This window comes from Ipomoea triloba, chromosome 11 (assembly GCF_003576645.1).
Source record: "Ipomoea triloba cultivar NCNSP0323 chromosome 11, ASM357664v1".
NCBI classification, from domain to species: Eukaryota; Viridiplantae; Streptophyta; class Magnoliopsida; order Solanales; family Convolvulaceae; genus Ipomoea; species Ipomoea triloba.
Window position 1 is genome coordinate 6,419,483 of NC_044926.1, and position 144,179 is coordinate 6,563,661.

Here is a 144,179-nt window from a genome sequence, read left to right on the forward strand (position 1 = left end):
ATCACTAATACAATTGTAAATCTATACTATTAATAAAATCAATATCCTCAGTTTTAAATTCCCACCCAAAACAGACCTATAATATTATGGTTTGCGTAATATTGTAAAATATGGTAATACAATTCCTATCGCTAATCGTAATATTGTAAAATATGGTAATACAATTCCTATCGCTAATACAATTGTAAAAACAATATCCTATGTTTTAACTTGCCGCCCAAAACAGACCTATAATATTATGGTTTGCGTAATATCGTAAAATATGGCAATACAATTCCTATCTCTAATACAATTGTAAATCTATACTATTAATAAAATCAATATCCTCAGTTTTAAATTCCCGCCCAAAACATACCTATAATATTATGGTTTGCGTAATATTGTAAAATATGGTAATACAATTTCTATCGCTAATCTATACTATTAATAAAAACAATATCCTAAATTTTAACTTCCCGCCCAAAACAGACCTATAATATTATGGTTTGCGTAATATTGTAAAATATGGAGACCTATAATATTATGGTTTGCGTAATATTGTAAAATATGGTGACCTATAATATTATGGTTTGCGTAATATTGTAAAATATGGTAATATATAATATTATGGTTTGCGTAATATTGTAAAATATGGTAATACAATTCATTATGGTTTGCGTAATATTGTAAAATATGGTAATACAATTCTATCGCTAATACAATTGTAAATTAAAATAGAATTCCTAATAAAATATATTTTTCCCTACGTTCCTATTCGTAATACAATTCTAGACTAGAATTGCTAATGGTAATAATTCAGTATATATATTTCTCTGCAATGCAATCTATACTATTAATAAAAATAATATCCTCAGTTTTAACTTCCCGCCCAAAACAGACCTATAATATTTTGGTATGCGTAATATTGTAAAATATGGTATTACAATTCCTATCGCTAATACAATTGTAAATTAAAATAGAATTCCTAATAAAATATATTTTTCCCTACGTTCCTATTCGTAATACAATTCTAGACTAGAATTAGTAATGGTAATAATTCAGTATATATATTTCTCTGCAATGCAATCTATACTATCTATCTATATCTATTCTATACTATTAATAAAAACAATATCCTCAGTTTTAACTTCCCGCCCAAAACAGACCTATAATATTATGGTTTGCGTAATATTGTAAAATATGGTAATACAATTCTATCGCTAATACAATTGTAAATTAAAATAGAATTCCTAATAAAATATATTTTTCCCTACGTTCCTATTCGTAATACAATTCTAGACTAGAATTACTAATGGTAATAATTCAGTATATAAATTTCTCTGCAATGCAATCTATATATATATATATCTATACTATTAATAAAAACAATATCCTCAGTTTTAACTTTCCGCCCAAAACAGACCTATAATATTTTGGTATGCGTAATATTGTGCCCAAAACAGACCTATAATATTTTGGTATGCGTAATATTGTAAAATATGGTATTACAATTCCTATCGGTATGCGTAATATTGTAAAATATGGTATTACAATTCCTATCACTAATACAATTGTAAATTAAAATAGAATTCCTAATAAAATATATTTTTCCGTACATTCCTATTCGTAATACAATTCTAGACTAGAATTAGTAATGGTAATAATTCAGTATATATATTTCTCTGCAATGCAATCTATACTATCTATCTATATCTATTCTATACTATTAATAAAAACAATATCCTCAGTTTTAACTTCCCGCCCAAAACAGACCTATAATATTTTGGTGTGCGTAATATTGTAACATATGGTAATACAATTCCTATCGCTAATACAATTGTAAATTAAAATAGAATTCCTAATAAAATATATTCTTCTCTACGTTCCTATTCGTAATACAATTTTAGACTAGAATTGCTAATGGTAATAATTCAGTATATATATTTCTCTGCAATGCACTCTATCTATACTATTTATAAAAACAATATCCTCAGTTTTAACTTCTCGCCCAAAACAGACCTATAATATTATGGTTTGCGTAATATTGTAAAATATGGTAATGCAATTCCTATCCCTAATACAATTGTAAATTAAAATAGAATTCCTAATAAAATATATTATTCCCTACATTCATATTCGTAATACAATTCTAGACTAGAATTACTAATGGAAATAATTCAGTATATATATTTCTCTGCAATGCAATCTATACTATTAATAAAAATAATATCCTCAGTTTTAACTTCCCGCCCAAAACAGACCTATAATATTTTGGTGTGTGTAATATTGTAAAATATGGTAATACAATACCTATCGCTAATACAATTGTAAATTAAAATAGAATTCCTAATAAAATATATTTTTCCCTACGTTCCTATTCGTAATACAATTCTAGACTAGAATTACTAATGGTAATAATTCAGTATATATATTTCGCTGCAATGCAATCTATCTATACTATTAATAAAAATAATATCCTCAGTTTTAACTTCCCGCCCAAAACAGACCGATTTTGCGTAATATTGTAAAAAATATGAAAATTTGGAATAATTCAACCCGCAAGGCCAACCAATTTTCTGAACGACTTCGTGCATGCAGGTGTCGGCGCACGAGTCAAGCCTTTTTAAGTTTATTTTGGGATTTTATTTGCACCCCCCTTCGCGCAAGAGGAAGCCTCTATGCTATACAATTCAATAAGCCTTAGAAAAACTGTTGTATATGTAGTGGTGCAAACCACTTCTCAAACCAATGTGGGACAAAAGTTAATTGAAAGGTTTTTCTCTATATTTTTCTAACTCAAATGGGTCAACTTTGAGAACCAATTTCTCATTCACCCATTATCAGTTTTGAGCGTACAATATATCAATCTTTTCGTCTAACTACGAAGAACACGAATCCACTTTGACCCGACCCAAATCGAAAGTGGACGCCACATATATTTGTACCACAATATTGCCAGTAAAATGCCATTTTATGCTAATTTTTTTCCAACAGTTATTTGTCCAGAGAATATCAACGTGTTGAAGGAGGAAGATGATATATACTGAAGGGCAATATCATCTTCACTATATATCATCTTCTTCCTCCAACACAACGCTCTACGGTCAACTAACAATTACTCAACTGATTATCCCATTACTCCCATGTAAATTTTTCTCTAATATAGTTATACTTACTGAATATCAAAATATAAGTGTACCTCAAGATCTTGCAATAACTAACCGACAAGTAATTAAATTAATGAATATGATGCAATAATGTAAATTATCTACCTATTGCATTTATACACTTATTTTAGAACACTGAATTTTTGTGATATTTGTTGCATGCAAGGAAGCCTCATACTATAATTGCATTTATACACTTATTCATACTCATATTCGATGTTATAATTTATATAATTGTATATCGATTCAAATATTTCTTAAAATATTATAACAAATTCATTCCATGCAACGCACGGGTGAAAATACTAGTTGATATAATAGGGATAAAATACACTTTTGGCTCCCCCTCTAATTTTTTTAAAACAATCTATTATGTTTATATTAAGTGAACTCAAAATATATATTAAAGTTTAAATTAATTAAATAGAAAGAAATAAACCAAATAATTAAAGTCACCATTTTCTTTTTATCTTATTTCTTTTATCAAGATTTTAATAAGGGAGGGCATCAAATATCCATTTTGTTTTTAAAAAAAATCTCCAAATTTGAGATATATGCTTTAGTTTTATTAGTTATGTTGATTAATTAATTAATGATTTATTGTGTGTTTTAATTATTTATTTACACTTTGAAGATGTACATTTGAATTGCTTGTTTAAATAATTAGTTTTGAAATTGACAAAAATTAATATCGATTGTTTAATTCGTGATATTGATTTTTGTCTTTATCTCTCAAATTTTGAAATATTGTTAATCAGTAAAATGAATATCAATTAATTATGAAAAAATTTGGTGTCAAAATAATTGACAAAACATTTTATTTGATAAAAATTGACAATTTCTACTATACTAATAAGAGACAAAGAAAGTTAGGTTTGGATAGAAAAAATTATTGTCAAATTATTAAATCAAATGAATGGTTCATGTAAATGTACAATTGATACATGTTAAAGGTTATAAATGCACAATTGATACATGTTAGAATATTGGCTAAATTATTTGTCACACATTAGGCTAAGTTTAAGTTTGAATTATTATTTTTTAAACTGCCTGGACTTGTTTCTGGAACTATGTCAGAACCTGGTACAGTATGAAGGCTAAATCTTTCTTTAGTTTGAGCTATTATTTTGGAAATGATTCAAATATGTGATGATGAGAAATTGATGGACAGTTGGCATCTGAAAAGTAGCAGTAAAATGGTTATTTGGTTTGATGAGAACCGTGTTTGTATTAATTCAGAACTTCAATACAAGTGTTCAGAAGATCAGGTATATATACAAGAGAGTCATAATCAGACTAGGAAAGAGAATTGTAATCTAACTCAAATGTGTAGAGTCCTAATACGCCCCCTCAAGCACAGGGAATGGTAGTAACATGTAGCTTGTCTCTTATAAAGAAAAAGCGTGGTCCAGGAAGAGCCTTGGTGAATATGTCAGCAAGTTGATATTTCGTAGAGATGAAATTTACCTGGATTTCACCTGAGGCAACTTTGTCTCTAACAAAGTGATAATCAATTTCAACATGTTTTGTGCGGGCATGAAATATTGGATTAGAACACATGTAGGTTGCACCTAGATTATCACACCACAACTTTGGAACAGAGATACCTGGCACATTAAGTTCACGAAGTAGAGAGACAATCCACACCACTTCAGCACAAACATCTGCTAGAGCCTTGTACTCTGCTTCTGTAGAGGATCTGACCACAGAACAAAACCCCAACAAAGAACAACGACAAAACAATGCGAAGTGCCGGAAAAAAATCTGTAAAAAAAAAATTAACAACCTACCTCGACCAGCCACCGCCTGCCCAGACCTCTCCAGACAAAATCGAGACCCACCGCCCTCTGCCATCGCTGCGCCGGTGAACCGCCGATAAACCTATCGTAGACCGCCGAAGAGACCGAAGTATTCAGCCAATGAATTTAAACAAGAAGGAACTGAATAGTCAATATTTGCCTTGTTTAGGGAATCCGAAAAATCTGCTGACTGCAATTAAAACCCTAAGCAAAGACAAAACTACCCTCCAACCCTTGATCCACACACGAAAATTCCCTAAATAAATAAAACAACTAATTAAAATAATACCTAAATCTACCCATTAATTTTATCGGATCAATGGCTAATATGAATCCTAAGAATCCTCTATAATCTACTAGTACTCACCTGAATACAATTATATATATATATATATATATATATATATATAACGAATCTCCCTAAAATGTACACGTATTTTGTTTTCATTACACTCACGTACGTGTACACGGCTGCTGCTAAGAAAAAAAAAAGGGCAAGCATAGCCTTCACCACCGATCACTCATTCTAGACTCTACCATTTCTGATTATCACTTCTCTCTGACTGCACCTCTGACCTCTCTTCCTCACTTTCTCTATGTCGCTATTTCAGTCTTTGAATTCATCACACCCAAATAATGCTAAGACACTTACTTAGGGAGAAGGGAAGCTTGGAGTTTGCCATCTCAGGAATGTAAGGAATTCCTAAAAATCTTATACAGCGATTAATCTCGTAAACCCTAGAGTAGTTGATCAATCTATTTGGGTGAATTTTAAGTTCAATAGCAAAGTTGGTATGAATTCCTTTTAGGAATTTAGAGAAAACCGAAAACACTCGTAGATCTATGGTTTTTTTTTTTTTTGTCAAGATTCTGATGCATGTGTTGTTGCAGCGATCTTGAGAACACAACAGAAATTGGGGAAAGAATTTGGGGATTTAGGGATTGAGAAATTGGAAGAAGGGAGAAGAGAGAAATTGAACTTTAGTCTTAGCATTAGCATAGCGTAAAACTGAATCCTACTACTCAGCTAAATACAAGATGAATGTAAAATTTAACAACATTCCTTCTTTTCCGGAGTTGCAGCTGATTCCCTCCCAGGGACTTAAACGGCGTCGTCTGAAGGCTTCCTTCAACTGTCAATCCAACGACGTCGTTCGCGAAGGACTTCTAACGGCTCTTTAACCGCAATCGTCAAACGTCACCGTTTCGTCTTTGTCAATTCTTATTCGTGTACAGCAGGCCGTTGCATCACCTCCCTCTCCGGCAGATCCTTGTCCCCAAGGATACATAGGGAAACCTCAGCTTCAACAGATTCCAATCTTTCACCCTCATGTTCCACTAATTCCCGGGTTCCCAGCTCCACTTGATCCTCTATGATATTAAAGGTAGGTCCACTACACTTGTGCCCTGGCTGCCAAGGGTTAAAACATTTAAAACACCTCCTCTGCTCTCTCAATTGGTTTTTAAAGTGGTTTATTTCAGGGCTTTTTGTGGTGATATTAGGTATAGGTGGGGTTGGTTTTTGGTTGTGACTGGGGTTTGGATTAGGGAGGCTATTTGGGTTGGCAAATAAAGGTCTAGCAGTTTGTATGGGTTTGGTGTTCCAGGATGAATTTTTTGGATTGACAGTAGTTTTCAACTCTTTTTCATATTGTCTTGCAAACCAGATGGCATCCTCCAAACTCCTAGGCCTATCTGTTCTCACAAAACACCTCAACCCTGGTTTCAATCTAGCAACATAGTTCTCCACAAAATAGTGTTCAGGGAGATAAGGGTGTGATTGCAACAGCAGGCTTTTAAAGTCCTCAAATCCATCAGTGAAATCATCTACCCCCCCCACTCTGCTTGAAAGTAGCAAAATCTTCCATCAATGACACACCACCATCTCCAAACCTCTTACATACAGCCTCTGCAAATCTAGCCCACTGGAAATCCTCTCTCAACCCATGTATATAACCTTCATACCACAGCCCTACCCTTCCTGTGAGATTCACATACAGGAGGTTCATGATTTCATGCCTAGGGACATGGGAAATTATGAAGAACTTCTCACACCTACTGATCCACTATCTCGGTTGTGCGTAATCAAAAACTGGGAATTCAGCCTTATACCTGGGTGTTATCTCGTGGATCTGACCAGCATTCTGCCTCAAGCCATCCACACCTCCCCTCCTGGGAGCCCAATCCGTATTGACTCTGGGTGGCCGATCCAACCCTCTGGGAGTTGCCACCTCTTGATCCTCCTTATCAGCAACAATAGGGTCTGGCATGGGAGCTTTGTCCAGTCTCCCAGTGGGACATTCCTCGGCCCTACTTGGCTCTCTAGGAAACCTCCCGTTCACTGAAGATTGGCCGGGGGAGTTGTTGAAGATTGGAGGTACTGGCCTATTGAGCCTCAGTAACTGAAGGAGCTCCTCTCGCAGGCTGCCAAATTGGCTAGACAGATCTGTAACCTGCGTTGTCAAGGTGGCCACTGACTGTTGAGTAGCCTGCGTCTGGGTGTGAAGCTCACCCACAGCAGCTTCCAGTGTCTGAACTCGTTCATCCATGGTGCAGAGCTCTGATACCAATTGTAGCGATCTTGAGAACACAACAGAAATTGGGGAAAGAATTTGGGGATTTAGGGATTGAGAAATTGGAAGAAGGGAGAAGAGAGAAATTGAACTTTAGTCTTAGCATTAGCATAGCGTAAAACTGAATCCCACTACTCAGCTAAATACAAGATGAATGTAAAATTTAACAACATTCCTTCTTTTCTGGAGTTGCAGCTGATTCCCTCCCAGGGACTTAAACGGCGTCGTCTGAAGGCTTCCTTCAACTGTCAATCCAACGACGTCGTTCGCGAAGGACTTCTAACGGCTCTTTAACCGCAATCGTCAAACGTCACCGTTTCGTCTTTGTCAATTCTTATTCGTGTACAGCAGGCCGTTGCATCACCTCCCTCTCCGGCAGATCCTTGTCCCCAAGGATACATAGGGAAACCTCAGCTTCAACAGATTCCAATCTTTCACCCTCATGTTCCACTAATTCCCGGGTTCCCAGCTCCACTTGATCCTCTATGATATTAAAGGTAGGTCCACTACACTTGTGCCCTGGCTGCCAAGGGTTAAAACATTTAAAACACCTCCTCTGCTCTCTCAATTGGTTTTTAAAGTGGTTTATTTCAGGGCTTTTTGTGGTGATATTAGGTATAGGTGGGGTTGGTTTTTGGTTGTGACTGGGGTTTGGATTAGGGAGGCTATTTGGGTTGGCAAATAAAGGTCTAGCAGTTTGTATGGGTTTGGTGTTCCAGGATGAATTTTTTGGATTGACAGTAGTTTTCAACTCTTTTTCATATTGTCTTGCAAACCAGATGGCATCCTCCAAACTCCTAGGCCTATCTGTTCTCACAAAACACCTCAACCCTGGTTTCAATCTAGCAACATAGTTCTCCACAAAATAGTGTTCAGGGAGATAAGGGTGTGATTGCAACAGCAGGCTTTTAAAGTCCTCAAATCCATCAGTGAAATCATCTACCCCCCCCACTCTGCTTGAAAGTAGCAAAATCTTCCATCAATGACACACCACCATCTCCAAACCTCTTACATACAGCCTCTGCAAATCTAGCCCACTGGAAATCCTCTCTCAACCCATGTATATAACCTTCATACCACAGCCCTACCCTTCCTGTGAGATTCACATACAGGAGGTTCATGATTTCATGCCTAGGGACATGGGAAATTATGAAGAACTTCTCACACCTACTGATCCACTATCTCGGTTGTGCGTAATCAAAAACTGGGAATTCAGCCTTATACCTGGGTGTTATCTCGTGGATCTGACCAGCATTCTGCCTCAAGCCATCCACACCTCCCCTCCTGGGAGCCCAATCCGTATTGACTCTGGGTGGCCGATCCAACCCTCTGGGAGTTGCCACCTCTTGATCCTCCTTATCAGCAACAATAGGGTCTGGCATGGGAGCTTTGTCCAGTCTCCCAGTGGGACATTCCTCGGCCCTACTTGGCTCTCTAGGAAACCTCCCGTTCACTGAAGATTGGCCGGGGGAGTTGTTGAAGATTGGAGGTACTGGCCTATTGAGCCTCAGTAACTGAAGGAGCTCCTCTCGCAGGCTGCCAAATTGGCTAGACAGATCTGTAACCTGCGTTGTCAAGGTGGCCACTGACTGTTGAGTAGCCTGCGTCTGGGTGTGAAGCTCACCCACAGCAGCTTCCAGTGTCTGAACTCGTTCATCCATGGTGCAGAGCTCTGATACCAATTGTAGCGATCTTGAGAACACAACAGAAATTGGGGAAAGAATTTGGGGATTTAGGGATTGAGAAATTGGAAGAAGGGAGAAGAGAGAAATTGAACTTTAGTCTTAGCATTAGCATAGCGTAAAACTGAATCCCACTACTCAGCTAAATACAAGATGAATGTAAAATTTAACAACATTCCTTCTTTTCTGGAGTTGCAGCTGATTCCCTCCCAGGGACTTAAACGGCGTCGTCTGAAGGCTTCCTTCAACTGTCAATCCAACGACGTCGTTCGCGAAGGACTTCTAACGGCTCTTTAACCGCAATCGTCAAACGTCACCGTTTCGTCTTTGTCAATTCTTATTCGTGTACAGCAGGCCGTTGCAGTTGTTTATGTAGAACATTTGATTCGCCTACATTTGTTCTCTTTTGATCTAGTTTTAATATTTGTAGATCTATGTTTTTCTTGTTTTTCTTATTTCTTCTAGGGTTTATTCACAGATATGTGAATCAATTTCTTGAAAGTCTGTATATCATCATTAGATATGTACACAGGTTTAACTCTGGAATACTAATACTGTATAATATATCTATGGAATACTCATAGTCTGTAAATTTCTTTTTGTAAGTGATTGTTTTTCTTATTTTCTAGTCTTATTTTCTAGGTAATAAGATAACTATGGAATACTAATAGTCTGAATGTTTCTCCTATTACTCTACAACATTTATAACTATGGAATACAAATAGTTTGATTATTTATCCTATAATGGCTGTTTTCAGGTGTAGGTACACAAATTGGACCCTATTAATAGTCAATAGGGCTACTTAACATTAAAGATGTTGAGTTTGATCTGTCAGGAGACCTCTACAATAGGTGTCCATTTCATGATACAGGTAAATAGAGATATATTCATGTACCATTAATCTTGCACTCTCATTCCTTAAAGATATATTCATCATTCCCTTTGAATTCAAACTGAGTATGTTTTTTATTTATAGTTTGATATCATTTATTATCAATAGATGGTTGTAAATGCTGCAATGTTTATAAATCATCAGTTCTAGCAAAATTAATTATGATCCAACTATGGTTCATGATGATCATTTAAAATTGCCTTAAAAGTAATTGTCTTAGGCTCTTAGCATGATTTTAAGCAGTTATATTTTTGAAGCTATATTTTTGTATGTATCACCTACAACTTACATTTACATTCATATACCTTTCCTTAGTTTGATTTTATGGGAATTACACTACTTTGAGTGCAATTCTAGTTGAGGGATTTATTGTTATAATAATCCCTTTTAGTTCCATATCTTGGTCAAATAAAGCATGTTTTTCATTAGCAATATTCTGTACACTTATACAGTCATGTATATTCTTCACATTCTCCTATCATCATTGATTGTGCAGCTATTTTTTTCTTGCTGTCTGGAAACCTGTAGTACCATACTTATATGCAAGATAAGAAAATCATACCAACAGAATATAACACAATAAAATAGATTTGTTTAAACAACAATTTAGAGCATGTCATCCATGGCATAATTGTTCAGGACACAACCAACATAAAAAATCATTGTTTAGAAATGTATACAACTCAACAATATAAACTTAAAGTCAACTTCTTCTTGATAATACGTTCATGTACCCTCTTTGAACTGTGTGCTTGAGAATTCATCAAGCAGACTTCTCCTAACCGGTCCACTTCCGCTTTGTGTAAACTCCTTTGCTGAATCTTGTTGAGTAATTGGGCTAATCACTACATCAGAAACAAACACCTATTTAGATTAATAAATAAAGGATTTGTTAGTTTATAAGTAATTGGGCTAATCACTACATCAGAAACAAACACCTATTTAGATTAATAAATAAAGGATTTGTTAGTTTATAATATTCAAATTACTTCCGGTTGTTGCACCACTACAGTTTTATTGTATAATTCCAATGATTTTAGGATTTTTGTTTCTACTATTGACGAAAGGTAATTGATAGGGCACTTAACATTAAAACTTTTAGTTAGAGTTTCCCGTTTGTCCATCATCCACAGGATATAATATTCATCCACAGGATATAATATACATGCATTGTGGGATACACTATGTAAAAGCCTGTGATATAATTTTTGGAACTAACATTATATTTTAGTTTTTGTAGGTTATCATCATACAAAGGTTAAGAAGATTTGAATAAGGTTTAAACTTTAAACCCATACCTTTGTTATATGTATCCTGCTTCCTTTTTCTGCCCTGGTGATTGAAGTAATCTTCCTCATTACTAAAAATTCCTTGAAGATGATAAACCATAAACTTTTGTCTTTAGTCATAATGCAGGGAAATTGCAGTTGATGAAAAAATTTTCAGAAGCCCAAGTGTTCTTCAGTTCCACTGATCCGTCCTCTCTCTCTCTCAGTGCAGATATGAAATGATGTCAGTGCAGTAGGTGGTTTATTTAGCAACTACACCCCCACCTCTTCCCTTGATTTTTGTAAATATAACCAATGCAAATTGTTGAAATGGTTTCCAAATTACAATTGTTTTCCATCACATTGACAGTATGCAGTCAACATGTTCTTCTTGCTTAATTTTAAAAGCTTAATAGGAATAAGAGGGCCATGTAAAATTGTATATACATAGGTAATTCTAAGCCCCAAAGCTGAAATTGTTAATAAACAAAATAAATGTTCAATTAATATGTAGTCTGGTTCTGTTTTTTCCTTCTCTGTGTGTATAATACATCACCTTATCCACATTTTCTCATAATGAATATGAAAAATGTTATTGACAATATGACCTTGATTTTGCAGGTTTAAGTGGATAAGGGCTATTTCACCTTAAGGGATTGTGATAAAGTTGATGCCAGGTATGTGGCATAAAGAATTCATGTTCAATGACACTGTGTAATTGTAATTATGTTTAGAGGCTTAAGATCAAATCTTAACTGACAAAATGCACATACCAAAAAATTAGTTAACAAAACTGTATCCGCACTAACAACATTTTCTACACAATACAAACTAATTTAATATTATACATAACTCCTGAGAAAGGCATGCTTTTGTTGTTTGACACATTTNACACACCCTGCAATCTCTACCTCCACACAATCTCTATATGTATAAGGTGGTTTCTTCGTGTCTGGCCCCAATATGCCTGCCTATTTTCATGATTCGTCTCTTTCATTATTTTTTTTAGACATGATTGTTAGAACCTCCTCTACATTAGTAAAGGATAAAAATTACCATAAAAGATAGTAAAAAGATGTTAGGCTACCCGGAGAGAAATACAGTAACTATTTCTTACGGCTCATATAATTGTTTTTAGTTTGCACTGAATTTTTCCATACCTATGTAGGTCTTTGTAACAAATTACAGTACATCAAGTTACACTTGAGTGGCCATGGTTTTAGCATAATAAGAGGCCATGGGTTTATCAAACTCAGGTATCGACCTTATATAATTATCTAAGATGCATACCGTGATGTAATATATTTTTCTGTTATAAGAACTAATATGTAACTGGTCAACAGATTGCAACCATCAACTAAACCGGAAAAAAAAAATTGCAGTAACAAACATGCACATAAGATTACCTCTTTGTCATGGAATAGGCACTCGCGCGACTTAATAGAAACTGGTAACAACATGATCGGGGATCAAATAGATTCGAACGCACCACAATTTGATTGCACATTTCAGCCGCATTGGTGAAATTACATTCGCAGTGATGAACAACGGCACCATAGTTTCAGACTCTTGAATATAAGAATCGCAACTGGTAATTGTTTAGCCGCTGTTGTATGTAGCTAATGGTATAAAGACATATTTATAGCCTAGCCTGTCAATGGTAATGAATCGGGAACCAAAGATCATAATAACACTCATGGAAGCAAACAAATAGCCGCCGAGTTTAAATATTGATCAGACTTCAATGTAAACTATTTAATAGATAGGAAGTATAAAACATTAAGGAGTCTAATTTCCAAAAAACACTGTTCGTATAACCTATTCTTTTCCAGCATAGCAAAATCCTTTGGCCCAAATTTTTCGTATAACCTATTCTTTTCCGGCATAGCAAAATCCTTTGGCGCAAATTTTATTTCAGTAATACGGCGCCGTTTATCCACAATTCTTGAGCGGAAACTTTTCACCAAAGTATTTTGCTTTATTATAGATTATAGATATAGATTATAGATTATAGATTATAGATGATAGATTATAGATATAGATTATAGATATGATAGGATTCAATTGATTAATTAGTTTTGTTAACATCCTTATAAACAAATCCTTTAATTTTTTCTATCTATACAATATAATACTTATAATCATATAACATTGTAGTCATGTACATATTGTTAGTGCATTTAATTATAATATATATATATATGTATATATGTTTATATTTTTCGTGCATCGCACGGGTGAAATACTAGTATAGGAAAAAGATGATGTTTATGATAAGGGTATGCGAACAGTTGGTATTCGGCAAATTATTGCATGGACCATGGTCCACACAGATCAAAAATAAAAAGTACATTATTTTTGTACTGAAAATACATTATTTGATAGATACTATCAAATAATGTACCTTCAGTACAAAAATAATGTACTAAAAAATAATGTACATTTAGTACAAAAATAATGTACTTTTTTATTTTTGGTATGTGTGGATCATGGTCCATGCAATAATGATTGTTGTTATTCAATGAATTGAAAACAGACGGCTCTTCGTTTTTCATTACATTCATTATTATCGTAGTGTTGTTTGGTTTCCTTAACGTTACAATAGTTCGGTGTAATATGTTGTTCATCGTTCCTCAGTTATAAATGTTGGGGAAATGCAAGTATGGCCCTGTTTGGTAAATAATCAGCCTATCAGCCAATTTTTGCTTATTTAACCACTATTAGTTGTATGGTTAATAAGCTTTTTGTAACTCCAAAATACTAAAATTCAAAAGGCTACTCAAAGCAGCATTTTCAATTAGCTTTTTGAGAAAAGAAATTATACCAAACAGCCATCAGCAAACAGCCAAGTTATCAAACAACTTTCTACAATCAGCCAATATTATCAACAAATAATACCTTCTAACCCAATCAGCCAACAACCATTTACCAAACAGAGCCTATGACTTTTTCTGTGGTTCTAAAAAATGCTAGAGATTTAGTCTTGGTTTATTATTCACCACAAGTTGGTGTGTAGCCAAGATTTGTTAAGAAATATGTGGCCACAATCATTTGGCTTATACTATTTAAATGGGAGCATTTTTTTGTTAGGTATGAAAATTGCGATAGTTCTATACAGCTATAACGCAGGGAAAATAACTACACATATATACATTCGTTGTCATCTGCTATTCATCGTTGCCAACCAAATGGCGCGTTTTTGTTCGTCATTGCCAACGAACTCACTCCGTTTTTGTTCGTCATTGCCAATGAACTCACTCCGATGATGACCTCCTGTTCAATCAAACTAAGTTGTGTTTGAATCTACCAGATGCAGCAGATCGAGTGGTGTTCAATCAAACTAAGGTGTGTTCGAATCTACCAGATGTAGATCGAGTGGTCAGCAACACTATAAAGTCTCGCGAATGTTTATTTCACGAGAAGGAGGTAAGTTTTTGCATAACATGTTATTGATGATTTGTTGTAGTTTGTGTTTTTTGGTTTATTTGCATCATAATAGGTTATAATCATGCATAGCCCTTAAATATTTTAAAAATTATAATTCCATAATAGTGGAGATCACCAAACCTAATTTTTTGACAGTCTGATATAGCTTCAGAGCTGTTGTCTGCTCCAAATTTGCAACATGTTAGTTTCCATGTAGCTCCAACTTGACCTGGGAAACTAACATGTCTGCTCATACAAAGTGAGCACTTAAAATTTGTAACACAGTTCTTAAAATTTGGTTAGTGTTACATCTTTGTAACAACAAAAAATTAACACTTAATGCTCATTGTGATATTTGTAGTTCTCAGTCTGGGATAGTAGAGTATGGTTGCCCATTAAAATACACTGAGGAATATTAAACGACAAATGGAGAGTGAATAATTTGATTTCAATGAACATTAAACTAAAAGAATGTTTTTATGATTTAATAAAACACATGGTAAAAAAAATCTCAGAATTAAACAACAACGATTTATGAAAAATAAGGGTAGATAGTATTAACATCTCATTGTTCTAAACCCTAAGCAACCAAACAAAATTAGGAATGTAGTTGCATTGTTACTATTCCTATCACTTTTATAAGGGTTTATAACTACTCTAACATAATACAAATAATCTATACTATTAATAAAAACAATATCCTAATTTTTAATTTCCCGCCCAAAACAGAACTATAATATTATGATTTGCGTAATATTGTAAAATATGGTAATACAATTCCTATCGCTAATACAATTGTAAATTAAAATAGTAATACAATTCCTATCGCTAATACAATTGTAAATTAAAATAGAATTCCTAATAAAATAGCTAATACAATTGTAAATTAAAATAGAATTCCTAATAAAATACATTCTTCCCTACGCTCCTATTCGTAATACAATTCTAGACTAGAATTGCTAATAATGGTAATAATTCAGTATATATATTTCTCTACAATGCAATCTATACTATTAATAAAAACAATATTCTAAGTTTTAACTTCCCGCCCAAAACAGACCTATAATATTATGGTTTGCGTAATACTGTAAAATATGGTAATACAATTCCTAGCGCTAATTATTGTAAATTAAAATAGAATTCCTAATAAAATATATTCTTCCCTACGCTCCTATTCGTAATACAATTCTAGACTAGAATTGCTAATGGTAATAATTTAGTATATATATTTCTCTGCAATGCAATCTATACTATTAATAAAAACAATATCCTAAGTTTTAACTTCCCGCCCAAAACAGAACTATAATATTATGATTTGCGTAATATTGTAAAATATGGTAATACAATTCCTATCGCTAATACAATTGTAAATTAAAATAGAATTCCTAATAAAATATATATTCTTTCCTACGTTCCTATTCGTAATACAATTCTAGACTAGAATTACTAATGGTAATAATTCAGTATATATATTTCTCTGCAATGCAATCTATACTATTAATAAAAACAATATCATATTGTTAAAAATATGAAAATTTGACATAATTCAACCCGCAAGGCCAACCAATTTTCTGAACGACATTCGTGCATGCAGGTGTCGGCGCACGAGTCAAGCCTTTTTAAGTTTATTTTGGGATTTCATTTGCACACCCCCCCACCGCGCGAGAGAGAGCCTCTATGCTATACAATTCAATAAGTCTTAGAAAAACTCTTATATAAGTAGTGGTGCAAACCACTTTTCAAACCAATGTGGGACAGAAGTTACTTGAAAGGTTTTTCTCTATATTTTTCTATCTCAAATGGGTCAACTTTGAGAACCAATTTCTCATTCACCCATTATCAGTTTTGAGCGTACAATATATCAATCTTTTCGTCTAACTACGAAGAACACGAATCCACTTTGACCCGACCCAAATCGAAAGTGGACCCCACATATATTTGTACCACAATATTGCTAGTAAAATGCCATTTTATGCTAATTTTTTTTCAACAGTTATTTGTCCTGAGAATATCAACGTGTTGAAGGAAGAAGATGATATATAGTGAAGGGCAATATCATCTTCACTATATATCATCTTCTTCCTCCAACACAACGCTCTACGGTCAACCAACAATTACTCAACTGATTATCCCATTACTCCCATGTAAATTTTTCTCTAATATAGTTATACTTATTGAATATCAAAATATAAGTGTACCTCAAGATCTTGCAATAACTAACCGACAAGTAATTAAATTAATAAATATGATGCAATAATGTAAATTATCTACCTATTACATTTATACACTTATTTTAGAACACTGATTTTTTGTGATATTTGTTGCATGCAAGGAAGACTCATACTATAATTGCATTTATACACTTATTCATACTCATATTCGATGTTATAATTTATATAATTGTATATCGATTCAAATATTTCTTAAAATATTATAACAAATTCATTCCGTGCAACGCACGGGTGAAAATGCTAGTTAAATTCAATATTTATTTAAATTTAAACTATTAAAGATGGTTTAAAGTATAATTCAAACACATATTATTTCCAAACAAATCTCTAATATAAAATAGCCATAAGAAGAGCAGTTAATGCAATTTGGCAAAAGTTCCCGCCCACAATTAAACGGCGCCGTTTTAGGGGTAAAACATTAGGTTAATCCTGTGATAGATAGAAGTCTGAAAGGTAACAAACTTAATTATATTTATACTTTTTTTCGTAAAACGTTAGGCTATTAATACTTTTTTATCGAAAGTTGCTTAAACCCTTTCGTATTTCGATTTCAATCCTTTCAATGCCGGCTGCTGTGTATCAATGCAGATATTATTGAAGATATCGATGGGTTATCATTAATAGGATACATTCATATCTGCCATCATTAATAGGATACATTCATATCTGCCATCCATGGAGTTCTATAAATACATTTTGGTAGAGGAATCTGAATTGGTGACCGAACTAGGCTGCAGGGCAGCAGTGATGCCGGAAGCCTCGCCGGACCGGCGAAAACATCAAGGGAAAGCAGCCTTCCGAATTAGATCCTGGCAAGGGAAAACGTCAAGAATCTATTTGTAGCCAGAGTACATGGGAAAGGTATACACTTCTATTTGTAATTTTTGGTGTTTTTAAAGCAAATTTGTGTTGATTCTTTATCTCAGATCCTATTCATTTTGAAGCAAAGCAAAGTAGATCCAAGTAATATCTAGGGCCTCTATTTTTATTTTTTGGGGGCTGCCTTCCAATATGTGAAAAAAACAGTAACTCATTTATGGGATTAAAAAATGAAGGAATACATAGTAACTAATACCTTCTCTACAAAATGCAATTGTTCAATACTTATGTAGATAGGATTATTTATGTAATGTATGCATATTGAATTGTTGTTCATGTGTTCTTGCATTGTTGAGTGTTGTGATATAATTCTAATGTTTAATTTACTTTTATCTTATTTGTGTATACTATTTTATACTTCTTTAATTAAAGCAAGCCTAATGAATTTTTAAATGTAAAATGATAGTTTTCTATATGAAGAAGAGCATGTACCTGTCAGCAAATTGATGGAGCTCCCATTTGCCTGCTAAGAGGTAATGAATATCTAAGAGTATTGGAATAAGTTTAAACATGCATTATTTGAATTAAAGTAATTAAAATATGGTATGCTACAGTATACATATTGAATACATATTTGAATGTTTAAATGTAATAGAATTTGTGATAATTCATGACAGTGTATGCTACAGTATACATATTGAACAGTATTTATTTCATTACAAAGCACCGTAATACATGCATATATACTAACTGTATGATGACAGTGTATGACTGTATGCTATAGTATACATATAGAACAGAATTTGTTTCATGAACTGAGTAAATGCATGACAGTGCACGAATGAGTAAATAATTTGCTACAGTGTTTTTATTTTTTACCCTAAAGTATGTTTTTTGGGATATAATATATGTCTAATTTTTTATTTTTTTTTTGTGTTTTGTTTTGCCAGGAATCAATCTATGTAACAGAGTAGTATGTAGCATTTGATATGTATAAAAAAATTATCCTGTAAAGGGTCATTGTATGTATCAATTTTTTTTTTTTTGAGTTAGTCTGTTGTTCATATAACATGAATATGTTCTATGTTTTTTCTGTATGTTAAGTTCATTGTTCAATGCCACACCATGGACTATAAACTTTGTATTTTAACTTTTAAGGTAATCAGGACTATCTAACAGAGTAGAATGTTAAGTCCAGTATTGTTTTCTTTGAGCATAAATACTCAGCACACTGACATTTAACTGAATTTATAATGTAGTAGTAAATTGGTAAGTCACTTACCTAAGCTGAAGTGCAAACTGAAATAGGTAGCGTGCATTACTAATGGTATTTTGAGCAGTCTGCATAAATAGTTAGAGAGTATACAGTCACATTAATTAGAATATAATGGATAACAGTCACATTAATTAGAATATAATGGATATTGAATTCAACTTAGGTACGATTAATGCAACTCGCTGAAATAATCATAGAATCCCAATGTGATCATATGTAAATTAGTATACCAATAAGTGCATTAAAAAACCCAAACCAAAATCAGATGTAAATTGGAATTTAATCTGTGCGACAATATCTAATGGACTGTAAAAGAACAGTTAACCAATGGACATGTATCAAATTATAATAATTGGCAAGAAGCTTAGACTGTAATGGACTATGGAATGTGTTCAAAGTGTTCTTTTATTATACCAATGGTGTACCATATTTCATTTATTGGACTCATTTTTAATTATTCAAGTCTTTTGTAGTACAACATTACGTCATCACTTCAGTCAAACCTGTGATACTGCTGCTGCAGTTCTGCAGGGCTAGGATCCTTGACAGTAAGTCATTTTAGTTATCTTTTAGTTTCATTTTTCTGTACACAATATAATAAGAGACCATGAGGTAGGTAAAATTAGCAGGCATTGTTACCTGTTTATAGCCAATTTTCTGCTCATAATTGAATTCCATAGACCCTGCTCTTAACCATAGACCCTGCTGTATCACCTTTTTGTATCATCATCTCTGTTTTTTTACCTGCAAAAGTTGATAAGCCAAAAGTTACTGATTCTGATCAGTTTATAGTGTTATGGACAAATTTAGCTAATGAATACGTATATCTATATATGTGCCTATATATATATTTATGTATTTTGTATATATTAATTCTATGAAGAAGTTGTATGGAAAAAAAAATTATATTCAGAACTACAGAACCAATTCAGTTCAATAATTTTACATTGAAATGAAAAATGCAGACCACTCTTATTCCCAATAAAATAGGGAATACTTTTGAGTACAACAGTATTAGTAATTATTATACTACCATTACCAATGCATTTAATCTAATATAAATTGCCAATTCTTTGAAGGGAGTAAGGAAATCTTTCTTCAAATTCACTTTCACCATTCAAATGTAGATTCTAAGCAACAATTTGGAAGAAAATAATGAAGTTAGAGCATTCAACAATTATTGGTTCCAAGAGAAAATATGACCATTCAAATAAAGGTAAACTTACATACAGCTATATTTCATATGTTTTTTAACTGATCTCAAAGACATTGTTTACATTATTTTAATCCATTTTGAGTCGGAAGTGTATGTGTACAAAAGTATGCCTCTTCAGTGTGACTATCATTACAATAAAAAGTAGGGAGATCACTTTTGCTGACAGTATGAAATTTGCTGGCAGTATGAAATTTCCTATTAATTGCATGTAGGGAGATCACTTATGTTCATAGAACTATTGATATTTATTGTCCAGCTTCTCAGGCAATTTATTCTCACAATGAAGTAATTTGATAGATAATTTTATCAACAATTATTGTACTCCGTAATACTTATCTTTTATATTCCCCCTATTTTTTGAAATTCATATATACATTTATGATATATGTATTGGTATTAAACATCTCAGATATAGCATAAAGAACAATTATTAGAACAATTATTGTATATATATGGAGAAAACTTATTTTTATAAGTATAAATTTGCATCATATGTGGCGCAGCTCTGTCTGTCTTCTGCTTCTCTCCGTGCCTGTACTTAGATTTGACCTGGGAAGATATTAGCTAGGGCTTTGGACAAAAAAAAAAGTAACTAATAATCAATACCATAAAATAAAATTCGCAGATTAGGAACGTTTCAGCCTATGATTAATGAATTAGCTTCTTTATTTTCAAAAAAAAATAATAAAAAATTCGCAGATTATGAATAGAAATGGTTTCCTTCCCGTTAGTTAAATTCAAACTCAAATAGAGGTCCGTAGATCTAATATACGGAGAAAGGGAACAGATTACCCTATACTGATGAGAAAGTGCTGTATGATCCTTGCATCGCATCTGAATTCTTCAAATCGCAATGCAGTTGAAATCGCTTTCCGGTCTTTAAATCTTGGATTCTTGACGAACCGTGTGTCTTTTTGCTGCAATTTGTGAAAAACTGAGGTTTTAGGGAAGTGTATTTGGCCTTGGTTTCCATTTGTGACGGGTGAGTTAGGCTTTCGGACATCTGTAGGGCTGAGCAGGACCCGAAAAAACCGACAAAACCGACCGAACCGCCGGCCGAATTGCGACTGCCGAACCGGGCCGAACCCGAACTGGGAAAACCGAACCGATCGTCTGAAACGACGTCGGTTAATCGGCTGCGGGTTGGGGGCTCCAACAACTCATCCGAACCGTCCGATTACCCGATCAAATCTAGGGTTAGATATGCTACGTGTTATACGACATCGTTTGGTGTTGTAGTATATATATCCTTAGATAGGGCGTGAGGCTTCGTAACTCCTCATTTGCGCAGTCGCGACTCATCCTAGGGTTTTCAGACCTCTCTCACTCTCTGATTTCTCTCATTTCTCTCATTCTCTGAGTTCTCTCACTCTCTCAGACCTCAGTCGCGAATCGCGATCCCTCTCTGTTCTAGTGTTGTCGTTCTCGACTTCTCTAAATCTCTAAGAGTCTGAGACTCTGAGTTCTCTGACTCTCGTTCTTCGTTGGTGACTTGGTTGAGTGGTTATGTTCGAGTTCAACTGGTGGAAGCCCGACGCCCTACTGGTGCCTGTCGCCCTGTCGGAGACCGTTCGGCTGTTCATCTGGTGATATCTGTGCTAGAAGCCCTTGTTCTCCGGGGTTTTTGTGAGAAAGGAAGTAGGTATTCAAACCCTAGTTTATTTACTTTGATAGTTTGATCTGTTACTCTGTTAGGCTGTTAGCGATTATGTGATATTCTGGATTTCTTGTGGGAGCACTGACTCTGTGATATTCTATTATTCTGTGAATCTGTGATGTTCTGGTGGGAGCACTGACTCGTCGCATACTTGTTACTTTGTTAGTTGTTAGCGATTTTGTGATATTCTATTATTCTGTGAATCTGTGAACTGATATTCTGGTGGGAGCACTGACTCGTTTCATGTTTCTTTCAAACCCTAGTTGAATTTGGAATTTTAACAATTTAAAAACCCTAGTTTGATAACTTAATCAGTTATCATATACTAGTTGTCAAGTGGAAGCCCCGTTTATAGAAATCCAGATAATGATGGAATATGAATTGGGAAACAATTGCTGTATAAATACTACAGTCTCCCAATCTGAAATTGAAATTTGAAAATTGAAACCCTGAATCTGGATTTCTTTGTCTAGTACTCTATAGTCTAGACTCTAGTCAAGTTTATGGATGTATGCCCTTAAATGTATTCTCAAATCTCAATAAATTTCCTAATAAAATAATTGTGTTCTTGGAAAATGATGACACAAAATGTGTCTAATTCTAGAACTTTATGTGTAATTGTATGGCTGACTGAGACACTGAGTGACTGTCTGTCACTCTGGCTCTGTCCATTATTCTTTGTGATTGAATCCCAATACTCTCTGTACTGATACTTAGCCATATTTTAGATGGATAATATCAGTACTCCTGGTAGTCAACCACCCAATTCTTCAATTGTGGAACCTACAGTGGTGGAAGCCCAAACTGTTGAGGCTAATAATCAACAGAATGAGCAACCTCCTGCTGCAGTTTCTGGGAAGAAGAGGAAAGAGGTTGAGTCCAGATCCAGAGTATGGGATCATTACGAGAGAATAAAAGACAGTAGAAATATTACTATACAAGCAAAGTGTATTTATTGTGCAAAAGTGTACAAGTGTGAGTCCAAGAGACATGGTACATCTTCCTTAATAGCCCATATGCTTGCCTGTTTGAAAAACCCTCACTCCAAGGATACTAGGCAGTCCCTGTTAACCTTTCAAGCAGTTAATACCCCTGAGTCATCTGAACCTACAGTGGGAGAAATTGGGTGCTGGGTATTTAACCAAGACTTAATTATGAGGGTCTTGGTTAAAATGATAATCATAGATGAACTGCCTTTTAGATTTGTTGAGGGTTTAGGTTTCAAGATGTTCATTGTTGTTGCTTGCCCTAGGTTTATAGTTCCATCTAGATGGACTATAAGTAGGGACATCCTAGTGGTCTATGATGAGGAGAGACTGAAGTTGAAGGCCTTTTTAAGGGAATCCAGTCATAGGGTTAGCATTACCATTGATTCTTGGACATCAATCCAAAGGATTAACTACATGGTTGTGACTGCCCATTTCATTGATTCAGAGTGGAAGTTGCATAAAAAAATCATAGCCTTTGTCCCTGTTACCTCTCACAAAGGGGAGTATCTTGCAAAAGCCCTAGAAACATGCCTGCTGGAGTGGGGGCTTAGGAATGTTTTTAGTGTTACTGTGGATAATGCCTCGTCTAATGACACTGCTATGGGGTTTCTTAAGAAAAAAATAGTGTCTTGGGGTACATCAACTGTGAAGGCTAAGTATATTCACATGAGATGCATTGCCCATATCCTAAATTTGGTTGTTCAAGATGGCTTGAAGGAGTGTGATAGTTCTGTGAAAAAAGTTAGGGAGGTTGTTAGATATGTTAGGAATTCACCTGCCAGGCTAAAGAAGTTTAGGGACTTGGCTGATTTGTTGGGGATTGAGCAAAGGTCTTCTTTGTGTCTAGATGTTCCAACCAGATGGAACTCTACATATTTGATGTTACAATCTGCTTTGACTTATCAGAAAGTCTTTGAATCTTGTGAAGACTCTGATAGTTCTTTCAAATCTGACTTGGGTGATTCTGTGCCTAATTTTATGGACTGGGAGTCTGTGAGCAGTTTGGTGGAGTTGTTGAAATGTTTTTATGATATGACAATCAGAATTTCTGGATCTTTATATGTGACAGCTAACACATTTTTCAGTGAGATTTCTGATTTGAATTGTATTTTAACTGGAATGGTGGAAGCTGGTGGGGCAGTGGGCTTAATGGGGAGACTTATGAAAGCAAAATTTGAGAAGTATTGGGGTGATATAGAGAAGATGAATCTTATGATTTTCTTTGCTAACATTCTAGACCCCAGGGATAAATTGGAGTATATGCCTACTCAAATTAATCATATGTATGGTGAGGAGAAAGGTAAACCATACTATGATAAAGTGTTTGCTGGTTTGAATGAGTTATTTGATGATTATTCTGTTCCTGCCACTTCTTCTGCTTCTGGTTCTTCTGTGTCTGCTGCTGTTGGTAGTGCTTCTTCTGTGAGTTCTGTCAGTTCTGTGTCTGTTGGAAGGCCACAGCATTTACTCAAGTCCCAAATTAAAAAACAAAGATTGGAATCTGGGGGTAAGAAAAAAACTGAACTGGATATCTACTTGAGTGAGGCAATAGTTGAGGAGGAAAACTCCTTTGATATTTTGAGATGGTGGAAGATAAATGCTGTGAGGTTTCCCATCCTTTCTAAGCTTGCTAGGGATGTCCTAGCTATTCCAATCTCAACTGTTGCCTCTGAGTCTGCCTTCAGTACATCTGGGAGAGTATTGGATCCTTTTAGGAGTTCATTAACTCCAAAAATGGTGGAAGCTTTGGTGTGTACCCAGGATTGGCTTAGACTGCCCAATACTCCTCTATGTATTGAGGAAAATCTTGAAGAACTGGAGAGGTTTGAAAAAGGTAATTGTTTTACACTTAATTTCTTTTTGTTGTTTTACACTTTTTTATTCATATTTTGCATGTACTAATTTACATTTCTTATTTTGCAGAGTTAGTTGATGGTGGAAGTGGAAGGAATTTTGATCCAACACTGGCTACAATTCCAGTAATGTTATTCTTTATCATTACTTGTGTCTCCATTCTAATTAATTGTCAATTTACTCAATTGCATTCTAAAATCTAATCTCAGTTGGTATTTTTTGAGGCCATGGTAACTATGTGTTATTAGTTGCTGGCTTGAATGGGTTGAATCCTTGATTGCACTGGTCCACTGTAAGTATGGTACTCTGCAACTGTAACTCTGTAAGACAGTAAGAGTGTAAGGCTTGGTAACTTTTAGTAAGTTGCCGCCTTATTTAATACTTTTACTCTATTCCGTTTGTCCCTTTTATCAGTTTATGTGGCAAATGGCAATGATGAAGCTTCCACCTATAATCTGAAAAGAAGGATTAAGTTGGCATGTTGCTCTATATTTATTGAAGCAATTTGCCCTTAATTCAAAATTGATAGGAAACAATGCTTACTGAGCCAAAATTCCAACTTCCAAGAATTATACAACTGTGTTGTAATTGTTCAGTTTTCACTTTACAGTTTTCACTAACTTGTAAGTTGTAACAATTTACAGGAAGAAGAGTAGGACTAACTGTTGCAGTGTTGCTGACTTGCTGACTTGCTAGTTGCTGTATCTGACTATCTGTAATTCTGATTTCTGAATTGTATTCTCTTTTGGTCTGTAAATCTCTTTTGCTAGTTGATGTATTCTCTTTTGGTCTGTAAGTAAGTAGCAAAGTATCAAGTATGATTTAATGATGTATCTATGATTTTTGCGAATCTCTTTTGGTCTGTAATAAGTCATAATTTGTAGTTATAACTTATAACTTATAAGTTATAACTCTAAGTTATAACTTATAATCAGTCATCTTAGTAAAGTTTTAAATTGGTTTTCAGTTTTCACATTGTTTTTTGCATATATACTCAATCCGAAAATAGGTCGGATAACCGACCGAACCGACCAAACCGAAATTATGAAAAACCGATAGGGTTTAGTTCAAAATATAATCGGATAGGATGTGAACTTGACCAATCCGAAATCCGATCGGATTAGCCTCCAGGCCGGCCGAACCGAACCGAACCGTCCGTTGCTCAGCCCTAGACATCTGCGCGAAGAAGACGACGAAGTTGGTATTTATATGGTGGGTTGTATTGGGTCGGGTATGGGCTTCCGGATTTGGACCAATGTGGTAGGGAAAATAACATAGGCCATCATCTTTATATTCAGAACTTGGGCTATTGATATGTTTATATATTACTTTTTTTCAATTTTGTTTTTAATTTTATTAATATTTTTATTTTCCAGATGTAATTATACTGTTATTATCAGTATTTTTATTATTAGTACTAGTGTTTTACCCGTGCGGTGCACGGAAAAATTTTGGTTATTATAAATTAAAATAAAAAATTTTAAAAATATAAATATATTAAAATGTACAATATAATAATATAGTTGAATTTCCATATATTTGGTCAAATATCTATTATCATAGCATACAAAATTAAAATTTTGTATGATTAATATAATCTCTAATCATGTACATATTTATATAAATTTATAGAGAAAAATTTACATAATTAAATTGAATTATTCCTAATCGTATTTCATATATATTATAATTCTAACAATATGAATAATAACTAAGAAAATTATAATTAGAAATTAAAAAAATGTAAATCTTAAATTTTGTATATGTGATTTTAAACTCTAATCAGACGCATTTTTTTATATGATTGTGTAATACAATATATATACAAATAATATTTATTAATATGTATATATGCAAATTCTATAATATAATTTCTGTAGTTATAATTTATATTGATATATTATAATTAAAATAATTAAATTTAAAAATTAAAAAATAGCATTTTAATTTTGTATGATTAATATATTGCATAAGTATATGTATGTATGCATTTTTTTAAAATATAAATATTTATGAATACATATTTTGTTAATTTTATAATTTTATTTTTAATTATATTTTATATTTTGTTAATTATAAAATTAAGAAATTATGCCAATGATCTTGTGGTCTAATGGCATCTGGTTGCACTCTCCATGTGGAAGGGGGTGGGTTCGAGCCTCAGTGGGCGTTTCTGTCTCTTTGTAGCACTTAAAAAAATTAAGAAATTATATTTACAAATTAAAAGAATTTAATTTTTAAATTTATGTGGATTAATGTAATCCCTAACTATATTACATATTACATATTTAGACAAATTTTTAAATATTTTTAAATTTATAATTAAGTGTATGAGTTTAGATATATTTTAAAATAATTTTTTAATAAGTAATCATTATAGTAATTAACGTGTATAATTAAGCCAATAGTCACAATTCTATAAAAAAAAAATTTGTATATATTTTCATATTGTACAAAATACTATAAATATAATATATGTCTACATAAATGGATAAAAAGAGAAATTGATAATTTTATTATTATATAGATATTGATAAATATTATATATAATTTTTTTCTTTGCATGAAAAAACATTCTTATTTTAAAATTTTACATTGATATCTAAGTTTTATTTCAAAATCTACTTTGGTGATATTTTAAACTTTGAGTAGCACTTGTGTGAGGCCGTCTGGTCTCAACCGTAAGACGTGTCAGATCTTTGATTAATGGATCAAATATTTAACTAATGGGTCAGATCTTTGACCTCGTTAATTAAAGGCCCGACCCGTCTCACGGATTGAGACCATGAGACGGTTACACACAAGTTTTTGTCATAAACTTTTGTTTCTTATCATAAATAGTAATAGATGTTTGGAAACCATATAATTTTGTTTCTTATCTACTTTGGTGATATTTTAAAATTTGAGTAACACTTGTCTGAAACCATCTCAATGGTCGGATCTTTGATTAATTGATCAAATAATTGATTAATAGGTCGGATCTTTGACCTCGTTAATTAAAGATCCGACCCATCTCATGATTGAGACCTATGAGATGGTCTCACACAAGATTTTGCCTTAAACTTTTGTTTGTTATCGTAAATAGTAAATAGATGTCTGGAACCATTCAGTGTTGTTTCTAAATATTTTCCAATCCATAAATGTAGCACAATCAAAATCTCTCTAGATCATCATTTAAATAATAGGTCCATAATAGACTTTATGGTTCAATATTTGTAGATCTATGATATGTTTTTAACAAATTTATTGAAAGTTTATTTCTTTTAACTCTATTATATCTTATTCTTCTCCATTTTAAATTGATAGATCCCGAGATGATGCATGATTCTTAAATATGTGAATTTCAATTAATTTAATAACATTATATTTAAATGTGAGACATTTACCCAATAACATTATATTTTTTTCAAACTCCGCAAATGTAAGTTAGTTCAATTAGTTCATTTTTATGTTAGTTTTTCTTCAGTTATGTTATTAACGTAGATTAATTTGTTTTGGGCTTATAATATTTAAATAATAACTATTATTTTAGATTTGTAATTTTTTATTATTTATGATATTTTATAAAATTTGTTTATAACATTTGTACTAAAAAACTTTTAATTAATGCAATAATACTTATATTTGTCATAAGTAGAATGCTAAAATCATAATAATGATATATTTTACCTTTCACATTTTTAAACTTTGAAAACCAACATCATTTATGTAGGAATAAATTTATATATAGTAGTAATAATATCGTAGTTATTTTTAAAATTTAAATGAAGTAAACAAATTGACATGCAACAATTTTTTTTAGTGAACTTTTGACATGCAACAATGATTCAATGTGTATATATATGTATTATAGTTATTATTTTCCCTTTTTAGCAAAATATATATATATATATATATATATATATATATATATATATATATATAAAATATAATATAATATAATATAATAGAATATAATATAATATAATATAATATAATAAGAAGAAAAAAATATACCAAATAGCAATGAGATTGTACTTGATATATTTTATTTTTTACTTTGTTATAAAGCTTCTCAATATGTGCATGGAAATATTAAAAAATTATTTCAGTTAAAGTAATGTGTGTGTGTGTATTCAAATCAAATTATTATTTTCATTTTAACAATTTTTAATTAAAATTCAAAAAATAAAACAAATGAAATTAAAAATATCTATAATACAGAAATAATAAATTGAATAGTTGATTTCAATTTTATGTTATTAGAATAAATTAAATTTGACATATCTATTTTGATTTAGATTTTTTTTGATTTTAATATAATATATATTTTACTTTTTTTTTATGAATTCTATTACAATTAAATTACCATATTATTACTTAATGACTTTAAAAAGGATAGAGATCTATATATATAGAAATATAATGATGGAAAATAGAATTAATTACAAATAACAATGAGATTGCATTTGATTTATTTTTATTTTATTTTGCACCAAAGTTTACTTTGATGCACATGAAAAGTTTGAAAAAAAAATAATCTCATTTGCGTACATAATTTAACTATAGAATTAAAAAAGATATATAAGTAAACTTGAGCCAAATGAAATTATTTTAATTTTATTATTTTTTGAATTGAAATTCAAAACAAATAAAACTTTAAAAACATCTATAATATTAAAATATTAAATTAAATAAAAGATTTCAATTCTATATAAAAGAATTTAATTTTAATTAATTTAATAGACTTAAAATAATAACATGTTAATTTTAATTTTATATAAAATATTAAATTAAATAGAAGATTTCAATTCTAATAGAATTTAATTATGTAAGTCTATGTTAATTTTAATTATATATTGCAATAGTATGGTAAAAAATTAATCTACAATATTTTGAAAATGAACCAATATTATATTAAAATGAATATAATATAGAGGTCTAATATAGTTGTATGTTAATTTAATACATTAAGATAAAAATATCAATATAGTTGTTATTTAAAAGTTTTTAGTTAGAACTTTTTAATGATATATTTTTTATATATTAATTTTATTTGTATATAAAAAAAACTGAACTTAAGTTAAAAAAGAATATATTGAGTATTAGTTTAATGTACTTTAAAAGTAGACCATGATTCATGGTATAATAAATATTTTAGGTAATCACTATTATAAATTAAATTAACATATGTAGCATTTTTGTAATTATTTAATTAGGTAAAAATGATTGTAATTTCAAATTTCAAAACAGAAGTAGTTTTTTAGGTTGAGCGGGAAAATAGCACTTTTGTTTTAATATATATATATATATATATATGGAATCATACTTTTCATATTTTGTTAATTAATGTACATAAATAAGGAATGATAAAGAAGAGCATTATTTACAGGCATACAGTTTGTCGTATTACAAAAATGCTGCATATGTTAATTATTGTACAACGACATACGGTAAAACATAGCATGTTTCTGGCTTGGCTTGAGGCAAACAAAAACTACCCTGAGTCAAAGCAACTAACTTATGCAGAGATGTCAACAAAGTTCGTTTGGAAACAAGCAACACGGGAATTTGTTCCAAGACAATAAGGATTCTCAATTGGTCGAGTTTTTTATGTTTCTCTTGGAAGTGGTGAGATGTACTATTTGAGATGTCTTTTGAATGTAATCCGAGGGCCTACGTGTTATGAAGACTTAAGAACAATCAATGGGGTGTTGTACGACAATTACCGTGATGCATGTTATGCACTAGGGCTATTGGAAGACGACAAAAAATATATTGATGAAATTGTGGAAGCAAGTCAGTGGGCAACTACAGGAGAGTTACGAAATTTATTCACAACATTGTTATCCTCAAATTGTTTAAGCCGTCCGAAAGTGGTTTGGGACAAATATTGGACATATATGTCCAATTATATTCTGTACAAACAACGGAACATATTGAACTTCCAAGGTATGGTATGTATTTATCCATTTGCTTTAATATTTTATTTCATGTCTAATATTATTAGTTCCAAGATGGTGATACTTTTCTAACATATATTGTTTAATATTTTTTTAGATTTAGTCTTCAGTGTTGATGAAATAAAAAATCAAGCATTAGTTGAGATAGAGAAATTGTTGAAAAGATGTGGAAAGAGCCTACATGATTACCAACAAATGTCAATTCCAGATCTTGACTGTTCGGCCAGTTTGATGAATAGGTTGGTTCCAGATCTTGACTGTTCGGCCAGTTTGATGAATAGGTTGGTGTATGATGTTGACTGTTCGGCCAGTTTGATGAATAGGTTGGTGTATGATGAGATGTGTTATGACAAATTGATGAATAGGTTGGTGTATGATGAGATGTGTTATGACAAATCAGAACTTAAAGAAGAGCACAAAAAGTTGGTATCAAATCAATGAGAAGTTTTTTTTGCCTACGATTATGGAGGAACTAGAAAGACATTAGTTTGGAGAACTCTTTCGGCATCTTTGAGATCAAAGGGAGAAATAATTCTTAATGTTGCTTCAAGTGGTATAGCTTCTCTATTATTACCCGGCGGAAGGATTGCGCATTCAAGGTTTGCAATTCCCCTAAACCTAAATGAGTTTCAACATGTAATATCAAACAAGGTAGTCATCTTGCAGAACTCATTATTAAGTGCAAACTTATAATTTGGATGAAGCACCAATGATGCATAAGCATTAAACTTATAATTTGGATGAAGCACCAATGATGCATAAGCATTGCTTTGAAGCATTGGATGAAGCACCAATGATGCATAAGCATTGCTTTGAAGCACTTGATAGAAGTATGCGTGTGCATAAGCATTGCTTTGAAGCACTTGATAGAAGTATGCGTGTTGTATTGCGTTTTTGCAATTCAAAAAGTTTAGAGATGCCTTTTGGAGGGAAAACTATTGTATTTGGCGGAGACTTTCGACAAATTTTGCCAGTTATCCCAAAAAGAAGTAGACATGATATTGTTAATGCAACAATAAATGCATCTTACTTGTGGTCATATTGTAAAGTGTTACGTCTGACAAAAAATATGCGACTTCAAAGCTCATCCTCAAATAGTGATTATGAAAAGCTAAAGCAATTCTCATAATGGATTGCGAACATATAAGATGGAGAAATTTAAGGGCAAACAATTGGATGTGAAAACATTACTATACAAAAGAGAATTTTTTGAAATGTTCTAGAGATCCCATTGCAACTATTGTGGAAAGTACATATCCATCAGACTCCAATATTTTTTATGATCCAACATACTTGATGTGGTTGACTCTATCAATGAATATATGACTTCTTTAAACACATATGAAGGAAATACATATTTCAGCTTTGAAAGTGCTTGCAAATCAGATTCAAATGTTGATCTATTAGCTTATGTGCACAGGCCTGAATTTTTAAATGGGATCAAGTGTTCTGGTGTGCCTAATCATGAACTCAGGCTGAAAGTAGGTACTCCGGTTATGCTTTGAAAATATTGACCACTCAGTTGGTTTGTGTAATGGGACAAGGATGGTTATTACTAAACTTGGAAATCATCTTTTAGAAGCAAATGTATTTTCTGGAAGTAGTGCATATCATAAAATCTTGATTCAAATAATGTCATTAACTCCTTCAGATTTGAGATTACCTTTTAAATTTCAAAGAAGACAATTCCATTCGTCTACCTCTTATGCAATGACAATTAACAATAGTCAAAGGTCAATCACTTAGGCCACTTTTTGAAAAGACCATTATTTAGTCATTGGACAATTATATGTTGCTGCTTCAAGAGTCACCAACCCAAATGGATTGAAGATTTTAATTTGTGATAAGGCGAACACACAAAGTAATTCCACAACAAACATTGTATACAAAGAAGTTTTTTAAAATTTGTAAAATGTTATTATAATATTTCATCATAGTTTCATTCATACAATTCTACAATGATTTTCCATTTTGTAAATTTCTCCCTTAATTCATCATATCATAATTGTTGCCGTGCATCGCACGGGTAAAATACTAGTTTCAAATTTCAAAACAGAAGTAGTTTTTTAGGTTGAGCGGGAAAATAACACTTTTGTTTTAATATATATATATATATATATATATATATATATATATATATNATGCATAAGCATTGCTTTGAAGCACTTGATAGAAGTATGCGTGTTGTATTGCGTTTTTGCAATTCAAAAAGTTTAGAGATGCCTTTTGGAGGGAAAACTATTGTATTTGGCGGAGACTTTCGACAAATTTTGCCAGTTATCCCAAAAAGAAGTAGACATGATATTGTTAATGCAACAATAAATGCATCTTACTTGTGGTCATATTGTAAAGTGTTACGTCTGACAAAAAATATGCGACTTCAAAGCTCATCCTCAAATAGTGATTATGAAAAGCTAAAGCAATTCTCATAATGGATTGCGAACATATAAGATGGAGAAATTTAAGGGCAAACAATTGGATGTGAAAACATTACTATACAAAAGAGAATTTTTTGAAATGTTCTAGAGATCCCATTGCAACTATTGTGGAAAGTACATATCCATCAGACTCCAATATTTTTTATGATCCAACATACTTGATGTGGTTGACTCTATCAATGAATATATGACTTCTTTAAACACATATGAAGGAAATACATATTTCAGCTTTGAAAGTGCTTGCAAATCAGATTCAAATGTTGATCTATTAGCTTATGTGCACAGGCCTGAATTTTTAAATGGGATCAAGTGTTCTGGTGTGCCTAATCATGAACTCAGGCTGAAAGTAGGTACTCCGGTTATGCTTTGAAAATATTGACCACTCAGTTGGTTTGTGTAATGGGACAAGGATGGTTATTACTAAACTTGGAAATCATCTTTTAGAAGCAAATGTATTTTCTGGAAGTAGTGCATATCATAAAATCTTGATTCAAATAATGTCATTAACTCCTTCAGATTTGAGATTACCTTTTAAATTTCAAAGAAGACAATTCCATTCGTCTACCTCTTATGCAATGACAATTAACAATAGTCAAAGGTCAATCACTTAGGCCACTTTTTGAAAAGACCATTATTTAGTCATTGGACAATTATATGTTGCTGCTTCAAGAGTCACCAACCCAAATGGATTGAAGATTTTAATTTGTGATAAGGCGAACACACAAAGTAATTCCACAACAAACATTGTATACAAAGAAGTTTTTTAAAATTTGTAAAATGTTATTATAATATTTCATCATAGTTTCATTCATACAATTCTACAATGATTTTCCATTTTGTAAATTTCTCCCTTAATTCATCATATCATAATTGTTGCCGTGCATCGCACGGGTAAAATACTAGTTTCAAATTTCAAAACAGAAGTAGTTTTTTAGGTTGAGCGGGAAAATAACACTTTTGTTTTAATATATATATATATATATATATATATATATATATATATATGGAATCATACTTTTCATATTTTGTTAATTAATGTACATAAATAAGGAATGATAAAGAAGAGCATTATTTACAGGCATACAGTTTGTCGTATTCCTCATCAATTTCTGAATTCAATTGATATGCAAATTTCAAGGTAATTACGTAATATAATTTAATTTTTTTTAAATGGAAATAAAATATTAAAGGTACTAATATGATTTAATTTTGTTAAGTATTGTAATATTATGTTGACTGATTTCAAATTTTTAAATAAATTAATTAATAAATATATAAATACATATATAACCTACAAACACGCAACCGTATATATTAATATTCTATATACTAATGGAAATAATATTCTATTTACTAATATTCTATATTCTATATTGTTTAAATGGAAATAAAATATGAAAGGTACTAATATTTTATATACTAATATCATGAGAGGAATTTTTTTTTTTTGAATATTATCATGAGAGGAATTTAATTATGTGCATCAACATAATATAGTAATATTTTTTTGAATAATATAATATACATCATATAATAATTTGATTTTTTACGAATATAAATAAAAAATACGCAAGATTAAATTTTTTTGAACCATAATTGAATTGCATGGTATAATAACTATAATTTTGGTTAATAATTATTACTTTCTGTGTGACTATTTTGTTAATATATTTACATAAATAATAAATAATAAGGAGTGGAATGGAATAAAATATTCCATCACTTCCCATTCATATTTTGTTAATTACGTTTCTGATGAATTCAATTGATTACGTAATATAATTTCATTTTATTTAAATGGAAATAAAATATTGAAGGTACTAATATGATTTAATTTTATTAAATATTGTAATATTATGTTGACTGATTTCAAATTTTTTTGACTAAAAAGAGCGGGAAAGCTAGCACTTCTGTTTTAATATATACTAGCTATTGCCCCGTGCGATGTACGGACTAATATTAATATTAATATGAATGAAGATTTTTTGTACAAAAAGGAAGTTAAAAACGTTAAAAAGTTTGGAAAGGACAAAAAATGTTAATATTAATGAATTTATAAATTACAAAATACTAATTAATTAACAAATTACAAATTGTTAAAAACTTCTTTGTAAACTACATTAGTTATACTGCTAAGAGTACTTTTTGAATCATTACAAATTAAAATCTTGAGGCCGTTCGGTTGACTTATTCTTGATGCAGCAACATATAGTTGTCCGTGGACAAATACTGGTTTCCTAAGTATCAAACCAACATTGGACNTATAGTTGTCCGTGGACAAATACTGGTTTCCTAAGTATCAAACCAACATTGGACAAAGTTTGCCCTTGACTCTTGTTGATAGTCATTGCATATGACAACATGAGAGGAAATTGTCTTCTATTGAACTTGAAAGGCAATCTTGTGTCAGATGGCGTTATCGTCATTCTAGCAATCAAAACCCTAGTGCCAGCATTTGGTCCTGCAAGTATACTTCCTTCAACCACATGTTCAGCTAATCTTGTAACAACCAATCTAGTACCATTGCATAGTCCTAGACTGTGATCAATATTCCTCATTAACATTACAGGTGACCCAACCTTTAATGTTAAAGCATGATTTGGCAACCCTGAAGCTCTAATAGTGTTTAAGAATTCAGGTGTATGGACATCTGCGAGTACAGTAGAAGTACCATCAGCTTTGCAAGCGGTGTCAGAACTAAAATATGTCTTCCCTTCACCTATAGTCAAATCCGACATATATTCATTGACTTCATTGACAACTTGTAATGTTGGTGCTAAAATAGCACTGCTATGAAAACAGCTACCATCCATTATACCACCGTTGAACTGAGGGAAAGTACTGTTAACAATAGTTGCAATAGGATCACCATTACATTTCAACAACATTTCAGAAGGGATATCAACCTCAGCGTAACCATCGTTATCTTCTCCAATAGTACCATCACCTATTGAAGAAAGCCAATCTGCAAATTGTTCCATCCGTTGTTGATCCAAACCAGGTTGCATAGTATTTAACCTCAAATTCTTTGTTAGGCGCATAACTTTGCAATGCTTCCAAAGGTATGATGAATTGATAGCTGAAGAAACAATGTCTTGTCTTGATCCCTTTGGCACCACAGGTAAAATTTGCCTAAAGTCGCCTCCGAATACAACTGTTTTACCTCCAAAAGTCCTATGGGCACTGTTTTGATTAACAAATCTTAATATATCTCGCATTGTCCGATCCAAAGCCTCAAAACAGTGCTTGTGCATCATTGGTGCTTCATCCCAAATTATCAACTTGGCTGCAACAATGAGATCTGCCAGTTGGCTACCTTGATGAATATTGCAAGTTGACTCTTCATTGATTGAAATAGGTATTGCAAATCGAGAGTGTGTTGTGCGTCCTCCAGGCAAAAGCAAAGATGCTATACCACTTGATGCAACATTGATAACTATTTGCCCTTTAGCTCTAATATAAGCTGATAATGCCCTCCAAAGAAATGTTTTGCCAGTACCACCATACCCGTAAACAAAGTACAATCCACCCTTGTTAGAATAAACATCAGAAATAACAGCATCATAAATTGACCTTTGTTCATCTGTGAGCTGAGCACGAAGTAACTGACTTTCTTTAGCAAGAAACTCACGATCGTATGATAACTCTTCCAAGATAAGCCTATTGTTCGTGGTAAGAGACAACTCTCCTGAGACTAAAGGCATGTCTGGAAAATCCTTCAAACTCTTGTTGTAAACTAATAACAACTTTTCCAGCTGTATTAGTGCAAACTCCTTCTTTTCTTGGTCGTTTAGAAACAAATCTGAGGGATTGAAATTTGAAATTTCTTAGTTAAAAGAAAGGATAATTTACAATGTAATTAAGATAATAAAAATAATTTGATGTTAAGAAAGTATGGAGAAATGAATACCTTGATCATTTAATACTTTCCGTCGATTGTATTGAGCATCTTCAGCCAAATACGACCAAACCTCGTTCCAGACATATTCAGGCCTTCCCATTGTGTTTGCCAGTAAAAGCGTGACAAACAACTTTCTTAGAGAATGTGCAGTAGACCATTCACTAGCTTCCTTAACTGCATCAATGTACTCAAGATCATCATCTAGCAAGCCACGGGCATAACATGCATCCTTAAAAGTGTTATACTCTTTTCCATTGTAGGTTTTGATGTCTTCAAAACTCTGAGGTCCTCGAACTATATATGTTCAATAGGCAACGAAGATAATAAAGCTCCCCAGAACCAGGTGGTACATAAAAAATACGACCAATTGAAAAACCACGTTGCCTTGGCTGCCATTGACGCACATTTTTTTTCCAAACAAATTTATTGGGCATTTCAATATAACTTAGCAATCTAGCTTCAGAGTACTTCTTGTTAGCTTCAAACCATTCAGTAAACATGCTTTCACCCAAGGTCTGTCGATTCAAAATGGTTTCCACATCTTCATCGTCTTGAAAGTATACTGTTTGGCTATCTGGCAAGTGGAAACTAAGTCGCTCTACGGCGGGAGTTCTGCACTGTATGTCATAGCTAAATAACCGCCAAGTAGCCTCTGACGCTGAAACATAGCTACAATCATAGTACATGTTTATCTCATCAACAACCTCAACTGCATTACCTTCTGATGAGCTCCTGTAGAATTCGGCAGTGACTCAGTCATTTCCTTTGTTGATATACTTGAATAAGTACTTGATTGATCTAGACTGGTTGCACCATTCAACATTCAAATGTGCCCTGTACCTCAATAACAAATATCTGTTATGAGGAACAACATACCTGTTGTCCATTTGAATACCATTCTTTGTTATTGTTCTTCCATCATCACGCCTTCTATATATAGGGTATCCATCTTGATCAAAACTTGATGAATCAACAAATCTCTTGGGGAAGTATTTGGTACATCTTCCATTGACCATACAAGGTGAGTTAAATCTAGCAACACCGCAAGGACCATGCACCATGAACTCTTCTACAGCCTTATAGTAATCTTTATCAATCTGTATATCAGGAATTTCCGCTGAAATGAATTTATTAATGGCATCAAGGGATGATTCCATGCTATTGGATCCAAGGAACAACAGTATATGTGCGTGTGGTAGTCCTCTTTTTTGGAATTCAATTGTGTAGATTACTGTTCCAAAAAAAAAAAATTAATACGTTTACCATGATAATTGAAAATTAACATGATAATTAAACTGCATCAAGGATAGTCATTTACATGCTTTGATGGGACCAAAGAGTTCTCCAGATTTTAATTCTTTTACCAAACTATCAAGCTTCATTTTGAAGACGCGACTAACAATATCGGGTCTATCTTCTGTCCGCAAACCTCTGACTTCAATAAACCGCTGGATTTCAGGCCACTTTGGGTTACATGTAAATGTAATGAATAAGTTCGGATAACCTATCCAACGACATATAGCCATGGCATCTTGGTAGTTTTGTATCATATACCTTGCACCTCCTATAAAGCTTGATGGTAAGATAATTCTCTTCCCTTGGGTTGAAGGGTCTACATCTCCCCTAAATAATGCATCAGACAACCCTTTGTATTGTTCACAACGCAATGCCTTCTGATTGTTTCTTATAAACATAAGTCTACCAGATTCAACCATTGTATAAGCATCGACCAAGAATTGTTGAAACAACCTCTTTGAATGCAATAATGTAGAAAGTTCACTTCTCCTTTCATGTAACCTAAAAGCAAAATACTCACGTGGTGTTAAACGTTGCCTTGATCCAAGTAGTTGACTACGATCTGCTGCAAATTGGATGTCATCCCTATAGCCATCCTCTCCATATGGAAACAAAATAGGATATTGCATAGGTAAGTAAGCAGGATTGAGTTCACTGATTCTTTTAAGTTTCCCTGTTTTTGACTCCACCAGAATATCGCGGAAACCCATGTCTGGATCTAGGTCACCAACTATCAGTGCCGCAACCTCAGATACTGTAGGCAAATTATAGGTCCTAGCATCCTTGCTCCGCTTGCCTAGCAGTCTCATTTTGACCTCAGTTCTTGGGTTATTTTGAATCTCAGACCGAGCCATTCTAAATGACTTAACCAGCACATTGTTGTCATCCAATGCTTTTTTTATGTCATTTACCACGTCTAGGTGTAAAGAAGATGAACCGCTTTCATGCCTACATACAAAGAAAATGGAATTAAATGATCTGATTTGATACAATAACAAAATAAGATGATTAGCAAACAATATGTGCGTACCTTATTGAATCAACCCGATTGTTGATCTCATTCTCGGTGTCGTGAATGTACAATTGGGCAAATTTAGGTTGAGCACCATCCATGGGAAGCAAACTACCGATCAAGTGGAAGTTCTGGCCGTTTATACGGTAGACTGGTGGACCACCACCATTGTTCACTGTCCTGTCTACTTTCCCACCCATTGAAGTGAAACAGAACATATTGTTGTAAGACCTGATATTTTGCAAGAACTGGTTTCTCTTCGGACCATCCGTGAAAAATAGATCATATAATTCTTTCGGTGGTTTTGTGGGAGGTGGTAGTTTTATCTTTCCATGTCCACAACACAATGAATACTTAGTAATACCGTTATGAACTGACTTGTTCAACCATTCCTCGTACCAAAATAGTGCCCCACAATGTAAGCATGAATCACAAGCATCACCAAAGTCGGCATAATCAACTATAATAAAAATAAAAAATTATAAGTTCTAACCCTACAAAAATAATATATATATATATAATACCAAACACTCTTAATGTAGCTACCATATATTAAAAAAATGGGGTGAAATATTACCAGGTTGAGCATCTGTGACAGTATCTTCCTGTTCGCTACATTCATTGAAGTCGTTGTGGAGGTTACGGCAATCAGAAGGAGACGGATTGTTTGCATTCATTAATCGACTACTTGGTCTTTTGCTTAAGTTAGTGATACATTCAGTATAACCTGAACATAGTAACAACATGTTTAGGGAAACAATTTAAGTATGGGAAAAAAAAGTCTATACTAAAACTATATTTGACTAAGAAAAAAAAAAGTGTCAAGATGAATATATTAAAAACCAATACCGGCATGTGTTGTAGAAGGACCAACTTCAGCCTCTATATGTGGTTCGTTATTAGCAACATTTTCTACAAAAATTGAATACAAAAATATTATAAACCATCGGTCAAGTAACCAAGTTTTTGAAACTATGAAATGTATAAGTAACTTTTTAAAAAAACTACATACCATTAGTCAAGACACTATTTGGAGTAGGGAGACTTGGTTCGAGTACACGTCCTACTCTGTGATGCGTGTGAGTACCAGTAAGGGATTCCATTGTTAAATCTGTAGACATAAGCTCCCAATTGTTAAAAAAATAAGTTTACTAACTATTAACAACATATTTATTAGTTTTAGGCAAAATTTGTAATTAATAATGTAATGAAACAATTCAAATAAAAACATTTTGTCAGTACAATTAAAAATAAAATAAAGTTTAGGTTCTAATATAGCTATAAATTAAAAGTTACCATTGATACATATTTTTTAAAAAAAAAATACGTACCATTATTGAAGACAGTATTTGGAGTACGGAGACTTGGTTTCAGCGAACTGACAACGGTTTGATGAGTGTGAGCACGAGTAAGGGATTCCATTCTTAAATCTGTATCCATAAGGTCATAAGAATGAGAAGAAGAACTTTACGAAATATTAACAACATATTTATAAGTTTGACCAAAGAGTTGTCATTAATAATTTAATGTAACAATTATAATAAATATACCTGTAACCTGGTTTGCTGTTGGGGTGCTCGAGATTGCAGATAAGGGTGTGCGATTACTAACGTTATGAACACTAACTTCTTTTGAACATACTAATAATACATTACATAATTGTTATTCGAATTACGATGTAATATTTATGTAAAAAGAAAATGAAGTGAGTACTAACCATTAGTTAATACGCTCCCAGGCGTAGATAAGGATGCTTGAAAAACTCCACAAAAAGGTCTAGAAGTCTTATAAGATGAGAACTGGCTTTGTTGTGTTGGATTGCTATTCTCATGACCCAACGAATTTTCATTTTCTACAAACACAAAAAAGAAAAGAATAATGTTTTTCCATAATGATTGTTTAATGTTAGAGAGTACTAATAACAATAAATTTAAAATGTCTAGAACAATAACTATAATCTATAACAACTATTATCTCTATAATCTAAAATAATAATATCTATAATCTATAATCTATATTCTATAATAATAATAATAATAATGTAATAGTTCTGTAAAAAGAAAATGGAGTGAGTACTAACCATTAGTTAATACGCTCAAAGGCGTAGATAAGGATGCTTGAAAAACTCCACAAAAAGGTCTAGGAGTCTTATAAGATGACAACTGGCTTTGTAGTGTTGGATTGCTATTGTCATGACCCAACGAATTTTCATTTTCTACACACACAAAAAATAAAAGAATAATGTTTTCCCATAATGATTGTATAATGTTAGAGAGTACTAATAACAATAAATTTAAAATGTCTAGAACAATAACTATAATATATAACAACTAAAATCTCTATAATCTAATATAATAATATCTATAATCTATAATCTATATTCTATAATCTAAAATCTATAATAATACTAATAATAATAATAATAATAATAATAATATATAAGGAAAGGCCCTGTTCGTTGTTGGAGATAGGGTTTCGCTGCAGTTTCCCCTTTCTGCGATTTCTATCTTCGAGCTCAGAAATAGGGAAACCCTACTACTCGATTTCTTCTTCTCTTTAGCTATGTTTGTGATCAAAGAGTGTAGTTGGGTTATTCTGCAATTTCTATGAAACTGCAGCAGTTCTAGGATTTACATTTTTGTTAACCTAGAAAGTGGGAATCGGAAGTTTATGTGGACGCCGGTGATGGAATCCGGCGCGGTTGGTTTCCGACGCATGCTAATCGGAGATTGTTGGTATGTTTTTGTTATCTTAAATGTTTATTTGTTAATTTTACGATTAGATTATCGATTACTACATTACGTTTAAGAAATCTGTTCTTTGCTAAACATTCTTAGAAAAAGCTAGTTGTATTAGTAATCTTCTACCTAGATTTGGTCGAATTCGTGAGCAATCTCAAATAGCTTAGTAGTAAAGTTCACAGTAGGAGTCTTTGTTAGTAACTCTAGGGTTTATTTGGGATTGCATGGTGATGAAAACCTACAAATGGTCTGGTTCTAGTCTATCTATGAATTTATAAACTGCAAGAACAGACATACAATAGTTGTGTACCTAAACTGCAAGAACAGACCTACAGAACTTCAAAAATGAATTTCTAAACTGCTATGTATGTATTTAACTGTATTTATCTTCTACATCCTACAATGCTCTATTGATTTATTTACAGTCTCTAGTAATTTGTGCTACTCTGTACAGATATTCCACATAAGCTGCAATACTCTAACACTAAATTGCAGATAAGCTGCAATACAGTTATTGTACTCTAACATTCTTGGTTCATGTAATGAGCACGAAAAAAGATAAGTTTTTTTATTCCTAGTTTTGCATACTGTTCATCAGCTTAGTATTTATTTATTGGTACTAATTAGTAAGCCTTTTTACAGATATTACAGATTAGAGATTGGCAGAGTACAAAAGAATATGCAGAGTACAAAAGAATATGCAGCAAAGATAAGATAACAAACTTTAGTCCTACAGTCTAGCACATACATGTAAATAGCATTAATAGTTGAGTAGTACATAGTTAGTCAATTGAAAGTTGAAATACATACCTTTGTTGTCTGCTTGTTGCTTGCGTTTAGATCCTATGACTGTAGATTTTGTCAACCTCTTCATTTCTGAATTGTGTTTGTTTAGACAGTATGTTGTAATGTGATTGTGATTGTAAATTAGAATGGGGTATTTATAAATTGCAATGAATCTGGGCATCCATTAATCATGTAACTATTAAATGATTTTGCCATGGGAAGACCAATAGTTGAAATCATTATGACTAAATACTTGTGTGCTATTTAATGTCAGTTTTCTTAATAATTGGGACAGTTGTGTGTGCTGCACTTTAAATATAACTTAAAAGTTTGTAATAATGAATCATGATTTCATAAAATAGAATTAAAAAATGATGAGTTTGTATTTCAATGATACATTGGTGTTTTCACAGATACTATAGGTTGTATATATATTTATTTAAAAAAATTGTTTTAAGTTCATTCTTGTAAACTTAATAGATGTTGATAAAGTTATATTTTACATTTGTACAGGTTCAAAAAAATGGAAATTGAGAAGAAGAAGATACACATGTAACAGCAGACAGGCAGCGATGCGAATGACTTAAGGTAAGTTTTTTTGGTTTTTAAACTGTTAATATACTTACTGGAATGTGTACATGTGTTTAGCTGGTTGTTATAACTATTTATCTAGTGAGTTGTTGTACATTACTTAGTTCTGTAATTGCCCTTACTGAATATTAAAGAAAAAGAATGGTTTTTTTTAATAAAAACATGAAATTACTGAATATTAAAGAAAAAGAACTTTTTTTATAAAAACATGAAATAATTAAGTACAGAAGCATGTTACATGTAAAAAACAAAAAAAAAAACCAAAAGATTAATGGGCTTTCTAACCTTGCTTTTTCAACTACATAATTGCTTATTACAAACTGCTTTGTCTGCTTGCATAATCCAAGTTGGTTTTCAACTGCTTTGTCTGCTTCCTTAACATGCTTTGCTTCCAACTGATTTTTCTGCTTGTTGCTGCCATATTAGTAGTTGTAGGTGGTTTATTTCTGCTAAACTTAGACCTGCAAAAGTTTACAAACAGCAATAACAAAATAGGAGCAGAATAACTTAATGCTAGATTAGTAGATGTCAGTTAAAGAACTGACATGAAAAGTTAAAACCAAATCCAACCAATGTCTACCATCACAAAATTACAACAAACTGTCTGGAAATGTCACCACAAAACATATTTAGAACCAATGTCTACCATCACAAGCTACAACCCATCACAGTTCAGATCTCAATGTTCTGTGAGTTTTGGTCAATTGCTAATTCACTATCTTTTTCAACCTTGATAAGCACAGTGTGTGTCTTCTTCTTTGAAACCTGGGTGGATGAGAACACAGTGTGTGTCTTCTTCTTTGAAACCTGGGTGGATGAGAACTCGTCCAAAAGCCTCCTTTTAACTGCTTCACTATCATTGGCACCACCTTTAGACACTTGAGTTAATGCTTCACTATCATTGGCACCACCTTTAGACACTTGAGTTAATGGATTTGGAAGAGGACTTTCAGCCTCTTCATCAGAAAAAAAAAAGCCCTAACACATAATAAATAGCAAGAGTTAGGACCAAAAAAACTATTACAAAAATGTGAACTGTCTGAAGTGAAGGTTTGGAAAACTAATTACCTCATCAGAATCAAAGTCATCATCCAATTGCTCATAGGAATTAGTTGGCTTCTGATTAGTAACCTTCAACATACCAGGACAATACTCGTTCACCACTGCAATGTCTTCTTTGATTTGCATGACTGGAAAAGCAAGGTTGCGCTTCTCTAACCGATCCCTCTCAATATTTATCTTGAATAGCATTCCTCTACCAACCAATGATACAATCTCTTTAGGGATTTTGGTTGGAACCTGAATTTTAAGCAAAATTTAGTGTCTAAGTTGCTGAGTTAGGTTACAGATTACAAAGGAAATAATAAGATGGTTACCTTTGGCTGCATAGCCTTAAGCTCTTCAGCTGTGATGGTTACCTTTGGCTGCATAGCCTTAAGCTCTTCAGCTGTGATGCCCCCCAATAGCTCAAGTGCCTCACGATCCCAAAGTAAGAATGGTGCACTACCTTTGGCATCATAGACTCTAAGTTTTATCTTTGGTGCACTACCTTTGGCATCATAGACTCTAAGTTTTATCTTGTATCTTAACTTAGGTGTATCACAGTGAGTTCCACACTTACCACAGACATACATCCCACCCTTTAGATCAACCTTTTTATTACACCTACCAGAAATGCAAGAGAGATAATACCAGTCTATGAAATTACAATCTAGCTCCAGAATAATACATGGCACCCAATATTCCCCAGTCTGCAGATAAATGCAATTATTGTGTTAAAAAAGTTTTCAATTAAACTTAAAAAAAAATAATATACCAATAGAGACTGTAAAGTGTTGTACCTCACTTCTTTCATACAGTTCAGAAATGGTACTAAATACCATATTAGAACTGCTTTGATCACCCAAAGTGTAAGTTGAATAACTAAGGCTGGAATTTGAGGTGATGCTCTTCAGAGGAGTTGGTTGATTACATAATCTAAAGAAAAGCATGTTGACAATTAATAAAAGATACATTGGTGATTTTGTAGACAGTAAAGCATTACAGTAAAAAAACAAAAATATTGTATCTATTAAGGGGGAAAATTACCTGTCTCTGAAATCAGTACACTCATCACATTCATGGTTAAACAACAGTTGGGTTGCATCATAGGAGCTACAAATTTTGACTTCTCCACCTGCAATTTAACTCAGTTTATATTTTCAGGTACTACAATTATTTGTGAAATGAAATGGCTACAGAAAGAACCAGACAGTAAAGTGAATAAGAGAGAAGGTAATTCAATATACTTACTATTTTCTGGCACTTTAACCCTACACATTTGAATAAGCACAATGACTGGTTCTTTTAAGTCATATTGGCAAAAGGGAATGACCTTTTCCACATGCTGATCCCATACAGTACATTTCAGTTGAATGCCCCTGAAAATGTCAGTCATATAGTATGAGTTGAGTGCAGTAGGTATAGTAAATGTTGTATTCTGTAACTGTAGACTTACTTTAAATCCTCTATTACAAAATCAATGAGTTTAGAAGGCCTCCCATTGATAAGCTTATCCAATGGTGAGAAGATATGCACCACACGACCAATGACATCTGCCAGTAAACAAAGTGTAGTGAATAAGATGCATTAACAGTAGAGTAATCTGTCTATTTAAGTAGAAAAAATGATGAAAAGAGTATAACATACCAATCAGAACCTTTGGATCAATTCCTTCTAGACTCTTGATTGAGTCAAAAGGCTGCAACCGAAACATTTTTCTTGGGAAATCTAAACCTTTGTATTGTTTGACCAGGGTTTTATGATAGTACTGCAACATGAAATCACTACTACAGGTCCTATAGGTATAGATAGGACTGATTACCAGGAAATTTTTTAGGCAATACACATGACCTTCTATGAATGAGTTAGCAGCAGAAACATTGTTCCCAGGAATATTAAGATGCACATAGGAACCCTATAACAGCAAAAAATAGTATTTTACAGTGATTAGAACTTAGTGGTATTTACAGTGATTAGAACTTACTGCTAGTTAAGGAAGTTTAACAAAAAGTAATACACATGGAATAGGTTCTAATACAATGTTTTTCTCCCAGAAATCAGTGTTTTTGTTTGATGTATTCGAATGGTTCCATTCATTGTAGTGGTAGAAGATGTATATATATTTGTAGTAATGTCGATGAACCGGTATTATATCTCCGTCGATAGCTGCGAAAAGGTATTGTGAATCGAGGAGTCCAGCCGCATTCAAGGCGTGTATATAATTATTGCAAAACCAATTAACCGGCCGTAATTAATTAACCTAATCTAAACGACACAGTTTGTAAACCTAAATACTGATCGAAACGACATCGTTTTCACTGGGCGGGAAAACGAAATGTATTTTATTTTCCAGAAATGTGTGGCTTTTATATATATATATATATATATATATAGATTTGTGTTGTTTTATTAAATGTAAATATTATTTATCCTTCTATTTGTCTTTGTAAGACATTTTTTTTGTATGTACGAATTCTTATTATTATAATTATTTGTATATTGTTATTTATGATATATTTACGGTTATAATTATAATTGAAAAAACCTTTGTTTACAGGATATAGTTATTTTTTTATTTGCTTTTATAATCATAAGTAGTTGTATGTCAAATATGTAGAAATCTACTTATCTTTATCAGATCTTTCTTTGTTCGTTTTGAGAGAAGCTTTTGCAATTTGTAACCTCTCTACATGTACTCCTTGGTCTGCTTCATGTGTTTTTCCACACATGTATTCCTTTGTTAGTGTTCAGATGAGGTAGATCTGTAAATGAAGGAGTTAGGGTTTCTATCTAATGAGCTAAAATTGTATATATTTGTTGGTAGAAATTAAATAAAACATACCAGATGCTATAGACTCTGTCTCTATAGCCATGGAAGTCGATATCTCTTAATCGAACCAGTTTTGGGCTTAGACAGTATGCAGTTTTCTATAATGGTTTAACGATGGTGAAGTGAGGGAATTAGAAGCAGCGGGTATGGGGTTACTTTGTTACGGAGCTGATCATGGATTAGAGCGTTTTCTAGATTTCTATGGTTTCATTTCCATTTCGGATGAGAGAGTGATACGCAGAGAATAGGAGGAAGACGACCGGAAAATGAGAGGAGTTGGGTTGAAACAATCATTATTGGGTGGACCATACTATCAAATAATGCACATTCAATATAAAAATAATGTACATTCAGTATAAAAATAATTTACATTATATTCATGGGATGTACATTATTTGTGTACTGAATGTACATTATTTTGTATAATGTACACTCAACACAAAAATAATGTACATTTAGATAAAAAATAACGTACATTTAGTACATTAAAAATGTACATTTTATTATGATCCACACATCAATGTATGGACCATGGTCCACACAATTGTTTGCCGGGTTGAAACGGGTGGGCTGGGTATTTATAGTTGGGCTATAAGGAAAGATGGGCTTTGGTTTTTTTTTTCTTTGCAGCCTTATGCCCCTATATACAATCGTTATACCCTACACCACGGTGCACATAGCAATGTGCACCACGTACGTAAAACGACGTCGTTTCGGTGTTAGTGGATGCGGACGCGAATGACTCAGAGAATTCATTATCTATAATACACATAATCATTATCTATAATACACAGAATGTTTGCCTAGAATACACAGAATATTGACACAAAATACACAGATGTTAGTGGACGCAGACACGATTGACTCCAGGAAATTCATTATATATAATACACATAATCATTATATAGAATACACAGATGCCTATAATACACAGAATGTTGGCCCAGAATACACATAATATTGACACAAAATACACATAACTCATCCTCATAATATTCGAATGCACAAACGCATCACAACTTGTGTTAATAACATAATAAATACACAGAATATTTACACAAAATACACAGAACTCATCCTCCTAAACATTCGAATGCACAAACACATCGCAACATGTGTTACTAACATGAAATCACAACATGTGTTACTAACATTAATACACAGAACAGTTGCCTATAATACACAGAACGGTTGCTTATAATACACATAATGATTGCCTGGATTACACAGAATATTAACATAAATACAGAGACTGGCCGAAACAGGAAACATAATTTCCAAAAAAAACGGACGATTAGTTTACAATGCTCAAAACGACGTCGTTTAAGTATGTGGTGCACATTACTATGTGCACTGTGGTGCACAGTATAATTTGCCCCCTATATATACGGAGTATGTTTATATATACCGAGGATATATTTTAGATTATACGGAGTATATATTTTATCATTTACTATAAGATGTTTTAGTCATTTGTAATTTTATTCTTATGTCAGTAAGTGTCGTTAGTTAATTCATTTATATTAGGACTTTAATGGTCCAAAATTATATTAATATTATTAATAATAAATTTTGCAAAGTTTAATACTAACGTATTTCAATATTAGTAATATTAAGTAATTGGTATGCAATCAAAGCTATTATTATATATATAAAATAAAGAACAATGTTTAAAATATTAGGATAATTATTTATTATTGTTATATTAGAGATTTATATAATTATTGTTATAATATATTTTCTTATACCATTGACTGACTTGGTGTGAGATGTAATATTATTAGATATAACAATTAAATTTATTTGAGACGTGAATAATTATAGTCCCTACACCGCACGGGTATAATACTAGTCTATATCTATACTATATATAAAAACAAAATCCTAACATTAAGCTTCCCGCCCAAAACAGTCCAACAATATTTAGGATGCAATTAATTTATACTTTCTTATTCGTTGTACAATTCTACATTAAAATTCCCACAATTCTACATTACAATTCCTATCATACTACAATTCTATCGTAATAAGATACAACCTTATATAAATTCCTAAGCCTATATTATGAACTTTAAAATAAATTATTTCTAAGTTTTTCCATATTTATTTTTAGTAATAATATAATTACATAAGTCATATTACATATTGAGCTTTTTAAGATAATTGTAGACAAACAAGTCATATATTATTCAATTAATTGAGTAATACTTTTGCACTAATCTTATAATCAAATAAATGTACATGTTCAATATTAATTTTTTTTATAATTGTATCTATATTTTTATTGTCTAAATATACAATAAAAAAATTTATCTGTGCATCGCACTGGTAATTGGACAATTATGATGCACGGGTAATTGGACAATTACTTGATCTAATTTCAAGTAAGGAAAACATCAGAAAACATAATCGATCGAACAAATTTCACCAATTGTGCTATATAATATTTGATGTTATAATTTATATAATTGTATATCGATCCAAATATTCTTAAAATATTATAGCAAATCCATTCCGTGCAATGCACGGGCGAAAATATTAGTGTATAATAATAATAATCTAAATTAAAACAAATGCTATACACACACCCAAATACAGCATAACCCTACCCATCTTCTCTGCAGCCCACACCCATCGCGTTTCCTCCCTGGGCGTCTCCGCTTCTCCGTCGGCGTCTCCGACTCTCTGCCTCGGCGTACTCATTTTCTCTCTCTATCTCGCAGCCTCTCCCCTCCCTCGGCGTCTCCGCTTCTCCCTCGGCGTCTCCGACTCTCTGCCTCGGCGTACTCATCTTCTCTCTCTATCTCGCAGCCTCCCCGGTTACGGTTGTCCACCAAGGCGCCTTCGGCTCTCTGCCCTCAGCGCTTTCAAGTTCGAAGCTCCTCTCTCATCACACCTCTGTGGCAATCCATCGAACAGGTGGTGTGTTTGAACCGATTTATTGTACGTGTTTCTATACTCCAAACTGCTTGTTCGACTTAGAATTAGGGTTAGGATTTTACATTTCAATTTCTGTTCCATTATCTATCGATTCTTCTTCCAGTTTAGCAAATTCCTTTTCCAATGCGAGAAAATAAATTTAAATTTATATGGCGTCTTTCTTCCCTTCTGGTTTTCAATTCCTTGTGTGGGCAGTTTTCATGTTAATCACAGAAAGTATATTAAAAATATTAATTATAAAAATAGGACTTTGATATTTTATTAATTCCCTTTGTATAAATTTCGTAATAATGTTTGCTTAATTGCTACTCATAACACTGCATACTAATTATTCGAATTTCTCAATTTTGTTTGCGTTTGGGTGTCTATATATGACTACGAATATGAATATATATAATATAATATAAATATACATAATTTGTAACTCAAATTTTAAAACATTTAATCTGAATGCAAACAAAATATAAAAATAATGTTGGGTTTATGTTCTCACATTCCAAACTTGAGATGTTTTAAGCTGTTTTGAGCCCACAATTCTTCAAGCAAAGGCATTTTTATCAGTTCTCCCGGTTTTCTTTTGCAGCTTCTTCCCTATTGCTTATTATGTAAGTAGTTAGCACAAAAAGCAAAAGCTAATTGCTTACTGTTTTTTAGCATTATTATTAATCAAATTTATTAAAACGTTTACAATATCCATATATGTGTAGACAACACCACTGCATCTTTCTCTTGCATGCTTATAACAAAATCCTTAGGATCAATAGTTCCATATTTTTGTCTCATATTCCTCTTGCCTGAAACTGGAATTTGTTATTCATTATTGGACTGATTAAAGAATGGAAACATACCAATAGTTTTTCAGACGTGATTGTTAGAGCCTCCTCTACATTTTACCTTTTTCCCCTTCTCCTCTGCCGCCGCCGCGAAAATACACGAATGGTTCTTCTACATCTCTGAGCCATTTTTTCTGATGATGAACTCCAACTGGTAGCTATCTTGTGAATTATGAGGCTTATTTATAGTGTTGTGTAGTATTATAGAAGCTTTATGTATATTTAATGTTAGTCTTGAAAATTGTATAAGCCATTTCAAATTTAAATTTATTTTGTATTGATGTCGTGTAATTATGGTTTTAAGTATACGAATAGGCAACTTGGCTGAGATAGTAAATAAAATCTGATATTCAAATAACCTTTCAAATTTCAAGATATTTAAATCTCAATGTAATTAATGAGAGAGTAAACAAAATCTGATTGCTTTGTTTGTTGTAGTAAATGTGAACACAATCCTCTAAAAATCTATCAAATTGCTTTCACACTTGGGCGGGAAATTTTTTGGCTCTCTTCATTTTGCTTTTATATAGATAGAGATCTCTGTGTTTTGTTCAAAATTTCATACTGGATAGGGTTATGCAAGCTTACTGTTTTAATCTCTGTGTTTTGTTCAAAATTCCATTAGTCTTTGACATGCTTGTAATTTTTTTTTACCAATAGTTGTAATTTGTTTTTTAATGTTTAAATAAAATTTTTGGGACAACGTTTTATGTTTACAGTATGGCAGAACCACCCATGGCAAACATTGAATGGCAAACATTGAAGACTTGTTAGATATTCTAAATTGGAATGGTTTGGCTGGATGGGTCGGAGCTATATTTAATTTAGGACTTACAGTTCGTATAGAACATCACATTGATGAGTGTAGAGCTCAAGGAATAATGAATGGTAATATACTTTGTACTATATTGCGAATTGGGGAGGAATACTTCAACTTGGTCTCCCACTTTTTTCAAAGTAACAATCCCCATTCGCTTAAAGTATATTATCTAAGTCGAAGACAGAATTCTCATTTTCTGGCCATTACCGAGAGAAGTGTTATGTCGTTCAATGATTGGATGAATGAACATCCTATCCTAATAAACGGCAATCTTCTTCATACGGATAACTTTCTATATCCGTTCAGGTATAATTATATATATGTATATATATTAATCACTTTTTAAAGATATATATTTGTATTTAGTTTAATTTTTTTTCTTTTAATATTTTGTAGATCTCTTTTGAAGAGTGTTCTTCATGTTCTGGAAATATATCCTGATTTCTTATTACATGCGAATGCTGTATATATTACGGGGAATCAAAATGGTGAGCGACATTTCAAGATTGCCATTATTGAAGGAAGTAATAGAGTTGCGAGACGTCCACTATCTTGTGCAAATGATTTGGCCAATTTGGTTAGACACTGGCTTGCTGAACATAGACAGGGACAGGGACATCGCGACCTCGATTTTCTATTATACATGCTATCCCATTTAGATATGTGAGTACTTTAAATGCTAATTTTATGTTTGTTTTTTTTTAAAGTCTAATTATTTTTTTCTCATTTTTTTTTCAGAGTTGAAAAATTAAAAATGATCTTAAAATATCCCATTTTCTATGTGGGCAACCAGAAAGAGTTATTATTCCATTTCGCGATCAAAGCAGATTTGCTGTTAGGCCATGATAAAAATAGGATGGTCAGTGCATCTCTCGAATGGGCTTTGCATAAGATGGGAGTTACAGCACCTAATGGACAACGCCTTTATGCCAATAGTATATGCTGGGATCGTTCGAGAGCTATTCCCGAAATAGTAACTTGTTGGCGGAAAGCACATGGGCCTATTAGTTATGAAGTGCAACATCTGATTATGCAAATACGAAATATAGGATCACATATTTTCGACGTAAAAATTTAGCCAATAAAATCTTTTTTAAGTATTTTGTTTATATTAATTGTTTTTTGTTTAATGTATTATTTTTTATATTAATTGTTTTTTTTTTGTTGTTTTTAAACAGCGTATGACTCTTTCTCAAAGAACTGTAACTCACGAAGAGCTCTACGATAACATAGAGCTTATGTGCCCAGGCAGTTGGGCAGCAATGTTTTACGCAGTTATGGAATCGAATTTAATGCGACCATATTTTGTATCAGATGAAGAAAATCTTTAGGTATAAATATCATTTTCAGTAATAAATCTTTAGGTATAAATATCATTTTCAGTAATTTTTGCATTACTTTTATCTATCTTTGGTTAGTATTGGTTTTTTCATTTTGTGTTGCAGCTTCAAGCAAGGATTTGATCGGGGAAGTTGGCATGGAATGAAAACTCTACCATGATATTGTGTCTATTTTTTTTAAAAAAAATCCATGTATCAGTTTAGTTGAGAACTATGTTAAAGCTACATGTTAGACAGCAGAACTTATATTCTAAAGCCATCTTTCCATTTTAACCAGTCTCCTGTTGTATAGATTTATGTTATGTCATTATGCTATCCGTCATAAAATTAAATACTTTCTCTTTGTTGAGATGGCAATCGCTAGTATCTTGCCTTTTTTCTTACTCCTACATATATATGTTTCATTGTCTCCATGGCCTTTGTATTTACGTGTGAAATTTGATCCTCAAACAGGATCCACTTATAAGAGGTGGGTTGAAATGCTGCTGCTGAGTGTGTGTAATGGAACTGGTTGTTGCTGTTATTCACAGGGAGTGGGCCCTATGTTGTTATTGATAACAGATCTAAATCCAATATAGATGCTAAAGGCACTTCAAGTGATGAAGGTAAGCAGGTAACCTATCTATGTGATATAGTTTAATGGAAAATTACATGTTGGCTCTTCCCTAGACCACCTAGCCAATCTCCCACATACTGCTTTTTCATTTCCCTGCACCACTTCTGGTTGGTGTGTTAACACAAAAGGCCAAAGAAACTTTTCCCTTTAAGTAAGTTTGGTAGAGAGCTTAATTTTCGAATAATTCTTATTGTATATTGTATAAATATCACATACGGTTACAATATGATTTGTTTTGCCATTCGTCTTTGTCTGGATGTAAAGCTGATAAACTCATTAACACAATCTGCAGATTCAAATGATAGTGATTCTGATGACCCATCAAGATCCAATGATCCTGATTCTGGCAACAATGATGATTCGTCCACGTAAAGCACAAAATTACTGCTCGCTTAGAATATCAAGTGTTATGGATAAATATGATGTTTTGATGAGAATATTTATTTAAATTTGAACACTAACAGAACTGTCTGGCATTGACTAGTGGTGAGAAAGTGGGTGATGGTGATAATGTTTTAGCTGCACATTAGCTGTCCTTAATATCAAACACACACAGACAAAGTTGAATGCTTATATATTCCATTGCAACAGCATATCAAAAACTTAGTGGGTATTGCAGGAACAGACTGAGAAGATAGGAGACGGTACTCATCCATGTTCCACTTTATTTATTGCCAATCTCGGGCCCAACTGTACTGAAGATGAACTTAGGCAAATTCTTTCACAGTAAGTTTCTTCAAAAGTCGTATACTTAGGGTATTTGGAATCTCATATTTGGTTCTTGGTTACCCATTTTTGCTTATAGTGTAATTAGTAGCACATGTTTGTTTTGTTACCAGGTACCCTGGATTCAACACCCTGAAGGTTCGTGCAAGAGGTGGAATGCCAGTTGCTTTTGCTGATTTTGAGGTACACTACAAGAAATTCCAGCTTGGGACTAATATTCAATCTTTTTGTATTGTGTAAGTACACCCCGGTCTCATTTTTCTGTTTCATATATGCTTCTACTCGTGTGATAAATATTCATTTGCTTACTTTTTATCTATTTATTTCCAGCTCTGTCCCTCCAGCAATTGAAGACCAAGACAGGGTGGAGAGCACAACTAAAAGGGAGAGAAGTGGGGATGAAACCGTGCATAAGGCCAAGTTCCTCCGTTCTTTATGAGTGGTATTCTCCTATTTTGGGTGTTTAATGAACAAAACTGCAATCCATCCTATCTTCTTGGAGACTTCAATAGTAGCTTAGGTATTTTTTAGGGTGTTTAAGTGAACAGAACTGCAACCTATCTTATCATCTTGGAGATTTCAATGGTAGCTTAGGTATTGTTATAAGTAGGAATTGTGTGTATGTTGATTTTGGTTGCATAAAATTACTGAATCTTTTGTTTCAGATGATAAGATGTTTTAGGTATTGACCCTAAAATATACCTTGATATTTCAAAATTTCATTCCTGCCCCTTGTTATTATTATATGTATTTGTGCATTTACTTGTAAGCTAGTGATCTTATCAAAATTGTTGTCTATTAAATCTGAACAAGTTGATTTTTACATGCTGGACTTTGAGTGAGTTCCGAGATTCTTGATGGGTATTCTCATTATCGGCCACTTTGTTGACTTCAATATTTGCTGTATTATGTAGTCCTTGCTCAAAAGGTGTTTACAACTATTCTATTCTTGTGACTTCATTGTCTTTCCTTGCAGGTGTGTTGTTTGATGTGGGCATGGCCATGCTTGGTGCCTTGGACGACCATCTTTTTAATTCAGCTTTAGTTGTGAATGGCCAGAAGTTTACTTTTTTGGGTTTATGTACATATTCATAAGCTTTTTTATTGAACCATGAATTTGTAGTTATATGCCTTGGCACAGAAAATTAACTGCCAACTATTGTTTTGTTTCTACCTTTTACAACACAAGGTAAATTATATGAGGGATGAATCTGTTCTGGAGCTTATGGAATGCTAAAAAGTTAATTTAGCTGTTTATTATGTATAGAGAAATGGTCCATATTTACTCTTAACAGTATATTATATTTTACATATATGTACTAATTGCCCCATCTATATGTGGATGCATTGATCTGATCTATTCCAATGATATTAATTTTCTAGTCTTAGGAAATTTAGATTTTATTGACACTATGAATTTGGCACTGATGATGGAGTCCAGAAGCAACATGAGAAAGCCCCTGTTTTCCCTTTAGTATCTAAGGAGGAGGAAACGGATGAAGAAGAGTTGAGAGAGCTGGTTCTAGTTTTGTTAAATTTGCAGAAGATGGATATGAAAAGAAAGGATCAATTCAAGAGGACATATCTACCTACTATATGGAAAGTCAAATGCATAGTATATGTTTTTCCGATAATAATTTTTTGAAAAATAGTTTTTGCATAATCACGTTTCTTAGCAATAACTTTTCTTCCATTTTTCCCTTCAGGTTTCTCACTTTCTTGTGTGCTCTGCTATTTTCAACTTTCTAGTTATGCAATTTGATTGTGAACTGTAGGTTGGTTGCGAAAGGCATTCAGCTTTCTGCCTTATGCAGAAATATGTGGACTTGCGAGTTCTGGGAATGAAGCTCCAAATAATCTCCGCTTTTGCTCTTGATCATGTGAAAGGCTTTGTTTATATTGAAGCAGGTAAACAGTGTGATGTTAACGAGGCGCTTTTCCTATTCTTCCTGATATTATTTCTCTACAGTTTTTTGATTGATGATTATTAGTGAATGGATGCTTATTGATTTTCATAAGTGTTCTGTGCTGGTTCTATTTTGTAAGTCAAGGAACCATTTGTGTGCAGGCTTGAAAAGGGCTCTGCAGTATATATTTTCATAAGTCACAGTGAAGCTGATTCCAAGAATAGACTTGCAAGCACTGGCTGTGAAATTTGTAATAAACTGTTTTTTCCTCATAAACGCCTGTTTTATTCCTTATTGCTTGCTTAGAGAGATATTGAGTAGCTAATTACATATGCTTTGGGATTTCTAGCATCCTTTGAATGTAACTTTGCTGCTAAGAATCCATTGATCTCTGTAATAGGTAGACGAGTATTGGAGCTCAAAGGTTATTTCAGTAATTGAAAGCCATACAATATGCAATATTAATAGGCTTATAGTGCCAATACATTATAATATTTGTATTTGCAATTTAAACTTCATGGTTGTTGATCTTATCAGATGTGTGTGTTTATTTTTAATACACATTTATAAGGTGGAGGAGTTGTTGCCAAGAAGGCTTCCGTCCCATCACCAAGGCTAATCCCCGCTCTACTGAGCTTCAGTAATATTTCTCACTTAATTTCTTTTTCTTCATTTGGTGGATTAACAGTATAAATGATCTTCTCCCTTGTTAAAATTGTAGTGATTTTCGTCTTCTCATCACATACCGCAAGGATTGTGAGACAAACCAGATGGCTGAAGTTCTTGATGGTAAGATGCTGAAAGAAGGCTATTTATATAAGAAGATATCTATTTTTTTTAATGCAGAGAACACCATTTCTTTGCTCATTTAGATTCTGCCATTTTGAAGCTAACAGTTGTGCCTTGTGCGGATCTATCAACCTTGCCAGGATAGACGAGGGATTGTTAAGCAAATCTACAAAGTTGTCATCTTTTTGTACGATGAGATGGCTGAGGAACATAACCCGTATGTCCGTGTTAAAGCTCCGATGTGTGAAAGAATTTCCCGTAGCCATGGTTTATTGTCTGGGAAGGTTTGTTTGCTTCCAAAATGATCCCTTTCCCAGACATTGACATAAACTTTTCACTCTTTGCTTCATTTCTATTTTATTAGGAAAGTGAGGCCGGGCGGGCCATCTTCAGGTTTTGCTGAAACCCCATTGTCACCTAAGAAACCTTGCAGAGAGAGATGGGTGAGAACAGAAACTGTATGTCTTCATACTTCCTTTCGGTTTGATTGATTAGATTAAGAAGCTGATGTGCATAGGTGCTATAATGATACAGTTTCTCGTAGAGATAAAGATGGACTCTTCTCTGTTGGTCAAGCAGTCAGAATACGTGTTGGTCCTTTGAAGTGATATATCTGCCGTGTCTTGGCTGTACGTCAATTTGATGTCACTGTTAAACTTGATTCACTCACGGCAAAAATTTCTTACACGTGTGATGACTTAAAATTTGATTTACTTTCAATGCTTTGCCTAAGGTGTGTACTCAAGGTTTTTCATATATTTGTAGTTAATTTATTGTTTCCTATTTGCAGTAGTGTTGACCCAGAGGCTGCAAAACCATTTGATCTACTTGGAGCATAGGATGGCTCAAGAGCTGCTCAGCTTAGTGCAAAACGTGTTATAAGAAGGATGATAAATCTTCATGGGCAATGTAGAACTTGTTACATATTATGTAGCATGCATTTTTGACTGTTAGTGTTTATTTCCCATGGACTTGCAGTGGATTCTTATTAGAGCCTAAGGGTTTATTCGTGAGGAATCTAGGAAGACTTTAATGGATTTGAAGTTGATGGAGAACAAAAATATTGTCATGTCACAATTATACTAGTACCAAATAAGGATGTTCTGATAAAAAAGACAAAGTAGACTATTACCTATAAATCTATGACAAAAAAAAGAAAATAATTCTTATTTTTATTATAAAGAGACAAAAAGACCCCTAATTAGTCATTCCCGTTACCCCATTACGTATAAATGAATTAATAAATATAATTTTAATTTACGTAATATCATATCATTTATTACTATCATAATCCCATTCAACATGTTTATATATTCAAGAATTTTTATTTTTAAAATTATCAATAATATTATTTGTTTTAGGTTGCCACTATAACCCTTACGATAATCTTATATAAACATACATAAATATATACATATACATACATACACACACACACACACACACACATATATATATATATATATATATATATATATATATATATATATAACATCAATCTTGCAAGGTGGACCTGACAAATTATTGCATGGATCATGGTCCATACAGCTGTGTGGACCAAAAATAAAAAGTACATTATTTTTGTACTGAAGGTACATTATTTTTGTACTGTAGGTACATTATTTGATAGTATATATCAAATAATGTACCTACAGTACAAAAATAATGTACCCTAAAATAATGTATCTACAGTACAAAAATAATATACCTTTAGTAAAAAAATAATGTACTTTTATTTTTGGTCCACACAGCTTGATTGGGTAAACCTAGGTCTACGGAATAATTTTTCATGAGGATATATACCCAAAGAAAGTGATCCAGATCAAATAATGGTCTGGATGGATAAAGCGCGACAGATTATTGGACCATGACCCACACAGTGCTATATGGACCATAATAAAAAATACATTTTTAATATACTAAAAGTACATTATTTGTGTACTGAATGTATATTATACAAAATAATGTATTTTTAATATTAAAATAATGTACTTTTTTTTGAATACAATGTACACTTTTAATATACTGAAAGTACATTATTTATGTATTAAATATACATTATTTGATAGTATGCTTCACACAATTACTATATAGACCATAATCTATACAATAATGATGGGGTGAGCACCGGCACATGCAATTGCAAAAAAAAAAAAAAAAAAAAAAAAACAAGTTTGAAAAAGAAGGCCGATTAAATGTCACATGGATAAAATTCAATGCTATGGTCTATGGACAATGGACGGACTGACGGAGGTAGCTAGGTAGAATAAGAAAGAGGAGTGAATGCAAACCGATAATAAATGTGTAAGAAAACGATCGAGAAATTAGGGGTGGGTACATCGGGATTCGGTTCGATTTTTTTCGGTTTCGGTATTTCGGTATTACAAAAAATTATACCATTCGATTTTACAATAAAGTTCGGTTCGGTATGAAACGGTTTGGTTTCGGTTCGGGATTCGATTCGGTTTAGGATGTTCAATTTTCAAAATTTACTAATTTTCCAAACAACACATTGCCAAACAATACATATTCTCTTAATCCAAAGTCTAAAATATAAATTCATATTATGGCAAAAACTTGTGTGAGACCGTCTCACCATGAGACGGGTCGGGTCGGGTCAAGATGCAAATATAACACTTATATGCACAAATACCATACTTATATGCTCAAATGTAATACTAATCAGGAATAAAATTTTTGTTACTTATTAGGGTAAATGTAATACTTTTAAGTGAAAATACAATACTTTTACATTTCGATTTAAAGTATTACATTTTTTCTCAAAAGTATTATATTTGCCCTAAGTGTGAGGCACTTGTCAATATTACTTATTATGAAAAATGTATTACTTTTTCTCTTATAAGTAACAAAAATTGTATTTTTTATTAGTGTTATATTTGAGCATATAAGTGTGAGATTTGTACATATAAGTATGACATTTGCATGGTGCTTTGACCTGACCCGACCCATCTCACGAATAAGGATCCGTGAGACGGTCTCACACAAGTATGACCCTTACATAAAAACAAAACAATTCAAACACAAAATTAACATAGCAATCTAAATTGTAAAGTATTATCTTGTTCATCCATCATCCCCTCATCACGAATCAATATTAATTATTACGGAGTATTATTTATTATATATATTTTAAAAACCGAACGGTTTTCGGTTCAATTCGGTAAAAAACTGAACCGAACCTTTCGGTTTCTCTATATTAAGTACCGTTTGTTCTTTCGGTTTATACCGAACCGAAGTGCCCACCCCTACGAGAAACTTATTGTCACCATGGACATGCAAGGATGATAAATTCATCTATCTGTAAATTAATTATTATTATTTTTTTTTTGGGGGGTTCGTTCACTCTCTCTCCACTAATAGCTATTCCACTGATAGCGTAAATGTAAACGGGGTCTACGATTACGCTACGGATACGTGTGTTACGTGTAGTGAAGAATGTCGCTCGGCCGGTCAGACGGTCGGTCTACCGGTCAACGACTGAGCGGTTCGAAGCTATATCGCTCTACGGGTGACGAACAGTGATAAAGAGTAAGCAGGAGAAAGACAATCGGCAAATCGCAAGTGTATTAGTGTAGTACTGATGAGTTCCCTTTTCAGTGAGGGGAATGACCCCTATTTATACAAAGTGGATTCACTATGCACATGGTGTCTGATATGCAAGTGGAGGGCATATGGGCTGTCGCAAAATGCGCATCGGTTTGCTCGAAGTGGTTGAGTTGCTCGAGGTGATGAAAACACGGATCCCCTGTTCCCGAAAAGTTGTCGGTCGTCACATCAAGCAACTGTTGCGCTCGTGAGCCTCCAATCCACAATGTGTGTTGCTTCCGATCATGCGGCCGACGGACCGGGCGACCGTCGACGGACCGTTGGGTGACCGTTGACGGACAGGTTGGGTGACCGACGGACAGGTGATTTACGNATCGGGAATGCTCCGATCAGATCCACACCCCACCTTGCAAAAGGTATTACTTCGCTGACCGGTTGATAGTAGGTGGCCGGTCGACCGGGTAACTTATGAAATTCTTGACAAGTGGCGCATCGTCGAACGTACTGCTCGCAATCCAGGTTGATCGAAGGCCAATAGTAACCCATCAGAATGATCTTTTGCGCGAGTGTTCTTGGTCCTTGATGGGCAGAACAGATCCCTTCATGAACTTCTTCCATCACTACTTTCGCCTCGTCGCTAGTTAAGCACCGGAGCAGCGGTCCGCCATATGATCTTTTGTAGAGCCTATCATCAACCAATTGAAAACGTGGTGCCCTTAACTTAACTTTCTTTGCCCGGGAGGAGTCGTCCGGTAGAGTGCCGTTGGCGATGTAATTCTTCAAGTTGTACATCCAATCTGGCTCGCCTATCTCAACCGGTCTGAATTCTATGACATCAATGCTTGGCGCTCCAATTTCTTCAATGCGTGCAATCTTGGACACGTATTCAGGAGCTTCTTGAGTCAACTTGGAGAGCATGTCAGCGTCCGTGTTCTCCATCCTTGATACTTGGATCAGCTCGTATTTTTTGAATTGTTGCAACAATTCGAGCGCAATATCCTTGTACTGTATCATTCGATCTTCCTTTGCATCGATCGTGCTGGATAGCTGTCCGATTATCAACCGGGAGTCTGACCGTGCCCTTAACCGTTCGGCCTTCATCTGCTTGGCCAGTCGCAACCCGCCTATGAGTGCCTCGTATTCTGCTTCGTTGTTGGTAGGTTGAAATTTGAAAATCAAGGCTTGATAAATCTTGAAGCCTTCGGGTGATGTGAGCACAATTCCACCCCCACATCCCTTCTTACTTGACGACCCATCAGTAGAAACTTCCCACCATGGTTCTTCTAAGGCAGTCGGTCGGTCAGGTTCCGGATCGCGTGCGGTGCATTCGACGATGAAGTCAGCCAATGCTTGACCCTTGATGGCAGGACGGGGCTTATACTCAATCGCGAACTGGGTGAGCATCATGGCCCATTTGATCAATCGTCCTGATGATGTTGGATTCCTGAGGATCGTTCCCAACGGTTGATCGGTTAACACTACTATCGGGTGAGCTTGGAAGTAAGCTGCAAGTCTTCTGGCCGTCACCCAGAGCGCCAACGCGGTCTTCTCAAATTTTGTGTACCTCAGCTCTGCTCCTTGAAGAGCTTTGCTCACGTAGTAAATCGGCTTCTGAATTCCCTTAGCTTCTTCGCGGACAAGCACGGAACTGACCGCTCGGTCTGACACGGCCAAATAAACGAATAAGACCTCATCTTTCTCCGGCTTTGAGAGGACTGGTGCGGAGCTCAAGTATACCTTCAGACCTTCAAAAGCCGATTGACACGCCGGTGTCCACTCAAAGCCATTTGATTTTTTCAGAATCTGAAAGAACGGCAGAGACTTTTCGGCTGACTTGGATAGGAAACGGCTAAGCGCTGCTAGTCGACCAGTCAGTCGCTGAACATCCTTGACCGATCGGGGGGGTTGCATCTCCATTATCGCTCTGACCTTCTCGGGATTTGGCTCAATCCCCCGCCCCGTCATCATGAACCCCAAGAATTTTCCCGTCTGAACAGCAAAGGTACACTTACTTGGGTTCAGACGCAAGTTGAAAGTTTCCATCACCTTGAACGCCCGGGCAAGATCGGTAGGATGAGTTTCTTTTAATCGACTCTTGATGAGCATGTCATCCACATATGCTTCCATAGTTGATCCAAGCAAACCTTTAAACAATTTGTTCACCATCCGTTGGTATGTGGCTCCAGAGTTCCGCAAACCAAACGCCATTACCACGTAGCAAAACACTCCGTCCGGAGTGATGAAAGCAGTCTTCTCTTCATCTTCCTTGCTCATGAAGATTTGATGGTATCCTTTGAAGGCGTCCATGAAACTCAACAGCTCACACCCAGCCGTTTCATCAACCATCTGGTCAGGATTTGGTAGGGGATATGGATCCTTCGGGCAAGCTTTGTTCAAATCAGTGTAGTCAACACACATTCTCCATGTTGGCGGTTTAGGCGCGAGAACTACATTGGCTAACCACTCCGGGTAGAGGACCTCTCGGATGTGCCCTACCGACAAGAGGGTGGCGGTCTCCTTTTTCACGAATTCTCTCCTTTCGCTTGACAGGTGCCTTTTCTTTTGCTTGACTGGTTTCGAACCTGGTTGAATTGATAAGCGGTGGCAAATGACAGACCGATCAACCCCGGGCATGTCTTCCGGTCCCCAAGCAAAAACGTCTTTGTACTCCTGCAACACTCCGATGATGTCCTCACGTAGGTCTGCAGGGAGTCCCCGACCGATTTTAACCACCCTTTCTGGTCGGTCGGAGTCAAGTACTATCTCTTCCAATTCTGAGGCAGGTTGCGGTTTTTCCCTCTCTTCTCCGCGATTTACCTGCTGGGATATGGTGTGAATCCTGCCTTCCTCCCGGTCCGACTGTTTGACTGCTCGCACGTAGCACTGTCGAGCAGCACGTTGGTCTCCTCGAACCACTCCAACCCCATTGGGTGTATGAAACTTCATGCACAAGTGGTTCATGGATATAATAGCAGCTGCGCGAGTGATACCTGGTCGCCCAAGTATGGCGTTGTGAACACACTTCAATTTCACTACCACAAAGTCCATGGTAGTCTTCAATATGTTTGGTTGGCTGCCCAACTCCACATTCAAGCTGATGACTCCCTCTGCTTCTATGGAGTCACCGGTGAAACCCGACAACGGGGTCCGAATGGGGGTTAACAGATCGGTGGACAGACCCAATCGAGCAAAGACATCAAAATACAAGATGTTCACCGAGCTCCCCATGTCAACCAGCACCCGCTGGACATCCGTTCCGTTGACATCTAGCGTGATGACGAGTGGATCATTTTGGGCTTCCCCATGGAGTGGTAGATCATCGTCAGTGAAAAGTATTGGTTCTGTACGTTTTCTCTTCTCTCGAGGTTCCGAATGAATCGTCCCAACGTATAAGTTTCTCGCCCATTGCTTCCTTTGTCGTGAAGAGTCGCCTCCTTCAGGGCCCCCGTAGATGACGTGGATCACTGGTTTCTTTCCGACCGCCTTCTCATCAGCTAACCTGGGTGGGACGAATGCCTCGTCGTGCCTTTCGGGATTCCTTTTCATCACATTCCTTTCCGTTTTTTTTTATTTCTATCCTCCTTCATCACAAATTGCCTCAACTCTCCCTTCTGAATGAGTTGTTCAATGAGCATGCGCAAGGCCATGCACTCCGAAGTATTGTGTCCCTTGACTCTGTGGAAAGCACAATACTTTCTCTTGTCCTCCCCCTCGGGTATCGGCTCCGGTGGGTGGATCAAATTGCATTGCTCGGCAAACTGCAAGACTTCCACTAGGGGTCTGTTCAACGGAGTGAAACGTGGTACATCTTCTGGTCGATTGTATTGTTTGACGTGTTTGAACGGTGGTTTATTTTTCCTTTGATCGTGGCCTCTGTCCCGATTGACCGGTTGCTCATCGCGTCTCTTTGCCATGTTAGCTTCGGTGGCATCTGCATGATGCTTGGCTCTGGTGATGGCATCCTCATAAGTTCGGGGGGGATTAACTATGAGGTCGTAGTAGAGCGTCCCGGAACAAAGTGATGCAAGGAAAGCTTGGATTGCCACCCGGTCCTCCATCGGTTCAACCTCATCAACCTCACGTTCCCATCTGAATAGGAAAGTAGACAACGGTTCTCCCACAGCTTGGTTTACCTTGTTCAGGCAAGTGTAAGATTTCTTTCTCGATTTACTTGCAGCGAAACGCTTTACAAACTTATCGGCCAACTGACCGAAATTTCTTATCGACCCCTGCTCCAAACCCTTGAACCATTCGGCCGCCTTACCGACTAAGGTAGCGAAGAAAGCTCTACAAATGACCGCATCGCTTACTCCCAACATCAACATGTTGCCATAGTACATGTCGACATGCTCTTGCGGGTCGTACCTTCCGGAATAAGTGTGAGCCAGTGGGATTTGGAGGTCCTGCGGATAGTGGGCACTCATGATGTCGTCCGTAAAGGGGGTGGCAACCAGCGAGCATGATGGTTCTTTTCCCGCGCCGACTCCCTCGCGAAGCTCTTGTTGTAAATGATCTATTCTTTCCTGCATCCTGGCCATTTGGAGTCGGGGACTATCCTCCTCATCGAGTTGCCTCTCTTCACTAACCGGTTGATCGCCTACTCGATTGGTCTGTCGATCACTCACCCGACCGACAGGTCGGGCCCTTCTGTCAGCTAAATGGGCGTCCCCATGTTGTGCACTCCCAGTGCTGCTTTCCTCTACAGTCATTTGGGGCCTTTGTCTCGCGTGTTCATTGTTATTCTGGGGCCCCAACCGAGATCTAACGCTATTCCGAATGCGATCAAAAGCGCTCCTACGTTGAATGGGGTCATACCGACGTCCCTCTCGATCGGACCTCCGTGTGCGATCCGTAGATTGGACTTCCTCCAAGTTACGATCTTGAGGTTGGGGGTGCGACTGTTGCCTCTGGGAAGGTCGGGGCGCCTGTTGTTCCACGGCAGGGATTTGAGGAATTGCAAGCATTTGGGGAGTGGATGATACAACATAGTATCCGGGAGTTCCCGGCCACGGTTGGTACACCGGAGTCAATCCTTGTTGTGGAGTCCCTTGCAACGGGTTCCCCCCAAGTGCACCTGGTGGTGGAGTCAGCATTTGGCCAGTTGGGGGCAACATGGCATATGTCACTGGAATTTGAAAGCTCGTTTGCCTTGCATGTCCGCCTGCATTCGGGTTGACCGGTTGGGTAGGTAGTGCATCTTGCCTCTGGTTGGATGTCAACTCGTTCATTAGGCTCCTGGATCGTTCCAACTGGCGACGTAGATCATCTTCAGGGAGTGTTTCAATTACATTGTCAGGGTGAGGTCCGACCAACCGAGTCGGGCTCCCCCTACGCGCATGAGTTTGGCTCAAACTTTTCCTACTGTTCGTCATTTTAAGATGGATAATAGTGTGAAGAAAGAAAAGATAAAGGGATAGAACAGAGTGACTCGTTCAATCCCCACAGACGGCGCCAATGATAGCGTAAATGTAAACGGGGTCTACGATTACGCTACGGATATGTGTGTTACGTGTAGTGAAGAATGTCGCTCGTCCGTAAGGACAACCCAAGTGGTAAGAGTGCTCTACCTACAATCGAGAGGTTGGAGGTTTGATCCTCAAACCCTTGGGTTTGAGCCGGTCAGTTATAGGTAACTTAGGCTGGTTTACCTCCTTGTGGTCCTTTGCTGGCTAGGGTCACAGTTCACCCTTTACAGATACAAAACCCAGAAGTGTAATTATAATTATTACTATTTATATTTAAATTAAACATGTCAAAATTAAATTAAATTTATTTATAAAATTTCATAGTCCACGACACACCATGCGCTATAAGTGTTTGTTTCTCTCTTCTTATTTATTTATTTATTTATTTATTTTTATAACAAAAAAAAACTTTAAATTGCAAGAGAAAAAGTTTGTCAAAAACTCCATTTCTCATCAGCAAAAAACTACCCCAGAATTTTTTATCTCTACAAAAAAACCTCCAAAGAAGCATTGATGGCCGGGTTGCTCTAACCGAATTGAAATTTTATAACTATAAATTTAATTTAATTTTGACATGTTTAATTTAAATATAAATAGTAATAATTATAATTACAATTATAATTTTTAGAATGATAATAAATAAAGAAATAATTATAATATGATTCTGTAAATTGATAGGTCCATACAAAAATTTGGAAAAAATTTAAACTGTTGGGAAGAAAGAGTTCTTGAGTTTGAGTGAGATAGTGAATATTGAGGTGGATGATCTAATCGACAAAAAAATTTTAAAAAAATCTCAATTATTAAGGTTGCTTTTAGAGAGGTTGTTCTCTTCTACGGAGTAGTTGATAAATGATAAGAGAGGTTGGTCTCATTTGATTGACCAAATCAAATGTTATTCTTGGGTTGAAATTTGAAAAGAAGAGTTTGATAGGAGACTCTAATATGCTGTAATACTAGTTTTATTATGTTCATTTAATATAATAAAATTTAAGAAACTGACTTTTCTTTAATAGAAAAATAACATTTTTTTTTGTTCAATGTCATTTTTTATCGTTCAATTGCTTACGAAGTAATTTTTTAGTCTCTCAAATCTATGCTAAGTGATTTTTTTAAACCTAGCTCCACCATAATAGAATTAAAGGATAAAAAAAAACCACTTTACATATGATTAAGAGACAAAAATAACAACAGAGAGACCAACAAAATAATTATTTTGTTATAATATGTGATCATACTCGTATGTACAGTGATGAAGATTGACCTTAAATATGTAGGCCGAGTCCTATCAATTTAGTACTCCCTCTGTCCCATTTTATCTGTCCTACTTACTATTCATTGGTCAAACCAACATTTTCTTCTTTGTTTATTTTCTTTATTATTTTTTACTTATTTTTAAATTTGATTTTTTTGTGTTTAATAGTACTTTTAGTGTAGTTTCTAAATATATAAATTTTGTATATTAATACTAAATTTAATATTATGAAAAATCGAGTTAAAAATCACTTCAGTCAAGCCTCGTTAATCGAACCCGACACATAAAATGGGACGGAGGGAGTATGTACTATGTTGTACTGGATGTCTCCTACAATATTCATCTCCACGCACTGTGGGATGCATATATATATCCTCCTTAACAGTGCTCCATTTGATGCATATATATTATATATGCAGCTACTGGTCCTGTTTGGTAAATGGCTGTTGGCTGTTTGGGTTAGAAGGTATGATTAGTTAATAATATTGGCTGATTGTAGAAAGTTATTTGATAAATTAGCTATTAGCTGATGGCTGTTTGGTATAATTTTTTTTCTCAAAAAGCTAATTGAAAAGGCTGCTTTAAGTAGCATTTTGAATTTTAGTATTTTGGAGTTACAAAAAGCTTATTAACCAAACAACTAATACTAGTTAAATAAGTCAAAATTGACTGATAGGCTGATTATTTACCAAACAGGGCCACTGTGTATTTAGTCTTGGCAGTTGGCAGCACTAAAGGGCATGTCGGAATTGCCCCTTAGAGTGATGCCTGAAATTATTGGCTATTTTTCTGGTTTGAAAAAGCAAAGGTGAGTAAGTGGGGGCTGATTGAAAGGAATTATTGATTAGATATGATTATGGACAGATTTTTTGTTGCTGTGCATTATTGAAAATCGAGAATCATGAAAATAATGATTAGACATGATTTTGAATATATTTATAATTATTAGACATGATTAATTATTGATTAGACATAATTAATTATTAATTAATAATGATTTTGAATATATTTATAATTATTGATAGATGATTAATAATTTAGTAAGTTAATTAAAAATATAAAAATTATTAAATATTTTCAACATGAGAGTTACTAATAACCAACATTTATATAACATTGTCTGCTACATTGAATAAGATCACATCATCTGTTCGTGCTATTTGAAAATGCGACGTAATTTCTTCCCACTGTTCGATGAACCATACCGATTGAAAGTTGATTTCAATTTTTCTATGTCCTACTATAATTTTAAGAGGCTCACTGAACACGTCTGCGATACTAAGGAATCAAGATAATCTCGTAGGCTACAAATGTGAAAAAAAAATAGTGAAATAAAGATAATGTTGAAAGAAGTATAAGGTACAATGTATAATGTTACTTACCGCGGAACGTGTAGACAATTTAACATAGAGAGAATGCCATGCATTTATTTGATTAAATGAAAAAGATGGTGGTAGAGCGGACCTTGTTGACCCGTATTTGGTCTAGCACAAAATGAAAAAGATGAGCTTTTAGCCTTTTATATTGTGCAATTAACTAATGTTAATTTTTACTTAGGCACGAATGAAGTCAACAGCCGATGGTGATTGTCTACATTGCTCGACTACATTAGCACTATCACCTTGAATTTATATATGTTTCCTATTATGTACTGTATGATAGTTGCTACCGAATTATTAAATTTGACTACGAGACCACATTCTGGAACGTGCAATTGTGTTGTGCTAATTTCTGAATTAATTAATGCTCTCTATTATTAAATTCTGCATTATTTAATTTGTTTACATAGTTTGTTATTGTTATTGGATCGTGTGAGTTTGGACTTTACAATTCCTATCACACTGCATAGGATTTAGACCACAAGTTAATAACGTTGTCGGATGCACGCACATAATATTGGAAATAGATAAGGTTTTTCGACGTGTACATGAAAATCAATCATAATGCTTCACAATTAAATCTATATAATAATATCGCTTTCAGTTATTTTTGGACATGTTTTATCGTTATACGTTGCTTAACAACGCCGCGTATTTTTTCGTTGTCAATAATGCACAGCAAAAAAAAAAAAACTCTTTGAGTCCATACTGATTCGCGGTTCGTTTCAATAATGCACAACAAAAAAAAAATGAACTCTTTGAGTCCATACTGATTATTTTCATCATATTGATTCTCGATTCGTTTTAATAATGCACATAAAAAAAAACTATGTCCATAATCATATCTAATCAATAATTAAAAACTCAAAGTCCAAAAAAAAAAAATCATAATGCTTCACAATTAAATCTATATAATAATATCGCTTTCAGTTATTTTTTAGACATGTTTTATCGTTATACGTTGCTTAACAACGCCGTGTATTTTTTCGTTGTCAATAATGCACAGCAAAAAAAAAAACTCTTTGAGTCCATACTGATTCGCGGTTCGTTTCAATAATGCACAGCAAAAAATATGAACTCTTTGAGTCCATACTGATTATTTTCATCATATTCATTCTCGGTTCGTTTTAATAATGCATAGCAAAAAAAAACTATGTCCATAATCATATCGAATCAATAATTAAAAACTCAAAGTCCAAAAAAAAAAAAAAACAACTGATCAAAGTCAAAGTCCAAAAAAAATAAAAAAACAACTCAAAGTCCAAAATAAAAAAACTCACTTGGTGGATTATTCACAGGGAAAAACGGACTCCTTGAGTCCAATTTTCTTTAAAGCAAAGTCGGACTCAAGGATGTCACTTTATTCTGTTCTGGGATCCACTTTCCATGCACGCCTTTTTGGGATCCAATGTTCAAAATATGCCTCGACGGGGTTATGACTCTCAAGGGGGCCTAGCTAATAATAATTTAGGGAAAACTTTGGTTATGGACACGTACAAATTCTTCATTCTCTAAACTTGTAGCCGAATATTGGCCCAGCTGCACAAGGAATTCTTTGCAGAAGCTCTAAGGATTGCTAATTAGTGGGCGTTTAGTTCACGGAATGTTAAATTACCTTCAATAATGTTAGATTATATTGCTGGGAATGTTAGATAACTGTGAATGTTATTTCAGTGTTAAAATAGAAATAGGTAAATAAAACAACGAAAATAAGATAAATTGATTAAAATGTCAAAAGCTCAATATTAGTAATTATATATGACCTAATAATTAATCATGTCTCTAACTTCCTGCATGCGTGTCTCACATTGTACTCTTGTAGTCTTGTGTCAATGTGGAGAAGTATTCAATTCGCATTTGGTCTCACGTTGTAAATGAAGGAGTAATTCAACATATACGGGATCATTAGTATATATGACCTAATAATTAATCATGTCTCTAACTTCCTGCGTGCATGCGTGTCTCACATGCATTGTACTCTTGTGTCAATGTGGAGAAGTATTCAATTCGCATTTGGTCTCACGTTGTGAATGAAGGAGTAATTCAACATTTTTTTTTTGAAACAAATAAACAACCTTTAATTTCATTAAAACTTCAACATGTCCATGCACGCCACGGAAGCAATAAAACGAGAAATATAATCTGAAAACAAATGCAAATCAGTATCATGAGCTTTTAAAGACTCCTTTGCTAAGATGTGAGTTACCGTATTTACGCCATGACGAACAAAAGTAACCACCAGAGATCTCTAATCTCATCAATGAGAGTTCTAAAAGGAGTAATATTTTCACCACCTTGTATCGCATGAACCACTACCTGCGCATCCGTCTCAATAACCACCCTAGTAACTCGCCTTTCCTTAACCCAACTCAACACCTCCCTCATACCTAGTGCCTCCCCCTCAGCTCCCTAGCTGAATAAAAACCCTCCACCCGCCGTAAACCCCCTCCTACTTCCACCCCTCCATGATCCCAGCTGACAACCCAACCAATCCCCACATACCCATATATACTCTTATTTTATATTTTGACTAGTTTTTCACGGGTATTGCTTAAATGAGATAATATCTAATGTTTATTTTTAAATAATTAAGTACTTCAAAGTATGCATATTGATCAACATTATTTAAGAGATGTTCATGCATAGGTAATTGAATGTTGAATTTATTTATTTAAATCGGTATTTCAAAGTAATATGAATGCAAGATAATATATGAGAGATTGATTATAGTTGCCACTAAAATAAATATTTGCAACTTTGTAAAAATGATAATCTAAATACTTAATATAAAAGTGATAGTCTAAATAAATACTACTTTTGGTTTGAATTTCTCTAAGTCTAGCTTCTTAATTCTCTTTTGGGTAGCATTGACATTATTGTCTTCATCTTCAATACTTGTCGTCTTCTTTTTTATTGGTAGTGTGTCATGTGCAATTGGGTTATTGGTGGTAGCATAGAAGACAACGTCATGCAATGAGATTATATGGTGTAGGAAGCTGTGGATTTACCTTGTTGTGTATATGACTGAGATCTTAATTGTACTATGAACTCTTGATATTGCAAACGTCTATTAATATTTGGCAATGATAGTTTTTTCCCTATATGTTTTATGTGTTGTGAGAAGTGTGTCGTAGATTATCATGTGAAAGTATTGAACAACATATTACGGAGTAATATTTAATTGGAGCGGTGTCAACATTGTTAATTCTTTGGACAATGGTCCTACCGTTTAGAATTCATGTGTAGTTGTATTTCTGATCAACAACTTTGTAGTTAGATCGTGCATGTTTGACAATGATGTAAGAATATATAATTTTGTCTAACAAAAAATAATAGTACAATATTTGTAAAGTAATGTACAATTGTACCATTATAGAAATACGGACAAAAATATTAATATCATAATGACCTAAATCATCCTCAATAATGCAAAAGTATAATTGGAATATTGAGTCTTGTTCTAAATAATCAAAATACTAAAATCAAAATAATCAGAACCCTTCATTTCATCAAATAATTGGATGGAGATTTTTTTAGTTCCTGTTATAAACCTAACTTTATTGGCTGTAGATTTTCTACTTATTTGAAATGCTTTGATTTTTTAATATAAGGGGTGTCATGATTGTTATCAGATCTATTTTTTTTTTCCTACGTCATGATTGTTATCGCCTTATCGGGTCTGTTTTTTTTTTTTTCTCCTCTAATAAAATTTAATTAAATATTGAGTGAGAATAAAAGTTGAGAGTAAGTACAGAAATTTTCATAATCAAAAAACCCTAGAAGGCTCCTCCTTCTCTCTAAACTCTTCGCTTCTTCTTCTCTTTGGTTCGGCAGCCGCCGCCTCCGCAGGCTTAGCGGAGGTGGCGTCTTCTCCTCTTCCCGATTGTCGTCTTCTTTTGCTCTTTTCTCTCTGCCTCTCCTCTCCATTCTCGCCTCCCCCATCGCCGTCTACCACACCTACGATCTCGCACTGTCGCCTCTCCATCACCATTGAATAAGGAAAAGAAGGCTTTGAGTTTTGCAAAAGGTGAAGTAGGGAGTGGTTTTTTCTTGATTCAATTTATTAGTAAGTTTTGTTGCTATTATACATTTCATTTATTTATCGAATTTGTTGCTTCTCGCATCTTTAGCAAGTTTATTCCCTCTCGCTTCTTTTGCGGGTTTATTCCCTCTCGTTTTTTTGGCGAGTTCTTGTTATAAGCGTAGAACGATAATTGGTCATGGCGTATGTGAACCACAAAAGAATGAAGATTGATACTCGAGTGGTGTCAACGACTTTTGAACTAGAGTATGCCTTCTTTATGTTTGACCAAATTACTATTGACAGTAAAGAAGCTTGGAGTGCTCCTGTCGACTTCAGCTTCAAATTTGTGAAACAGTCTGCGATTCAAGTTTTCGATAATATTGTTAGGAAATTTGTTTCTATGTCTGACTGTAAGGAATGTTTGTCCATTCCATTAATCTTTCTTGTAAACGTTTCCGCTTATGATTTAATGAATTAGTCTCATTATCAAAAAAAAAAAAGTTGAGAGTAAGTTTTTGGAATCCAAGTAGTATTTTTTAGTAAATAAAGTATTCACACATGTTGGAGAAACATTAAATAGTGCATCCATTTTGACTTTTGCTAGAGAAATAAAATTAGTTGAGAGAATCACTCTTAGCTCTAGGTTTTGGTGTTTGAAATTTGTATTTAGGATGAGTTCTTTTCTTGTATAAGTAACTCTATTCTTACTGGACATATGAGCAGAATATATACAAATACAAGTTGGGTTGTTTCTAAGTAGTTCATTATTTAACAAGTTTGTTCCACATTAGGTTGAGATTAGATAATACTCTATGTCTTTGGACCTCCAAACAAAAAACTAACTGGAAATGGCATTCTATTTATCTTTTTAATTAAATAATATTAACGAAATTCTTTTTAATTAAATAACGTTAATAAAACTTCAGGGTGTTACAAATATTTAGTGTTCTTTTTTGAAATTATAAATAATAGATTATTTTGGTTATATCTTGTGATTGAAAAATGAAAAAGAATTACGTACTTTTTTTTTTCTTTTGGTATAGTAGTGTGGTGGTACATGAGAAAGATGCGGAGAAATATTTTTCAATATATATGAATTATTACTATTATAAGAGTTACACTTCCAATATGATACTTGCTTGTTACTTATGATAGAAATCATAATACTTATTACATAAAATAATTTAATACCAATTTGAAATAAATAAACTGTTACTTATAATACATATTGTAATATATATTTATATGTGAAACGGATCGAGTAAAATGATTGTTACTATTGATAAATATTGTAATACCAATTTGAATTAAAAATAAATTAAGCGTGATATTGTAATATTTCTATGTGAAATTTTGATACTATTTAGTACATTGATTGTTTTTTTTTTTTTGAAAACGGATAATCAATTTGATTAAGCCAAAAGAGCAGAAATGGAATCAGGTGGGATAGAGTCCCAATACAAAGTAGTAGTCTGCGAGTAGGCCGTAGCCGCAAGAGAATGTGCTATGCCATTTACCGTTCTAGAAACTGAATGAATAACGCAATTGCTAAACGAGGAAAAAAACGCCCTACATGTCTCAACGGCAAAGCCTGCATGTGATCGGACAAACGCCGCCTGTGTGATTAGAGAGCGTAGCTGGGAACAGTCAGTGTAAAATGCTACGTGCGTCAGGCCTCTGTCATGAATCCACGAGGTGGCCTCTTTGCATGCAAGCGCTTCAGCCATCAAGGGAGAGAAGCAGTCCGGGAGGGGTCCCGCGCAGGCCGAAACGAAAGTTCCTTCCGCCGTGAGGAGCACAATGCCGAAAGCAGCTTTCATAGTGGCGGTGCAGTAACTGGCGTCGAAATAGCATTGCATCAACGTTGATGGTGGGAGAGCCGGCGGTGTATTCGTTGTAGATGAATCCTCGTCGGCAGCAGCCTCGCCACCATGCACCGCTCGCCAAGCTTGCAGCGTCGCGACAGCCGCTGCCTTTACCGCCCCTGGCCGTTGTAGGCAGCCATCCCAAACAGCTGAGTTTCTTGCACGCCAGAGGTGATAGAGCAGAGCCGCAGCAAGCCGAACCTCCTCACCTGTCAAACCACGCATAAGGGATGAGAACCAAGCAGTGAAAGAACCATCTTCATGAGGTGGAATAGTCAAGCCTGACTCATTCCACACTTGTTGTGCATAGTCACAAGATATTAATGCATGCACAATAGTTTCATGGTCTAAGCCACACTTTGGACATTCAAGATCAACCTCTACTCTCCTTATAACTAAGTTGGTAGTGACAGGTAGTGTATTTGTTAAGGCTCTCCATAGAAAGGTTTTCCATTTTGGGGGGATTTTGATCTTTCACAAGGGATTCCATCCATCAAAGTCATCATGAGTAGCAATATAATCTCCCACTATTGAACGGTAACCTGCTTTCACTGAATAGCAGCCTCTCGGGTCATCATGCTAGAACCACGAATCCTCGTAGGCTGGTGAAATTGGCACCCTTGAAATGTGCTCCACATCTTGTGGATCAAAAATATCATTCAAAACTGAATAATCCCAACTGCCGTTATCGATCAACCCAGCCACAACAGAACCATTTAGATGCTCGGGCATAGGTGTTTGAATCATTGGGGATGGGTCATCAGGTAGCCAGGGGTGTCCCCAAATCAATGTATTTTCCCCATCTCCAATTCTACGTCTCACACCACTGCATATTAAACCATGAGCTGCCATGATACTGCGCCAGCAGTAACTTGGACAACCACCAACAAAAGCATCAATAAAAGAGGTTTTGGGGTAGTACCTTGCCTTATAAACTTTTGCAACAAGAGAGGTGGGTTTTGTGAGGAAACGCCATGCCTGCTTGCCTAGCATAGCCAAATTAAAAGCACGTAGATCTTTGAAGCCTAATCCCCCAAACTTCTTAGGCAGGCATAACCGATCCCAAGCTTTCCAATGTATCCTCCTCTCTGCCACTGTCCCAGAACCCCACCAGTATCTATTCATGGTTCTCTCAAGAGAAGTACACACCGAGTCAGGCAACAAAAACACACTCATTGAAAACGTAGGCATGGCCTGAGCTACGCTTTTCAACAAGACCTCTTTCCCCGCCTGTGTGAGTAGCCTCTTATTCCATGACAAAATCCGCTGCTTGATCTTGTCCTCAATATAAGAAAAAGCCTGCTTCCTGTTCCTACCAACAAAAGCTGGCAGGCCCAGATATTTCCCAAAATTTGGTGCCTGAGTGACTCCAAGTAAACCCACCACCTCCTCCCTGTGCTGAGCATGAGTGTTCCTACTAAAGCAAACACTAGACTTATGATAATTTACTGCCTGCCCAGACATACTCTCATACAAATCCAAACAATGTTTAACCGCTCCTGCCTCCTGGGCATTAGCTCTAAAGAACAGGAGACTGTCATCCGCAAAGAACAAATGGGAGATTGGGGGCCCCCCCTGGCAACTCTCAACCCTCGAATAGATCCATCTGCCTGAGCCTTCTGGAGCAACAACGAAATTCCTTCAGCACAAATGATAAATAAATACGGGGAAAGGGGATCACCTTGGCGCAATCCGCGGGATGGCACCACATCAGCAGATGGGGAACCATTAATCAGAAAGCTATAGGAAACTGTGGAGACACACAACATAATCAACTCAACCCACTTGTCATTAAAACCCAGAGCTCGTAACATTCTCTCTAAGAAAGGCCACTCCATTCGGTCGTATGCCTTTGCCATGTCTAACTTCAAGGCCCCCCAACCAGCCAAGCCAGTTTGTTTTCTGTTTAGATAATGCCCTACTTCTGCCGCAACCAGGATGTTATCTGTTATTAGCCTGTCCGGTATGAAAGCACTCTACGACTCAGAAATAATGTTGTTCAACAACCGTTTCATCCTGTTTGCTAAGATCTTTGCCATGATTTTGTAAACCACATTACACAGAGCAATTGGTCTTAAGTCTGACACTCGCTCCGGGACCTTCTTCTTGGGGATTAATACCACATTCGTGGCATTAAGGCCCTCAGGGAAAGAACAAGAGTTCAAACAACCAAGCACAAAATCCGACACATCCCCTCCCACGACATCCCAATAGTGCTGATAAAACCCCGGGTTCATCCCGTCAAGCCCAGGAGCCTTATCTGGGAACATCGAAAACAGAGCCTCCTTGACTTCAGACATCTCAAAAGGGCGCAGTAATAGTGCATTATCATCCTGGGATACAGGGGGGGGCTATAGAATCAAAAAAAGGCTCCTCCACTAGCGAGCCAGTGGAATGGAAGATGCTATCAAAATAATTCATAATTACAGGTTTCAGTAAATCACCCTCTACCCACTCACCCGCATCATTCTTTAGTCTAGATAGATAATTTTTCTTCTTACGGGCAGAGGCATACCTGTGATAAAACCTTGTGTTAGCATCAGCCCCCTGAAGCCAGTGCTGCTTTGCCCGCTGCCTCCAATAGACATCCTCCTCAGCCTCTAGTTGGGTAATGAGATTTTCAAGGCGTGAGAATTCAGCAAGTGACACAGGGTCACGCAGACCCCTGAGCCTATACTGGGCATCTCGCAGCTGCTTCATCTGTTTGCCAAAATTATAGAAGCGGTCGCCCCCCCACCGGTGTAATCTTTCTCCACAGTGGTGTAAACAGTGCAATAGGCCGCCGGCTCTACCCTCCTGCCAGGCATTTTCCACCACCCCCCTACAACCTTCATCCAACAGCCAGGCCATCTCAAACTTGAATCCACCCCGCATACCACTACGTCGCCCAACCCCACTAGAGAGATTCAGGAATAAAGCTGAGTGATTAGATGTGCGGGTTAACAAATTTTCCACGATAGCCACTTCCTGCAGCCCCCTCCACCTTTCATTAGCGAAGACTTTATCCAACCTCTCTTCCATCCAATCCGCAGTACCCTTGCCTCTGTCCCAAGTGAACTGATATCCCCGCAACGGGAGTTGAGACAGACCACAATCCTCTACCGCCTCCCCAAAACCGCGAAGGAGGGCGTCTGGGTGAGGATTACCGCCCCTCTTCTCATGCTGAAAGAGTAGGTCGTTAAAATCCCCAATAACTACCCAAGGTAAGTCAGAAGAAGTCAAAAGAGATCGAAGCAGCTCCCACGAATCACTCCTTCTGTTGCGCTCAGGGTAACCATAAAAGCACATCATACGCCAGCACTCAAAACCAGCAACACTAACCTCCACATCAATATGATTCTTCGAATAGCACAGCAGTCTTGCCGTACAATTCCTCCTCCAAAACAACGCCAAACCACCATTCAATCCCACACTATCAACGTAAAAAAGGCTTTCAAAACCAAGCTTAACACGTAAACACTCTGCATGAGTCCGCGCATCCTTGGTTTCCATAAGAAACAGGAAGTCAGGCTTCTTCTTGGACACTAAGTCCATAGCTTCTCGAACTGTACGTGGATTGCCCAAGCCACGACAGTTCCAACTCAGCGTACTCATGATGACGGGCGGGCCTGGGAACCAGAACCCGCCGTGAACAAGTGTTTTGACACGTCATGCATTGCAACATCACTGCTACCACTCCCCCGCCTCCATACACCAACCGGCGGCCCTTCTCGTCGGCGCTTGGACACAACAACAACAACCTCCGTCTCCACCACGGCCCCCGTGACCGACCTCATTGATTGTTATTAATGATAAATATTGTAATATTTATAACTGAAATTATGATACTTACATACCTAGTTATTTATAATCCTATCCATCACACAAACAAAGATTCGTGAGACGGTCTCACATAAATTTTTATCTTATTATAAATAATTAACAACATCAAAAGTAAAAACTTTAACGAAAGAACAATTATTTTAGTGCAAAATCTAATTTACACAAACATTTATATAATGTTCTACTAAACTATATATTCAATTACATAATAACAAAAACAATTATAATTTTTTTAAAAAATACTCATAATTTTTTACAAGTTAGTAAGTCCAAAGAATCTAAATCCCCACCACCCGAGTTCAAACCTATGACCACCCATTTAGAATGGTAGCCGGAATGTCATCACACTGCATTATAGTTTACAATAAACAATTATAATTATTATAAAAGATACAAACAACAATTTGATATGTAGTAAAATGGATGTTTGACGACCAGCATAAAATCATTCTCTGATGGTGACAGATAAAAAAAGATAGGAACGAAAAACATATAGAAATAAATTATTGATTTGAAATATAATAAATTAATAATGCGTATGTAATGTGTGTGCATAATAAGAGTGTGAACTTGTATAGCCAACTGCGGCATCGTCTTTATATAGCATTTGAACAAAGTGAAGAAGACATTATTGTCTCGCACAAAATTGAGCTCTCAAGCTAACCATTTCAACAGAGCAGAGAACAATGGCTTCTACACAGCATTCTTTACTTGGTGAGTTTTTCTTCAATGCATTTTTTCATTCTATAGTTAACATTCTTCAATGCATTTTTCCATTCTTCAATGCATTTTTCCATTATAAGTTATTAACTTTTCTGAATGCTTATCATTTACCGCAGCAAAGTTGGCTGTCTATTTGGAATTTAAAGTTTACGCGGTCATAGTTTGATGAAATTGTACATTTATGAGTTGCAAAGTTATTGGATTGTTAATCAATCTTGCTGCTTCATGTTTGTGTGAATGACCCTATGAGTGATGTGACTAATGGTGTTTTGTAATTCTAGTGTTTGGCTACCTATAACCTAATGGTACTGCAGGGGCAATTTCTTGGATTTGTGGAGGAGATCTTGATTGGGGTTCTTTGTGTATCCACAGAGCTTTGGTAGATGCTTTAAGTCTATTCTTGGCCTTTGTTTTCTTTCTGTTCTTGCTTGTAGGTTCTGTAATGAGGATTGACATTAGAGGATCAAGGAGGTCCTGGATCACCTTATTGATATCACTTTGTTGTGGTCTTACAAGCGTTGGGTATCTCGGTGCTAGTCTTTGGGAACTGACCACAAAAAACACTAGTTCTAGTGATCTAAGCTGGTTGCCATACTTCATAAAAGGAGTAATTTGGATTAGCTTCACCTTATCCCTGCTTGTTCAAGGATCCAAATTTGTCAAAGTTGTCATATCTTGTTGGTGGGTTGTTTTCTTTCTGATGATTTCTTCTCTGAATATTGAAGTTTTGATTACAACATACAGCATCCAAATTTTGGATGTAATCTCCTGGATAATTACCTTCTTGCTTCTCTTTTGTGCTATTAGAAACTTGCATCTCATTCTTTCTCAACCTGCTCCAGAAAAGAGTTTGTCAGAACCTCTGTTAGTAGATCAATCTGATGAGAGCCAAACCCTTATAAGCCATGCCAGTTTCTTTAGCCAATTGTCGTTTTCTTGGATGAACCATTTACTTCGGTTAGGCAAGTCAAAAACATTACTTCTTGAAGATATTCCTTGCCTAGGAATGGAAGATGAAGCGAAGTTAAATTATGAGAAACTATCTCGTGAATGGGACATACTCCAAACAGATAATCGATGCAACGGTTCAGCAAACTTGATTCTTAGGGCTATAGCAAGATTATATTGGAAAGAAATGGTGCTTGGGGGATTCTATTTACTTCTTAGGTCAGCTGCTGTTGTAGTTGCTCCACTTCTGCTATATGCCTTTGTAGCATATTCTAATCTTGAAAGTAAAGAACTTTCTAAAGGTGTTTTTCTAGTGGGGTGCTTGATTGTTGATAAGGTTGTTGACTCTCTGTCAAATCGGCATTTCTTTTTCTACACCAAGAGGGTTGGTATGAGAATTAGATCAGCCCTGGTGGCGGTTTATCAGAAACAGCTAAAGCTTTCTAACCAAGGAAGGCAAAGACATTCAACTGGAGAGGTTGTGAATTATATTGCAATTGATGCATATCGCATGGGGGAATCTGTAATGTGGTTTCACCTTGGATGGATTTCTGGACTGCAAATTCTGTTGTCTATTTGTGTCCTTTTTTGGGTGGTTGGTTTTGGTGCCCTTCTTGGTTTAGTCCCTCTCACTATTTGTGGGTTGCTTAACGTACCATTTGCAAAAGTACTTCAAAAGTGTCAATTTGAATTTATGATTGCCCAAGACAAGCGACTAAGGTGCATGTCTGAGATCCTGAATAGTATGAAGATCATTAAGTTACAATCATGGGAAGAAAACTTCAAACATATCATTGAATCCTATAGAGAGATTGAATTCAAATGGCTATCGAAAACTCAATATTGCAAAACATTGAGTACTTTCTTGTACTAGATGTCTCCAACAATCATCTCCTCTGTTATATTTTCAGGATGCGTCCTGCTTAACTGTGCTGCATTTGATGCTGCTACAATTTTCACAGTCTTGGTAGCATTAAGGGGCATGTCAGAACCAGTAAGAGTGATACCAGAAGCTCTTTCTTTTGTAATTCAGATAAAAGTTTCCCTTGATAGGATCAATTCTTTTTTACTAGAAGATGAGATCAAACAAGTGGACGTAATACAATCTCCAACTGGAGGTTCAGAGAATAGTGTTTGTGTAGTGAATGGCTGCTTCAGTTGGGAATCGGAGTCTGCCAAACCAGTACTTAGAAACTTAAATGTGCAAGTGAGAAGGGGTCAGAAAATTGCAGTTTGTGGACCAGTGGGAGCTGGAAAGTCCTCACTTTTATATGCTATACTTGGAGAAGTACCTAAAGTTTCAGGAACAGTGAGTTATACATTAAACTATATTCTTTTGGTGTTTCCAAAATATTTTTATTGATTGCAATTGTATCCAGGTAAATGTGTTTGGCTCCAATGCTTATGTCTCTCAAGCTTCCTGGATTCAAAGTGGGACAATTCGTGATAATATACTCTTTGGGAAGTCAATGGACAAAAACAGATATGACGAAGCAATAAGAGTATCTGCTCTAGACAAAGATATCAATAGTTTTGACTATGGTGACTTGACAGAGATAGGTGAGAGAGGACTCAATATGAGTGGAGGACAGAAGCAGAGAATTCAGTTGGCTCGAGCAGTGTATAGTGATGCAGACGTCTATCTTCTTGACGACCCTTTTAGTGCAGTAGATGCACATACTGCTTCGACTCTTTTCAATGTAAGTCTATCTGGGTAAACATGAAGTCATATATGTTGATAAATTGCATTAAGAATTTGAATGTTACTGCAGGATTGTGTTATGAGTGCATTGGCAATGAAAACTGTCATTCTTGTAACTCACCAAGTGGAATTTCTCTCTGCTGTTGATCACATTCTGGTAACGCTTTCTCCTTTGGGAGCACCATTCTGTAAATCTCTTAACTGATAGCTATAAATTGATGCGATATTTATATTTCTAGGTAATGGAGGGAGGAGAAATTACTCAATCAGGAAGCTACAATGAGCTATTGATGACTGGGATGGCTTTTGAACAGCTTCTGAATGCTCATAAAAAAGCAGTAAATGTATTTGATCCCATGATGATAAATAATGATCGTATACCTGACAAAGAGTATGGCAGTGGGATTGAAGAGGTCAGCAAGTCTTTTGTAAACGAAGAAAATAGTCAGATTTCTTTGAAGGAAGTGACTCAGTTAACGGAGGATGAGGAGATGGAGACGACTGATGCTATGTGGAAGATATTCATGGATTATGTTTCAGACTCAAAAGGAACTGTTTACCTGATCTTAAACCTCGTGACTCAGACTGGTTTTGTGGTTTTCCAGGCTGCTGCGAGTTATTGGCTCGCACTTTCCATTCAAAGTCCCAAATTTAGTCATCTTATGATTATTGAAGTTTATAATTTGGTTTCACTGCTCAGTACATTCTTTGTATATCTCAGATCCTTATTTTCAGCTCTCCTTGGACTAAAAGCTTCAAAAGCCTTTTTCTCTGGTTTCATCAACTCGGTTTTCAAGGCTCCCATGCTTTTCTTCGACTCTACTCCAGTTGGACGGATATTAGCTCGAGTAAGATAATGGCATTTCCCTATAGGTGAATAATATATTTGGGCTTTGGACTAGTTTTCTGATAATTTTCAATATATATATATATTTTTTCCTTCAGGCTTCTTGAGATCAGAGTGTATTAGACTATGACATCCCTTTTGCCTATACTTTTGTAATGGGAGGTGGAATGGAATTGGTTTCTATAATTGTCGTTATGGCCTACGTCACATGGCAGGTTCTCATTGTAGGCATCATTGCTACGATTGGCTCAAAATATGTTCAGGTGAGATTTCTATTAGTACAATTCTCCCCCAGCCCAGCTTACAAAATGTTTATTTTTTCCACGCTTACTTTGTTTGCCTGAAGGAATACTATCAACACTCAGCAAGGGAACTGATGCGTATCAATGGAACAACAAAGGCTCCAATCATGAGTTATGCAACCGAGACATCACTTGGAGTTGCCACAATAAGGGCATTTGATATGGTAGACCGGTTTTTCCAAAACTATCTAAAACTAGTTGATGCAGATGCAAAAGTCTTTTTAAGCTCAAATGGAGCCATGGAGTGGCTAGTTTTGAGAACGGAAATACTTCAAAATCTCACCCTTTTTGTCGCCGCTTTCTTCCTAATCCTAGTTCCAACGGGTTATCTCCCTTCAGGTATTAAACCTCATATATTATTGCATCAAATAACTACATTGTTACTCTTCTAAGACCGCCTTGCTTTCTCCACCCTCCTTGTTCAGGTCTCGTGGGACTATCTCTCTCGTATGCTTTTGTACTAACAGGCACTCAAGTGTTTCTAAGCCGATGGTATAGCAGCTTAGCCAACTATGTTATTTCAGCTGAAAGAATCAAACAATATATGCATTTAACTCCTGAGCCACCAGCAGTAGTGGAAGATAATAGGCCACACTCTTCTTGGCCTTCCAAGGGTAGAATAGAACTTGTAGACCTTAAGGTATGACATTTACCTCAACACGTACAACACAGAATTAATATATAGCACAGTACGATGTTTTAATTTGATGCAGATAAGATACCGTTCCAATGCTCCATTAGTTCTGAAAGGGATAACATGCACCTTCAGTGAAGGAACGAGAGTAGGCGTTGTAGGGAGGACAGGAAGTGGCAAAACAACGCTAATCAGTGCATTGTTTCGCCTGGTAGAGCCTTACAGCGGGCAAATTATTATAGATGGTATTGACGTTTGCTCCATAGGCCTCAAGGATTTACGCCTAAAACTTAGCATCATCCCACAAGAGCCAGCTCTTTTCAGAGGGAGTGTAAGAACAAATTTGGACCCTTTAGGTCTTTACTCTGATGACGAGATTTGGAAGGTAAACTTATGAACCCAACCAATCACGTGCAGAAGTTGATTATGTGCATGTGCATGCGGGCGTAAATGTATGTTTTTTATTTTAATTTCAGGCTTTAGAAAAGTGCCAGCTTAAAGATACAATTAGCAAACTTCCACACCAGCTAGATTCCTCAGGTGAGTCAAATTAAAGGCCTTAATTACATAGGTATCTTCTATTACTGTACTAGGATTCAAGATTTTGCACACAAAACAGTGAGTGATGATGGCGAGAATTGGAGCATGGGGCAACGCCAGCTCTTCTGCCTCGGACGGGTCCTTCTCAAAAGAAACAGAATCCTAGTTCTGGACGAGGCAACCGCTTCAATAGACTCCGCTACAGATGCCACTCTGCAGAAAATCATCAGAGAAGAATTCTGCAACTGCACGGTGATCACTGTCGCTCATCGTGTTCCCACTGTTATAGACAGCCACATGGTTCTCGTCCTCTCTTTCGGTAAGCCTCCCATCCTTCCATTCCTTTCCTAGAAACATAAGTCATTCAAAGGCAATAGGCCTGCAAGTTTTAAAAATAAGAGTTTGAAAAGAAAAATTGTTGCAGGGAAGCTAGTGGAGTATGCTGAGCCTTCAAAGCTTATGGAGGAGACAAATTCTGCATTTTCTAAACTAGTAGCTGAATATTGGTCCAGCTGCACAAGGAATTCCCTGCCGGAGTTCAACCATTGATGTCCTATTAAAGAAAATAAATGCCATGTTACAAATATGACCAAGAAATCATTGTATAAAAACTTTGTGATGGGTATTCATCCAAAGTGCACTTTCAAGTACGGAGTAGTAGATTAGTGATTGCGGACTTTTTGAAAATCAAATAAAGTAATTTTCTAATTTCCAGTCAAGCATTAGAAAATAAATTTTTTTTTTTTTCAAATTGGCCTTCTTGAATAATGATATTCAATGGCATGGTTTAAACAAAGAAACATAGCCTATTTATACAAGAAATTCTAACGATATCAATGAATAGGAACATTTCATGAGCGGCTGGTATTAGGATGTATTAGAATAATAAATAATAATAATAATAATAATAATTAATAGTAAATACCACCCAAGGTCTTCCAAGTTTAGCGGTTTTGCCACTTTTAGTCCTAAACTTTTAAATCAATCATCTGTGATCCTCCGAGTTGAGTTTCAAAATGTTACTATCTATAGTTCTAAACTTTAAAATTGACCATAAGTGGTCCTCCGAATTTCAAAATGTTACCAATTATGGTCCTCCGAATTTAAAAATGTTACCAACCGTGATCCAACCATTAATTTGCTCAGTCAACATCGTGTAAACGAAGAAGCAAAAATGTCCTTTAATGTTATTTTTTCGTTTTAAGTGAAAATATAGCATTTGGACATAACAAATGCATCAGTTTTTTAATTCTTTTTCAAATAAATGATACCATAGCTGATGTGAAGGATTTAGCAGTTGTTTGGAGAAGAAGAATTGGAAAGAAAGATGTATTTCAATTTCCTCATCTCTAGACTTCTTAGGCCATATATGAAGTATATTTGATCATCACTATTTCAATCCCAAAAGTAATTTCTCTAATCAAATACTTTTATAAACTCAAATAAGGTGTAATGCAAAAATTTAAAAAAAAAAACAAAACAAAACAAAACAAAACAAAAACATTATGGGCAACAAAAATTGGCCATTATTAGTGTAAGATATAAAGGTTATAAAAAAATATCAATATATCTTCAAAAAAAATATCAATATAACCATGATTAATAATTTGAATGATAAAATAAGTTGTAACTAAAATCAGGTCAAATAAAACATGGAGATAAATATATCACTGTTATGAAAATAATATTAACTATGATAATAACATGAATAATGAAGAAATGAAGACCAATGAAACTGGAATGGGAGAAAGAATTCAAAGAAGCATTGCATTAATGTTTGCTGGGGATAATCTTTACAAAGGAGTGGTAGGGGTATTTATAGTATCAGGATAGAGAGTAAACAAATATAATATTTGCATAGAATGGACATGTGTTAAAGCTAGTCTAGTTGGTTGATCAGAGGATAGCTTTGCTTTGTCATGCTTGAGGTTACATGTTCCATCCCTAGCAATTGCTGCTTTGGAACTTGAATTTATCCTTTTCAGAATTGAGAATCGCCATCATAATATCATACAATATTTATAATTTATTACACTTATAGTTGAAGTAGCTTGATGGACAAAATTTCCATCTTTTGTCTATGAGGTTAAGGGTTCAAAACTCAACTTGGACATCCACATTTCTTTTGTTTCATAACACTCCCCCTTGGATGTCCAAAGGAAGAACATTATATTGCCTCGTTAAAAACCTTACCAAAGAAAAACCCAATGGGAAAAAAAACTTTGGGTAAGGAAAAAGAGTACAATATGTGCTCCCCTGATAAAGACATCATTAAAGATCAAGTTCGTGTGCTCCTCCTTGCTTCTAAAGATTTTTGAGATGATGTCATACTGATTAATAACGTTCCCCATTGGCCATCATCTTTATCATACTTATGCCTCATTAAAAATCTTGCTAGAAAAACCCTGTGGGAAAAACCTAGTCAAGAGAAAAAGAGTACATGGTATGTCTAATTATGTATTGCACTGGTTGCCTCATTAAAAACCTTACGCTAAGAAAACCCAGCGGGAAAAATCTTAGCTAAGGGAAAAAGAGTACAACCATAACCCCAACATAAACTTCAGGAGTTCAGGGCATAATATTCATGATTCATTATGCTCCCCCTGAAGATAACATTCTATAAATCCCTTATTTTAAACTTCCAAAACGTAGAGGGGTTTTGTGAACAATCATGTTCAATTATCAATGGGTGAATATATTTTATAATAATTGCGTGACTCTTTTAGAGCTCACTTGGGTATAACACTGACATCATCATGTATAGTCAATTTTCATAATATACCCATAACACAATCTTTATTGTCCTCTTATAGAACAATGGTGTAAATTATAGTACAACCAGTTTTTGGGACTTGGCATCACGGGGATATAATAATAATAGCCAATACCCAAGTAGCACATTGTATATTGACTTGTCTAAGTAGCTAACCAGAATCATTTATGGGATAACTGGTGTATAAATTCCTTTTCAAGAAAATACTCGATCTTTCAAGTCGAGTTAGTATTTAGCTTTCACATACAAGCTTCTCATTCCAAAATCCTCGTGTTTAGACATGAGCTAACATCATTAAGCTCTTTATATATTTCATTGATGTGTATACCATCAATATTGACTGAGATGTTTATTAGTAACTCTTTTATTGAACACATAATGGCACATATTATTCCTTCTTCAACAAGGATAATAACTCCATTCGCAACTCTTTAAAGATTACATAATGACACATAATATATATATTTATATTCCTTCTTCAGGAAGAAATTCTCATTCAGTCATCAACTGATTCAGGTCATATTGCGATTTTCGCTTTCTCTTACTTTGAGAACCCTTTTAAAATCCATTGTGAATTTTCAAATATACTGTCCAATGACCCATCTTTATGCGGTCATGATATTCATTAATTTCATATTATTTACTGCCATTGATACAATCAGCGAAATTTATTGCCATCCATTTATAGTAGATATGGGAGAGTATATCAATTATGGGTATTTGTGTAAACCCATGAGCTCCAAGCCTCGCTCTTATCATATCATATCATTATTCTCTTTCGTACCAACACCTATTCAATGGTGTGTAAACATAATTTAGAGAATAGCGAGCTGAGCTATTTTGCCTTAATTGCTCCTTTTATTTATCAAATGATTAGGCCAATTCTTGTGCCTAACTCTGGATCCAAATTGAGCAATTATAAAGGCATTTGAGTTGTCAACAACATTTTCATAATTTTCTCTCATATCTATAATAATTCATGGCAATTTCAAAATCAACCAGATGGTAAACATTTCCCATCAATATTCAAATCTGGTCGTTTCGCATCCCAGTATTAATTATTTGGTGCACCACTGGGTATTTCGTCTTTTGACGAATGTTCTTTTAGTCATCATTTATAGATATATCAATAGATATATATTTGGCAGGAATTAATAATCTACTGAACATTCAGTTCAGTCAATCTAGTATATGGATTTTTGAAGATCCTTTCATTTTATGAAATTTTCTCGGCATTCAAATTTACAAAATAATTTGGGCTTATATCTCCCCCTAATGCCGTGAAAATGATCTTCATGCAGTCTGCGTATCAAATGATCTTATATCATTGGGCTCTAGATTTTTATAAAATACATGGATATTTATAATCAACATGTATACGTAGCTTTATTTAATAGCCCGTAGAGATACGCAATGATGTATGTGATAATAAAATAGACTGCATAATAATAAAACAAATTTGGGAAATGTTCAATTTTCACCACGTACTAGATTGTAAATAGGGGTATTCATTATATGCAGTATGTCAGATTTTGATAAAATAGTAGTATATCAAATTTGATCTCCCTAATATATAATTTCTATTTAAGTATGCTTCATATGGGAGACTACTGTTTGACATATATAAATTCGATTTTTCAATGTTTAGCCCAAAGTGACTCAATTGCCCATGTCATAATTTTTAAAATAATTTGGGTCTTAAATCACAACATATAATATACTCAAACGTATATGCAATCATATAATGAATATGATCAAATAGATAAAGCATATATAACTTAAGAGCAATAATTTGACAAACCAAAGTGAAATGAAGAATAAGGTATATATGATTCCACATTATCTCACAAAATGCCAAAATAGCTTTAATCAAAATTAAAACAATTAAATAGGATGTCAATCCATTTTCTCAATTTATGAGAAATCATCATATCAATATCATCACATATTCAGGATGATCTATTCAATCGTGCCAAATCTTAAAATTATTCAAATCAGTAAACTTCTAATTCACAATAAGATTGGCTTCAACAACACTCATTCTTGTACAATATAAGCATGAGGAAAATCAGGAGAATTTTTCCAATACACATTTCTTCCCTGATATATATTGCCTTTGTAATTTAGAGGAATTACCAATTCTTTTATTTTATAGTCTCAACGACATTAATCATTACAAATATTCAAATTCAATAAATTTTATGAGACTTCGGAGGGAACAATGCATTACAATTTTTCAATGCATATTATAAATTTGTTCCTCTAGGCAATAATATAATGCTCATTCAGAGCTTTCAATCATTTTGTACTACCAAATATTGTAGTAACAAATTCCTCATTCTTTTCAATGTGCATAAATACTTTGCATATTTATTGTATGTGTGGTTGCACACTTGCACTATCCACAACACATACGTCCTCTTTTTTCTTGATCCAATCAAGAGCGATGAAGTATTCATTTGCTTTATCAAGCATATAGCCTTCAAGAATTAGGCATCACATGATTTATTCTAATTTTTTTTTCCATATGGTATATAGCATATATCAAATACACATAATTATAAACTTTTATCTCATGATTTTGATAAACATATCAAAATAACTTTCATTTATAAAATATGGAATAAACTTTATGGACTATAGCAAAATATTTATTATGCTAAATTTTATTTTTATGATGATTCACATAGCCATAGCATAACAGAGCAAGTTGTGACACAAAAACAATTATCACATAATGTTCATAGCATTTACCATACAATACATGAAATAGTAATTTCTAAAATGCTTATCCCAATATTTTACATTTCAATCATGCTCTCAGAATTTAATATCAATTAGATGCAATGATATATATCATATTCTCATCATGCCATAATGATAGTTTTAGGAAATATGATTATGCCAAATATATGACAAGTGAACATAACAACTATTTGGACATAATTACTATTATATGAATATATATGGCATAATATTTTATCATATTAAAATAATAAGGATGGGGCAAACCTTATCCGAGTATGGTCAAAATCTCCGATATAATATTCCAGTAATTAATTTCCTGTTTGCAAGCTGCCATACTCGGTGCAATTTAGTAGCTTCTTGATCACATGAAACCCCACCTTTGTTTTCTTCTGTCTTTCTCTCTTTTTCCTGTGAAACAATAAACAACACTACGGCCATTTTATTTTTCTTTCTCTACCAGGACCACCACCAACTCCACTTTCTTTCCTTATTATATATAAAATAATATAAGAATAATTGAAGTTGGTTCATAGGAAAAGAGATTAGCAGTATATATATGCGTAGGGCCGTAGGGGTGCAATATATTATAGCTATCCATGCCACCATGTCTTCCTTCCCCTTATGTGTAATATATATATAATTATTGGATAATGGAAAATGATGATAAGATTCTGCACTTCCTGGACATCAATTAGACTCCCACTTTTCTTTTCTTTTGTTCTGTTTTGTTTATTTCATCCTCCTTTTATCAATCAACAACATCAACATAACCCATGTGTTTCATCATCTCACGCCGATCTGCTACAGCTTCTCGCCACCACCACGCTTCCGCCGCACCTATTTGCCGATGACGCGAAGACCTGTGGAGGCTGAGCTGCTTGTCGACGCCGTGAGAAGGAGAGGAGAGGAGAGGGCGAAGTCTGGTGGAGACCCAGCCGCCAAGCTCATCACCGCGCTGTTGCCATCCTCATCTATCGCCGGTCTACCGGCCAGAGAGTGAAGACGATGATAGACGCTGCCCAGTCACCGCCATCGATCAAGGAAGAAGGCCACCGCTGAAAGTTTACCGGAGTTCTGTTGGTCGCTGCTTCCCATCGCCATTTACCCCTGCTTCTTTGTTCATCATCTACAAGCTTTAAGCTTGTACATAAGTAAGATTATATATATAATATATAGTCAAAATAATGACAAATTAACAAGAATTCAGAAAGATTAATCCTTATTCATATTCCTCATGTATGGTTCGATCCGCCGCAGCTGCCTCGCCGGAAAATATGGGTTGACGGCAAGGATTTGTTGGTGATGTTGAATATTGTTACGAACAAGAAATAAGCAAGCAGAGTTGTGCTTGGCCAGAGGAGACACTATGTGAAAGAGCACTTTCGTGCTCGGTGTTATGAAAATAATAATAACTATGATAATAACATGAATAATGAAGAAATGAAGACCAATGAAACTGGAATGGGAGAAAGAATTCAAAGAAGCATTGCATTAATGTTTGCTGGGATAATCTTTACAAAGGAGTGGTAGGGGTATTAATAGTATCAGGATAGAGAGTAAACAAATATAATATTTGCATAGGATGGACATGTGTTAAAGCTAGTCTAGTTGGTTGATTAGAGGATAGCTTTGCTTTGTCATGCTTGAGGTTACGTGTTCCATCCCTAACCGCTGTTATTTTCAGAACTGAGAACTGCCATCATAATATCATACAATATTTACAATTTATTACACTTATAGTTGAAGTAGCTTGATGGACAAAACTTTCATCTTTTGTAACAATCACAAAATTGACCCATTTTTTTTAAAAAATTGTCCATCAAGATCGACCCAAAAAAAACAATATAATTTCCCTTTATTAAATGGATCAGATCTGGCCAAAATGGGCCAGACTCGGCCCAAAACATTAACCCTTAAAATACCTTATATCATTCAAAATTTAGCAGTAGGGTTGTGCAACCTGATCCACTGTACCTGAGATTTCTGCCCGACCCGAAGCCCAAAACCAAAGCAACCAAATTGAATCGTATCCGAAAAGCTAAATCCGACCCGCTATGCTAAATGACGTCAGGTTAAGGGGTTCGGGTGGGGTTGGATATTTTTATATCCGACCCGTCCAAATATCCGAACTTTAGGTAGGATTTGTGTATGCTGCATACTATACGACGATGTTTTGTGTATATATATATATATATATATATATATATATATATATATATATATATGATTTGTGACTTGAGACTAGGTCTCATCTCCCATTTCATTTGTGCGCAGTCACTCTCCGATCTCTATTCATCTCTATTCTCTCATCTCTCCCTTCTCTCTGAGTTCTCTCTAGTCTTTACCTCTCTGGACTCTTCTAGACTTGTAGTCTTCTTCTCCGATTCTCTCCAAAGTCCAGACACCATACTTGGTGGAAGCCCTTTCGCAAAGTCGCTGGTCACTCGGTCAGTGCTCACGGAGTCACGGTGAAAGCCAATCGCTGGACGCTGAATCGCCTGGAACTTGGAAGTCTTGTTCGCTACTTCGCTTGTTGATATTTGAAGCCCTAGTTCTCAGAGGGAAACTTTGAGAAATCAACTAAAACTAAGACATTTTTTTCTTATTCTTATTATTGTATGTTCGTGCTACACTACTACTAGGGTTCATGATTCATAGATTTTAAATTTATGATTCATGAACCCTAATTTGTAAGTGACTAAGTGAGCACTAATTTTTTGGGGCTTTCTAAATGCGTGATGAATTAGTATAATTTCTGATGTATTTGTGCAAGTTTATGGTTAGTGGACCCTAAAACATTCTAGCAGTCAATTGTTGATTCTCGTGCCCACAACATAATGTCAGTGATTAACCTCCCATTCACAATTTGTGAACTCTATAATCATAATTTTTGAACTTTATGTTCACAATTACAGAACTCTATGTTCATAATTTCAAAGTTCTATGTTCACAATTTCATAACTCTATATTAAATAGTATAACACAATTTTTTAATCTATATAACAAAATTGTGAATATAGAGTTTAAAAATTGTGAATATTGAGTAATGTAATTTTGTATATTGAGATTTAAAATTGTAAATATAGAATTTTAAAATTGTGAACATAGAGTTTTAAAATTGTGAACATAGAGTTCTAAAATTGTGAACATAGACTTGGGTCCACATTGCAAGGTGGACCTGGGTCCATAGCATAATTTGCCACACAAGCATTTCAATTGAGCCAAGCCGATCCTCTTCATATACCATCATTATGTCGTGAATCAAGATCCACCGTGCACTATGGACCCTGATCTTAAAGAACGTCGTTTTGAATTTTAATTTTGACAACGACAAATTGTTGTTCAATTCACGCTACCGAATTTTTTTTCGTAAAGCATGTGTATGTATGCGTCTTGTGTTGTGAGTTTTTGTATTTTATGTTATGAAATTTTGTACCATAGGAGTTGTGTAGTGTAACACACAACATATTGGGTGTCTTATGTTATGAATTTATGTATTGTATTATAAAATTCTGTACATATAAATGATACTTGAAAAATAAGTAAACCCGGTGTCCCGACTTACACTCCCACATGGATGATGGGAGTGGGTTCGAACCTCAGTGGAGGCAACTCTGACTCTTTGTGCTTGAGTAGGTTGAGAAAGTAGTTATGAACATATACTACATTGTAACAGAGTCAGTAGTATTTAGAGTATGAATTTTGTACCAAATTAATTAGTATTTGACTATTTGTGTTAGAAATATGGTAAACGGGAAATTGTAGAATCCGTTCGATCTTGGGCCCATAATGCACGTCCTATTTTGAAGAGCAGTCCACACTCCACATGGAGTGTTTACCCGGTAAATGAGGAATTTGAGTAATGGTGGAAAGTCTGTTGGGTAATGCTCCTCGATCCTCTAACATTCATTAAATGCGGCGCACCGTATGTCAAGATTCTTACCAATAGAGTTTATTCACATTTTGTAAAGAGGTTTTGTAAGTGTGATTAGGAAAGAGAAAATGGGAAGAAATGAAAAAAAATTAATTAAAAAAAATTAATATAGAAGTTGTGAGGCGCGCCCGCGCCCGCTGGGCGCCTCTGTGTCTGTCACGCACGGTCAGTGCGCATGAGCATTAATTGCATGTGGGTCCCATTTTTGATATAAACTCAATATTTGTATAAGCAACTATCTTCTTCTCTCTCTTATTTATCACTCCTTCATGTGGACAAACATTGTACCAATAACCATGTATTATGGTCTGATGTAGATGCTCTAAGATTAAGGGTGGGCCTACTGGTTGATCTGAGGCCATAGGCGAAGGATCAGAGGATGAGATACCTAGAGAAACAGATCCAGATCAAGCCGGAATGGGTGAGCATCAGTTGTGTGGATTATACTATCAAATAATGTACATTCAGTATAAAAATAATATACTTTAAATATATTAAAATGTACATTCAATATGTACTGGTCGTAGCCTTTTTGAGGTACAAGCAAATACCCGGAGTATTCCGGGATTATCGATCCACAGGGAAGCGGGGTATCAAGCACTAGTTACTAATTAATTCACGAGAAGCTATTCCTACGTTAACAATGGGTATTTATCTATAATTATGAAAACAAAATAAATGAAGCAAGGCAAACGGACTTTTATATACAAGAGATTAAGCGCGGGATTTTTGGGTGTCAAAGTGTTTAATCACCTAGTGCCAATCTAAAGTGAAATAATCATTCGGGTTCAACAAGTGTGGATGATTGCAATCTAAAAGGGAAAGATTACTCTCGTAATTCAATCCCAAAATAAGGTAATTAGAATACTCACTCTCGTGAGCTATTCACAACATATAATCAAGAACTAGCAATAAATGGAATACCCACTCTCGTGGGCTATTCACAATTGGAATACTCACTCTCGTGAGCTATTCACAATAAATCCTTTAATCAACATGTCCTCTCTCGAGGTACAAGAATCAAGTGCAATTGTGGGTGCTCTAATTCATAGACAAATTTAGCAATGAAACAAGTAATTAGGATCCTTAACTACAAGCATCAAGAAATTAAGCCACGATTACAACACAAGTAATAAACCCAAATAGATATTTCATTCAAGCAATTAAAGAACTAGGCACATAGGTTCATAAACACTTATCAATCCAAAAATCCCAAAGGAAAGCTTAGCCTATCATGGCTAAAAGAGATTCAACAAATATACAATAAAGCTTTAAAATAGAAAAGAGAGGAAGAAATTCTCCCGAATGAAGCCTCCAAGCTCTTCTCTTTGATCTCTCTTCTCCAATTGATTTTTCCTTTTTTGAGCTCTTTGAGAAGATGAGAGCTTCCCTTTCTTGATCTCCTTTTGTCCAAATCCGCAGCCAAGCTTGTTAGGGTTGATAGGAAGTGATGCTTTTATAGTGGGTGGAGAATGGGGGGCAAAAATGGCAATTCAAAGAACTGCAAAATCGCAGATCTGCAACTCTCGCCGCGGCGAGAATTAGGCTCGCCGCGGCGAGAGTGTCACTGCCCAAAATTTGGGATTCTCGCCACGGCGAGAATGAAGCTCGCCGCGGCGAGAATCCGCCTGTGACGAAGCTCCAACTTGCAGCCTGATTTTGACCCTTTTTCCTTTTGAATCACACTTTAATGTCTTCAAAAGAATTGTAGCCCTTGAAGTTTTCTTTCCAATGGTTCAAGAATCACCTCATTTGGATATTCCTAGGCTGAGATATGGTCCAATTACCGAGGTGTCGCCATATTTAGCAGGAATTACAACTCTTTGATCTTTTGACCATTTTTCCTTTTGATGTACGCTTTGATGTCTTCATAAGAGTTGTAGCCCTTGAAGTCTTCTTTCCAATGGCTCAAGAATCATCTCATTTGGATATTCATAGGAAGAGATATGGTCCGATTACCAAGATGTTGCCATGGTAGCGGGAATTACAACTCTTTGATCTTTTGCTCCACTTTTCCTTTGTTTTGCTCTTGTGATCAAATCAATTGAAAGTGCAACTCTTTGGCTCCTTTGGATTGGCTTTTGCTCCCAAATGGTTCTAATGCACTTCTAAACACATCAAAAAACATCTAAACCAAGCATTATACCATTTTAAATATGAAAACAAAGAAATAAGCATTGGACACAACATTTTATCACACAATTAACTATAAACCCTACATAAAAACACAAGTAAAATAGGTACAAATGGGAGTGTATCATGTACTTTTGTTATGGTTTACAGAACACTATGTGGATCATGATCCACATAATAATTTGTCAATGACCCTCTTGTCTTTAGTGGGAATCAAAATCTCACCTTGCCATTGGACCAAGACTTCAATGGTGACCTTGAATTGAAAATGATAATACTTTTTTTTAATATGATACTACTTATATATAATCGTAAAATGTACTAATTTCAATCACCATATAGATTATTACAATTAAAATATTCAATAGGTAGGCAACCAAATCAAATCGATTTTGAACTCAATGAGTTTTTTTTTTTATTTGTTTAAAAAAAACATACTCGTTATAATCAGGAGAGTGAAATTGATTTAACATTTAAAGGAAAAATTAATTGACTCACATCGAATATGGTACATTGTATTTATTTCTCTTGGCTAAGATTTGTAAGTATATGCATATATATGTATAACGTGGTCATGGTCATCCCAAAACCACCAAAAATTAAGGAAGAAATTGATGTTTGAGGCTGGAAATTAAACAAATGCATGTTCTATGAGGAAGAAATTGATGTTTGAGGTTGTTTCTGTGTTAGATTGAGGGAAGTAGTTTGATACTCCTCCCCTATTTCTTGTAAACTGTCAAAAAATGAGTTGGCGTTTTGCTTCGGGTGTTTGCATGCATGTGTTGGAGGGGACCATCGTCCATGCATGCATGGTGCCTAAATAGCCACATTGTATTTCATTCCTAGGGTTTGTCTCGCAACGTAACTCGCAAGTCACTGCCGGCCACCACTTTATGACCCAACAAAAAACATATGAAATCATTTTAAGTGGAACAAAGGAAGCGTTAAACAACATAATGATATGTACTTTCCTTTTGGAGGTAATAATCGCTCATAAGGCGGGAATTTATTTAGATACGGTGTATTTGGTTCGCACATGGAAATCGAAATCGGTAAGGTATCAAATACTTAATGAGTGTAATGGATTTTCGTGAAAGTATTTTACATGTTTGGTAGTAATTAAAGTGGAATGTGAATGATTATTAATAGTTGGGGAAGAAATGAGAAAGGAAAATGAAACCCAGGGTATGAGTTTTTCAATTAATAGAGTATTCCGAACCCATAGTAATATTCTAAAATCATGTCAATCAAACAATAACAATCACTTTGATACCCATACCTTATACCAAAACCCGTCAACTAAACACACCCTTACTTTTCTTTTTTTTTTTTGAAAGGTAATTGAGAAAAGTATTAACAAATATTCAGGAGATTACAGGATGTATTAACAACAATATAACATAGAGACCAACAAAAAAATTATTTTGTTATAATATGTGATCATATATACTCGTATGTACCGTGATGAAGATTGTCCTATCAATTTAGTATGTACTATGTTGTAGTGGATGTCTCATACAATATTCATCTCCACGCACTGTGGGATGCATATATATCCTCCTTAACAGTGCTCCATTTGATGCATATATATGCAGCTACTGTGTATTCACAGTCTTGTCTGTTAGCAGTGAAATTATGTAATGCAGATATATATCACAATATTAAACAATAATAATTATGTAATGCAGATTCATTACATACTTACATATTTATAGTGGAGTAATCCCTTGATTTTAGTCCATGTTCACCACTTTTTGTAGCATGATTCCATGTACTATAAACTCTTGATATCGCAAACGTTTATTGATATTTGACCGTGATAGTTTTTTCCCTACATGTTTCATGTGTTGTGAGATTTGTGTCATATATATATAGATTCTCATATTAAAGTATTGAACAAAATATTAATATTTATTATATTTTTAAAAGGTTCATGAGTAATATCTCTTGTCATAGTAACTACAATTACTCTGCATGTAGTCTTAATACTGATGCCACAATGTGTCCAATTTTATCAACAATTTCCACATCTATTTTGCATATGTTTATTTTGAAATTCATATTTTTGAAATTAGTATGAATGATTATAGTACTTGAAATTGTGTGTGCGTGTGTGTTTTTTGTAAAAAAATATTTTGTTGAATTGATACTAACATGAACAATGGCCTCTCATCAACAACAGCCAGCATACAATTATTATTATTAAATTGAATTCTATTTTCTTCAAATATTTTCGAGCGAACCAAACTGGCTGTTAATGTTAGAAGTCTTGTCATTTTCTATGGAGTAGCAAGTCTTTGGCAAGTCAATTTATTGCCAAGTAGCAACTCAAATTCAAATGTAATACCAGCCAGGCAGCCAATTCTAACTACTCTGCCAATTGCCAAATACGGAGTATTAAATCTTGACCAAGTTTGGTTATTGGCTTATAAGTCAAATTTTAGCTTATTTGACTAAGTTTAGCTTTTTGATCAACCAATAAGTTATTTTAAAGTGTTTGGTAAATGGCTTATTGGCCTTGGCTTATTGGGCCAATAAGCTGAAAATTGAAAAGCTAATGAACGTAGCTTTTTGTATCAGCTGGTTGGAAACAATGGGTATATTGACTATTTTATCCTTTAAAATCAATGAGATTTACTTTTAAATGGGTGGTGTGTTTGTTATTTTATAATAATAATAATAATAATACCCTTAAATGTCATTTTACATTCAATCAGCTATTAGTAAACAGCTAATTTACCAAACAGTTTTTTATAACCAGCTAATACAACCAACTGATCAAACCAGTTAACGCAATCAGCCGTCAGCTACTAGCTAAACCAACCAGCTATCAGCTATAAGCTATCAGCCGTTTGCCAAACACCCCCACAATCTTGAACATACAAAACAGATGGCAGAGTATAAATTTTGAAGGTACGGGTTTTAAAATAATATTAAATTTTTTTTAACTAAATAATGTTAATAAAATTTTCAGGTGTTACAAGTTTACAACTATATTGTTTCTTTTTTAAAATTATAAATAAGAGATTATTTTGGTCACATCGTGTGAATGATAAATGAAAAAGAATTGTTTTGAAAGGGTATGAAAATTTGTATATCTTCATATGTTTGACGACTAGCATAAAATCACAATCATTATTGCGTGGAGCAGGATCCACATGACTGTGTCAACCATTTATCAAATAATATATATTTGGTATATAAATAATGTATTTTTAATATATTAAAAATATACATTATATTTAGAAAAATTCATTATTTGATTATTAAAAATACATTATAAATGATGTACATTCAGTACATGAATAATGTATTTTTAGTACGGAATATATTAAAAATGTACTTTTTTGTTATGGTCCACACAAAACTGTGTAGGTCATGGTTCACGTAGTAATTTGTCATAAAATTATTATTTGATGTCGACAGATAAAAAAGGATAGGTAAAAAGAGATAAGTATTAAAAGACTATAGAGATAAATTATTGATTTGAAATATAACAAATTAATAATGCTTATGTAATGTAATGCGTGTGGTTTGTATAGCCAATGGCGGTGTCGTCTTTATATAGCATTTGAACAAACAGAAGAAGACATTATTGTCTCGCACAAAATTGAGCTCTCAAGCTAACCATTTCAACAGAGCGGATAACAATGGCTTCTACACAACATTCTTTACTTGGTGAGTTTTTCTTCAACGCATTTTTCCATTCTATAGTAAACTTTGGGAGTGTTTATAAGTTATTAGCTTTTCTGAATGCTTATCATTTACCGCAGCAAAGTTGGCTGTCTATTTGGAATTTAAAGTTTATGCGGTCATAGTTTGATGAAATTGTACATTTATGAGTTGACAAGTTATTGATCGTTAATCAATCTTGCTGCTTCATGTTTGTGTTAATGACCCTATGAGTGATGTGACTAATGGTGTTTTGTAGTTTAGTGTTTGGCTACCTATAACCTATTGGTACTGCAGGGGAAATTTCTTGGATTTGTGGAGGAGATCTTGATTGGAGTTCTTTGTGCATCCACAGAGCTTTGGTAGATGCCTTGAGTCTATTGCTGGCCTTTCTTTTCTTTCTGCTCTTGCTTGTAGGTTCTGTAATGAGGATTGATATTAGAGGATCAAGGAGGTCCTGGATCACTTTATTGATATCACTTTGTTGTGCTCTTACAAGCTTTGGATATCTTGGTGCTAGTCTTTGGGAACTCATCACAAAAAACACTAGTTCTAGTGATCTAAGCTGGTTGCCGTACTTCATAAAAGGAGTAATTTGGATTAGCTTCACCCTATCCCTGCTTGTTCTAGGATCCAAAATTGTCAAAGTTGTCATGTCTTGTTGGTGGGTTGTTTTCTTTCTGATGGTTTCTTCTCTGAATATTGAAGTTTTGATTACAACATACAGCATCCAAATTTTGGATGTTATCTCCTGGATAATTACCTTCTTGCTTCCCTTTTGTGCTATTAGAAACTTGCATCTCATTCTTTCTCAACCTGCTCCAGAAAAGAGTTTGTCAGAACCTCTGTTATTAGAGCAATCTGATGAGAGCCAAACCCTTATAAGCCATGCCAGTTTCTTTAGCCAATTGTCGTTTTCTTGGATGAACCATTTACTTCGGTTAGGCAAGTCAAAAACATTACTTCTTGAAGATATTCCTTGCCTAGGAATGGAAGATGAAGCGAAGTTAAATTATGAGAAACTATCTCGTGAATGGGACATACTCCAAACAGATAATCGATGCAACGGTTCAGCAAACTTGATTCTTAGGGCTATAGCAAGATTATATTGGAAAGAAATGGTGCTTGGGGGATTCTATTTACTTCTTAGGTCAGCTGCTGTTGTAGTTGCTCCACTTCTGCTATATGCCTTTGTAGCATATTCTAATCTTGAAAGTACAGAACTTTCTAAAGGTTTTTTCCTAGTGGGGTGCTTGATTGTTGACAAGGTTATTGACTCTCTGTCAAATCGGCATTTCTTTTTCTACACCAAGAGGATTGGTATGAGAATTAGATCAGGCCTAATGGTAGCGGTTTATCAGAAACAGCTAAAGCTTTCCAACCAAGGCAGGCAAAGACATTCAACTGGAGAGGTTGTGAATTATATTGCAATTGATGCATATCGAATGGGGGAATCTGCAATGTGGTTTCATGTTGGATGGATTTCTGGACTGCAAATTCTGCTGTCTATTTGTGTCCTTTTTTGGGTGGTTGGTTTTGGTGCCCTTCTTGGTTTAGTCCCTCTCGCTATTTGTGGGTTGCTTAACGTACCATTTGCAAAAGTACTTCAAAAGTGTCAATTTGAATTTATGATTGCCCAAGACAAGCGACTAAGGTGCATGTCTGAGATCCTGAATAGTATGAAGATCATTAAGTTACAATCATGGGAAGAAAACTTCAAACATATCATTGAATCCTATAGAGAGATTGAATTCAAATGGCTATCGAAAACTCAATATTGCAAAACATTGAATACTTTTTTGTACTGGATGTCTCCAACAATCATCTCCTCTGTTATATTTTTAGGATGTGTCCTGCTTAACAGTGCTGCATTTGATGGTCCTCACTTTTATATGCTATACTTGGAGAAGTACCTAAAGTTTCAGGAACAGTGAGTTATACATTAAACTATATTCTTTTGGTGTTTCCAAAATATTTTTATTGATTGCAATTGTATCCAGGTAAATGTGTTTGGCTCCAATGCTTATGTCTCTCAAGCTTCCTGGATTCAAAGTGGGACAATTCGTGATAATATACTCTTTGGGAAGTCAATGGACAAAAACAGATATGACGAAGCAATAAGAGTATCTGCTCTAGACAAAGATATCAATAGTTTTGACTATGGTGACTTGACAGAGATAGGTCAGAGAGGACTCAATATGAGTGGAGGACAGAAGCAGAGAATTCAGTTGGCTCGAGCAGTGTATAGTGATGCAGACGTCTATCTTCTTGACGACCCTTTTAGTGCAGTAGATGCACATACTGCTTCGACTCTTTTCAATGTAAGTCTATCTGGGTAAACATGAAGGTCATATATGTTGATAAATTGCATGAAGAATTTGAATGTTACTGCAGGATTGTGTTATGAGTGCATTGGCAATGAAAACTGTCATTCTTGTAACTCACCAAGTGGAATTTCTCTCTGCCGTTGACCACATTCTGGTAATGATTTCTCCTTAGGGAGCACCATTCTGCAAATCTCTTAACTGATAGCTACAAATTGATGCAATATTTATATTTCTAGGTAATGGAGGGAGGAGAAATTACTCAATCAGGAAGCTACAATGAGCTATTGATGACTGGGATGGCTTTTGAACAGCTTCTGAATGCTCATAAAAAAGCAGTAAATTCATTTGATCCCGTGATGATAAATAATGATCGTATACCTGACAAAGAGTATAGCAGTGGGCTTGAAGAGGTCAGCAAGTCTTTTGTAAACGAAGAAAATAGTCAGATTTCTTTGAAGGGAGGGACTCAGTTAACGGAGGATGAGGAGATGGAGACGACTGATGCTATGTGGAAGATATTCATGGATTATGTTTCAGTCTCAAAAGGGACTTTTTACCTGATCTTAAACTTCGTGACTCAGACTGGTTTTGTGGTTCTCCAGGCTGCTGCGAGCTATTGGCTTGCACTTTCCATTCAAAGTCCCAAATTTAGTCATCTTATGATTATTGGAGTTTATACTTTGGTTTCACTGCTCAGTGCATTCTTTGTATATCTCAGATCCTTATTTTCAGCTCTCCTTGGACTAAAAGCTTCAAAAGCTTTTTTCTCTGGTTTCATCAACTCGGTTTTCAAGGCTCCCATGCTTTTCTTCGACTCTACTCCAGTTGGACGGATATTAACTCGAGTAAGATAATGGCATTTCCCTATAGGTGTATAATATATTTGGGCTTTGGACTAGTTTTCTGATCATTTTCAATATATCTATTTTTTTCCTTCAGGCTTCTTCAGATCAGAGTGTATTAGACTTTGACATCCCTTTTGCCTATACTTTTGTAATGGCAGCTGGAATAGAATTGGTTGCAACAATTGTCATTATGGCCTCTGTCACATGGCAGGTTCTCATTGTAGGCATCATCGCTACGATTGGCTCAAAATATGTCCAGGTGAGATTTCTATCAGTACAATTCTCCCCCACCCCAGCTTACAAAATGTTTTTTTTTTTTCACGCTTTCTTTGTTTGCCTGAAGGAATACTATCAACCCTCAGCAAGGGAACTGATGCGAATCAATGGAACAACAAAGGCTCCAATCATGAGTTATGCAACCGAGACATCACTTGGAGTTGCCACAATAAGGGCATTTGATATGGTAGACCGGTTTTTCCAAAACTATCTGAAACTAGTTGATGCAGATGCAAAAGTCTTTTTAAGCTCGAATGGAGCCATGGAGTGGCTAGTTTTGAGAACGGAAGTACTTCAAAATCTCACACTTTTTGTTGCCGCTTTCCTCCTAATCCTAGTTCCAACGGGTTATCTCCCTTCAGGTATTAAACCTCATTTATTACTGCATCAAATAACTACATTGTTACTCTTCTAAGACCGCCTTGCTTTCTCCGCTCTCCTTGTTCAGGACTCGTGGGACTATCTCTCTCATATGCTTTTGCACTAACGGGCACTCAAGTGTTTCTAAGCCGATGGTATAGCAGCTTAGCGAACTATGTTATTTCGGCTGAAAGAATCAAACAATATATGCATTTAACTCCTGAGCCACCAGCAGTAGTGGAAGATAATAGGCCAAACTCTTCTTGGCCTTCCAAGGGTAGAATAGAACTTGTAGACCTTAAGGTATGACATTTTCACAAGTACTCTCGACACGTACAACACAGAATTAATATATAGCACAGTATGATGTTTTAATTTGATACAGATAAGATACCGTTCCAATGCTCCGTTAGTTCTGAAAGGGATAACATGCACCTTCAGTGAAGGAACGAGAGTAGGCGTTGTAGGGAGGACAGGAAGTGGCAAAACAACGCTAATCAGTGCATTGTTTCGGCTGGTAGAGCCTTACAGTGGGCAAATTATTATAGATGGTATTGACGTTTGCTCCATAGGCCTCAAGGATTTACGCCTAAAACTTAGCATCATCCCACAAGAGCCAGCTCTTTTCAGAGGGAGTGTAAGAACAAATTTGGACCCTTTAGGTCTTTACTCTGATGATGAGATTTGGAAGGTAAACTTTTCAACCCAATCACTATGCTGCATTTCCATCATTCCATGTGTGTTAATGTTTTCGATTTCCAGGCTCTAGAAAAGTGCCAGCTTAAGGATATAATTAGCAAACTTCCACTCCAGCTAGATTCCTCAGGTGAGTCAAATTAAAGGCCTTAATTACTATACATGGTTATCTTATATTACCATACCAGGATTCAAGATTTGCACACAAAACAGTGAGTGATGATGGCGAGAATTGGAGCATGGGGCAACGCCAGCTCTTCTGCCTCGGAAGAGTCCTCCTCAAACGCAACCGAATCCTAGTTCTAGACGAGGCAACCGCATCAATAGACTCTGCTACAGATGCCACTCTGCAGAAAATCATCAGAGAAGAATTCTGCAACTGCACGGTGATCACTGTCGCTCATCGTGTTCCCACTGTTATAGACAGCGACATGGTTCTCGTCCTCTCTTTCGGTAAGCCTCCCATCCTTCCATTCCTTTCCTAGTAAACCTACTTGATCTTCCAACAATTATTGCATTCAAGAAGTTTTTTAAAATTGTTGCAGGGAAGCTAGTGGAGTATGATGAGCCTTCAAAGCTTATGGAGGAGACAAATTCTGCATTCTCAAAACTAGTAGCTGAATATTGGTCCAGCTGCACAAGGAATTCCCTGCCAGAGTTCAACCATTGATGTCCTATTAAAGAAAATAAATGCTATGTTAAAAATATGACAAAAAAATCACTGTATAAAAACTTTGTGATGGGAACTTCATCCAAAGTGCACTTTCAAGTAGTAGACTAGCGGTTCGAAAATCAAATAAAAGTAATTTTCTAATTTTCAGTCAAACATTAGAAAATAAAAACATTTTTCTAATTGGCCTTGCTTCTTGATCATTTGAGCTAGTCAGCATTAGTTGCGAGTTTTCCTCATCCCTCAAAAAAAATGAAGGAGGGAGAGAGAGAAAGAATTAAGTAATTTGCCTAAAATGAGTACGTGATTGAGTGAGTTAACTCAATAGACACCATCGAGTGGTGATTTTGAATTTTTCAATTACCCAAAAATATATTCATACTAGTTTAAACTCACTTTTTTAAATTTAAAACTCCTTCAATTTTTTTTTTTTTAAATGTGGAGCAAAGACTTCTTCAAAGCCTTTCAAAACTCTCTTTTTAAAAACTTAATTGACATGTTTTAAGAATCAACTTCATATTCATCCAAGAATTGTTTTTTGGGTTGTTATATGCAAATCAAAGCTAGTGAATGGAGAATATAATATATTGGGCAAAAATTTGTGTGAGACCGTCTTGTGGGTCTCAATTCGTGAGACAGGTCACATATTTGATTAATGAGGTCAAAGATTCGGCTCATTAATCAAATATTTGACCCATTAATTAAAAATTCGACTCATTTTACATATTGAGACATGAGAGATCTCATACAAGTGTTACTCTTATAATATTCAATGACCTGGTTTAAACAAAGAAACATAGCCTATTTATACAAGAAATTCTAACAATATCAATGAATATGAACATTTCATGAGCGGCTGGTATTAGGATATTCTGCTCTTGCCTATTTTTGTCATGTATTAGAAATGTATCAATAATAATAATAATAAATAATAATAATAATAATAATAACAATAATAATAATAATAATAATAATTATTATTATTATTATAAGGTAAATTAATAAGGGCAAACTTATAATTTGAAAGGTAATCTTAGCTTACGTAGAATGATGGATATAATTCAATTATTACCTTAAAATATTATTGTCACATCAGTTTTGGAGATAATATAACATTACCAAGTAATCTCATAACTTGAATCAAAGAATTTAATATAGCATTACCATACTCACATTACTTAGATAATTTTATATTACTTGAACCAAACACACTCTTAGCATACTAAATCAAAATTCATGATAAAAATATAAATGCCACTACAATCAAAGATAAAAATAAAATAAAATAAACTCAAACATGAATCAACAACTTATATTTGTACCCGTAAGTAGTGGAATATGGGTCTTTAGGACAACATTCAATTGGTCAATCAATTCAAAATAAGTTGAAAAATTTTGTTTTGCTAATAATTGCATGGTGTAAGAACGTGTACAAACATTTAGGAACCTATTGACTAGTTGAGACACGTCTGATTTACCTCCTCTTTTAGTCACCTGAAAAAAGTAGTGATGAGCCATTAAGTTTGAAGTGGAAAGTAAGAGCAATACCATGAGTGACTTTTTGATGAGTTTTTTATTTTTTATTTTTTATTTTTTTATTTTTTAATGCAAAAACTAGGAACGCATTTTTAACAGTTGGGTGAGATTTTTTCAAAAGCCCTTTTCTTGTAAGAGAGGATTTTTTTTTTTTTTTTTGTGTGTGTGGAAAAACTAAGAATGAGTTTTTTAACAGTTGGGGGGTGGGGTTTTTTCAAAAACATTTCTCCTGTAAGATAGGGTTTTTTGAAAAAAAGAAAACAAGAAAAAAATAGGTGTGTGACAATATACTTGCGCCCAACGAGTATGTTTGATAACGCGCTTGTTGGAAACTTCAAAATGACCACCAACTAACGACCACTATGAATTCTTAACTTAACGTTTATGTTTTTTAAGCCGTTTCTATGCAACACTACTATTTTTGGTTTATATATATTGAAATGCAAGTGGTTATTTTTATGAACAAATTTCACTTTTGGTTCCTTGACTATTATAGATGAATTATATTTGATCATTGATTATTAAAAATTTATAATTAGGTGCATGACTATGTTATAAATTTGTATCATATTTGGTCCTACCGTTCAATTCAATTTCCCAGCCAAGTATTACTAGGAGTGCACCTTAATTCTAGAAGTGTTGCTTCCAAAAGAAGCAAATGCAGTGCTCCTTTTTGAATGAGCAGTTTCAATAATAGTTGGTTAAGAAATTGGATGGTATGACCAAATACGTTACAAATTATATATTTATGCACTTAATTAGTAAATTTTAATAATCAAGGACCAAATGTGATTCATATATAATAATTAACTGACAAAAATGAAATTTTTCTTTATTTTTTTTTGACACAAATGCAAGTGGGTAATTGGTTTCACAAGAATAAGCCAATTTCTGTATGGTTGAATCTACTTTATTTGTATATTATTGCTATGGAAAATGTTATCAGTACGATTGAATCTACTTTATTCTTATTTGTTCAAAATTCATTTCAATAACTAAGCATGGTGTGTGTGTGTATATATATATATTAATACGAATACTAGGAATATAAAGGTAGTTGAGATAAATGACTAACCACCAAATATAATAATATGAGAAAACTAAGTAATTAAGTAAATATCTATATATGTAGGATGAAATGTAGAAAAAAAGAAAATGTCTCCTGATATATACTAAAAACGTGTCATATATATATGTGGTTGCGCTTTCCTGTGCGGTCGGTGCGACCGCTTAAAAAGGCACTAATAATGTTAAGAAAATATACAAATACACCATAAAAATGCACACAACACAAAAAAAAAAAATGCTTCACACTTAATTGTGCATTTCTGAACACTGTGTGATGTTGTTATGCATACCTAATTGTGCATTTTTTTGTAATGTGTACCTAATGGTGTATTTTTTGGTATATTTTTGTTGTACTTTTCCTTACACTATTGGTTATTGGTGCGCATATGTTCTAATGATGAGTCTACACTGACCGCACGTTAAGATGCGATCGCACCTGAAGTAGATTCTATTTTTATATATAATGATTCTGTTTTGTTTGTACCCGTAAGTAACGAAATACGAATACAAGAAATACAAAGGTAGTTGAGATAAATTATTAATCACGAAATATAATAATATGGGAATAACTAAGTAATTAAGTACATAACTATGTAGGATGAAATGTAGAAACAAGAAAACAAAATGTCTTTATTCAAAAAAAAGAAAACAAAATGTCTCCTGATATGTGCTAAAAAGGTACCATAAATAAATAAATAAATAAATAAATAAATAAATAAATAAATATATATATATATATATATATATATATATATATGGGCGCGCTCAGGTGCGAACCATCGCCTAGGAGAGAACTGAGAACGCTTCGCAACTATCCACGTGTCCAGATCAACGAATCAGATGTAATTATAAAAATTTAAAAAAAACGACGCGATGGCATTTTCGTAAATAACTCGAACTTTGGTGCAAGTAATTGTGTTATAAGCAGTGTTGCAAAAATCCCGCCTAGGCGCTGATTAATCCACGCCTAGGCGCTAGGCGCTGGTCGACCGCCTAGCGTATCACATTAAATGGTGGTCTAGGCGGCTGGCCGGCTAGGCGACCGCCTAGGCCGCCTAAGCTCCGCCTAGGCCGCCAAAGCACCGCCTAGGCCGCTTAGGCGCTGACCGCCTAGGCGTCGACTAGATCGACTAGGCACCGACTAGGCCTTTTAGTCGGTCGATTAATTATTGTTCTTTTTTTTTAATGGGTTATTTCACTCAAAACAACATCGTTTTGAGTGAAATAATCCTAAATTGTACAAACTTTAGATATTTTTAGGTTAATATTTAATATTTTAGTATTAACTATTAAAATATTATATAATTTATAATTATTAGTCTTTAAAAAATTAAAAATACTTAAACAAATTTTTAAAAAATAAAAAATAAAATAAAATACACGAATGCCTAGGCGCCGATTAATCCCCGGCTAGGCGTCCTAGGCGCTAGGCGCTCGGGAGCGCCTAGGGAACGCCTAGCGATTTTTTCAACCATGGTTATAAGTGCACTTAGTTTCACTTACAAGTGTACCTATTCTCACTTATAAGTGCAAGTGATTTACCTTGTTAACATTCTGCACCTAGGTGTACTCACTTATAATGTTATTTGCAACTAGTTATAACATTAGGTGCACTTAGTATTGAGTTCGACGTTTAGTTTACTTACACCTGTAATACATTTTACTTGCACTTGCACACCTATTTTTACTTACAAGTGCAAGTAATTTACCTTGTTAACATTCATGCACCTAGATGCAATCTAGGTGCACCTAATTATAACATTAGGTGCACCTAGTTATAACATTAGGTGCACTTAGTATTGATGTTCAGTATACAATTTACTTGCACTTGTAATACATTTTACTTGCACTTGTGCACCTATTTTCACTTACAAGTGTAAGTAATTTACCTTATTAACATTCATGCACCTAGTTATAACGTTAGGTGCAACTACATCTGGACATATGGCGCGCTGCGAAGCGTTCTTAGTTCATATAATTCAGTTCCCGTGCGGTTAAATCTAAGTCATTTATCTTGCTTACATCAACGTTCAGGGTTACCAAATTTTTTTTTTAAAAAAAATGCAATGGCAATTTAGTAATTTTTGCATCTAAATCAAATTTAAGGTGCGTGAGTTTTGTTGCTTAAGATGCGTGTGTTGTGTGCTTAAGGTGATTAGTTCTTGAAACAAAAGGTGTGTGATTTTTGTGATTAAGATGCGTGATTGTTTTGCTTAATGTGCGTAGTTTTTTTGCTTAAGGTGAGTAGTTGTTGAAACATAAGGTGTGTCAACCTGAAGCTTAAGGTGCACGTTTTTTCTTCTTAACGTGCGTGGTTTTCATTCTTAAGGTGCGTCAGTTGTTGAAACTTAAGGTGCGTCGGCCTAAGACTTTAGTTGCGTGGTTTTCCTTCTTAAGGTGCGTCATGTTCCTTCTTTAGGTACGTGGTTTCTGTGCTTAAGGTGCGTCACTTATGTAGTTAAGAACTTAAAGTGTGTAAGTTTTGTGCTTAAGGTGCCCGGTTTTTGTGTTTAAGGTGCATCAGTTCTTCAATTGATAACTTAAGGTGCGTTTTTGTTGAAACTTAAGGTGCGTCGGTCTAAAGTTTTAAAGTGCGCTGTTTTACTTCTTAAGGTGTGTGATTTGACTTTTTAAGGTGCGTTGTTTGTGTGCTTAAGGTGCGTCAGTTGTAAAAACTTAAATGCGTCGGTCTAAAGCTTTAGGTGATAAAATATAATAATGCAACAAACTTGAACAATGTCTTAATTTTCTTAACTACACTATTAGTTATGACAGATGCATATCGGACTTATTTGGTGCACATTCAAAGTTGACACTAATTACAAATAGAGTTACTTTCAAAAATTGTCCTTCGACTATTGACTTTACCAATTTTTGACATCGATTTTTAATTTGATCAAAGTTGGTTCATTAACTATTGATTTTATACCAATTTTGGTCATTCTGTTAACTATAGGTTAAATAGGTGTTAAAATTGAGGGATAAATGTAAAATCAAGTATTTGAGTCTTTAATATATTACTGCAATGTAATATATACTCTTGTAATAATTTATTTTTATTTTTTTATTTTTATTTTTTGTAAATTCTCTAGCTGGATGTTGAATGTTATTGTATAGTTTATTGTTGTATTAAGTGTGTGTGTGTGTGTTTTTTTTTTTTTTTGCTTTATTCTATGTTAATATTTTACTATTCTAATTTGCCTTTTTTGCTGGTTGAAAATTTGGTAATCAAAGTGATAGATGAGTTGTACCATAAAGCAAAAAAAAAAAAAAAAAACACAGAATAAAGCAAAAAAAAAAAAAATTAACATACAGGTGCCTTTTTCTACCCCTTTTGCTATCAAATAAAGCAAAAAAAAAAAAAAAAAAACCCAAAAAAAAAAAAAAAAAAAAAAAAATTAACATACAGGTGCCTTTTTCTACCCCTTTTGCTATCAAATAAAGCAAAAAAAAAAAAAAAAAAACCCAAAAAAAAAAAAAAAAAAAAAAAAATTAACATACAGGTGCCTTTTTCTACCCCTTTTGCTATCAAATAAAGCAAAAAAAAAAAAAAAAAAACCCAAAAAAAAAAAAAAAAAAAAAAAAATTAACATACAGGTGCCTTTTTCTACCCCTTTTGCTATCAAATAAAGCAAAAAAAAAAAAAAAAAAACCCAAAAAAAAAAAAAAAAAAAAAAAAATTAACATACAGGTGCCTTTTTCTACCCCTTTTGCTATCAAATAAAGCAAAAAAAAAAAAAAAAAAACCCAAAAAAAAAAAAAAAAAAAAAAAAATTAACATACAGGTGCCTTTTTCTACCCCTTTTGCTATCAAATAAAGCAAAAAAAAAAAAAAAAAAACCCAAAAAAAAAAAAAAAAAAAAAAAAATTAACATACAGGTGCCTTTTTCTACCCCTTTTGCTATCAAATAAAGCAAAAAAAAAAAAAAAAAAACCCAAAAAAAAAAAAAAAAAAAAAAAAATTAACATACAGGTGCCTTTTTCTACCCCTTTTGCTATCAAATAAAGCAAAAAAAAAAAAAAAAAAACCCAAAAAAAAAAAAAAAAAAAAAAAAATTAACATACAGGTGCCTTTTTCTACCCCTTTTGCTATCAAATAAAGCAAAAAAAAAAAAAAAAAAACCCAAAAAAAAAAAAAAAAAAAAAAAAATTAACATACAGGTGCCTTTTTCTACCCCTTTTGCTATCAAATAAAGCAAAAAAAAAAAAAAAAACACTTAATACAACAATAAAATATACAATAAAAATTATTACGGAGTATATATTACATGTAGTAATATATAAAAGGCTCAAATATTTGGTTTTATATTTTTACCCTCAATTTTAACACTTATTTAACAGAGATTTAACATAAGAACCAAAATTAGTACAAAATCAATAGTTAAGAGACCAACTTTGGTCAAATTAAAAATCGATGAAAAAAATTAGTAAAAGTAAATAGGGAAGAGGACCATTTCTGAAATTAACTCTTACAAAAATATCAGTTTAAATATTTTTAGCTTGAACCTATAAGTATTTATTTGTAAATATCCATGTATGGCCAACGGGTATGGACTTTAAATACCACCTGAACAAAAAGAAGGCACTCACACACTTGAGCTCTCAAACAAACCATTTCAACAGAGCTGAGAACAATGGCTTCTACACAACATTCTTTGCATGGTGAGTTTTTCTTCAACGCCTTTTCAATAATCCAGCCGGCATACATGTATATAGCTTTGGAGGGTTTTAGGAATGTGTTAAAGTTATAAACTTTCTGAATTGTACTCTTATCATTTACTGCTATTATGTTGGCTGTCTATTTAGAACTAAGGTTTAAGCTGTAATAATTTGATGAAATTGTACATTTATGAGTTGCAAAATTATTGGATTGTTAATCAATCTTCCTGCTTCATGATCGTGTTAATTAATGAATCATTCTGATATTGACTAATGGGGTTTTGCAATTCTCATGTTTGGCAACCAGTTCCAGACAAGAGTTTGTCTGAACCTCTGTTGATGCAGCAATCTGATGAGAGACAAACCCTTATAAGCCATGCCGGTTTCTTTAGCAAATTGTTGTTTTCTTGGATGAACCATTTGCTTCGGTTAGGCAAAACGAAAAATTTACTTCTTGAAGACATCCCTTGCCTAGGATTGGAAGATAAAGCCGAGTTAAATTATGAGAAACTATCTCGCGAATGGGGTTTGCTCCAAACAGATAAGAGATGCGATGGTTCAGCAAACCTGATCCTTAGGGCTATAGCAAGATTGTACTGGAAAGAAATGGTGGTTGGGGGAGTCTATGCACTTCTTAGGTCGGCCGCTGTTATAGTTGCTCCACTCCTGCTGTATGCCTCTGTAGAATATTCTAATCGCGAAAATAAAGAACCTTCCAAAGGTGTTTTTATTGTGGGGTGCTTGATTGTTGCCAAGGTTGTTGATGCTCTATCCAATCGGCATTTCACTTTCTACTCCAAGAGGGTTGGGATGAGAATTAGATCAGCTCTAATGGTGGCGGTGTACCAGAAGCAGCTCAAGCTTTCCAACCAAAGAAGGCAAAGGCATTCAACCGGGGAGGTTGTGAATTATATTGCAATTGATGCGTATCGAATGGGGGAATCTGTGATGTGGTTTCACCAACTGTGGATTTCCGGACTGCAGATTTTTCTGTTTATTGCAGTTCTTTTTTGGGTGGTTGGCCACGGTGCCCTTCTCAGTTTAGTCCCTATCCTTATTTGTAGCCTTCTTAATGTACCATTTGCAAAAATACTTCAGAAGTGTCAGTTCGAGTTTATGGTTTCCCAAGACAAGAGACTTAGGTGCATGTCTGAGATCCTGAATAGTATGAAGATCATTAAGTTACAATCATGGGAAGAAAACTTCAAACATATCATTGAATCCTATAGAGAGGTCGAATTCAAATGGCTAACAGAAGCTGAATATTGCAAAGCACTCTGTACATTGTTGTACTGGATATCTCCAACAATCTTCTCCTCCGTTATATTTGTAGGATGTGTTATCCTTAACAGTGCTGCATTTAATGCCGCTACTGTATTCACAGTCTTGGCAGCATTAAGGGGCATGTCAGATCCTCTAAGGACAATACCGGATGCTCTTCCTGCTATAATTCAGGTTAAAGTTTCCCTCGATAGGATCAATTCGTTCCTACAAGAAGATGACCTCAAACAAGTGGATTTAATACGATCTCCGATTTTTGGATTAGAGAATAGTGTTCGTGTAGTGAATGGCTGCTTCAGTTGGGAATCAGAGTCGGGCAATCCAGTACTTACAAACATAAATTTTGAAGTAAGAAGGGGCCAGAAAATTGCAGTTTGTGGACCGGTAGGAGCAGGGAAGTCATCAATTTTATTCGCTATACTTGGAGAAATAGCCAAAGTTTCGGGAACAGTGAGTTATATTTTATGTTACTTTCTTCTAATGTTTCAAAAATTTTGGTCATTCTGTTGAATTTTTGCTATTTGCAATTATATCCAGGTAAATGTGTTTGGCTCCATTGCTTATGTCTCTCAAGCTTCCTGGATTCAAAGTGGGACAATTTGTGATAATATACTCTTTGGGAAGTCAATGGACAAAAATAGATATGACGAGGCAGTAAGAGTATCTGCTCTAGACAAAGATATTGATAGTTTTGACTATGGTGACTTGACAGAGATAGGTGAGAGAGGGCTCAACATGAGCGGTGGACAGAAGCAGAGAATTCAGTTGGCTCGAGCAGTGTATAGTGATGCAGATATCTATCTTCTTGACGACCCTTTTAGTGCAGTAGATGCACATACTGCTTCGACTCTTTTCAACGTAAGTCTATTCGGGTAAACACGAAGTTATATGTATGTGTTGATAAATTTCACTTAGAGTTTGAACCTAACTGCAGGATTGTGTTATGAGTGTCTTGGCGATGAAAACTGTCATTCTTGTGACTCACCAAATGGAATTTCTCTCTGCCGTGGACCACATTCTGGTAACGATTTCTCCTCACGGGGGAACTATTGTGCAAATCTATCAACTTTTGGCTGCAAGATGATGCGATATTTATATTTTTAGGTACTGGAAGGAGGAAAAATTACCTCATCCGGAAGCTATAATGAGCTATTGAGGACCGGGATGGCTTTTGAAAAGCTTGTGAGTGCTCATAAAAAAAGTGGTAAATGCATTTGATCATCTGACAGGAAATAATGATCATCGACCTGCCAAAGAGTATAGTTGTGGGCTCGAAGAGGCCAGCAAGACTTCTGTAAATGAAGAAAATGGTCAAAGTTCTTCAAAGGAAGGCACTCAGTTAACAGAAGATGAGGAGAAGGAATCCACCGAGGCTATGTGGAAGATATTCATGGATTATGTTTTAGTCTCAAAAGGGTGTTTTTACGTGATCTTAAACATCGTGAGTCAGACTGGTTTTGTGGTGTTTCAGGCTGCTGCATACTATTGGCTAGCACTTACCGTTCAAAGTCACAAAATTAGTCATCTCGTGATTATTGGAGTTTATTCTTTGGTTTCACTGCTTAGTGCATTCTTTGTATATCTCAGATCCTTATTTCCAGCTCTCCTTGGACTAAAAGCTTCGAAAGCCTTTTTCTCTGGTTTCATCAGTTCAGTTTTCCAGGCACCTATGCTTTTCTTCGACTCTACTCCAGTTGGCCGGATATTAACTAGAGTAAGATAAATGCATTTCCCTTTAGAGTATATAATATATGGGTTTTGGACTAGTGTTCTGATAGTTTTCAATATTTTTCCTCTCAGGCTTCTTCTGATTTGAGTGTATTAGACTTTGACATACCTTTTGCCTATGTTTATACAATGTCTGGTGCATTAGAATTGGTTGGGATAATTGGCATTATGGCCTCTGTCACATGGGAGGTTCTCATTGTAGGCATCATTGCTATAATTGGCTCAAAATATGTCCAGGTGAGATTTCTATTAGTACAATTCTCTTCCCCCCCCCCAAGCTTACAAAAATGGTACTTTTTGACAATTTCTTTGGTGGCTAGGGGGATTGTTGGGTGGAGGTCGGTGAAAGGTCAAATCCAACACCTGCCTCTTGAAAATGTGGAGCAAAAACTGCATGTGTAGTTAAGACTAGCAGGTGATGGGAGGGGAAATTGTTGAGCCCTACCTCTTAAAAATGTGGTGGCGATATATAAGAAAATAAAGTTGTGCCTTTTCGCTGTGAGCTATAGCTTTTGGCATAATAGTAAGCACTTGATCCTAACACTTTGTTTTCATGAAGGAATACTATCAACCCTCAGCGAGGGAACTGATGCGTATCAATGGGACAACAAAGGCTCCTATAATGAGTTATGCAACCGAGACGTCACTTGGAGTTGCCACAATAAGGGCATTTGATATGGTAGACAAGTTTTACCACAACTATCTGAAACTAGTTGATGTTTATGCAAAAGTCTTTTTCTGCTCAACTGGAGCCATGGAGTGGCTAATTCTGAGAACTGAAGTACTTCAAAATCTCACCCTTCTGGTTGCCGCTTTTCTCCTAATCCTGGGCTCTCTCCCTCCAGGTACTAAACCTCATCATCTCTTTAATTACCACATCAAAAAACAACATTGTTGGTCTTCTAAGACTACCTTAATTGGATTCTCCTGGCTCAGGTCTTGTGGGACTCTCTCTGTCGTGCGCTTTGGCATTATCAATCAGACAAGTGTTTTTAACCAGATGGTATAGCAGCTTAGCTAACTATATTATTTCAGCTGAAAGGATAAAACAATTTATGCATTTAACTCCCGAGCCAGCTGCAGTTGTGGAAGATAATAGGCCACACTCTTCTTGGTCTTCCAAGGGTAGAGTAGAGCTCGTGGACCTTAAGGTATGACATTCAATTCAAATCGATTAAAATGTTTCAAAAGTACTCTCGTCACACAATACTTTGTTTGGATGCAGGTAAGATACTATGCCAATGCCCCGTTAGTTCTCAAAGGGATAACATGCACCTTCGGTGAAGGAACGAGAGTAGGAGTTGTGGGGAGGACAGGAAGCGGCAAAACAACACTAATAAGTGCATTGTTTCGCCTGGTAGAGCCTTACAGTGGGCAAATTATTATAGATGGTATTGACATTTGTTCCATAGGCCTCAAGGATTTACGCCTAAAACTTAGCATCATCCCGCAAGAGCCAACTCTTTTCAGAGGGAGTGTAAGAACAAATTTGGACCCTTTAGGTCTTTACTCTGATGATGAGATTTGGAAGGTAAACTTGTCAACCCAATCACGGAAGTCGATTATATATGCTACATTTCCATCATTCCATGTGTGTTAATGTTTTCGATTTCCAGGCTCTAGAAAAGTGCCAGCTTAAGGACACAATTAGCAAACTTCCACACCAGCTAGATTCCTCAGGTCTGTCAATTCAAAGACTAAAAGTCCTCGAGTCTGTATCTATTGGCAGGACTCGAGATTTATTTGTAGCACTTCATACAATTTGCTATGGTTTTGCTGTAAACAGTGAGTGATGAGGGCGAGAATTGGAGCATGGGGCAACGCCAGCTCTTCTGCCTCGGAAGAGTCCTCCTCAAACGCAACCGAATCTTAGTTCTGGACGAGGCAACTGCTTCAATAGACTCCGCTACAGATGCCACTCTGCAGAAAATCATCAGAGAAGAATTCTGCAACTGCACGGTGATCACTGTCGCTCATCGTGTTCCCACTGTTATAGACAGCGACATGGTTCTCGTCCTCTCTTTCGGTAAGCCTCCCATCTTTCCATTCCATCAAGTTATAGTGCATTCAATTCCCTTTTCCTAGTGAACTTGCTCTACCGAAATTTTGCATTCAAGAATTGAACATCAGCTAGAAACATAAGTCATTCAAAGGCAATAGGCCTGCAAGTTTTAAAAATGAGAGTTTAAAAAGAAATATTGTTGCAGGGAAGCTAGTGGAGTATGATGAGCCTTCAAAGCTTATGGAGGAGACAAATTCTGCATTCTCAAAACTAGTAGCTGAATATTGGTCCAGCTGCACAAGGAATTCCCTGCCAGAGTTCAACCATTGATGTCCTACTAAAGAAAATAAATGCTATGTTAAAAATATGACCAAAAAATCACTGTATAAAAACTTTGTGATGGGTATACTTCATCCAGAGTGCACTTTCAAGTAGTAGACTAGCAGCTGCGAATTTTATCGAAAATCAAATAAAGTAATTTTCTAATTTTCAGTCAAACATTATTAAATAAAAATATTTTTAGAAAAGAACAAAAAAGAGAAATGGGAGGGTGCCCATCAATTGCCACCCTTTGAGCTTATTTTTAGTGTTAGGAACATATAATTTAGATTTTAATTATAATTATACCAAATAAATTAAGAATTCCAAATTTTATTTTATCGACTTAAGAAAATTCTTCAATGTATTATTCGAAAGGTTACTATTACAAATGAATTATACTTAGGCTTGTGCAAAACCCGTCCTACTTGACAAACCCACATGACTTGTCTGAAAACCCGAAATTATATATATATATGCTTAATGACGTCATTTGTTGTGTGTGTGTGTATATAGTATTAGCTAGGGTTCTCCATTTCTATCCATTGCGCAGTCACGACTCCCTTCGTCTCGCTCTATGTTTCTCTCAGACACTCTCACAACTAGAGTTCTCTATTCTCCAATTTTCATTTCTCTCCAGTCTCTCATCTCTGAGACTCTGTAGTCGTCTCTCTAGTCTCTACTTATCTACTAGGTAACTCCCTTCGCCTCACTCTCTGTCTCTATTCAGTTGTTCACTCTCCAAGATTTATCCAACTGAAAAGTAACAATGCTGGAAAGTAATTCAATCTGAAAAGTAACTTTAAGAGAGTATAAGTTCGGAAAGTGTAAGTGTAATGGATAGTTGCATCCAAATAGTTCAAGTCTTGAAAACCGAAAAGTTTAAGCATTGAAGATCGGATAGCTAAAAATTAAAAAGTTGAAGATAAAAAAGTTCACAGTAAAAAAGTGGAAGGACCAGACCTTACTTGGAAAGTCATTGGGATTGGAAGGTAGAACTAACCAAATAGTCACTATAAAGTAGAAGGATTGACTATTCTTTATTAAGTCAAATATGAAATGTTGGTGAAATGTTGATGCGAAAAGTAAATCTCTGAAAAGTAATAGGGTTAATTTACGGATGACCATCAAAACATTCATTGATAGCATAGTAAACAACTTAAACTGTACAGTCAACAAAAAGAATGTTGCCAAAGTTTTTAAAAGTGCTAGGTACACATCTTAAGAAAGATTTTCATAATCGGCCAAGACAAATGCTCAAAACAGAAAATTAAGTTTCCAGAGCAAAACTCATGTGACAGTGAGAATGGACAAATACATTTGAATTTTATTTTCCTCAAACAAACAAAGTGCTACAAGAGCATTGGTACAAGAAGTGTGGAATTGTTTTCAAGTGAACCAATCTACCAGTGAGAGAGAGTGCTACCATTCAAGATCAAGAAAGACTTTGGCAGATACAAAAATCATTCAACGTCAAGTCTACATAAAAGTTGGAGAAGAATATATCTTTTGTATTCAACCCAACATTTCTACTCATTGAAATAGATAGTAGTAAAAAGTGAAATTTGTGAAAACGTGAGGCTTGTGATCAAAGCATAAGTCCACTTTTATTTGTATATGAGTGATATATTAATAGAATCTCCTCAGGATTTCTAGGAGAAGGTAGAAGGTAGTGGAGTATGAAGAGTTTTCAAAACTTATGTAAACCAATTCTCATTTTCTAATTTAGTAGCGAGATATTAGTTCCAGCATTACGTAGAAGGAATTCTCTGCTGAAGCTCAACCAAGAAGTCCTATTTGAGATGATAGATTGTAATACTATACTCTCGAAAATAATATGTAATTAAATATTTATATTTTCGAGTAGTAATGTGTATTTTTTTCTTTATCATCTAAAGTATAATTCATTATTCATTGTAATTCGTAGTTGAGTAGTTGAAGCATAATTATCATACTTAAATAGTTATAAGTTTGACTTTTATCAAGATATTATCATAAAAATCTCCAACCATTGCCCGCAAATGAATTTCGTAAATGAATTTAATTTTAATAACCTTAAAAGCTCATTGTAAATATATTTTAGATAAAACCTGTTAAAATAAACTAACCTAAATTACTGATAATTGATTCATTCAAGCTCATAAGCTGCCATTCGGACATTCATAAGAAATACTCCGAATATTATATTTCTGTAGTATTTTCCGAGGGAAATGCATTTAAAAAAAATGTTTTATTTGCAGTATAAATTATAAAATTCCAGACGTTTACAATTCTTGTTCGCAAATAGCCAAAAAAAAAAAAAAAAATTGCCGATGACAGTCGAGGGACTCAACGCGCGTGTACAACACCTGACGGTATGCTGCAACGGCGGAGAAGCTGACGCCGACGCCGAGGGCCGGGTGTGGTCGGAGATCAGGGACGAGGCGAAGCGTGACGCCGAATCGGAGCCGGCGCTGGCGAGCTACCTCTACTCCACCATAATTTCTCATTCCTCCCTGTCTCGCTCCCTCTCCTTCCATCTCGGAAACAAGCTCTGCTCCTCCACTCTCCTCTCCACGCTCCTCTACGATCTCTTCCTCAACACCTTCTCCTCCGATCCCTCTCTCCGCGCCGCCACCGTCGCCGACTTGTGTGCCGCCCGTGTCCGCGACCCTGCTTGCATTTCCTTCGCTCACTGCCTTTTGAATTACAAGGGCTTCTTAGCCATCCAGGTAACTACTTCTCTCCTTTTTATTAGGGTTTTCGCAGAGTGAAGGTATTTTTCTAGGTTTTCAATGATTCTATGCTTCCATCTATTTGAACTCAACACATACAAAGAGATTAAAAGATAAGCATATTATCTGTAGAGTGTAACTATGTAAATCCAATTATAATTAAATTACATTAACAACTTAGGCACACAATCAATTCTTAGAAAACATAGAAAAAATAAATCACCCATTCTAAAACCTAATCATAAGTAGAGAATGTGCACTCAATCACTCATACGCATACACTCAAAAAATTGAAGGTAAGAAAATTATTCAAATCTACTAAAAAGTTCAATTTCAGGAACATAGAAATCAAAAGTAGTTAAATTGAGTTGAAATAAAAAACCAACAGAAAGAGACCAGAGAAATTGTTATTTATTTTTAGTTGTTGAAGCTCTTGCAAACGGCTGCTTCAACACTTCATAAATAACAGTGGAGAGAAGTGAAGTGGCAGTGGAGCTGCTGAGTGGAAACCTAGTTAAGGATTTGATGGTTCAATTAGTATTTTTCCCCTTTAGCACATACTAGTGATAATCTTCTATCTCTCTCCCGCTACCTAAAACTTATTACCCATTAAGTTCCAAAAATCTTCTTGTTTGTATTCCTATGACGATACACACAGTGAGATTGATGCGTTATGCGTAATTGTTGATCTACTCTAATTTTCACATCTCTTAAATTAAGGAGTCCACTGAATGGTTAGCCAGCTATAGTAGTTTGTAGTTGGAAATTGGTTAATTACAGGATTTGATGCCAATGAATCATTATCAAATGTGCACCCCATTACCTAAACAAAATACTGCTGCAACTTTATTTTGCTCCAAAAAAAATCAAGATTTTAGACAAAGGCAGCTTTATAAACCATAATCTCTTGACAGATTTTCCATTATTTACTTTAATGTTATTTATTTTTCTGCTTATTTAGTTTTCATAATCAATTTATCAACTCAACTCTTCTTTTGTAAATGAACAATTAAGTAATTAGAATACACTAATCAATGCACTTGTAGGATTTTCCTAGTCATGTACTTTGTGTCTAGGTAAGTCTACGGTGGAATTAACCCTATCCTTTATGGGTATGAGTGTAAATAATCTATTTTCAATTTCAAGTTTCTTAATATATAAATATATTACATTATTACTGGTGTAACTACCGACATGAATGTGGTAAAAAGTTTGGCATAGTACATATTCTTGTTTTTAGAGAAATCCTTGCCAAACACAACCACAATTTAACTGATGGTATTGCTGATTTTTCTTCCCCCCCCCCCCCCCCAATATAGGCTCATAGGGTGGCACATAAGTTATGGCTACAGGACAGGAAACCAATAGCTCTGTCACTACAATCTAGGATAGCAGATGTGTTCTCAGTGGATATACATCCTGCAGCAAGGATAGGCAAGGGGATATTGCTGGACCATGCGACTGGAGTGGTGATTGGAGAGACAGCAATCGTGGGGAACAATGTGTCCATGCTACATCATGTGACATTAGGTGGAACCGGGAAGACTAGTGGTGATAGGCATCCTAAAATTGGAGATGGAGTCTTGATTGGCGCTGGGGCAACCATACTGGGAAACGTAAAGATTGGTGAGGGAGCAAAGATAGGAGCTGGGTCGGTGGTGTTGGGTGATGTGCCACCATGGACCACGGCAGTTGGAAGTCCCGCAAGGCTCGTGGGCGGGAAGGAACAGCCTAAAGTTCATGAAGATGTCCCTGGGGAGTCCATGGATCATACTTCGTTTATGTCTCAGTGGTCTGACTACATTATTTAGTATGCACTCTCAAGAAGAAAACCATGGTAGTGTTTACCTGGTGTCAACTTGATGGGAATATTAATATTGAAATGTAATTTTCTTGTAAACTAGGTGAGAGTTTATCTCATAGAGGTATCTGGTTAGCGTTGTGCAGAGTAAAATAAAATAAACTTGGTCTATCATTCTCTTGACTTCTATGCAAGAGTAATGGGTGAATATAACTTCTCAATAATACTTTAGAATAATGGGTGAATATTGATGGAACTAGAGCCAATATTAGTTCCTGGCTTACTTCAGCTTTTGATTAGAAGTTGTAAACTTGCATAGCCGGATTTGGCCAAACCATTTAACCCTTGTCAAGTAGATTAGGCCTGATAATGTAGCCTGAAATACTACGGCTATCTTTATAAAGTTCTGGGAGGTGTTATTGAAACAAAAGCAAAATTAGTAGGAGTAAGTAATCATACAAACTTGTAATCCATAAGGTCACGAGTTCGAATCCTGCGGATTTCCCTTATCACCTAAAAGCAAAATTAGTAGTATAGAGATAGCTTAGTAGGGGTAACCTCAACCAAAATGGTTAAGGATACAAACTTATAATTTTACAAAGTCACGGAATCCGGTCCTTTTAGTTTGAGCCAGTCAGTGAGCTAAAGAGAGGAAGTCTGTTCCCATAGGAGACGCCAATAGACAGAACCGCAGAAAACATTCCAATGGTCAATTAACACACCCCTATATAGTGTAACTCGGATCTTATTTATGAGAACTATTTGACTTTATTATTGCATGTTAATCATAAAAATAGGGCTCAGATGATGACTACTGGCCTCTTTGTTTCAGTTCAGTAACTAAAGCATTAAGCATGGCTACAACATTGGTCCATCAGGGTGAACTAGTAGGCTAGTTCACACCTGGTGCAATAGTTTCAACAGATAACAATTAAGCAACTCTAATTTGCCGGCCTGCAATAAAAAAAACAGATAGCAATTAAGCAACTTTAATTTGCCCGCCTGCACTAAAATGGCACAGGGATAGCTTTAGGCAAGGCCTTGTGAGCCTGGATGGAAACTTTCTGGAACTTGGGTTGAGCTGCAGGTAAGTTCTTGTTAATGAGATGAAGCAGAATGCGCTCGAGCTCTTCACCGTCAGTCCATTCATGAATCTCAGGCTTCAAGAGCTTTCGGTTCTCAGTTATCAATTTCCAGACTGGGAAATCTTTCCTTGGCATCAGAAAATCTCCCTCTTTGAGCTTCAGGCTGGGGCAGAAATCACCAGCCCCATCACCAAGGTAAATCATTCTTTTCTTCCCTTCCTTAGCCAAGGAGGCTTGAATCCTTTCTATAATCTTACCCTGTAGTTACCAATAAAACCTTGATTAGAATAAGAGGGCCCTCAACCGGCGCAATCTGCGAACCAGACAGCTATGTGTTAGTTAGGCAGTCTGTCCCAGTTTTAGTAATTTGTTAGTTTCTGTGGAAGTTTATAATTGAATAATGTTGAAACAGGGAATATTCTGATCACATCAGAATATTTCCCTTTGCATGCGTATATATATATATCATGCAAAAACATGATTCACTAATCAAAGCTAGCTTGAGTATATATAGCTACCTTGCACATGTTGGGTGGGCAGACATTGTTGCAGCCGTGGGGAGAAGTGTGGAAATCATGGTAAGGGCGGATTCTTAGCCGGCCTTCCTCGACATAGCCCGGGTTTGTGTGGATCTCCGAGAAGCATTCACGGATGCCATGGTGTTCCAAGATGGTTTCAATGTAGAACACGTTCGCATCGCTCACTATCCTCAAATCACACCTAGAAAACATTCAAAAAATCAAAGTTTGTCGCAGGAAGATCAAATACATTATATTATATATATAAATATTACCCTAAAGCATAAGCTGATTTAATGGCAGGAACTATCCGGGGATGGATGAGCGTCCGTTTGAGAACCTCTTCAATGTCCTCAATCTTCTTCCCCTTGGCGTGGATCTCATTCATCATCTTGTCCTGCGGATAACGGGGATTATCATAGCCGGCCCCTAATCCAGACCTGGCCTAATAGGTAGTACATGTATTTGTGATTATATTGGCTCAAAATTAGGTTTTTTGCATTTTCTCTTTGCAATTTTTTGGGTCTCACTTAGTTACTAACACAGTGCCAGCAAATCAAAAAATCGGCCCTGATCAGAGCGACACTGACTAGTATAGATGAGAGAAAAGAAAAGATAAACTAACCATGACAGAGTTCCATGGCATGGTAGGGAGAAGTTGGTTGAAGCGATCAGTGAAACCCAACTCATCCACGAGCCAGTTGTCGCTGTCCACGTCGATAATGGTCTTGTCAAAATCAAAAACCACCACGGTTCCGATTCCAGCCATTTGTTATTGTTTTTTTTTGGTTTTGGTTTTGTTGGAGGTTAGGTTAGGAAGGGGACCAGAAAAAGAAGGGACAGGGAGGGGTAGTTACGTGTGTGTTTTGGGTGGAGAGAAGCTTGAGAAATAAGGGATATATATAGGATTAGGAACCAGAGAAGATGCCAAGGGAATATTATTTTGGTATTTGGTGTTTGTTGTACACCCTACTATTTCTGGGGGTCTATTTCCTATTCTTTGGGTAGGGGTGTGGTGTCGAGCCTCTACTACTGTTAGAGAGGCAGATGTAGGAATCCTAGTAAATAGGCCTTTGTGATTCTAGCCGTTAGATTCTCTTGGATGATCTATGGTTAGCATTAAATGGGCTTTTTAGGCATGTGATTTAGGCAGACGGAAATAGAAATAATATGAGACAGAATATTCTGGGTGCGGGCAGTACATTCAATTCTACCATCGCGGCTGTGAATCTCCACATAAATTAATCTGTTTACACAAACCCGAATCCATTGGAAAGTTTTTTTTTTATTTAAAATATATAATGAATGGATATGATTAAAATAAATAAATAATATGAAACAATATATTAAAACATTCCATCTTTGAGTACTGCTGACTCTATTACAATGTAGTACCTGTTCATAACTACTTTCTCAACCTACTGAAGCACAAAGAGACAGTAGCGCCTCCGTTCGAACCCATCTCTTCCATCTTTAATCTATTTCATAACATATTTTAAATATACATAAAAGTTAAATAAAAACTATGATAAAATGTTTGTTATTTGTATAAGTTTGCACAATTTATACACTACGGAGTAATAAAATAAAATTAATAAAAAATTAATTTATAATTTATTACATTATGTGTTTGCAGTTAATATATTAGTCACGTGTAGTTAATATATTATATGTCTGCAGATAACAAATTATGGTTCTGTTTGGTAAATAATTAGCCTATTAGCCAATTTTGGCCTATTTGACAATTATTAGTTGTTTAACTTGGTTAAAAAATCAATATAAGTATTTGGTTAATAAGCTTTTTTGTAACTCCAACACACTAAATTTCAAAAGGCTACTCAAAGCAGCATTTTCAATTAGCCTTTTTGAGAAAAGAAATTATACCAAACAGCTATTAGCTAACAGCTAATTTACTAAACACTTTTCTACAATCAGTTAATATTATCAATTAATTATACCTTCTAACTCAATCAGCTAACAAAATCAGCTAACAGCCATTTACCAAACATGGTTTATGTCTTCAATTTATTTACAAGCACATAATATGTTAATTAAATGTTATGAATTGGTTCTTCTTCTCCTTCTTTTTTTTTTTTTTTTTTTTTAAGTTTGTTTGATGGATTGAATGGTAAGTTTTATTTTCTTTAATAACTTTATTTCAAAATTTATGTTTTTTTTTTAATAAAGTATTAATCAGTTTAGCGAGTTTAAACGGTTTTGTGTCATATCGTGTCGACACGACTCGAAATTTGTTAACAAAACATATTTATTGTGTCAATCCATTTAACTCGTTTACAAATCGTGTTCGTGTTAAGAATTTAAATCCATTAACTTTAACATGTCATGTTCGTATTTAGTCTTTATCACGTCGGTGTTGTTAATGTATCAATTTATAAACGAATCCGTATAAACGAATTCTCAATTCTAGTGGCGGCTTCTAAGTTGTAACGATTTGTTTATGTCTGATGGCATATAGTGCAGCTAATTAATTTTGCTTTTGCAGCTAACGCCTATAGCCTATAGGGCATGGTGTCTCCCACTCTTCATAGCCCTTGCAAAAAATAAAAATAATAATAATAATAATAATAATAATAATAATAATAATAATAATACCTTTTATAAACACATGAATTTTTTTAAAAGAAAAAAAATTGACTTTTTTTTTAAAAAAAATAATAGTATTACTTGTTATTGCAGGATACACTAATGTGACTTTTATGTACAATATAATATTACTTAGAGTAAATTATATAGTAGATCAGATTTTATCATAGTTTTTTGAGTGACAGAGTAAATTTATAGTCACAATCAGAAGTACAAATTGTCTATAGTTAATCGATTCAATTAAGAAGACCAATAAACACTCCCATTAAAATCTAACTTAAACCTTATAGTTATATTAAATCTAACTTAAACCTTGTAGTTACTTAATATAAGTGACCAACTTAGTTGGGTTTCACCCAATATTCATCTTAAATTGCCATGCAAGAGAATGAATCATCTTGTCCTAGATCGGCACGGATATGAAGATGATTGACAAGGACATTAAGATGATTGACAACCATTAATGACATTTTAAGAATTACAAAAATAAAATAAAACAAAAACAATTTTAGAAATTTTAAACGGGAACATAAATCAAGTTGCATCTCCATATATGAGATTGTGGGTTCAAACATCAGTAGAGGCGGTATTAACTCTTTGTGCTTCAGTAGGTTGAGAAAGCAGTTGTGACTTCAAGCCTCAATAGAGTCGATAGTATTAAAAAATAAACCATATATTGAAATAATATATTTTATCTATCTCATTTTATCTGTCATGTTTGTTATCAATGAATCAAATTAACTATTTTTTCTTTGCTTATTTTTAGTATTTATTAAATTATTTTTAAATTTATTTTTTGTGTTTAATAGTACTTTTAATGTAGTTTTTAAATATATAAATTTTAGGGAAAATGACACTTTTCACCCCTATGTTATGTGCTTATAGCACTTTTTCCCCCTGTGTTATTAAAGTGGCAGTTTTTCACCCTCAATTATTTTTAAAGTGGTAGTTTTCTCCCTTGTAATATTAAATTAACATTTTTGCCCTTAAAAATAACCATTTCATTTATTTTTATTCTCCAACCAATTATTACTAATATGTATGGAAGATCATAGTTCGATATGAACCTAATCGAACACTGTAGCAATTGAACTTATATAATATAGACGGTTACGGTTACGATTCAGAACTGAAAAAATAAAATAAAATAATTGTTGAATTTATACTATTTTTAAATTAGAAATAATATTATAAAAATAAATAAATAAATAAGTTTTGATTGGCGGTTCAAAATCGAAATTGGAACCGAACCGTACCGATTTATCAAAATAAGTGTTTGATCATGAACCGAACCGTACCGATTTATCAAAATAAGTGTTTGATCATTAACCGAACCGTACCGATTTATCAAAATAAGTGTTTGATCATTTTCCGAACCGTACCGATTTATCAAAATAAGTGTTTGATCATTTTTACTACCGTACCGATTTATCAAAATAAGTGTTTGATCATTTTTACTGTATATGACTATGGTAAAGTTCTGGTTCACGGTTCAACAATTATTTAATTTTATTTTTTCGGTTCTGAATCGTAACCAAAACCGTCCATACTATTTCGGTATGATTGTTACAGTGTTTGATTAGGTTCGAACCGAATCGTGATCATCCATACATATAAGTAATAATTTGTTGGAGAAGAAAAATAAATGAAATAATTATTTTTAAGGGTAACAATGTCAATTCAACATTTCAGGGGGGAAAACTGCCACTCTAATAACACAGGGGGAAAAAGTGCTATAAGCACATAACATAGGGGGAAAAAGTGTCATTTTCTCTAAATTTTATATACTAATACTAAACTTAGCATTATGAAAAATTGAATTAAAATTAACTTTAGTCAAATCTCATCAACCAAACCAGATACATAAAATGGGACGAAATGAATATCAATATAGGTATCATTTTAAATATCTCAATAAAATTATTATTTTTATATGTTTTATTATATAATCGACCAATTAGTGCATTTTTTTTAATACTTAATGTTTTCATGAACTCTATGAACCTGTCCTAAATCCATGAGAAGGTAAATCGAGCCAAACTATACACATTTGCACACAAAAAGTTCAATCAAAATCCGGACCTCTAATGTTCACGGCGGGAATCGAACCCCATCCTATTACTATAAATAATTTTTAAATATGACTTTTCATCTTCTAATTAGTGTCATTTTTATAAACCTTTTTGTATTATTTTTATGCCACGTCTATATTATGGACCAGGGTGCATGCACCCAAGGCATACCTTTTTTTCTTTTCTTTCTTTCTTCCTTCCTTAAATTTATTTCTCTTTTTTTTTTCTTTTTTCTTTTTTTACAAATAAAATTAATATATAAAAAACCATATCATTAAAAAGCTCTAACTAATATTGTTTAGTCCCAATGAGTAGGGGTATGATACAAGTCTAGAGGGGAGTGAATAATAAACTTGTATATTTTGAAAACTTTTCAAAGTAACACAATGAAAAATTTTTGTTACCCCTTTTTAAACTTTGTTTGTATGTATTCTACTCTTATAAATTTTAGGTTTGGTTGGCTATATACTAGAAAATAAATGGCAATAAATAAAGAGAGTGAGAGTGAAATTTTTGAAGTGGTTCGGCCAAAACCAAACATACATCCACTCTTCTCCTTAAATTCCAAGGAAGATTGCACTATAATCACTAGTAAGCCGAGAAACCTGAATTATTATTATTATTATTATTATTATTATTATTATTAAAAAGAAGAAGAAGAAAGAAATAGCTAGAGGGATAAGGCTGAGGTGGTACAGTTTATGTGGATGATATTGTATTATTATCCGGGCAAATCTTAGTCAAATTCAACAATTTAAAGATTATCTTTATGATTTTTCCGTATAAAGGATTTGAAAGCTCAGCTCTAAACGTTTTCTTTTTCTTTCTTTCTTTTTTCTTCTTTTCGCGTTTGCGAATGTCTTTTAGTGAGGAAGATATAAATCTTTGTCAGTGGAAATATGCCTAAATTTAGTGTACACAAATGTTTTGGAAGCAAGAAGGTGCCATACAACTCCACGTTCACTACTTGACAATTACAAGTAATTGTCTTATTATATAGTTATGTGTATAGTCAATTGTCTAATTTTCTATTCAATTCAATCAATTAGCAGTTTTATTTTTTGAATGTTTTGTATTTCGACTAAAAAAAAAAGGTACTAAATATTATGTTCTTTATTTTATATTAGAAATTATATAAAACAAATAGTTTAAATTAAATAAGTATATTACCAAGTATGTAAATGGATTCAAATCTTGAAAGTATATATTTGATGAATAAATTAAGAATATGGTCCTAGAGCACATATTCTACGTAATTNATTGGAACCGAACCGTACCGATTTATCAAAATAAGTGTTTGATCATTTTTACTGTATATGACTATGGTAAAGTTCTGGTTCACGGTTCAACAATTATTTAATTTTATTTTTTCGGTTCTGAATCGTAACCAAAACCGTCCATACTATTTCGGTATGATTGTTACAGTGTTTGATTAGGTTCGAACCGAATCGTGATCATCCATACATATAAGTAATAATTTGTTGGAGAAGAAAAATAAATGAAATAATTATTTTTAAGGGTAACAATGTCAATTCAACATTTCAGGGGGGAAAACTGCCACTCTAATAACACAGGGGGAAAAAGTGCTATAAGCACATAACATAGGGGGAAAAAGTGTCATTTTCTCTAAATTTTATATACTAATACTAAACTTAGCATTATGAAAAATTGAATTAAAATTAACTTTAGTCAAATCTCATCAACCAAACCAGATACATAAAATGGGACGAAATGAATATCAATATAGGTATCATTTTAAATATCTCAATAAAATTATTATTTTTATATGTTTTATTATATAATCGACCAATTAGTGCATTTTTTTTAATACTTAATGTTTTCATGAACTCTATGAACCTGTCCTAAATCCATGAGAAGGTAAATCGAGCCAAACTATACACATTTGCACACAAAAAGTTCAATCAAAATCCGGACCTCTAATGTTCACGGCGGGAATCGAACCCCATCCTATTACTATAAATAATTTTTAAATATGACTTTTCATCTTCTAATTAGTGTCATTTTTATAAACCTTTTTGTATTATTTTTATGCCACGTCTATATTATGGACCAGGGTGCATGCACCCAAGGCATACCTTTTTTTCTTTTCTTTCTTTCTTCCTTCCTTAAATTTATTTCTCTTTTTTTTTTCTTTTTTCTTTTTTTACAAATAAAATTAATATATAAAAAACCATATCATTAAAAAGCTCTAACTAATATTGTTTAGTCCCAATGAGTAGGGGTATGATACAAGTCTAGAGGGGAGTGAATAATAAACTTGTATATTTTGAAAACTTTTCAAAGTAACACAATGAAAAATTTTTGTTACCCCTTTTTAAACTTTGTTTGTATGTATTCTACTCTTATAAATTTTAGGTTTGGTTGGCTATATACTAGAAAATAAATGGCAATAAATAAAGAGAGTGAGAGTGAAATTTTTGAAGTGGTTCGGCCAAAACCAAACATACATCCACTCTTCTCCTTAAATTCCAAGGAAGATTGCACTATAATCACTAGTAAGCCGAGAAACCTGAATTATTATTATTATTATTATTATTATTATTATTATTAAAAAGAAGAAGAAGAAAGAAATAGCTAGAGGGATAAGGCTGAGGTGGTACAGTTTATGTGGATGATATTGTATTATTATCCGGGCAAATCTTAGTCAAATTCAACAATTTAAAGATTATCTTTATGATTTTTCCGTATAAAGGATTTGAAAGCTCAGCTCTAAACGTTTTCTTTTTCTTTCTTTCTTTTTTCTTCTTTTCGCGTTTGCGAATGTCTTTTAGTGAGGAAGATATAAATCTTTGTCAGTGGAAATATGCCTAAATTTAGTGTACACAAATGTTTTGGAAGCAAGAAGGTGCCATACAACTCCACGTTCACTACTTGACAATTACAAGTAATTGTCTTATTATATAGTTATGTGTATAGTCAATTGTCTAATTTTCTATTCAATTCAATCAATTAGCAGTTTTATTTTTTGAATGTTTTGTATTTCGACTAAAAAAAAAAGGTACTAAATATTATGTTCTTTATTTTATATTAGAAATTATATAAAACAAATAGTTTAAATTAAATAAGTATATTACCAAGTATGTAAATGGATTCAAATCTTGAAAGTATATATTTGATGAATAAATTAAGAATATGGTCCTAGAGCACATATTCTACGTAATTTGTTTTAAATATTCGAGCATAATAATACATTAATACCAATTTACGTATATTATTAAGTGTATTCCATAAAAGAAATATATGAAATTTGATCGTACTAATAAAGTATATTAGGCATGTGTAATTTATTTTTTTATTTATTTTTGAAATAGTCATATTCTTTACAAGTAGTATTTGTTCTAAATTTTCTCAAATTCTTTCAACCCAAGAATCAATGCCCTACCGTTGGAGATATCCAAATCCAAATTGCCCGTACCCGATCCAAACTTTACTGATTTTTAAGGTAAGTTTTATTAATCGGGTTCGATGCATTGAATTTTGCCCCAATCTGTCCATATATCTAATTTATGCTACCTGTGTATATATCATATATCATATCTGATGGATGGTGTACCTGATTGGCTGAATGGACCGACCCATGAAAATAACTTAATCAAGGAAGTCTAAGAGGGAGGTCTAATACGACACAATTAAGGAGTTTCGATAGGACTAGACTTATTATTTATAATGTAATAAAGATTGAGCTTATTTTTTCTCGATGTAACAAGGACTCCCAATATAATGCAGTCTATGATTTCTATTCCTTGTAGGGCTCCTATCCCAAAATAGAGTTAATACCATATTTGGTCCCTCGATTATTAGAATTTCACCATTTTGGTCCTCAACATCCAAACTTGTTTAATTTAATCTCAAACTATGCAATCTTTACCTAAAATAGTCCTTTGTCCAAACTAAAATAGTCTTGATTGGGATCATTTTGGTTAAAAATTGCATAATTGAGTTGAAATTGAGCAAGTTTGGAATTCGAGGACCAAAGTGGTAAAATCCTATTCGACTTTCAAATTGTTACAATCCGTAGTCCAAGTTAACCATCAATGGATTTTAACTTTAAAAATTTAACCAACTGTGGTCCTCTTAGAAGGACCACGCTTGGTTAAAATTTGATAGTTGAAGAACCATGGGTGGTTAACTTGGACCACTGTCGAAGGACTACGAGTGATCAATTTGAAAGTTTAGAATTAAACATTACAAAATCAGTACACTCGGAGGATCTCATATGGCATTAACTCTAATTTTTACTATTCATAAGTATTATTCAGCAATACTATACACATATTCTCTCTATATTCTTATATGCTCAAATCATTTTTAACGGTTGTGTTGGCTAGACATTGATTACCCAAAAGTCATAAAATCAATAATATCCATACAACATCGTTCAAGTTATGATATGTATGCATGTACGTATGTATTTTATATATATATATATATATATATATATATATATATATATATATATATATATATATATATATATATATATATATATATATATAATAGAGATTAAATGCAATGATAGGCTTCAGGTAAAAGATGGGGTTTAATCTCAGCCCTTGATCTAACCAAAATCAAAAACCCTTATTGAAGAAAACTTTAAAAGAAAAAACGTGATAGCAATTTAGTCTTTTTGTGTATTGGTCAAACTTAAGGTGCATCATTTTTTTTATTAAAGTGCGTGATTTCTGTGTTTAAGATTGATGTGATATTTGGTTCGTTGAATATATTGCGAATGGAATGTCACTTTGTGGAATATAATAGATCTATTCCGTTGTTTGGTTCGATTTTAACGTAAGGAATATAATTCCACGCAATAGACTATTCCCTTTGCAATGAGAATAACAATTCCCAAGCCCTCCCTTAGTATTACTTAGCTATTCCTAGCCCATTAGGAATAACTGAATAACTATTTTTTATTATTCAAAAAACACCCTTATAAATATAATCCTTCATACACATGCAGTGCACGAACCCCGTTCGTGTACGTACAATTGTTTTGTTCTTCGATTTCTTTTTATTTAGAATTACTCAAGAAATAATATAATAAATTTTATCTTTTTATTTAGGATTTCTTATTAAATAATATAACAAATTTAATTTTATTATGTATAATTAATATAACCTCACGTTAGAGTTGCTTGTTCCTAAAGAGGAGACCCCAATTAAGAGATAGGCATGCAGATAACATTCCAATAGGCGATTAACACATTAGGCAATAATTAATTAAAGGTTTGTCATGCACCTACATGCATGCACGCTGACTACTCAGCTTGCATGGCTGTTTATTGTTTGAGTTGAGTAAGTAAAGCATGGGTGCTACAACATTGGTCCATGAGGCCGGGCGAACTAGGATAGCTATCCTAGTAATTTGGCGGGCTAAGCTAGTGCACTAAAAAGGCACAGGGATAGCTTTAGGTAAGGCCTGGTGAGTGGTCTGGAACTTGGAATTGGTTTCATCAGCTGCGGCAGGTAAGAATTGGCTCTCTTCTTCTGCGCAGATCTTGTTAATGAGATGAAGCAGGACGCGCTCGAGTTCTTCCCCGTCACTCCATTCATGAATCTCAGCCTTGAAGAGCATCCGGTTTTCGGTTATGAGTTTCCAGACTGGGAAATCTTTCCTTGGCATCACAAAGTCTCCCTCTTTAAGCTTCAGGCTGGGGCAGAAATCACCAGCCCCATCACCAAGGTAGATCATTCTTTTCTTCCCCATCCCTTCCCTACCCAACGACCCTTCAATCCTTTCTATAATCTTACCCTGTATATATGTTGATAAAACCTTGATTAGATACAATAAATTTATTAATTAAATTAATAATTGAAGCATGTGCTCCATCTCAACTAACAGCTGGATTGCACATTTATGTTTATATATTATTTATGCTCAACATTATAAATGATTTGCATGTCTGCCTATTCATCACCCACTCCTATTTTTTTAATCAATTTATGCCCGACTAATTCTAAACCCCAAAACCTCGACCTCGGAGTGGTGCTGGAAGAAGTAAATGTAAAGTAGATTTGAGTATATATACATACCTTGCACATGTTGGGAGGGCAAACATTGTTGCAGCCGTGGGGAGAAGAGTGGAAATCGTGGTAAGGGCGGATTCTTAGCCTGCCTTCCTCGTCCACATACCCAGGGTTTGAGTAGATTTCCGAGAAGCATTCGCTTATGCCGTGGTGTTTCAAGATTGTTTCTATGTAAAACAGGTTTGCATCGCTCACTATTCTCAATTCACACCTGCAAATTAATTAAAACACCCACAACATATATATATATATGCATTTCAGTAACACACAAAAAAAAAAAGTTTAATTTAATTTGCACATTATTATTACGTACCCTAAAGCATAAGCTGATTTAATGGCAGGAACTATCCGGGGATGAATCGGCGTCCTTCTGAGAACTTCTTCAATCTCCTCAATCTTCTTCCCCTTGGCGTGGATCTCATTCATCATCTTGTCCTGCAACAAAAGATACAAATCAAGAAACAGGCCGGGCGGGCTATAGGAAGAAGGTGGAGAATCGAAGTAATTAAATTAAATATAGTAACCATGACAGAGTTCCATGGCATGGTAGGAAGAAGTTGGTTGAAGAGATCAGTGAAACCCAACTCATCCACAAGCCAGTTATCGCTGTCCAAGTCGATAATGGTCTTGTCGAAATCAAAAATCACGACCACTACGCTTCCACCCATTATATTTTTCTTTTCTTTTGTGGGAGAGTTAGAAGCAGGGCTACGTGTTTAAGGTGGAGAGAAACCTTGGAAATGAAGGATATATATATAGGAATTGAACCAGAAAATGTGAATCAGAGAGACGTAGGGAAGATGCCATGGGAATATTATTAGTCATTTGATTTTTTTTTTTTAAACACATTTTTGTTTTACTTGATTTTGAAAACACTTTTTTTTTTTTATATAAATTTACTCATAATAGAATAAAACTTTGCCAAAGATTTTGTTGTCCAGTGACACCAAGATGCTCCTTTATATGGGTAGTATTCAAAATAGAATAAAACATTTTTAAAAATGCATTTACTCAGAATATAATAAAACTTTTTTTAAAAAAAATACTCAGAATAGAATAAAACTTAAAAAAAATGCATATACCACAAGGTTGTCCTTGAGCGAAGATCAACTTCCTTATTGTTGCTACCTCATTGACTAATGTGGTTTTGGTCTCAACAGTCTCCTTAGTAGATTTCTTCGCAGCCTTTTTCACCTTCTTGAATATAGATTTTTACTCCTGGCCATTTGTTTCAAAATCTCAACCATCAGAAGAGAATAAATTATCAGAGTTACCTCCCGCTGTTGCTTCCAGATTTTCACCAAAGCTAGGAGTGTCACCTTCCAATCATCACATTTATTGAGATTAAACATTAAATTCTTAGACATATGAATATATGATCCATTTTTAAGGAAAATATCATGTGCAAGAGAAAATGATTTTAGTTTTATGATGTAACTGCTTTGATATCACTTGTTGGTTCCGATGGGAGGGGTTACAAGTCTAAAGACGGGGTGAATAGATTTGTATATATACGATTTTAAAAATTCTTACTATTCGATTGACTGAACCGAAGAGCGACTTTGATCCAGTCAACGAACCTTTCGTAGACTTTTAATTTGCACGTAAGTTTTGATTTGATCTTGTTGAAATGTTAGATTGGTTTGCGTGATAATGTGTATGTTGAAAGTAAACAAAGATAGGGAGAGTGATTTTTATAGTGGTTCGGTCAAAATCAAGCCTACTCCACTCTTCTTCTTAAACTATAAAGATATTTGTACTAATCCCTTTCGTACAAAAACATCACTCAAGCCTTAAACACAAAGTCGGCCTTGACTATCTAAGTTTTTCAATTGCACACGAGTTTATTCCGCCTCTTTTTACTTTTACAAGTAGAGATACATGTTTTCAAGTGCAGAGTTTTTGTTAATTCAGAGCAATAAATCTGGATGAATTTAATGGTGGAGAGTTGTGCCCAATTTTCACCTAGGGAGTCCTTCGCACATGATCCTACGTATGTGTGTGTGTATATATATATATATATATATATATATATATATATATATATATATTTCTATCGTCAATTGTCTAATTTTCTATTCAATTCAATCAATTAGCTGTGTTCATTTTTTGGTTTAATATTTTGAATTTTTTTATAAAAAAAAAAAAGAAAGTTAATAAATATTATGTTCTTTATTTTATATAAGTAATATATTTTAAAAAAAGTTAAGGCCCTGTTTGGTAAATAATCAGCATATCAGCCAATTTTGACTTATTTGACCACTATTAGTTGTTTGGTTAATAAGCTTTTTGTAACTCCAAAATACTAAAATTCAAAAGGCTACTCAAAGCAGCCTTTTCAATTAGCTTTTTGATAAAAGAATTATACCAAACAGTTATCAGCTAATTTTACTAAACAACTTTCTACAATCAGCCAATGTTATCAACTAATCATACCTTATAACCCAATCAGCCAACAGCCATTTACCAAAGAGGGCCTAAATTCAATAAGTATATTACCAAGTATCCAAATGGATTCAAATCTTGAAAGTATATATTTGATGAATAAAGAATATGGTCCTAGAGCACATATTCTACTTAATTTGTTTTAAATATTCGAGCATAATAATACCGATTTACGTATATTATTAAGTATATTCTATAAAAGAAATATATTAAATTTTAGGGAAAATGGTCAAATAGGTTCATAAACTTTACACCAAAAGTCAATTAAGTACATAAACTTCAATTAAACTCTTTGACATGTCAAATTGAGTCAATTAAACCCAATAATCGGTAAATGACCTGTAATTCAGGTCATTTTAATTCCGGCGGAAGGCGACCAAATGTTCACCTTCCGCCATGGTCGCCTTCCTCTGGTGGAAGGCGACCAATATTTAATTATATTGTAAATAATTAAATATAATTATGGTAGCATTTAATATATATATATATATATATATATATATATACACACACACACTAACAAAGTTAAACGGTATAAGAGTAATTTTGTCTGATAAAAATGATAGCGCAATGTTTGTAGCACAATATACATCTCAATAAGCAAGCATAGAAATATGGGCATAAATCGATCAAGAGTAATAACATGAATTTACTCTTATAATTTTTATATAATATTTATATTTAAATTATATATTATTAATTATGAAATAATTAATATTTATGCGTATTAAAAAAGTATTTGCAAATATGTATGTATATTTTTATATTTACATGTTCCCTTCACATTTCGTTTCCTATATTTTTTTAAAGAGCAAATTTCATGTTAAGTCCTGGACGCCACACTTTGTCTTAGTCTTTTAAATTTGCTTAATTACATTATTGACTTTTATTTAATTGTCACAATTAGTCATCCGTTTAAATTTTTGTCATTCTATCATTTAATGAAAAGCTTACATACGTTTAATTTCATCATTCAAACATTTGTCCCAACATATAATTTCTCGGCTTCTATCACAAACTCTTTTAATTGAATAATGAAATTACATATTAACTCTGATCTCTTTATTAATGATAAAATTTAAATAGAAAACTAATTGTGGCAAGTACATGAAAACCAAAGATGTAATAAAATAAAATTAAAAAGTATGACTAAATTAAATATAACAATGTTACAATAATTGATGATTAAAAGTGAAAATTACTTTTATTTAGTTTTTCTTTTTCTTTTTCCGTTCCTAGTGTTGTTTGCCCGCATTTTGACAAACATTAAAGTTGGGTTCGTTAGTTGGCTTTGCTTTTCCTTCAAAGGTTCTGTGGAAATTTCTTAGGTCATACAGTATTGACATTATTGTACGAAATAAAAACAACAACAACAACAACAACATTAATAATAAAAGTAGTTTCATTATGAAAAAGAACCCACAAACTCAACTTGTATGTCAATATGCCATCATATCCTCCAAAATTAATAGTAAATAATCCCTGTGACTTTTGGAAATTAAACATATATGATTTTTTTTTTGTCAAGCCACGCCTTAACTGTATGAGGCAGTTTTAAGTTCGTATCATACTCAGTTTAATTCCCGTTTGTACCGGCCGGTTGGCCCAATTAAAGTGCAAAGTACTGGCCAGATAATTGATTTAGGGGGTTCAAACATATATGAGATTTCGGTTGTTATACCATGGATCTGGGGTCCATGGTCACAATTTTAAAACTCTATGTTCATAATTTTAGACTTTATGTTCACAATTTTAGAACTCTATGTTCACAATTATAGAACTCTATATTCACAATTACAAAACTCTATATTCACAATTTGATAATTTTATATTCACAATTCTATAATTCTATATTCAACAGTATAACACAATTTTTGAATCTATATTAACAAAATTGTTAATATTGAGTAATGTAATTTTGTATATTGAGATCTAAAATTGTGAATATAGCGTTCTAAAATTGTGAACATAGAGTTCTAAAATTGTGAATATAGCGTTCTAAAATTGTGAACATAGAGATCTGATTCAACCTTTTTTTTTTTTTACCAAAAGGTTCGACCTTTATTAAAAGGAAAATGACACTTTTTCCCACTATGTTATGTGCTTATAGCACTTTTCCCCCCCGTGTTATTAAAGTGACAGTTTTCCTCCCTGAAATGTTAAATTGACATTGTTACCCTTAAAAATAATTATTTCATTTATCTTTCTTCTCCAACAAATTATTACTTATAGGTATGGATGATCAGGATTCGATTCGAACCTAACCAAACACTGTAGCAATCATACCGAAATAGTATGGACGGTTCTGGTTACGATTCATAACCGAAAAATAAAATTAAATAATTGTTGAACCGTAAACCGGAACTTAACCACAGTCATATATAGTAAAAATGATCAAACACTTATTTTGATAAATCGGTACGATTCAGTTCCAATTTCGATTTTGAACCGCCAATCAAAACTTATTTATTTATTTATTTATTTATTTTTATAATTTTATTTCTAATTTTAAAATAGTCTAAATTCAACAATTATTTTATTTTATCTTTTCGGTTCTGAATCGTAACCGTAACCGTCTATACTATTTAAGTTCAATTGCTACAGTGTTCGATTAGGTTCGTATCGAACTGTGATCTTCCATACATATTAGTAATAATTGGTTGGAAAATAAAAATAAATGAAATGGTTATTTTTAAGGGCAAAAATGTCAATTTAATATTACAATGGAGAAAACTACCACTTTTAAAATAACTGAGGGGGGAAAACTGCAACTTTAATAACACAGGGGGAAAAAGTGCTATAAGCACATAACATAGGGGAAAAAGTGTCATTTTCCCTTTATTAAACATATATACCTAAAATGATAATATTTACTAAATAAATCATGTTAACCTTTTTGACTTGATCATGATGCTGCAATTAAATATTTCCCAAAAAGCTTTCCCCTACACGCCCTGTTTACTCAAAAAAGTTATGGTTACTTATTCATTATTGAAAGTTTGGACTTTTCTTAAAGATTTTCAACATTTCTTAAAATATATAAGCTAAAAAAAACCATAGCATGATTCTTAAAGTGCTTATATTAAAATGTCTATCTCATGCATGGGCTCACCAGAGGTAAAACTCAACTAGTCAACTAATTTAAAATACTTTTACTCTTAAGACACAACTCATCTGATAAACTAATTCACAATATTTTTACACCCACGACGTAACTTATCTGGTCAAACAATGCAAAATAACTTCATAAGTTTTGCTTAACGGAAGCGGCATTGGGCTAGTGTACAAGTTTTTTGGGACATGTATGCCAGTTAAGGCCCATCCTGCAATTTGTCACCTCCACTAGTCTCCATGACAGGCGATGATAGGCCCTTAAGTTTGGAGTTCAAACTTATAATAGCAAATTTTTGTTATGGGTTAAGTAATGCAACGTTCATAAAGTGTAACTACGCAAATTATATATATGGTGGACTAACGTCCACTTGCATGGCGGATCACTATCCAAAATGATGTCATTTTATATTAAGTATCAACTAGTACATCATGTTTAATAACATTATCCTATACTATGTTCATAATATTTGTTGTATATGTACATAATATTTAGGGAAAATGGTCAAATAGGCTCTTGAACATTTTATAAAAAAGTCAATTAGGCCCACGAACTTTTAAAAAGTGCAATTAAACCCTCAAACATGTCAAATCGAAGCAATGAAGCCCAAAAATTGGTAATTGACCTGTTATCACCGATCATTTGCATTTTTCTGCCACCGACATCAGTCCGACGATCGGCGACGACCGAATCGTCGCCGGTCACCATTTCCGACAAAAAGGTCGCCTTCTCAGAGACACGACAAGTGTACGAGTAGTGCACTATGTAGATTAACGCAACCAAAAAATAAATAAAAATTCGAAAAGAATTGTTCAGTACGTGGAGCATAATTCTCTTACTCGATTGAACTTCAAAATATTAATTTACATCTCTTATGTGAATTACAAGCTATTCCATAAGAGTCAAATTTACTCCGTATATATATATATATAGCATCGATCAGTCGCTATGAATCTCCCTCGTCACCCAAAAGGAAAAAGTAAAAGATAAAGGAAAAGCAGGTTGATGGCGAATGGCTATGGGTGCATTGCATTGCATGCATGCTTTTTCAATTCGTTGTCACCTTTTGGACCTCGTAATGACCAACATAATATTAAATAATTATGTTAACCAATATCTTTCTCCATATATATAGAAAAGCCTAAGATATCCTATCATATCATATATATGCAACATCTACCTCAACATTCCAATGGAATTGTCCCTTCCGCACCATACCTTAAAAGTGGGATACCTCAGATACGTTTATATTCATTTTTAAAAATATTTTTAAAATTTTAAAAATACAAGTAAATATATTTTAATTTCTATTTTCAATTCATTCTTAGCTTCTAGAAAAATAGAGAATTTCTACAGATAGTACGTAAACATAGTATTGTCAAAGCAAATGAGTCTAAAAAGCTTTAAAATTCAAATAGAAAATAGAAAATTATTTTTTAATAATATTATTAATATTATTGGGGGTCTTGTTATAAATTGTTTTATTAGAAATATTTACTGAATTTATTCAAAATATTCATTAAGTAAAGCAAATGTCACATGTAGGTTTAGTTTCTGGAAAAATAAAATTTATTTTTCTGAAAAAAAATATCAAAAAAAATGTTTTTCGACATTGTTTTTCATTTTTTTCAATTTAAAAATTTGTAAAATAGTTTTTTCTTGTTCATTTTTTTTTCAAATAAAAAAGCACGAATAAATTCATTTATAATGACTATTTATTATTACATATATATAAACTTCTACTTTACTCAACTCGATGGCCTTTGATTTGGAGCAATTTTAAATCTCCAGATTAACTATCCCACCTTTAGAGATGCATGTAACTCAGCAAGAAAATTAGTCATTGTGTCTGACGATAGATATCTTAGGTAACACCAAAAAAATTAAAAAAAAAAATCTTCTATACTTCACTTATATATCTACTGATATCATACATCTACAAATCACCAATCTATATACATCTACCATTACCTACAATATCACCACCCTTGTCTACTCAATTATATTCATATCACAACTATTATTCATACTATCTACATATGCAAAACTATAACTACATATATTGTTGTTGTTGTTATACACATGTTACTAGCAGGGACGGCAATAGGTAAGTTACTCATCTATTTAGCCATTTTTAAATTTGAGTTCAATTAAATTTAAAACTACCCTCACACTTCACTTGCACAGTTTCACAGATACACCGTTGACGAAATCTAATTAAGCCACTGATCTCAAACATTCAATTGCCCAAATCTGTCCACACGGACTCATGGGAAAGGGGGACTTACCTGAACAATATAATGGCCTATATGTGTGTGTGTGTGTGTATATATATATATAAAGAAAACACATTTTCTATTTTACTAATTATAATTTTTCATTTCTCAAAAAAAAAAATCCATTATTAAGCATATCATTAACTTTGTTGTGTACACATATAGTACCACAAAACACCCGGCCCCCTCTAGATGTTGGTTATGCCAGACAAGTTTGCATCGTCCGGCTGGCCGACCATACTTTTTGTTTTTCCATCAAAAGATGTGCTTTTAATTGCAAAAGTTGATTGTATGATTAATGATTATATATGTCATATATGTTTGTAAGTGTTTAATTCGAATGTATAATTTGGTCTAGTTCGATCATTATTGTGGGTATTAATTGTTGTGTACATGTATATGTACGTATACGGGCACACTCCTATAAAAATCACTCATAATGAGAGAATTAAAAATCAATCAGTTATTCATCTCAAAAGATTTACCAGATTTGAAGCAATCAAGGAAAAAAAAATATGTTGACATTTTTATAAATAACTCAAACTTTAAAGTGTGATTAGTAGTACACTATAAAGTGCAACTTTCAACACTGTAGAATGCAACGGAGTAAAGTTATAGAGTGCATGTTCACAGCACTTATACATATTTGGGGTTACACTCTATGTCATTGTTAATTGCACTCTATATATATATTTATATATATAGTGTTGTTAATTACACTTTAAAGTTTGAGTTATTTACTAAAATGTCACTACATTTTATCCTCCCTCATTACTTAAAAGTTGTTAGATATTTTCATATTTACAGCTCTAAGTGGTTCATATCTTAATTATCTCCTTCGACAATGTCTTTTATTTGGTCCAAATTATATTTGGCTCCCATGAGAACATGGCTTCTCGTGTGAAGTATGGACAAATTCTAATCATTGATTTAGTAGATCTAATGGTTGAAAAATAAAGAAAAATAAGAGACATAAAAGAAAAGAAAAAAGGCTGGGTCCATTACATTTTGAAAGTTTGTAATATTTATAAAATTAATCCTACCATTTTTTCTTATTTTTTAGCTATTGATCATCCAAGATTAGACAGTTTAGATTAGTCCACACTTCTCATTGGAAGCTTTGTCAAAAAAAAAGTACATTTTGTCCCGAAAGCGAGCTGAGTGAGTATAGTATGATTCTCGTATTGAATGGTCACAATTTCAATTCCGATTAACATACATCATGTCGATCAAATCTGTTACATAAATTTATTTACCTCTCCACTTTTCGATCGAGTCCATCACCACACAATAACTACGTGTTTCCCTTATCTCATTCAATAAAAATTTTACAAAGTTTTTTATATGGGAAGGCGCACTAAAAATAATCAGTCAAATCTCCTCCATAATACAAAGTTGGACTAAAAAGTGAGAGGAGTATAATATATCAACAGGGTTGAGGAAATGCAATGATATTTTGCGTGTGTTGCATTATGTGTATTACATTTTGGAGGGTGACGCAGCCTTCCATCAGCAAGCATGTAGTCGGGCAAATGACCATATAATATAAGGTAAATTTAGCAGTGGTGTGACAGTCATAAAGATATTTTAGAGTTACTATATTATGTTAAAGCAAATTATAATCACGTCTGCATGCAATTATACAGTATGTAATATCTGTTCATAAACTACTTTATCAAAGTACTGAAGCACAAAGAGTCAGCATCGTCTCCACTGAGGCTCGAACCTGTCCCCTCTAACATAGGGTGCAACCAAATGCCACTATTGGTAGTATTGGATGCCACTAGACCACAAGGTCATTGTCAACTTATACAGTAGAAGCTATTAAGCTGACAACCATTAAATGCACCTAAAAGAATGGAAAAAAAGAAAAAGTTCTCGATTTCTTTAAATACCTTTAGGGCGTGCATGATAGATACAAACATTAGTAGCCTGATTATTACGAGGAATTTGAGTGTATGTGAACGTGTGATGTGGAGAAAATAAAATATGATATGAGAAAAAAGTTTTAAAATGAAAAGAAATAA

The 144,179-nt window shown here is 34.3% G+C and overlaps 10 protein-coding genes, 1 long non-coding RNA gene and 2 pseudogenes across 25 annotated transcripts; 6 read left to right on the forward strand and 7 right to left on the reverse strand.

Moving 5' to 3' along the window:
• Positions 1-17,790: 17,790 nt before the first annotated feature.
• LOC115997157 lies at positions 17,791-20,799 on the reverse strand. The gene is made up of 4 exons (XR_004093692.1): positions 19,753-20,799; positions 19,120-19,178; positions 18,330-18,360; positions 17,791-17,827 (listed from the first exon to the last, which is right to left on the reverse strand). It is a non-coding gene; the product is annotated as an uncharacterized LOC115997157 (long non-coding RNA).
• Positions 20,800-22,714: 1,915 nt separating this feature from the next.
• LOC115995838 (zinc finger BED domain-containing protein RICESLEEPER 2-like) lies at positions 22,715-25,288 on the forward strand. The gene is made up of 3 exons (XM_031234989.1): positions 22,715-24,809; positions 24,899-24,954; positions 25,244-25,288. The coding sequence occupies exons 1-3, from the start codon at positions 22,715-22,717 to the stop codon at positions 25,286-25,288; spliced, it is 2,196 nt and encodes a 731-aa protein (XP_031090849.1).
• Positions 25,289-35,446: 10,158 nt separating this feature from the next.
• On the reverse strand, positions 35,447-43,033 carry LOC115995840. The gene is made up of 14 exons (XM_031234990.1): positions 42,970-43,033; positions 41,136-41,270; positions 40,969-41,058; positions 40,750-40,848; positions 40,431-40,529; positions 40,268-40,330; positions 39,996-40,145; positions 39,437-39,878; positions 38,429-39,354; positions 37,987-38,227; positions 37,556-37,842; positions 37,120-37,404; positions 36,492-37,011; positions 35,447-36,392 (listed from the first exon to the last, which is right to left on the reverse strand). The coding sequence occupies exons 1-14, from the start codon at positions 43,031-43,033 to the stop codon at positions 35,447-35,449; spliced, it is 4,347 nt and encodes a 1,448-aa protein (XP_031090850.1).
• A 1,175-nt stretch (positions 43,034-44,208) lies between these two features.
• Positions 44,209-46,291, reverse strand: LOC115995841. Its single transcript, XM_031234991.1, has 8 exons — positions 46,225-46,291; positions 46,034-46,130; positions 45,829-45,956; positions 45,625-45,712; positions 45,378-45,513; positions 44,913-45,287; positions 44,605-44,835; positions 44,209-44,514 (listed from the first exon to the last, which is right to left on the reverse strand). Exons 1-8 carry the CDS (start codon positions 46,289-46,291, stop codon positions 44,209-44,211), a joined length of 1,428 nt encoding a protein of 475 aa, XP_031090851.1.
• A 3,711-nt stretch (positions 46,292-50,002) lies between these two features.
• Positions 50,003-58,492, forward strand: LOC115997243. Of its 14 annotated transcripts, none has more exons than XR_004093716.1 (18): positions 50,003-50,350; positions 51,900-52,306; positions 52,397-52,663; positions 52,739-53,066; positions 53,179-53,331; positions 53,794-53,945; positions 54,249-54,324; positions 54,576-54,682; positions 54,796-54,918; positions 55,013-55,124; positions 55,659-56,590; positions 56,751-56,839; positions 57,127-57,229; positions 57,311-57,378; positions 57,519-57,662; positions 57,743-57,821; positions 57,913-58,007; positions 58,169-58,433. XR_004093716.1 is itself a non-coding variant. In XM_031236759.1 (6 exons), the coding sequence occupies exons 2-5, from the start codon at positions 51,930-51,932 to the stop codon at positions 53,329-53,331; spliced, it is 1,125 nt and encodes a 374-aa protein (XP_031092619.1). In that variant the 5' UTR covers positions 50,003-50,350; positions 51,900-51,929; the 3' UTR covers positions 53,446-53,697. The 14 variants fall into 14 exon arrangements, 1 of the variants encoding a protein (XP_031092619.1); XR_004093719.1 differs by having other exon boundaries at positions 57,161-57,229; XR_004093714.1 differs by having other exon boundaries at positions 55,659-56,839.
• Positions 58,493-59,604: 1,112 nt separating this feature from the next.
• LOC115995842 lies at positions 59,605-61,863 on the reverse strand. The gene is made up of 2 exons (XM_031234992.1): positions 61,451-61,863; positions 59,605-59,635 (listed from the first exon to the last, which is right to left on the reverse strand). Exons 1-2 carry the CDS (start codon positions 61,861-61,863, stop codon positions 59,605-59,607), a joined length of 444 nt encoding a protein of 147 aa, XP_031090852.1.
• A 12,617-nt stretch (positions 61,864-74,480) lies between these two features.
• On the reverse strand, positions 74,481-78,467 carry LOC115995843. The gene is made up of 5 exons (XM_031234993.1): positions 77,361-78,467; positions 76,941-77,266; positions 76,524-76,889; positions 75,552-76,452; positions 74,481-75,404 (listed from the first exon to the last, which is right to left on the reverse strand). The coding sequence occupies exons 1-5, from the start codon at positions 78,465-78,467 to the stop codon at positions 74,481-74,483; spliced, it is 3,624 nt and encodes a 1,207-aa protein (XP_031090853.1).
• Positions 78,468-79,339: 872 nt separating this feature from the next.
• Positions 79,340-85,170, forward strand: LOC115996857 (annotated as a pseudogene).
• A 14,459-nt stretch (positions 85,171-99,629) lies between these two features.
• On the forward strand, positions 99,630-105,041 carry LOC115996859 (ABC transporter C family member 8-like). The gene is given in 13 exon segments (XM_031236293.1): positions 99,630-99,717; positions 100,009-101,588; positions 101,591-101,641; positions 101,712-102,032; positions 102,106-102,192; positions 102,275-102,883; positions 102,978-103,142; positions 103,227-103,521; positions 103,608-103,822; positions 103,905-104,210; positions 104,282-104,345; positions 104,429-104,668; positions 104,761-105,041. Coding segments are annotated over 13 exon segments (4,086 nt in total). The 5' UTR covers positions 99,630-99,689; the 3' UTR covers positions 104,886-105,041.
• Positions 105,042-112,421: 7,380 nt separating this feature from the next.
• Positions 112,422-117,496, forward strand: LOC115995844 (annotated as a pseudogene).
• Positions 117,497-119,749: 2,253 nt separating this feature from the next.
• Positions 119,750-122,280, forward strand: LOC115995772 (serine acetyltransferase 5-like). Its single transcript, XM_031234906.1, has 2 exons — positions 119,750-120,188; positions 121,511-122,280. Exons 1-2 carry the CDS (start codon positions 119,790-119,792, stop codon positions 122,000-122,002), a joined length of 891 nt encoding a protein of 296 aa, XP_031090766.1. The 5' UTR covers positions 119,750-119,789; the 3' UTR covers positions 122,003-122,280.
• A 441-nt stretch (positions 122,281-122,721) lies between these two features.
• Positions 122,722-124,471, reverse strand: LOC115995773 (inorganic pyrophosphatase 1-like). 2 transcript variants are annotated; one of them, XM_031234907.1, is made up of 4 exons: positions 124,221-124,471; positions 123,871-124,040; positions 123,596-123,797; positions 122,722-123,335 (listed from the first exon to the last, which is right to left on the reverse strand). In XM_031234907.1, the coding sequence occupies exons 1-4, from the start codon at positions 124,362-124,364 to the stop codon at positions 123,000-123,002; spliced, it is 852 nt and encodes a 283-aa protein (XP_031090767.1). In that variant the 5' UTR covers positions 124,365-124,471; the 3' UTR covers positions 122,722-122,999. The 2 variants fall into 2 exon arrangements, with proteins under 2 accessions (XP_031090767.1, XP_031090768.1); XM_031234908.1 differs by having other exon boundaries at positions 123,871-123,992; positions 124,221-124,470.
• An 8,980-nt stretch (positions 124,472-133,451) lies between these two features.
• On the reverse strand, positions 133,452-135,026 carry LOC115995774 (inorganic pyrophosphatase 1-like). The gene is made up of 4 exons (XM_031234909.1): positions 134,844-135,026; positions 134,633-134,754; positions 134,326-134,530; positions 133,452-134,044 (listed from the first exon to the last, which is right to left on the reverse strand). Exons 1-4 carry the CDS (start codon positions 134,985-134,987, stop codon positions 133,679-133,681), a joined length of 837 nt encoding a protein of 278 aa, XP_031090769.1. The 5' UTR covers positions 134,988-135,026; the 3' UTR covers positions 133,452-133,678.
• Positions 135,027-144,179: the final 9,153 nt, after the last annotated feature.

What these genes read in the sequence shown, in the direction of transcription:
- LOC115995838 (XM_031234989.1), top strand. Translation starts at nt 22,715, where the DNA reads ATGGATAATATCAGTACTCCTGGTAGTCAACCACCCAATTCTTCAATT. An exon ending in ACTGGAGAGGTTTGAAAAAG is followed by an intron (nt 24,810 to 24,898) that starts GTAATTGTTTTA and finishes CTTATTTTGCAG; the next exon opens with AGTTAGTTGATGGTGGAAGT. An exon ending in CAACACTGGCTACAATTCCA is followed by an intron (nt 24,955 to 25,243) that starts GTAATGTTATTC and finishes CCCTTTTATCAG; the next exon opens with TTTATGTGGCAAATGGCAAT.
- LOC115995842 (XM_031234992.1), bottom strand. Translation starts at nt 61,863, where the DNA reads ATGCTCTCCAAGTTGACTCAAGAAGCTCCTGAATACGTGTCCAAGATT. An exon ending in ATCAACCTGGATTGCGAGCA is followed by an intron (nt 59,636 to 61,450) that starts GTACGTTCGACG and finishes TATTCTACCTAG; the next exon opens with CTACCTCCGTCAGTCCGTCC.
- LOC115995772 (XM_031234906.1), top strand. Translation starts at nt 119,790, where the DNA reads ATGACAGTCGAGGGACTCAACGCGCGTGTACAACACCTGACGGTATGC. An exon ending in AGGGCTTCTTAGCCATCCAG is followed by an intron (nt 120,189 to 121,510) that starts GTAACTACTTCT and finishes CCCCCAATATAG; the next exon opens with GCTCATAGGGTGGCACATAA.
- LOC115995773 (XM_031234907.1), bottom strand. Translation starts at nt 124,364, where the DNA reads ATGGCTGGAATCGGAACCGTGGTGGTTTTTGATTTTGACAAGACCATT. An exon ending in TGCCATGGAACTCTGTCATG is followed by an intron (nt 124,041 to 124,220) that starts GTTAGTTTATCT and finishes ACTACCTATTAG; the next exon opens with GCCAGGTCTGGATTAGGGGC. An exon ending in GCCCACCCAACATGTGCAAG is followed by an intron (nt 123,336 to 123,595) that starts GTAGCTATATAT and finishes TGGTAACTACAG; the next exon opens with GGTAAGATTATAGAAAGGAT.
- LOC115995841 (XM_031234991.1), bottom strand. Translation starts at nt 46,291, where the DNA reads ATGTTTCGGTTGCAGCCTTTTGACTCAATCAAGAGTCTAGAAGGAATT. An exon ending in TTAAGGCTATGCAGCCAAAG is followed by an intron (nt 44,836 to 44,912) that starts GTAACCATCTTA and finishes CTTAAAATTCAG; the next exon opens with GTTCCAACCAAAATCCCTAA. An exon ending in ATGACTTTGATTCTGATGAG is followed by an intron (nt 44,515 to 44,604) that starts GTAATTAGTTTT and finishes ATTATGTGTTAG; the next exon opens with GGCTTTTTTTTTTCTGATGA.
- LOC115995774 (XM_031234909.1), bottom strand. Translation starts at nt 134,987, where the DNA reads ATGGGTGGAAGCGTAGTGGTCGTGATTTTTGATTTCGACAAGACCATT. An exon ending in TGCCATGGAACTCTGTCATG is followed by an intron (nt 134,755 to 134,843) that starts GTTACTATATTT and finishes CTTTTGTTGCAG; the next exon opens with GACAAGATGATGAATGAGAT. An exon ending in GCCCTCCCAACATGTGCAAG is followed by an intron (nt 134,045 to 134,325) that starts GTATGTATATAT and finishes ACATATATACAG; the next exon opens with GGTAAGATTATAGAAAGGAT.
- LOC115997243 (XM_031236759.1), top strand. Translation starts at nt 51,930, where the DNA reads ATGGCAAACATTGAAGACTTGTTAGATATTCTAAATTGGAATGGTTTG. An exon ending in ATGCTATCCCATTTAGATAT is followed by an intron (nt 52,664 to 52,738) that starts GTGAGTACTTTA and finishes TTTTTTTTTCAG; the next exon opens with AGTTGAAAAATTAAAAATGA. An exon ending in TAGGATCACATATTTTCGAC is followed by an intron (nt 53,067 to 53,178) that starts GTAAAAATTTAG and finishes GTTTTTAAACAG; the next exon opens with CGTATGACTCTTTCTCAAAG.
- LOC115995843 (XM_031234993.1), bottom strand. Translation starts at nt 78,467, where the DNA reads ATGGACTTAGTGTCCAAGAAGAAGCCTGACTTCCTGTTTCTTATGGAA. An exon ending in GCAGATGGATCTATTCGAGG is followed by an intron (nt 76,453 to 76,523) that starts GTTGAGAGTTGC and finishes CCTGTTCTTTAG; the next exon opens with AGCTAATGCCCAGGAGGCAG. An exon ending in ATGTGGAGCACATTTCAAGG is followed by an intron (nt 75,405 to 75,551) that starts GTGCCAATTTCA and finishes CCCTTGTGAAAG; the next exon opens with ATCAAAATCCCCCCAAAATG.